At 41.5% G+C, this 144,179-nt stretch overlaps 1 protein-coding gene and 1 long non-coding RNA gene across 4 annotated transcripts; one reads left to right on the top strand and one right to left on the bottom strand.

The window, feature by feature from the left end:
* Positions 1 to 465: 465 nt before the first annotated feature.
* LOC120442376 lies at positions 466 to 1,740 on the bottom strand. Its single transcript, XR_005614695.1, has 3 exons — positions 1,666 to 1,740; positions 1,156 to 1,243; positions 466 to 687 (listed from the first exon to the last, which is right to left on the bottom strand). It is a non-coding gene; the product is annotated as an uncharacterized LOC120442376 (long non-coding RNA).
* A 22,921-nt stretch (positions 1,741 to 24,661) lies between these two features.
* Positions 24,662 to 136,795, top strand: large2 (LARGE xylosyl- and glucuronyltransferase 2). Of its 3 annotated transcripts, XM_039618660.1 has the most exons (16): positions 24,662 to 25,103; positions 79,417 to 79,517; positions 112,015 to 112,237; positions 118,255 to 118,544; positions 119,044 to 119,126; positions 122,608 to 122,731; positions 125,568 to 125,739; positions 127,086 to 127,190; positions 127,373 to 127,485; positions 127,925 to 128,050; positions 128,132 to 128,287; positions 129,374 to 129,537; positions 129,624 to 129,902; positions 130,744 to 130,890; positions 130,988 to 131,183; positions 132,819 to 133,016. In XM_039618660.1, exons 3-16 carry the CDS (start codon positions 112,138 to 112,140, stop codon positions 133,014 to 133,016), a joined length of 2,253 nt encoding a protein of 750 aa, XP_039474594.1. In that variant the 5' UTR covers positions 24,662 to 25,103; positions 79,417 to 79,517; positions 112,015 to 112,137. The 3 variants fall into 3 exon arrangements, with proteins under 3 accessions (XP_039474594.1, XP_039474629.1, XP_039474665.1); XM_039618695.1 differs by lacking the exons at positions 24,662 to 25,103; positions 79,417 to 79,517 and adding an exon at positions 100,237 to 100,435 and having other exon boundaries at positions 132,819 to 136,795; XM_039618731.1 differs by lacking the exons at positions 24,662 to 25,103; positions 79,417 to 79,517 and adding an exon at positions 111,155 to 111,255.
* Positions 136,796 to 144,179: the final 7,384 nt, after the last annotated feature.

Raw genomic sequence — 144,179 nt, 5'->3', positions numbered from 1 at the left:
ACCTGCAGGGTAAACGTTAGCTAACCAGAAGGCAATAACAATGTAAACAAAAAACACCTGCTTAAAAGATGAATACAAATGAGGAATGGTGGGAAAGGTGGGAGTACTGTAATTACCTAACGTTACATTATTATTTTCCATAACAATTTAGCCCCCTCCACAATATTAACTGACGTTAAAACAGTTAACTAGCTATTTATTGATTAGCAATTAGCGAATCATGTAACATTAGCTTAATGCTAAAAATTTAGGTTACTATCACATTCAGACAAATAATTTCATGTAGGCTAACATTACCTACCTCTGTCTTTTTCTCGTTTCTCCTCCTCTTCTTTTCTCTTTTTTCTTCCCTGGGCACCTGACAGTTTTGGCTGTTTTGACATCTTGTGTTGATTTTTTGATGTGGTGACGTCCAAAAGGAACCATGACACGGAAGGGAGGGGCACACCGTAGGGGAGGGGGGCGTAATGTTGTAACAAATAATATTTCTATTAAATAAGCTTTACTTTGCATTTTAATTAACGTGGGATTATTTTTTGTATTTAGAAATAATAGTACCAACTTTTTTTTTTTTTTTTTTCAACATTTGTGGCACTGGCGTGGCGCCCCCTGATGGACGGCGCCCTTAGCATTTGCCTATATGGCCTATGCCACGGGCCGGCCCTGGCTTCACTTTGCTTGTTTGTGCTATAAGTTGAGAGAAAAACCAGTGAAGACGTCAGATAGCCCAATCACAATTGGCCAGATTTTCCAGCACAGCTGTTAACCAATGAAATTACATCAAAGATCCTGAGAACAGCACATGTTTGCCCAAGGAGTTGACCACTGTGTAGGTAACGTTTTATTTATGAACAGGGTTACTAACAGGCAGCATGCTGGCAAATGCTATTAAGCAGAAGTGTTCATATAAAGCTGCTGAAGCTAATCCAACCTTGGCTAACTTGCCTTGTGATTAAAGTTAGTACTGACTGACAACGACAACCCCCCACAGCTGCACCCCACAGCTGACATGTACACACACACACAATAGCAACACATCTCATAGGGTGGGGTGTGGAGTACAAATGAAATGTCTCTTGCACGTCCCTTTGTCTCCATCTACTCTGCCACTCAGTCATTTAATGTCAATGATAAACCTGTTAAATATATTCTCACGTCAGCCGAGTGTTTGTCTGTGTTCTTCTCTTTCATTGCAGCTGTCTTCTCTTCATCAGGGCCCCGAGGCCCTTCAGGCTCATTCAACCTCAGTCACAAGGAAGATTTCACAAGACAATGATTACAAAGCCAACATGCAAGGTGTGATATTTATGGGTTTGATTTTTGCATTTAAAAAATCTTTATGAATTCAAATTATAACAAAATTGTTATTTTGTGTATTTGTTAACATATTATTCATTGTCTCTGACTTACATGATAATTCATTATAATTTTATAAGGCAAATCTTTTCAACTACATAATTATGCTAAGCCTGATGTATTTATAGCATTATCATTCACCCTGATAAATAAAACCGTATTTTAAAAACTGTGTTTGGTATTTCCTTGGGTTATCTTTGTGTTATATTCAAATTTGCTCAATCATCTTAATCATGTAAGAGTGATAAGTATGCAATAAAAAGGAAATAAATCAGGAAAGGAATACGTTTTCACAATGACACCACTCACTGGTTAGGGCAATCCCGTTGTGAAGCCTTAGCATAAGCATCTTGATTTGTCCATGTTGATTTCTTTGAAATTAGATGCCACAAAGATGAGTTTTCACCCAACTGAGAAGCACAACACACACTCATACGCTACCAACTTGACAATCACGTATACCTACATACAGACTGGGGATTTGAGCAGCATGATAACAAGATGAAAATGGGCTGGGCTAACTAGGATTATCAGATGAGTTAAATCTATGGAAAATCTATAATTTTAAAACTGTTTAATGTCACTGTGCTTTCCACCATTTTTAAAGTCAGGCCAACCCAAAGACCTGTAGAGTCACAATGTTAAAACAGTTTAGCTCAAGTTTAATGTGGTTTTCTAACATGTGAAATTATGCAGCTGTTTTTTACATAAGGTTGTTCAGCTATCCGGTCTTTAAGGCTACGTCCACACGTACCCGGGTATTTTTGAAAACGCAGATTTTTCTATGCGTTTGCACCTTTTGTCCACAGGTAAACAGCGTTTTTGGTCACTGAAAACGGAGATTTCTAAAAACGCCTGCCAGGGTGGAGATTTTCGAAAACTCCATTTTTGCATTTACATGTGGACGAGGAAAACGGAGAAAACGCAGCGTCAAAGGTGTGCGCCTTTTTTGACGTCACACTATGCACCACGTTATTGTTTCGGTGAAATGAATTTCTACAATACTGTTACTGTTAATTGTACTCTCTGCAGTGTTTAAATGCTTACATATACACACACAGTTACTGTCCCTCCACACATATGACTCGGTTCTGCTTCTATGCCCCATCTTTGTTTACTATTTCAGACCGAGGCTTCTAGACTTCTGATTGGCCAACATTTCTACATGGTTAGGAATATATCGCCACCTGTTGCTTTGACATGTTCCTAGCAGCGTTTTCCTTCATGTCTGCGTTTACGTGTGGACGGGATTATTTTTTAAAACGAAAACGGAAAATCTCCGTTTTCAAAAATACCCGTGTACGTGTGGACGTAGCCTAAGTCTGACGCCATTAGCCGTTTCCGGGTCCAAACTGCTTCAGGTCCCAAAGTCAAACGAACACTGCGACATCACTGAGAGTTACAAACTGTCTAAATTCTTTCATCTTTAATAAAATGATCAGCTTTGCTGCTTTACCAGGTGTAACAATTAAGTTAAGCATCCAGGCATCCATGAAAACAGAATTTATTAAATTTAACAGAGTTAGAAGTTAGCAGGAAGTTAGCTCGCTAGCTTCCACCTAAACATGATATAGCATGTTCTGACTGAGAGATTTCTGAAACATTCAAACGTACAGCTCTGCTATCACTTCCAACATAAATGAAGACAGAAAACTAAACAGCAGTGACGTTTGTAGGGTTACAGAAGTTGAGCTAGCTGGTATATAATGATGTGCTACACGGTGGTGCTACTGTGTACAGTTTGCTGCAATGTGGCAATCAAAGACCGTTGAAGGTGAATAACATTCTGCAACTTTAAGTGACTGTGGGCAAAATAACCACTAGTGACAGGAAGTGAGCCGAGTCCAAGATCAGTTTTTCTCAACTTTCAGGCGTGAGACTGAAGCGACAAACAGTGAGAGCAAAGATTTTCCCATGACCTGGCAGTAAATACATTAGAGCGTCACCTAGGCAACCAGAGCCTGGAGCTTTATGGTTAGATGTTAAAGATCCTGGCTTAGCTAAGCTAGCTTAGTTTAGCTCATAGCCAACTAGCTAGCAGCGGCCGCCTCAGCTGTCCCTCCTGCATTTTCCTTCTCATTGTGCCAGATGTTTAGTTACTCCTCAACCTCTGTTAGTATTAACAATACTTGTAATAAATGTACCTTGTTTACTGCTCTGGATGCCAGGATCGCTGAATTGGAGACCTGGCTTCCCTTGAAAAACCCGTAGTTAGCCAGGTCCCTGTAGCCGGTGCAGCCAAAGGTACCGTAGCCACCGTTAGCTTTCCCCCACTTTTTCACACAGTGCTGTGTAGGTTTGGATTTTTCCCCTTAAGAGTAAAAACCTTGATTGAGACGAGAGAACCTGAAGTTGTAATTGTTATCTCCTGACATCGCTCTGGTGGAAAGGAGGATGATGCTTAAAAAGACTTTGGAGATAACAAAAAACAAAAGAAAACACTGAATGCAGACATTTACACTCAGTCTAAATGGCTCATTTTGACATTTTCTTTATTGTGTTAAAAATATATGAAAAAATTCAGAGCACTAAAACATTTACATATTGCAGTGTCAGTTCCATTACCTAAAGCGCCCACTGAGTGCATTCATAATGTTGTTTTCTAATTCTCAGGGGAAAACTAGATGCACCGAATATACTGTTATAAATACAGCAGAAGGCATTCTTTGGACATTCGAGTTAACGAGTGCTTTTCATTAAAGAAAATCAGCCTTACGCTTTATTTCAGATGTGAGTTTTTCTCTTGAAGTTTGAGCGCTGCTCACACACCTGCATTCTTACCACATCATGATTCATAGCAAATTAAATATTTAGGTATCGGTGTATTAGTACACCAGTGTGTGAATGTGTGTGTGAATGGGTGAATGACTGGATATGTAAAGCGCTTTGGGGTCCTTAGGGACCATAAAGGCGCTATATAAATACAGGCCATTTATTAGTACCACATATTGGATTCTGTTAATGAAACCCTGTTGAATATGAAAATGTATTGGCTGGGACTAAAACAGTAAAACCACCATCAATTTTATTTTAAACTTGCTGAATTTCTGATTTGGGGACAGGATAAGATTTTTGTAATCATACATGCATTAAAAAGCAAAGAAAAGCAGCTTTAGGATTTTAATATTTATGTAATGAATATGCCGTAGAACTAATGACATTACTGTGAACATGTGATATAAATTCCGGTAAATCTTCCATACCCTAAACACAGGTCTTATATTTAGAATTAATTATTAATCAATAAAATTTGACAAATAAAGATTAATTTTTCTAGTCCTCTGACAGCCATACCTTTAAAACTGTAGACCCACCCATTGATAGGCTTTTTGTAAAATAATTGGTATACATGTCCTCACAAATGAGCAGACTGATCATAACTGCTCTCCCATTTTTATTAAGGATTTTGTGGATTTATGAAAAGAGAAGCTTGGGAGTCAAATTCCCGGCCTGAATCATCATTTCAGTCCAGCTATGCATATCTTTCCATATTATTATACAACTGGTCTTGCAGCCATTGTCTCAGAAAGCATCTATGTCTGTCTCTGACAAAGATGATTAAAGAAGAAGTCATTTTAGTTTTGCTGGTTGAGTTTAAATCCATTGTTGTTGCTAAAATGATCTCGCGTTAGACAGACACCTGGATTTACTCTAATCATTTCTAATTTGTCATCCTGATTGCGCCAATTGTAATTAGGCTGTGATGATCTGTTTTGTACGCTGCCTCTGTCAATTTAGAAGAGCGACCTGGTTTTCTTTCATTTCTGACGAGTTTTTCCTCATATACGAGTTTTAGAGCAGAAGGTGTCGTGTGCTATGCTAAGCCCTCTGAGGAAACTGTATCATTTCCTGGCCTTTAATAATAATCTCTACTTTGACTAGTTGTTAATTAATGACATAGCTCTAGTCCAAGCAACGTCAGTAAAAACTTGCAAATAAAAGTTACATTTAAATTAAGATTGAAAAAAAACATTCCTCCTTGGGCTAAAACTGCCCAAAGAGCAAAAAGACAACAAGCTCTCCAAATAAACTAATGACTTAATTCATAAATAACTAAAAAGATTATCTCGACTTTTGTTCCAGTTCCAGCCAGGCAGTATGAATGAATATGAATCAGCTGCTTTAATGTTATAGCATTAGTTACAGCTTCTGTTTCAGCATAAGCCCCCGTTTTTGGCACCGACTCGATGTGTGTGTGTGTGCGCGTGGATGTATGTGTGTGTGTGTGTGTGTGTGTGTGTGTTTTGATGAATTATTGATGTGTGCGTCTGGCTCTCGACGTGTGTCTGCCATTGGAGTTGGCTTCTTTGATCGCAGGAACCCCACAACACACCAGTGACGAACACACACACACGAGTACGTTTGACTACCTTTATTAAAGATGGTTATTAGGAGCTCTACTGTGCCATCTGGCAGCTAATCAAATATTAAAAGTCTGTCTGTCTGCACCAGACACACCAACACACTCCACATACAGATGCACTGTGTGAACATGTGATGTGTATTCATACTGCATGTAACAATTCATCCTTATGAAAAACTTGATTTTGACCTTGGAAAGATTTCTGTTAGGGGCAAAGGAAACAAAGGTGGGTAACAACAGTTAAGACACACACCGTAGATGCTCTGGGGTGATTAGTTTTAACTTAGAAACCCTTGCATGGAAATCTGCAACCACAGTGAGGTCGTTGGATTTAATTCATTCAGGTACTCGTGAGCTATCTGGAATGAAGCATTCAATAATCATTAGAACACTTCGCAGCACTGTGAAGTTTTGTGTGTGTCATTTTCTGAAAAATGGAAAAGTTCCCAACTTTATAGTCTCTTGCTTATTTCAGTCTTTACGAATATAGACTGCTGCTGTGGCTCTCGGCCAGGCACCCCAAAACAGGAAGTTCTGGAACTGGCTCGCTGCTTAAAATGTCTCTGATCCTATGAGTGTTACCCAGCAGGCAATGTAGGGCTTGGATAGAGCTGGAGAAGAGAGTCGCCCAGCTCTGACGGCTTCTTAGTCCTCCGGACGTCGATCCCTGGCCATGCTTGCCAGGGTTGCCCTCTGGTAAAGCCGTCGCCTCGGTCACACCCATTATCGGCAGCTTTCTTCTAAATCCGTGTACTTTGTAACTAACTGGCTCAAATTTAGTGGTCTGGAAAACTAGGCCTCAGGGATCTTATTATTTTTTAAGGCAACAGTAACCTGTAAGAACCCTTTGAGTGGTGCTATAATAATACACAGCTTTTTACCTTTACTGTTTCACAAGGTGTTAAAAAGGGAATGTCCACAATTTAGCAGGAGCAATGCAAAAGCCAAATCAAATAATAATAGTCACATGATCAAATCACTGTAATTATACTTTTCTACTTAACCTACTCCGAGCTAATGCTGAGTTCAATTAAAATTCAAACATTAGTATCACTTTATTGCATTTTCTTCTTTTGTATGTTATATTTTAACATGCTCTGTCATTACCTTCATCACATATGGATATACTTTCCTTCATGTTTCATTCAGTTTGTACTTTTTTACTTCAACAGGATTTATCATTAGCTCAGTCTCATGAATATCCAACATGATTTTAATCAATAAGCATGATTTTTCTCCCTTTTCTTTTTATAACTCTGTGATTGTCAGTCACAATATATTCAGTGTAACTTCTTTTTCAAATTATATGATAAAGTCGGAGATTCTTTGAGACTAGTGTCTCACTCTGTCCTCCCCTCCCTCCCTCACTCACAGCCTCCAAGGTCATCTTTAGCATAAACAAGCTCCTCCGTACCGAACCTCAGTGAGAGGCTTGTTATTGGGATCACTTCACAGATTACACTTTCTTCTTTGTTATATTGGTCAAACTTACACTTGATTATATTCTCATCAGTATTAAGCATATATAAAATTATGTATATAAATTATGATTATGTGTTTATCAGTTATCAGAGACAGCTGTCCTTTCACATTCCTGCAGCCAGTCTCAGCACACAGACACTAATCTGCCAAGGTCGAAGCTGAGTCACGCCAACGCACAAAATCCAGACATTAGAAACATTTTAATTACTCAACCTGCATTTCTCATTTTTCATATAAATAAGACTTTGATTATATTTTTGATCAAGAATCAAACATGATTTACTATGAGCAAACTCACAGATGGCTATGGCACTCTGTATTACATTAAAACATAAAAGTTTTTTCACCGTCTCTCAGATGTAAAAGTAAAATCCCACCTCTCTTGACACTGTACAATATTTAATTCCCTGTTTGAATTTATTTGGATTTTGGCATTCTGTGCGCCTAATGAAATATTTCAGCCAACTTCATGTTTTTTAAAATTAGTGGTTTCAGAGAGTTTTCTCACCTGTAGAGCCTTTACTTTGGGTGAAATCATTTGATGGCTTTGTAAACTTGTAGCTTTTTAATGTGATATGGTTCCTTTTTACACCAAGGACTCTCCTGATGAACTCCAAGCAAATGCATCACTACAAATCCCGTGGGAATGTTCAGCACACTTACAGACTTGATATTTCTGGAGCAGGAGTATCAAAAATATAAATACAGGATGAAGGTGCTGTGTTTGTATATTATCAGGTCTATGGTACATTCATGAGTGCACAGTATACATCGACTGCAAGACGGTGTTTAGCTCAAACTTGCAATAAACACCTTGTGATCGGGCAAGATCAAAGTTGGACATGAACGGGGTGGGGTTTTATTTTTGTCTTTCCTTCCACTATTTGTTAATTGCCCTTGACTAGATACTAGGAACTAAAAAATAAGGAACTAACAAACTAGACAGCTGAGAGCTAGAAGCTAGGAGGGACACGAGGACCGCAGGAGAACACACAGCAACATGAGTCAACGCAACAACAAGTAGTGTCACGGTCTGGCTGGCAGACCGTGGGGGGTGTGAGGAAGGAGGACCCAGGCGCGGTGCTCTGTGTGCGAACAGTGCGTTTATTTACAGTGATGGAAACAACAACAATAAATCCCCGTGCTTTCCCCAGACTCCCGTGTCGTGTCTTCTCCCAGTGTTTGTGCTCTCCGCTCCCGTGTCTCAGCACTCCCCGTGCTGGCTGCTGTCTGGCTCTCCACACCTCTCCTGGGGATACAATAGAAGCAGCCGTCAGGACACATATAACCGCGGGCATACACACACTAACTTGGCTCAACAGGAAGACTAACGTGGAGTCTCATGGAATGATCCCGCGCCGGTGGGAGCTTCAAGACTCTCCTATGTAGCTCCCCCGACGAGCCTTGATCAGCTGCAGGTGTGTCAAGGTCTTCAGGTGTGGCCAATCACCTGCCAGGGCCACACACACACACCTACATACACATAAGTCTACAAGCAGGGAGAACAGGGACAGCAATACAAAATACATACAATATAATATTAGACCATAACTGCTCAGGGTCCCTGGGTCGCTCAGACCCAGGACCCTGACAAGTAGAGGAAGACAAAGGTCTTAAATACACAGAGTGTCAGGGTCCTGGGTCCCCTGACCCAGCATGTTTAATTCTTTATGATTTTTGTAGTATTGTTCTTGTGAATTGTATCGTTTCGATCCCTTGCCCTTCGTGTTTCTCTGTGTCCCCTCTGTTCTGTGTAGTCTGTCTGCATGTTGAGTTTCCCTCTGTGTCTTTCGGTTCTTAGAGTCCTCTGTCTTATGGTTTATGTCTCTGTGTTTCTTAGTTGCTGTCTCCACTGTGCCAAGTTCGTGTCTGTGTCATACTTCCTGTTTTACTTTGAAGGTCCGTGTCTTATGTAAATGTGTCCTGCTTTGCTCCCTCGTCTCGTCAGTCCTGATTTCTCCCAGCTGTGCTCTCCTTCTGTGTCTCATTCCCCTCGTCACTTCCCAATGTATTTAAACCCTGTGTTTCTCTGAGTCAGTGTCGCATCGTCCCTCAAGCTGTGTGTTTCCTTGTGTGCCTCTCCGTCAAGTGTAAGTTTATATTTCCCAGTTTAGTTTGTATGCCTTTTTCCCTGCCAGCCAATAAAGCTGTGACTTTGAGTTTACACCTTGAGTCTGAGCGCCTGCATTTTGGGTCCTACTCCTGCCTGCCACACAGCGTTTCATGACACAGAGGGGTAACAAGGGAAGTAGAAACACATGGGGAACACAGCTGGGAGAAATCAAACATAACGAGACGGGAGGACGGAAATCTAAGCACGCTAACACAGGACGCGAGACTGTCAAAGTAAAAGAGGAAACATGAGACACACTAAAGATGCCAGCTTGGCACTGGGACTGAAGAAGAGCCGACATGAGAACATAACTGACTATGGAGACAGAAGGAGAACACAGTCTGAACACAGGAGACACATGAACATAGAGACAAGGGTGACTAGATGTGATATATGGAACACGGGAGAGGCACAGAAACAAAACCTAAATCCTAGAAAATAGCTAAGAAACTAGAAAACACCACGAATAATACTAAATCAAAGAATTTTCAAAACCAGAAAACACATAAACCCTAGATTCCCAGGACCGTGACACCTTCACCTGAGAGTCCTCATCAGATTCATTTGGATCAGAGCCCCACGGTCCTGCACAATACATATCCTCTCTGGCCTCACCATCTCAGGAGGAAACCTCTCGTACCAGCCAGTCATCTGCCTGCCGGCTTTCCACCAGAAGATCCCAGGAACCCAATCGTCTGACACACTGCTTCTTCCCCCATCCTGCACTAACAGTAATAAATGGTGCAGCCATTGAACTGGTGGACAGTTACAAGTATTTGGGGGTTGTTCTTGATACGGCTCTGTCCTTTGAGTCACATCTTGCTGCTACAGTGAAAAAGGTTCAACAACAACTGTACTTTTTAAGGAGATTGAGAGATTTTAAAGTGTCATCTGAAATGATGACCCTTTTTTATAAAAGTTTTATTGAATCTGTTTTAATGTTCTGTATCATTGCTTGGTATGGTAATGTGTCTTTGAACAATAAGGCCAGACTTTGTAATCTGGTTAAAGTGGCTGGTCAGATTTCAGGGAGGTCTCCGGTCCAACTTGTGGACTTTTATAACAGGCAGGTGCTGAGGAATACGACCTCTGCCAGGATATGTTCAACCATCCTCTCTTTAATGATTTTCAGCTGCTTCCCTCAGGTCGTCGGTATAAAGTGCCTGCAGTGAAGACCAAGAGACATAGAGTGTCTTTTGTACTTGCTGCTATTATCATGGTTAATAACACTAAACCATGAGGGTTATTGCCATGCACATTTTACTTTGTTGATGATAAAATTTGGGCTGTTCTCTCTGGGATTTTTTTTTTTTTAAATTAATTAATGAATTTTTTGGGGGGTGTTGTGTTTGTTTGTTTTTGTTTCTCTGTGTATGGACAGACTGCAAATCAATTTCCCACTGGGGACAATAAAGTTGCCATTGACCCCATTCAGCCCCCAACCTTCCAAAAGGAAGACTTCACCACTCTCTTTCCGCTCATGCCGAACTCATTTTCTGGAATGGACCATAACATATCCTGTCCTCTCTGTTCCCTGAGGACTCACAAAACCCCAAGGGTCTCACTCAATCGCACCCTAAACCCCTCTATAAATGAATAAGGTTCAGCAAACTTCTTGCTACTGAGTACCGCTGTCCGAGTCTGCTCTTTGGGTCCTGCCAGATCTGCATCATGACAGGATCATCTTCTCAACTTAAATGAACTGTTTTGGAGTTTGCTTGGAACTGGACCAAGAACACCTACTTCAAACGTTCTCGGGGCAGTTGTCTTGTTCCCCACCCGTGTGTGGTTACCATCTTCACATCTGCATGAATGAACCCCTCCGTGGGGGAAAATGAACCAGAGTTTGTTTTAAACTTACTAAATTTTGCAAGTGTGAAAACAGCTTAAGTGAAGGTAACACAGATGTATTGCCTTGCACTTTGTGAGGAACACCCTAGAATTCATCAGAATCAGAGTACTTTATAATTCCCTAAATTTAGCAGGTCTATGAAATGGAATCAAGGAAACCTGCAGACTATAGGAACCACCTTCACTTTAACATGAGATGCAGAAGGTCGAGACTCATTCCCAAATGTTTGGGTCCTTGGTTCCTTGGAAAGCATAGAGCCAGTTCCTGATTGAAATGATAAGATCTTTCACTCTGACTGAGAACCTACACAGACACCCAAATGAATATTTAATTAAACTGGACTGAAAGTAACAGCTGTATATGTCTAGTCCAGCTGCAACAGTAAAATACAAACCAAGCAGCGAAATGCAAACTGATGTCCAAACACAAAAGAGGTGGAAATCATGCTTTGAACTGTAAATAAATAAACACACTCTCAAAATTCCAAACATAAAAGAGGAAGAGAAGACAAATACTGCAAGCAACACAAGGTGGGTTGTGGAAGGTTAATTATATTGTAAACCTATGTGTGTGTTCATCTGTGTGTACAGTAAAAAGGAGTTCTCAAGACCAACGTCCTCTTGTCCTTTAGGCATCCTATCTGACCTTTGACCCAAACACACACACACAGGCATACCCCCGTGTGTGTGCGTATCTGGGAGACAGTGACAGGCAGCACATATGGGCTATTTGCATATGATAGTTCTTCTGGATCTTCAGGCTCACCTTGAATATTTGTGTGTGTGTGTGTGTGTGTGTGTGTGTGTGTGTGTGTGTGTGTGTGTGTGTGTGTGTTTCTTTGGAAAAATGAAGAGGGTGGCGAGCTGAGTGTGTCTATGATAGAAGTGTTTGTCTCAGAGTTGAGCTGCAGCTCAGTTAAAGTTGTCCTAGTCTGATTTTTTCATGCTCTTATAAAAACAACTTGTCTCTGAATAATTTATGATCTGCGGGTTTTTGCTTCTCATGCTGTTTCACATTCTATTCCTCCCTGAATCTAGTTTGTAAACTCTCTTGCTGTCTGTGTACAGCTCTTTCTGTTATCAATGTTTACAGTTTTTTTTTTAACCTTTGTTTTCAGCAGTTGTTTTTCTGAACCTTTGGGTCTCTCGCTGGGATAGAAGAGATGCTCAGTCTTTTTCCTCCATCACCTTTTTCTGAAACTCCACAGTGAAATGTTACTGGGTCATCTGTTGTCTGCAGTTGACTGCTTTCTTGGATACTTGCTACTTGATCTAGTATTTTTTGAGATTTCCCATTAGTCTTTGCTGTTCTCTGATACTGTATAATGAAGAATCATTTTTAAATTACTGATGATTAGCTACTGTGCCTCACAAGACAGGCCCAAACCATCATACCACTACCATCATGTCTGACTGATGAGTTATGGGTCTGATGCTATCGTGATGATGCAATCTTTTCTGTCTCCTATTAGTGCACTTTTCATTTAACCTCCTAAGACCCGAACTCTTTCATGGCATGCATTTTTAATTTCTCTTTGCTATTTGGCTGATTGGGATCTGATGAATGTAAAAACAAAGAATTATCTTTTTACCTGATTTTGCTCTACAAGGGCCTGAGATCCCAATATGAGGACATTTGTTTTAAATTTTGATAGAACAGTGGCAGTATAATGTTCTCGTAAGTGGATATCAGGCCCTTGGTGGCGCTGTCACTTGGTGTTCGCTCGCTCTGTGGTATAGTATCACTTCCTGTTCCTGCTCAAACACAGTGGTGTTTCTGACTAGCTTTTCTGCTTAGCAATTTAATTTAAATCTTTTGATACATCCCTTTTTCATAGTATAATCTTAACGTGCTTCATCTGAAGCACACTTTCTGTGTACTCACTACCTAATTTATAGCCAAAGTATTCACTCACTCTCTCTGTACTGTTTCGATAGCTTAGCTTAGCTCGTAGCCGACTCGTTAGCACCATGGCTTCTTCACCTGTCCCTCCTGCACTTTCCTGCTCATTGTGTCAGATGTTTAGCTACTCCTCGGCCTCCTTTAGCAGTAATGATACCTGTAACAAATGTAGCATATTTGCAGCTCTGGAGGCCAGGATTACTGAATTGGAGACTCGGCTTCGCACCCTTCATTCACCCGTAGCTAGCCAGGCCCCTGTAGCTGGTGCAGCCGAAGATAGCGTAGGCCCCGCTAGCTGTTCCCCGGCAGACCCCAAGCAGCTGGGGAAAGAGGGCGGCTGGGTGACGATGAGGAGGAAGCATAGTCCTAAACAGAAGCCCCAGGTACACCACCAACCTGTTCATGTGTCTAACTGCTTTTCCCCACTCGGCGACACACCCCGCCGGGTCAATCAAACTCTGGTAATTGGTGATTCTGTTCTCAGACATGTGAAGCTAGAGACACCGGCAGCCATAGTCAATTGTCTTCCAGGGGCCAGAGCAGGCGACATTGAAGGAAATTTCAAACTGCTGGCTAAGGGTAAACGTAAATACAGTAAGATCATAATTCACGCCGGCAGTAATGACACCCGGTTACGCCAATCGGAGGTCACTAAAATCAATATTGAATCGGTGTGTAACTTTGCCAAAACAATGTGGGACTCTGTAGTTTTCTCTGGTCCCTCCCCAATCAGACCAGGAGTGACATGTTTAGCCGCATGTTCTCCTTAAATTGCTGGCTGTCTGAGTGGTGTCCCAGAAACGATGTGGGCTTCATAGATAATTGGCAAACCTTCTGGAGGAAACCTGGTCTTGTTAGGAGAGACGGCATCCATCCCACTTTGGATGGAGCAGCTCTCATTTCTAGAAATATGGACCAATTTATTAACCCCCAAAATATGACTATCCAGAGTTGGGACCAGGAAGCAGAGTTGCAGTCTTACACGCCTCTCTGCAGCTTCTCTCCTCCTGCTACCCCCAAAACCCATCTCCATTGAGACTGTGTCAGCTCCCAAACAGACAAAAACAAACTAAAAACCAGCAATAAACAACTTAAACATAAAAATCACAAAGAAAGAACAACACAGTATCCACATCTGAACCAAAGAGTAAAACAGTGAAATGTGGATTATTAAATATTAGGTCTCTCTCCTCCAAGTCTCTGTTAGTACATGACTTAATAATTGATCAACAAATCGATTTACTCTGCCTTACAGAAACCTGGTTGCAGCAGGATGAGTATGTTAGTTTAAATGAATCAACACCCCAGTCATTCTAACTACCAGAAACCTCAAGCACAGGCCGAGGGGGTGGTGTGGCAGCAATTTTTCACACCAGTCTATTAATTAACGAAAGACCCAGACGGACTTTTAATTCATTTGAAAGCCTGATGCTTAGCCTTGTCCAACCCAGCTGTAAAACTCAGAAACCAGTCTTACTTGTTATCATCTATCGTCCACCTGGGCCTTACACAGAGTTTCTCTCTGATTTCTCAGACTTTTTATCTGATTTAGTGCTCAGCTCAGATAAAATAATTATTGTGGGTGATTTTAACATCCATGTAGATGCTAAAATGACAGCCTCAACATGGCATTTAATCTGTTATTAGACTCAATTGGCTTCTCTCAAAATGTAAAAGAACCCACCCACCACTTTAATCACACTCTAGATCTTGTTTTAACATATGGCATAGAAACTGAACATTTAACAGTGTTTCCTGAAAACCCTCTGCTGTCTGATCATTTCCTGATAACATTTACATTTACAATAATTGATTACACAGCAGTGGGGAGTAGACTTTATCACAGTAGATGTCTTTCTGAAAGTGCTGTAACTAAGTTTAAGAATATAATCCACCCACTGTTATCATCTTCAATGCCCTGTACCAACATAGAGCAGAGCAGCTATCTGAACGCTACTCCAACAGAGGTCGATTATCTCCTCTATTATTATTAGCTCCTGTGAAAACTAAGGTCTCAAATCAGAAGTACCTGACTCCGTGGTATAATTCTCAAACACGTAGCCTAAAGCAGATAACTCGTAAGCTGGAGAGGAAATGGCGTGTCACAAATTTAGAGGATCATCATTTAGCCTGGAGAAATAGTTTGCTGCTTTATAAGAAAGCCCTCCGCAAAGCCAGAACATCTTACTATTCATCACTGATTGAAGAAAATAAGAACAACCCCAGGTTTCTCTTCAGCACTGTAGCCAGGCTGACAAACAGTCAGAGCTCTACTGAGCCAACAATCCCTTTAACATTAACTAGTAATGACTTCATGAACTTCTTCACAAATAAAATTTTTATCATTAGAGAAAAAATTACCAATAATCATCCCACAGATGTAATATTATCTACAGCTACTTTTAGTACCATTGATGTTAAGTTAGACTCTTTTTCTCCAATTGATCTTTCTGAGTTAACTTCAATAATTAATTCCTCCAAACCATCAACGTGTCTTTTAGACCCCATTCCTACTAAACTGCTCAAAGAAGTCCTGCCATTAATTAATGCTTCACTCTTAAATATGATCAACCTATCTCTAATAATCGGCTATGTACCACAGGCCTTCAAGGTGGCTGTAGTTAAACCTTTACTTAAAAAGCATCTCTAGACCCAGCTGTCTTAGCTAATTATAGGCCAATCTCCAACCTTCTTTTCATATCAAACATCCTTGAAAGAGTAGTTGTCAAACAGCTAACAGATCATCTGCAGAGGAATGGCTTATTTGAAGAGTTTCAGTCAGGTTTCAGAGCTCATCACAGCACAGAAACAGCTTTAGTGAAGGTTACAAATGATCTTCTTATGGCCTCTGACAGTGGACTCATCTCTGTGCTTGTCCTGCTAGACCTCAGTGCTGCGTTCGATACTGTTGACCATAATATCCTATTAGAGCGATTAGAACATGCTGTAGGTATTACAGGTACTGCACTGCAGTGGTTTGTATCATATCTATCTAATAGACTCCAATTTGTTCAAGTAAATGGAGAGTCCTCTTCACACACTAATGTCAATTATGGAGTTCCACAGGGTTCAGTGCTAGGACCAATTCTATTTACATTATATATGCTTCCCTTAGGCAGCATCATTAGAAGACATAGCATACATTTTCACTGCTATGCAGATGACACGCAGCTCTATCTATCCATGAAGCCAGGTAACACACACCAATTAGTTAAACTGCAGGAATGTCTTAAAGACCAAAAGACCTGGATGGCCGCTAACTTTCTGCTTCTTAATTCAGATCAAACTGAGGTTATTGTACTCGGCCCTGAAAATCTTAGAAATATGGTATCTAAGCAGATTCTTACTCTGGATGGCATTACCTTGGCCTCCAGTAACACTGTGAGGAACCTTGAGTCATTTTTGACCAGGACATGTCCTTCAATGCACATATTAAACAAATATGTAAGACTGCTTTCTTCCATTTGTGCAACATCTCTAAAATTAGAAATATCCTGTCTCAGAGTGATGCTGAAAAACTAGTTCATGCATTTATTACTTCCAGGCTGGACTACTGTAATTCATTATTATCAGGATGTCCTAAAAACTCCCTGAAAAGCCTTCAGTTAATCCAAAATGCTGCAGCAAGAGTCCTGACAGGGACTAGAAAGAGAGAGCAGATTTCTCCTGTTTTGGCTTCCTTCATTGGCTTCCTGTTAAATCCAGAATTGAATTCAAAATCCTGCTCCTCACATACAAGGTCTTAAATAATCAGGCCCCATCTTATCTTAATGACCTTGTAGTACCATATCACCCTATTAGAGCACTTTGCTCTCGCTCTGCAGGCCTACTTGTTGTTCCTGGAGTATTTAAAAGTAGAATGGGAGGCAGAGCCTTCAGTTTTCAGGCCCCTCTTCTGTGGAACCAGCTTCCAGTTTGGATTCAGGAGACAGACACTATCTCTACTTTCAAGATTAGGCTTCAAACTTTCCTTTTGCTAAAGCATATAGTTAGGGCTGGACCAGGTGACCCTGAATCCTCCCTTAGTTATGCTGCAATAGACGTGAGGCTGCCGGGATTCCATGATGCATTGAGTTTTTCCTTTCCAGTCACCTTTCTCACTCACTATGTGTTAATAGACCTCTCTGCATCGAATCATATCTGTTATTAATCTCTGTGTCTCTTCCACAGCATGTCTTTATCCTGTTTTCCTTCTTTCACCCCAACCAATCACAGCAGATGGCCCCGCCTCCCTGAGCCTGGTTCTGCCGGAGGTTTCTTCCTGTTAAAGGGAGTTTTTCCTCCCACTGTCGCCAAAGTGCTTGCTCATAGGGGTCATATGATTGTTGGGTTTTTCTCTGTATTTATTATTGTGCAATCTACTGTACAGTATAAAGCGCCTTGAGGCGACTTTTGTTGTGATTTGGCGCTATATAAATAAAATTGAATTGAATTGAAAATTTAGTATGTGATGTCCACACACATGATCTCATCTATCCACATAACATGGTTTCAAAAGCCTTCTACCTTACTCACATCCCTGCCAGGCCCACCGGTCTTGTTCAGTTTTCTCACATAGTGGTCCCGTGAACATAAATAGCAGACAATGACAGAGATTTATTGCTTACAAGTTACTCGGGGTCCCTACTATATATGACATTCAAGACTGTTACTGTATTTTCCACACTATAAGGTAGAGTTGGATGTCTCAAGACCGGTCTTGAGACCACTTTTACGTGGTCTTGGTCTTGTCCTGGTCTCGGATCCCTCGGTCTTGTCTTGGTCTCGCTGTCTCGGTCTCTCGTGTCTCAGATCAACATAGTGGTCGGGAGATTTGGAGTCAACAGTATCCATGACACACAACGTAACGTTCGATAATGTGTCATGCGCAAAAACAGCAACTCTAAGAGCCGTGCTTAGAGAGTGGTCTTGGTCTTGTCTCGACTTTGTCTTGGTCTTGGTCTTTGTCTTGTCTTGGTATCAATACCCTCTGGTCTTGGTATTGTCTTGGTCTTGGTTTAGGCGGTCTTGACTACAAGTGTACTATAAGGCGCACTTAAAATCCTTTAATTTTCTCTAAATTCTTTCATCTTTAATAAAATGATCAGCGTTGCTGCTTTACCAGGTGTAACTATTAAGTTAAGCATCCAGGCATCCATGAAAACAGTATTTATTAAACGTAACGGAGTTAGAAGTTAGCAGGAAGTTAGCTCGCTAGCTTCCACCTAAACATGATATAGCATGTTCTGACTGAGAGATTTCTGAAACATTCAAACGTACAGCTCTGCTATCACTTCCAACATAAATGAAGACAGAAAACGAAACAGCAGTCCTAAAGAGAAAAAGACTTGGGTGGTTTCAAATGCCAATATTACATTTCTAGAGATTTAACAGTAGACCTAATGCTATATGATATTTGGAAGGGTCACACTAGTTTTTGCAACGTTGTTTTTATAATGTCTTTCAACTCAAAAATAATCTTTCAACTTGAGCCTTGCGGGTAAGCGTGGAGGTCTTTGACAGCCCTGACTTCAGTGGGGAGCTCAGTCAGAACCATTATATCCACAATGATATGTAAAACTGGCTGACACTTGTACTTTATATTTTTCGGATCTGATTTGTCTCCTCTCTGCTCTGATGCAAAATGGGATGATTCAAAGCTAAAGGAATTTCCCTGAGTCATCTTAAACTAAATGTGAAAGCCCCTTAGTCCAAAGTGCTTCATAATTCATAAAGACAGGGCTTATTTAGACCTGGCTGTCTGTAGTGTTCAGACTATAACTGACTGCAGATTTCTGGGACAATTGTAGGCTCATTTTTGGTTTGTTGTGGGCTTCAGACTGGACAGTAATTAAAACTGAAAAAAATCTATAATTGAATAGAATTTTTAATATATAGAGAACAGAATATTCCAGTTATTTTTAATTAAATGACATCTGAACAAAACTGAAAAAATATACTGTGAATTAAATGCATAAAATAACATGAGAAATAGCCTATAACTCAGTAAATGTGAAGGGTTCTTTATTTTCAAGAAACTGAATTAATACGTTTACATTCAAATATTATATAAAAACTTAGTTTCAAATTTCACAAATAAGTCACATTAATTTAATAAATAAAACTGCTAAGCTCTCGTTTAACTCTAAATTTAATGCAATGAGTGAAAATTCAATGTAAGATACATATAGTTTCTTTTTTATATATTTGTTTGTTAATAATATGTTGTGCAATTAGGCATGGGTTGTTGTTTTTTGTGATATAAATGTATATAAGTGTATAAACTCTAGAAGTATTAGTAAGCTTTTAAAATATAGTTTTTATCATTGGAAACAACTATATTTCATAGTTGGTGCATGTGATAGTACAGTTATTTATCTAATAATTGACTAATTAATCTAACATGCATGCTTCTGGCTCAAGATACTGAACTTCAAATTACCACTAACACACTGATAGGTGTGTCTGCAGATTCTTGGCTTGTTCTGAAAAACAAAGCCTTGGCCCACATCCTGTTTCACTTTCACTCTTTTGGACCGCAAACAAGCAATAAGTGTCACACACATAGATCAGTGACCAGGTTCGTTTGTAGGAATTAAAATATTACAAAGCCAGCTTTGTGTATTTGTTTGCAAACGCAAGAAATGAAACTTTTAATTTGAAGTTTGATAATAAAAATAAAATTAAACGGATAAAAAACCAGCGATAAATATTCAGTAAGAGCAGACTGTTAACAGACTGTTATCTCTTAAAAAATGTGCATATGTGTTCATGTTATTACCAAAGTTTTACCGATCCGATATTACGTATAGGTGTCTGTCCGTTACTGACCTAAATTACTGGATCGGATATCGGCGAGAAATAAAAAATGTAATCCGATCCATTAAATATCAAAAAAACACCTCACAAAACTTGCGACACGGCGTAACTCGGCTCATAACCGTAGCACGTCAGAGCAGTGTGCATCACGTGATAGAGCGGCTGTGTGTATTTGTAGCCTCGCTAGCAAACCAGCATTTCATCTCCGAGGAAGTTATCCCAGAGAGAAGTAAAGCAAGTGTGTAAGTTCATCTCTGAATGTTTGTAAAGCGTTCCCACGTTAAGCTTAACAACCGATATATGGACCGACTGCCTCTCTCTCTCTCTCTCCTGCTGCTACTTCAATCGTGAAACTGATCAATGATCAGCTGATCGGCTTTTCTGTCGCGAGTCCGTCTCTCTTCTTTGTTTTTGGCCCACTTTGCACCAGAAAGAGGAAACCAGCAACAGCAGCACGTTTAAGCTTGATAAGCTGTTGTTAGAATGTATTTAATATTACTTTTTACACCAGGATCCTTTTCTACGTAGCTGACGGCTGGTAACTGTGCAGGGGCGGATCTAGCAAAGTGTAGCCAGGGGGGCCGATAGGGCATGAACAGGGAAAAGGGGGCACAAAGACATACTTTTCTTTCTTATTCTCATTTAAAATGTCTCGCTTTTAATAAATAATTATCTGAATCTTACACCCAAAGTTTTAATCTGATGTAAAATGTATAGAAGTCCATTACTGTATATAGTAACTGTTAAGTCTAATATACCCTAGTAAGCTATAGTACTTTTTCCTTTGGGAAGGTACCATCTGTGCAGTCTGCAATTCTGTTGAAGAAAGATGTTGAATCTATTTAATTATTCTTGAAAAATAATTTATTTCTGTGCATTTTTTTTCACACTGCATCAAATTAAAGTTGATTACGTTGATTAAGCATCATGAGGTGGAGGGTGGGGGCTGGTTCCCTATTTTTTTTGCTGGGAGTTTGCAACTCTATTAGTTAGGTTGCTTAATATTTCTGCTAAGTACTCTTTAAAATACCAGAATAGGGAGGATGGAGCAGGTTTAAGTTTATTAGATTGATCAGTGTTGCTGAACTATGAAATATTTTAAGGCGCAGTGTATTTTTACATACAGATATAACAGAATAGCTTTAGTGTTGTTGTTTATTTAAACTTGAGTATGAACTTATACAAAATGCAGCAAGATATTAAAAAACAGTTTTATTGATTAAAAAACACACTATATCGGATTCATATCGGTATCGGCAGATATCCAAATTTATGATATCGGTATCGGACATAAAAAAGTGGTATCGTGCCATCTCTAGTTATTACAGGATTCGGTTATTTCTTTTAGTTTTGGAAAATCATTCATTCCTTTTGTTCTGCAGCTGTATTGTGATGCAACCTTCCTTTAAAACGAAAATGCTTCACATCTTCATAATGGCCTTGAAAAGATGGTTTCTCAGTAATGTAAAATCTGGTTTGTTCAATAAAGTAACTGTTTGCTTTCTATGTAACTGTGGTCATGCTGTGTGATTATGTGTGTCAGTTGTTTCGTATACACATAATCAAAATCAATGCAAAATGAATCTAGAAAATATTTTTTATCAACTTCATGGGGAACGTCTTTTTTACCCTTGGCTATGTTTTATTTAAGTGAAAACATATTGAATGAAATCCAGCACACTGCTGTGGCTGTGAGCACAAAGGTCCTACTTCTGTTTATGAAGGGCAGCCAATCAGAACATATTTGACTTGAAGCTTAAACTGCTTGTTTCAGACAGTGGAGTTTGAGCTAAATAAGGATTATTTTGAACTGTGAATCATGCAAAGCTGTTCAAGACGGAGGAGACTGAACTGTTCGGTCTCAACAAAGCTATTTGGGTCAAACTAAATTTGCCTCTCGTACATATGTCCCTCATGAAAAATGGATGCATCCATTGGTTTTGTTGTTGATGTATTTTATTTTTTGTTGCAATAACTGGACTACAATAAATTTCTGATTGTCATTGTTTTGAATATAAATGTTAACCAAGCAGCTACCCACATAGCAAAATTGGTATGGCCCGGATCTGGCCCACACAATGTGCTTACACATGGTCCACATACCGCAAAGAATTACGGCCCTTTGGTGGCCGAGATCTGGCCCACACATGGGCCAGCACAAGGCCAGTTGCAGACACACTGGTGGTCCTGTGCTGGCCCAGAACAGTTTCAGCTCTGGCCTCAGATGTCAGCCTAATGTGTACCTTAATCAAGCCATGTAATAACAACATGTTCAGACAGTGAATGGACTGATTCTTATATGGCACTTTTCTATTCTCACAGATTACTCAAAGTGCTCTATACAACACGCCACATTCACCCAAACCTTCACAAAACTGAGTGCTTCCTCACTACATTCATACACATTCACACCGACTGGAGGAGGTGGGGATCAAACCACTAACCTTCTGATCAGTAGGTGACCTGCTCTACCTCCTGAGCTACAGCCACCCAGGGGTAAACATGAGTAAACCCTCACTAGGTTTTGGATAAAGTGTACACTCACAAACCTGTCAAACCTGCATTTGAAATGTTGGCTACCATAGCAGTATAGTATTGCAACATGGCATTTGGGTCTCCTAACTGAAATAGGAAAATAGGAACATAAACAGCGCCATCATTGCCAGACCTGGCCCACATCTGGTTGACATACACCCTGCCATGACACCAGTCAGTCAGAAGTGCCAGCTTGATGCCGGATCCGGGTAAGACCTGTTTTTTTCTATGAGCCTGGGCCACATAAACCAAACCACAATCAGGCCAGATGTGGCATGCCATCACATAAACAGTGCCATCTACGCCAGGCCTGGCCCACATCTGGATGACATACCACTTACTATGCCAGAAGTCAGCCAGCAGTGCCGGCTTGACACCAGATCCGGCCCAGACCTGTCTGCTATGTGGGTACTGACAGATAATAGACCCAGGACAGTGTTATATGACATTTATAATTTTAGAGTTTCGACAGTTTACAGTGTAATTAATCAAATCTGCCACTGAGATATTCAAAGGTACACATCATGTCTTTAGCATGTTTCTTGAATATTAACTATGCAGTGTGTTATTGATGGAGACCAAGAAAATACTGCTGAACTGCAGAAATGTACTTAAGCTTTTAAATTTTGCAGTATTCGGTGCATTGATTTTTTTCTACATTTTGTGTGACATCTAAAATCTAAATATTGGAGTGCTGATAAGCTTCAACTTCAGAAACTTCAGAAACTTAAGCCAATCGGTTGCTTTAAGTTTTTTTAAGTCAGATAATTCCTTTTAAAATTCTCCGAAGGCACCAATAACACAAACACAGATGAGAAGTCCAGTTCAGCCACTTCAATTAGTAGAGCTGAATTCATGCCAGCAAACAGAGCAGCCGGGCCTCTAACTCTAAGCCTCAGGAAAATACAAATGAATAAGTGTTAATGAAATTCCTCAGGAAGTTGTTATGAAGGAGGGAAATGCTGCTGAGACCAAAAGTGCTTAGTGAATATTTTAACAATGCAATCTATATGGATTCACTGTTGAAGCGAGCCTCAAGTGACAGTGGAGGGAGTGCAGTTTATTTGCTTGGCTTTAGTTTTAGTTCAGTAAAATGAATATGCATGCACCACTCATATATTCTTTCTTACTATGAGGTGATTATCCACTTTAACTTGTCAAATAAAATCATTAAAATCCTGAAAGATGGCCATATAGTATCAAACTGAGCCCATAACCAAGTCAAACTGAGTTACACTAAAACCTTCAGTTCACTTTTTTTTAATCTTTATTTACAGAACCATCATCTTACACTTAGGTTGCCATGACGATACTTCTGGGTTACTTCACCTAGTTAGGAACCTTCACCAGTAAAAGTGACCATGAAAGTGCAGCTCTGTAGGCCGCTGCTTGGTTTGGGCACTCTCAAATACTGAGGACTTTTGTGATGGGAAGTTGTTGAAGCCAATGAGCAAGCAGAAGATAACATGGCTAATCCTACTTTTTGAAACTTGACCAACTATAACAAATTAGACTGCATTTTTTATTCGGTATGACCTAAAGTGACAAAGAAGACAAGACAAGGAAGTCAGCTGCAACGTTGCAAAGCGATTACAGAGGTCAAGAAGAAGCCCTTTCCCCGTAGACCTCTGTAGAACTTTTGTACCAAAGCTATTACCATCTGGTGGCCTACAGATAAATACAAGTTTAAGGCCCTTGGCTTCATTTTTCTGAACAGAAAGCTAGTTTATGTAGAAATACCAACAACATTGAGCTAATAACGCCAAGCATTTCAAGATAAAATCTTAGAAAATCCAGAGAGAGCAGAGCATTACATCTCATATTGCACTTGTGTATCTTCTTGCTCTTCAGATGTTCCCTGACAGAACTTGTTGAATCTGGTTCCAGGGTTTATTTTTGTCAAATGCTTGTGCACTGAATTGAGCTACAGGTTGCAAGTGAGTTTTAAAACGCTGTGAAATCCCTTTATTGTGCTTTGGTCAGATGACATAAGTGGTTGCGCGGCTCAATGAGCATGGCTGAGTACGTGTCTGCTCCTTTTAGAGGATGAATACGTGCAGGCGGCTCCTGGAGAGGAGCCGGAGCCTTTGTGTCGCCGAATCGGCCAAAGAAAGAGAGAGAGGGTGTGTGGCCGAGAGACAGCGAGAGGGTTGCTATTGGCTGAGCTTGTGTGGGGAGGGCGGAGTTTGTCCTCACGTCGGGGGACGGGAGGGGGTGGGGGCTGCTGAAGACTGCCCATCTCCCCTTATTTTTCAGGAGGAGCAGAGAGAAGGAGGAACCGTCGGTACTCCTTTGCTCACGAGCGTGTTGCGAGACCGGATCTGACAGCCGCAGCGCCCCCGCGCTTCCTACCCAGACAGGGTGCAGCGTTCTGAGGCTGGACTCGGCCGATAAAGCTCGGCAACCTCGGTGCGGGATTCGTGCTCGACCACCTGGCTCTGCTCCGCGCTCCGTCGTGTGAGGACAGATTTACTGAGCCGTTAACGTGGAGCGTCTCTCCCCAAACGCACAAACACTACACACAGGCACGCTTTCTGGACCGGAGACGATGCCACCTGCTCCTTCGTCCTCTGCTGAGCTCTCCGCTCAACTCCGGACGGATTTCTGAATGGTTTACAAATCCGCTGGATTAGGATATAGAGCGACTGCGGCCAAGAACAGCAGAACAGTGGAAGTAACAGCGAGCAGAAGTTGAGACGCAGGTAAGGGAGGTTTACACTGTGTGGGAGATACAGCAGCAGCGGGCTGTGATGTGACTCAGGAGGGATCACAGCCAACATTTCAAATCTGTGATGTTACTGACGTGTAATGCTGCCTGTCGTGGATTATGTCTGTGATCGAGCGCGCGCGCGTGCCTAAGGCATCTCCATGTGACTTGATTGGTGGATAAGGTCTAATTGAGCGACATTCTTTTTCTCTGAGCCATGTTTACCCCCTCAAAAAAAAAAAAAAAAAAAAAAAAACCACGCACACAAACACACACGCACCACCATTACTCCTGTGCGCGCACACACATCACCTTTCACTTCTTCATGCTATTACTTTGAATTGGCAGTGTGCCTCTCGAAGGAGCCGTCACACATTGTATCACACTGGATAACATTCAAATCCTAAGGTCACGAACATCGTCCCAGTTTCTGCGTGGATGCATAATCCTTAAATAAAAAAGAACGCACAGCTGCTGTAGACGTAACCGGCTCCATCAGACCACCGCAGCGCGCTCCTAATACAGAGTAAATGACATACTGTAATAAACGGCAGCAGGGAGCAAAGTTAGACAGAAAACAGGCCACCCGAAGAAAAAACCTCAGGATTACCTGAACTATTCTCTCCCGCACTAACGCACCTTCATCCAGTCTAACAACACATCACAGCCCTGCGGACATGACGACACACAGCTACTCTCATCATTTAAAAAGAGAGGGAGAGATTTAGCTTTAACCTCGAGAGGCGAAATAAAACTAAAAACTTTATTTCATATTTGAAGCTCATGAACTTTGAGTACATTTGGAGTGCTACTCCACTAAAAACAACCACAAAACGATTCTTTAGTCAAATATATGACATGTTTTTTTTCCGCTCTTTTAAAATATGACGCTTTGTTATAAAGTAAGGCACTGAGTTACAGACAGCCTGTCCTTGGATATAAAGTTAATTTGCAGCTATCTGAATTGCTTAAGCATTTTCTTCCTGTAAATTGCATTGCTCTTTATTTTTTTCTAGTTTTGAATAAATGAAATTTTTTTCTTTTTTCTTATTTTAGTTTTTTCTGTTTTAGTAATTTTACAGTTTGTATCAGACAGTTAATGTGTATATAATCTGCAGGCGATAATGAAGACATATATACATCGGTATGATAAGGCTGACCGTGCATATTGTATTATTGATAGCGTCTTATTTGTCTTATTTATTTTATCTATGTGAGAGTCTGAATATTAAAACGTAGTGCTGCCTGAGCCTGATAAAATGTCTCTTTTTATGACCATGTGCCCACTGACCTCCGGTTTGGCTGCACTGTGAATGGATAAATGTTCTGAAGCTGCTGCCCTTGTCCTCAGTGGTTCATGGTTCATCTGAAACAGACTTGGGGAGGATCTGGAGAAGTAAAATGCAACTTGGTTCACTACCAGTAACCAGAGGTGTGGCCAGATTAACCTGGACTGGGATAAATGAAATATCACACAGATGGAATATAGATTATAAAAGGGAGAAACATTTTATTGCAGGTATAAAGTTCGACCACAGCTGCTTTGTGTTAATATTTACAAATTTTTAAACTAAATTTAAACGTATTATTTTCTTCCTTCTTCTTCTTTTGGCCACTTGGGGGCAGTGCAACAAAAAATTGTTCCGTATTTGGGCCAACATGGTGTGTCCACTTCAAGCTCTGGACTGAGGAATCGCTTATGCCTCTTTTCCACTCTCAGCTTGACTCGACTCTGCTCGGTCTCTGTTGTTTTCCATTAAATTGAATGACCACCTGAGTGCGCCTGGGTCATTACAGCTGAAAGTCCTGTGATGTCTTTGCTTGCGAAACAAACGCAACAGAACAATGGAGGACGTCTGGGTGTTTGTGAAACGCAGCCGTTTCTATCGTTGCCGAATTTCAAAATTTTGATTTTTGGGAACAAGCCACTCTCATGGCTCATGGAGTGACATCATTGATGGGTCAGTTGTTGGCTTGCAGTCTGTTGATATCACATTTTCAGATCGACTCGGTTCACTTGTGATTTCAGCTGAGCAAGTACTAAAAAAGTACCTGGTACCAGGGACTGCCACCTGATCGGAAACCCTAGCAAGTAACACAAATGGACCTGAGGCGATTAGGTGCTAGTGGTCCCAACACAACACCAGTCAAGATTTGATTTTTTTTTCTTTTTTTAAATAAAAAAACAAACAAACAAAATACCTGGGAGGTGTATGTTGAGCTGAGGGGGAACAGCACGATCAGGTGTTTTTTGCAGTATACTCAGGTTTGTATTTTTTTTTTTTTTTTTTTTTTTGTGACTTACCTGGAGCCTGGATGGGCATCCAGGCAGGACTACAAGCTCTTCAACATAGTCTAGATGCCCATCTCCTCCTGTGGCGCTCTGAGGCCACATGAAATCCTGTGTTTCTCCTCAGGATTCTTTAGTCCCGTTCTTCCAGTTATTTCCCCAGAGCTCATGATTGTAAGTCAGGGAAAACCTACATTTGTCTAAATCTCCTCCTTTTTAGCTCTGACACAGCAACAGCATTACTGCCCATCCTCTAGTCTGCCTTGTGCACCTTGTAACCTCACTCTGGAACTACACCCAGAGGCACCAGAAACACGATTTGTTTTGCTTCTTAGCAATGGTAGAGCCATTCATGCATCACTAGCAGTACTTGTTCATTTGTCCACAGCTGTAGCACATTCAGCGCCTGGTCAGTGCTCTTCATATGGGTTACCGAGTCTCAAACACACGATAGCTTCCAGCTGGTAACTTGTAAATTCCAACTCCTGACCCAATCTGGAACGCATCAATTAACTTAGAGCAGCAACTCATTCCTATCCTGGAATTAAGCTGAGGCTCAAGAACAGAGCAGGTAAAAGTCCAGCCGATTCACAGCTCGGTAGTGGTTGTCCTGTGTTCTGTATCCTGCATCCTAAAGCTGGGCAGCTCTCTACGCAAGTGGACTGCTGTATGTAAAATCAAATTCAAATTCAAATTTTATTTGTCACATACACAGTCATACACAGTACGATATGCAGTGAAATGCTTAGACAACTGCTCGTGACCTAAAGAAAAAAAGACTATGAATAGGATAGGAAATAAATATGAAAATTAAAATGAAGGATAAATTTAACTAGGAAGGAATAAAATATAAAAATTAAAGTTAAAAATAAAATAACTGTACAACACAATACACAAATACCCAGTATAGAAATGTATAAGAATATATGAAGAAATATAGAACAATAACAGCAGCTGTACAAGTACTAAATGGTAATGAAGAAATGTAATGTCCAGGGTTGTGCAATCCACTTGTGTAGCAAAGGACAGCTTTGACAACCTGATTCTGCAGACATTGTCCAGAGGTTGGGTGGGAAAAAAGCTTACTCCCAACCTAGGATGTTCACACTTAAATTCAAACTGTTGAACAGCTTTAAAAGAGCTCACAAAAATGCCTGTATTTGTCATAGTATGATATTGAAAACTATGGCGTCTACCTGTGAGATCCCGTTGTGACAGCTGTTACTTCTTTAAACGCTTGGCCACTTCTGCTTCCTTCCAATCTTCCTACCTCCTTCCAGAGACACTGTCCAGTTTGCCATTTGTCCGATGAACCATGTCGTCAGTTTCTCTTTTGTTTGCGCTGTCCTCTGTGTTTGTTACAAAGGAGAGCTCCCAGACAAACTGGAGTAAGCGTTTAAAAAGTCCGACCTTTTGGCTGCTCGTGTCTCTGTCTGCCCACCGTCTCTTTTACCCTGCTTCTCATCTCTGTCTTTTTAATAAAACAGGTGAACTCTTCTCCTGTGTGTTTTAAAGAGCAGCATTTAATTATTCATCACTTGTTAGAAGGTCTGCCAAGGTGCTCTGTGCATGCATGCATGTGTGTGTGTGTGTGTGTGTGTGAGAGGAGCTAGCAGCAGTAGGACTTTGCTCCTGCTGCCTTCACTGACTCGACACTCCCATTCCCATCCAGGAAGTGGAGGAAAAATGTTGTTAACATATTTTCCAAAATCCTTCAAGAATGTGTCTGGAATTCCTGATGACTGCGTTTGGCTACGGCCGCCTCAGAACCATTTCACACTTCACATCAAGCACTTTAACTTAATATCTTGGTTAGTGAGGCTAGTTGAGGGAACAGCGAGGCATATCGAAGAGCACATCCTAACCAATATTAGCGTTGTCCATTTTGAAGATCTCCTGTAGGGAGATTAGTTTGATCAGGACGATTGTGCTCAAACTGCAGTAAGTATTTTTGATAGGATGCCTCCGTTCTGGGAACTCTCTCAGTGGGAAAAACACCTCCACACCCTTTCATGGGCAAACATGGACAAAATGGTAAATGGCCTGTATTTATATAGCGCTTTACTAGTCCCTAAGGACCCCAAAGCGCTTTACATATCCAGTCATCCACCCATTCACACACACATTCACACACATTGGGAAATTGATGATTGTCATTGATAGTGATTATTTGTCCATCGAGGCAATTTCTTTTCTCTCTTCTTCACTGCCATGCTATAGATTAATGTTACATTCCTAGAATATAACAGACCCCTACAACACAGACATGAATGGGTATTCATGTGCATGTGTGCACAATTCCCCAGCACAAGCATAACTGCCTGGAACGATGTTGGCTGCATTGGTGGGTTACGTTGTAGCGAGGGCAGGGCAACATGGCCCAAAATATTTATCACGATATATATTTGAAAATTTGTGATAACGATATAACTGATGATATAACTGATGCGAGACAAAAACTCCACAACTTTATTAGTTGTTGTACTCCAACAAGCGCTTCTGCTTCAAATGATGAAATAGGTTTGTCGTATTTTCTCTCTTTGCCACGATGACCCGCTTGCATGTTCTACAAAAACTTGTGCTTTGGTGGGTATCTGACGGACGAAAGCCAAACCAGTTCCACACCACTGAGGTTGCACCAGTTTTACAAACCAATTCTGGTTCATCGGTTGCTTTCGCCCTTCTCATTCTCCATCGCCAGCGTGCTTTTTCTGCCATGTGCGTATGAAAACAAAGGCACTGCACATGCACATTTACTTCATCTACTTATCATTGCCTAACATTGTACCGTATTACCATGAAAGATATGATATGGCCCAGCCCTAGTTGTAGCCTCTACAAAGATCCTCGCAGAAGTCTAAATCAGGTATAAGAGAGGCAGCTGGTGGTGTTGGTGCTGAACATATAGCTGTTGAAAGGTTTGGTTGTTGTTTGCATGCTCAGACACTATATATGTTTATCTGAGTTGACCTTAGGTGGGTGCTGCATGGGTCATCCTCCAGTGATGTGTGATTCTAATGAAAAGGCTCATTAGTCCAGTGAGTAACAGCAGTGTATTGATGTTCTCGAAAATGCTGCGACTCACTCAGCAGCTCAACAGGGTGAATAATTGCTGTTGTTCCATGCACACATATGATTGTGACCAGTGCATGATGTCATGTGACTCTGGTGACAGATGGCTGAATCTCTATTTAGTCATAAAGAAAGCCGAGGAGGACGACGAGGTAGCGGAGGATTTGTGTGGTAAAGAAATGAATAATGTTTACAAAGAAATGACAGCTGTGCCGCATTTATTCTGCAGGAATATCTGGAGAGTTTCAGGTGTGTACATTAGTGAAGAGCAAATGTTTTAGCATATTTTCAGCAAAGAAAACTGTTATCCAATAAGTTTCTGTCGAGCCCCGAAATAAACTGAAAATTAGAATTAATGAGAATTTAAAATAAAATAAAAAATCAACATTTGAAGATTGTCAAACCCAGTTATGGATGTTAGTTGAACATTTAAAAAAATCAGTTCATTGATAAATATAATGTAGCATAGATTTATTGATTTTTAAAAAAAAAAATTGCTATTAGCTAATGATTATTTTCTTATTCTAATATTTGTAGCGTATTGTGTATGTAGAAGGGCTGCTGAAGGTTACTCATGATTACTGATGTACTAATTGAAGTCCAGTGTGGCCTGGAAGTGTATGAGACAGCTTTGTGTTACCTTGTTTTGACTGTGAAATGTGGAAAGCAGCAGCCTAACGGCTCAGTCACACGAGAGTAAACATAGGTTTGCAGCCTCATTGTTAGGAAAAATGGATGGTTTCCTGATGACTGCATTAAATTTCTTCAAATCTGATGTGACTTCTATCAGTCACATGGAAAGGTCATCAAAGGTCAACTGGTGGGAGGCAATGAAAATAACACGAATTAAAAGAAATACAAATAGAAATACAACAAATTCTAAAACAATGATCTAGTGAATTTAATAACAACTGAGGTGGGATTTTTTTATTCCTCATCTATTTGCATGAGGCTTAAATAAAAACAAATGTACATTTCAGCTTCTTAGTTTCCCATGGATGTTTCAGATGGATTGGAAGAAATGCAGGAGATCATCGTTGCTTCATAATTTCCACCCACTTGCACAGAAGTGAAGCCAAAATATGTTAGAAATGATTGCTGGAAGCAGTCATCTCTGTAGTCCAGTCGATTGAGGGAGAAGTATAATATGCATCCAGTAATAATGATGCAATGTAATGCTTGTGTCTGCCTCAGTAAGTTCCACATCGTTGCTATGCTGTAGTATCTCAGGTTCAGTAGGTGCGTCTGATATGATCAGAGAAGAGCTTCCTTTAGACTGTTGCATTGGTTCAATATTTCATTGATTAAAGAAGCGAATAGTGATCAGTCTGAACGAGGTTTATAATCCAAGGCTTTTAACTTTTGGAATATACTGACATAACCAATACCATTTAGTATAAAAGGAGAAGGTTTCCTCATCTTACAAAGGATGTGCTTACCAGAGCTATTGTAGTTTTTGTGTTTTCTAATTAAAATTGAAATTGAAGTTTTTATTGTATATTATATATATTATATATAGAGCCTCAAGAGTCTCTCCATCTAAAGCAATGCATTATCAGGGACTGTAACATCTAGTCCTTTTTACTGAATCACCAAATTATCACAACTTGTTAGTTTCAATGTTAGTTCTAGTCTTTTTATGTGTCATTGGCAAGATCTGATTCACAGTCTTGCAGACGTCCAGAGTCTCAATCAACATGTCCATCAATGCCTCATCAGGCAAATTGTAATATATGCTTTTTCTTTTTTTAAATCTGCACAGCCTCTGCCTTTGTCTTTACAGTATGTATGTTCATAGACAGCACAGGCCAATGGCACGCAATGCAATGCATTATTCAGAGCGTGTGCGAAAACCGAAAACTCTGTGAGAAGACGACATTTACACATTGGTTTGTCCGGAAAGCCGAGATGGTTTATACATTAAATGCCGTTAAGGGGAAACTTTTTCAACTTGTTTTAAAAATGTTATTTATGAATGCAAAGCTTATTTTACTTGAAACGGGGGGAAAAGATTTTAAAGTTATTAGAGCACTCTCCTGTTCATTGTTAAAATTAATATTTGCATAATATTAACATCATTTAAATATTGTTGAAAAGTGTTTTCTTTGCTTTATTTGACAGCTGTTGTTGACTACAAACATCGATATAATGACATAAGGGTAATTCAAAATAGATTGCGTTGAATCATATTACATGTAGAACTTACGATGTTCCAGACATTTGTTTGAGGAAACTGGATCTTATTAAAATTTAATTGAATACTTGGGTTATAGACTTTAAGTTGGTACCGCTATTTTAACCGTGATCCATGATGATTTTTAAAGAGTGAAAAAAAAACACAGGAAAAACAAGCAAAGCGAAAAAGTTTGCCTTAAAAATTTCACATTTATAAAATTAAGGGATCAAAAGTGCTGGAAAAGGTACAGCAAGTTTGAAAGGTGCCAGAATTTATAAATTGACACTCTGTAACTAAATGTTTTTTATTTTTTGAAGGTAAAGTTTTGCAAGACTTCATTGTCATTGGTTATTGTGTCAAATTGATAAAACAAAACCCAAAACTAAACTCCAGAATCACCAAACACGTTTTACATCGATCAGGCGTAACATAATGATCACCTGCTTAATATTGTGCTGTGGTGATCCATCGACATATGGGCTCCACTAGACCCCTGAAGGTGTGCTGTGGTATCTGACACCAAGATGTTAGCAACAGGTCCTTTAGGCCCTGTAAGTTGTGAGGTAGGGCCACCACGGATCAGACTTGTCTGTACAGCACATCCCACAGATGTTCGATTGGATTGAGATGTGGGAATTTGGGTCAACACTTAAAACTTTTTGTCGTGCTCTTCAAACTATTCCTGAACAGCTTGTGCTTTGTGGCAGGATGCATTATCCTGCTGAAAGAGGCCAGAACCATCATGGTCTACATTATGTTGTACATGGTTTCCAACACTGCTTAGGTCGATGTCAAAGTAACATCTACGTGGCTGGCAGAACCCAAGGCTTCCCAGCAGAACATCCCATAATGCACCCTGGTACCAGGTGTTCCCCAAGTAAGCGATGCACACCCGGCCGTCCACGTGACCTAAAAGAAAGCATGATTCAGTAGACCAGGACATCCTCTTCCATTGAGCTGTGGTCTAGTTCTGACTTGGTCATTGTGTTGGCTTTTTCAGTGGTAGACAGTGGTCAGGATGGGCACCCTGACTGGTCTGCGCCAAACTGTGACGCATCTATCCATCCATCCATCCATCCATCCATCCATCCGAGAGATATAACCTCTCCATCATGTCCTGGGTCTGTCTTTCTTGTCATTCAGAATTTGAGCTGCAGTAGCTCATTGTTGGATCAGACCACATGGACCAGCTTGCTCCCTGCATGCATCAATTGGCCGCCCATGACTCTGTCTCTGGTTCACCACCGGTCCTTCCTTGGACCTCTTTTGATAGTTACTGACCAATCAGCAGGAGCTGTAGTTTTGGAGATCCTCTGAGCCAGTTATCTAGCCGGCACAATTCAGCCCTCATCAAATCCTCACACTTATCCATTTCCTCCGTATTCATATTTCTCTACAATTTCATTTGTATTAAAGACAGAAAATATTTGTAAGATACAGTTTACTAAAGCTTTTAATCACAAGACAGTTTTCAGGTCAGTTTCTGACTATAATTAGATTTTTTTTTTCAGCAGCTGAAAATAGTTTTTTTTGTGCTTTTTCTGGAAGCAGTACAGTCTATCCATAAGCTTCCATAAGCAAGAGAATTGCTCACATTTACGGCCGCAGCACAGCAGCTGTAAGTTCATTAGTTACTCGTAATAAGAACGAACGCAGAGCTAACAGTGACAGCTCACCTTTGTGACGTGAACAACACAAGAGTCACAGTTTATTGCACAGCTGATGGACATCTTAATCAACTTAATGACGTCTTACTTACAGTGTTACATGTTCTTCTTAAGTGCTTATAGTATTTGGCCTCTGTAATTATCACGTTCAGACAGTGTGATAGCTTCTTTACTAAAATGGTAAATAATGTCTCGTGTTGATGTCATGGGAATATCTGAATGAAGACAAGAAGAGCATTAAGAACATTAAGTGATTCATGTCTGAATGGCAGAATGCAGTCATAATGAAGCCAAATTGTATTTCTGATTAATGGCTGTGCTAATTACTCGTGGATGGAGCCATTCACAGTATTGATATCGCACTCAAACTTGATTTATGATCAAAATAAAGATGGAAACGTTATTTTCTGCAGTATGAAACCTCTAATGAGCTCTTTCTGATCTATTGTGTGCTAAACTGAAAAGTGGACTATTAGAATATGATCAATATTTCAAAAGTATAATCCAGAACAATAACGTCATTAGGAGCTCTGCAGAGAGCGTGGTCTAATGTACTCTGCTGCTAATGCAGTTGATGGAGTTAAAATAGATTTTGTCTGCATTTGTGAACCATAAACTTTTGTAATGTAGAGGAAATTTCAACATTTGAAGTTCTTCTTTCTCCTTTAATTACATATGTGAAAGATTTGAGCTACTGGAAAAGAATAAAATTGAAAATATATGTAGTCCTCTTAAAGAATGTCTAGTTATGGTCCATCTAATGGATGCATTCATTATGGACCAGAGTCTTGAGATTTGCATCTTTAATAGAGAGCAGTGAGTTTGGAGCTGGGAAGGAAAAGTACTGAGAAAAATCCAGACTAGCCTTATCCTGCTCAACGTTTTGGAAAAAGAAGATCAGATTCCTTTTTAAATGAGTTTAATCCTGTTTTAATTGCTAACCTGGTTCAAGCAGTAAGCAGCGGGGTAATGGGCACATTCAAAAGGAGCTGAATTAATGACTAATATCGGCTAATTATGCTCCTGGTAGAATTCTCCTCTACTTTTCTTTTCACTGTCTTTGCAGCGTTGTTCCCCTCTATGCCTGCGTTCATCCACTTTTGTGCTAATGGTTTCTCCATTAACCCCACCTGATGGCAGTGTGGGTAATTACAGATATATTTACGGCCTGTGGCCACACACAATGAGGAATAAATAACGTGTTTGACCAAGCAGAAGGAGATATTAGCCACCCCCACCCCAAACACACACACACACACACACACACACTTCTTTCTTTTTTTAATGAACACCATCACCAGAAGGCGTAGCGCTAAAGTTCTGTTCAGTAATTTCTTCAGCTGGTGAATCTCTCCTTTAACTCGAACTCGTGGGTTCGTCCCGCCCTCCGCCTCTGCTGTTCTGTTATGCAACAGGATGTTTAAAAATAAAATCAATATGGATGCTGATGTAGGAGGGGTGGACCACACTCTGATGTAGGAGGGGTGGACCACACTCTGATGTAGCGGGGGTGGACCACACTCTGATGTAGGAGGGGTGGACCACACTCTGATGTGGGGGTGGACCACACTCTGATGTAGCGGGGGTGGACCACACTCTGATGTAGCGGGGTGGACCACACTCTGATGTAGGAGGGGTGGACCACACTCTGATGTGGGGGTGGACCACACTCTGATGTAGGAGGGGGTGGACCACACTCTGATGTGGGGGTGGACCACACTCTGATGTAGCGGGGTGGACCACACTCTGATGTAGGAGGGGGTGGACCACACTCTGATGTAGCGGGGTGGACCACACTCTGATGTGGGGGTGGACCACACTCTGATGTAGGAGGGGTGGACCACACTCTGATGTGGGGGTGGACCACACTCTGATGTAGGGAGGGGTGGACCACACTCTGATGTGGGGGTGGACCACACTCTGATGTAGGGGGTGGACCACACTCTGATGTAGGAGGGTGGACCACACTCTAATGTGGGGGTGGACCACACTCTGATGTAGGAGGGGTGGACCACACTCTGATGTGGGGGTGGACCACACTCTGATGTAGGAGGGGTGGACCACACTCTGATGTGGGGGTGGACCACACTCTGATGTAGGGGGTGGACCACACTCTGATGTAGGAGGGTGGACCACACTCTAATGTGGGGGTGGACCACACTCTGATGTAGGAGGGTGGACCACACTCTAATGTGGGGGTGGACCACACTCTGATGTAGGAGGGGTGGACCACACTCTGATGTAGCGGTGGTGGACCACACTCTAATGTGGGGGTGGACCACACTCTGATGTAGCGGGTGGACCACACTCTGATGTGGGGGTGGACCACACTCTGATGTAGCGGGGTGGACCACACTCTAATGTGGGGGTGGACCACACTCTGATGTAGCGGGGTGGACCACACTCTGATGTAGGGGTGTGGACCACACTCTGATGTAGCGGGGGTGGACCACACTCTAATGTGGGGGTGGACCACACTCTGATGTAGGGGGTGGACCACACTCTGATGTAGCGGGGGTGGACCACACTCTGATGTAGGAGGGGTGGACCACACTCTGATGTAGCGGGGTGGACCACACTCTGATGTAGGAGGGGTGGACCACACTCTAATGTGGGGGTGGACCACACTCTGATGTAGGAGGGTGGACCACACTCTAATGTGGGGGTGGACCACACTCTGATGTAGCGGGGTGGACCACACTCTAATGTGGGGGTGGACCACACTCTGATGTGGGGGGTGGACCACACTCTGATGTAGCGGGGTGGACCACACTCTGATGTAGGAGGGTGGACCACACTCTAATGTGGGGTGGACCACACTCTGATGTAGGAGGGGTGGACCACACTCTAATGTGGGGGTGGACCACACTCTGATGTAGCGGGGTGGACCACACTCTGATGTAGGGGGTGGACCACACTCTGATGTAGGAGGGGTGGACCACACTCTAATGTGGGGGTGGACCACACTCTGATGTAGGAGGGTGGACCACACTCTGATGTAGGAGGGGTGGACCACACTCTAATGGGGGGTGGACCACACTCTGATGGGGGGGACCACACTCTGATGTAGGAGGGGTGGACCACACTCTAATGGGGGTGGACCACACTCTGATGTAGGGGGTGGACCACACTCTGATGTAGGAGGGGTGGACCACACTCTAATGGGGGTGGACCACACTCTGATGGGGGGGACCACACTCTGCACCTTTCACTGCAGAAAATGTTCATCAAGTCAGCCAGAATCAGAATCAGAGAGACTTTATTTATCCCCAAGGGGCAATTAAGAGTCAGCGGGCTTGTTTTTTAACTTTTACCTCCATCTACTGCATTTTCACACTTTTGTATCATTTTTAAGACCGTATAAACAGTGTAGTAGAACAAGTGCATATGGGTGAATCATTAGTTTTCTTAGTATATTGCTGTATAAGTAATCTGTGCAAAATCCCATTAAGATTTGCCAGTCGATGATAATCAAAAGGCAATAAATGCGTTCCACTGTTTATCTGAAACAAGAACGTATACATTAAAAACTCATAATGGTCATTTATTTTCTCCAAATGCTTTAACATTCCAGCTCCAGTTTGTTGTTTTTTAATTTTAACAGAAAAGCTTTGCGTGATTCACAGTTCAGAATATATAGACTTTCCTGCAGCCCTTTGTTTATTTTCTCTTTGTAAACAAGTTTCAATCTTGCCTCTGCTTTTATGCCTTCTGATTGGCTGACTTTCATAAGTAAAATATTTTAATGGTAGTTGGAGAGCAGCACTGACTTCATTCTTAGCCAAAAGCAGAAAAAATATGTCTGAAACTAAGGATTTAAAACAATTTGAAGCCTATTTTGACATAATTCTTTAACATTTTAATCATATTTTATAATAACTATTTTTACTATATATATTATATTTATTTCAGGAAATAAATATAATATATAGGAAAAAAAGGTCTGTGTGTCATCTAAAATCATCATGGTTTAAAACTCAACTTTTTGCTTTAATTTATAAAGATGGAGAAAAACAAAATGAATTCATGGATCATTGGATACAAGGAATGTTGCCATATCAGATTTTTAGCTTTTATGGTCCGAAGAGTCCAATACAGCGGTCCCTCATTTATCGCAGGAGGTACGTTCTAAAAATAACCCGCGATAGGTGAAATCCGCGAAGTAGCCAACTTTATTTTTTACAGTTATTATAGATGTTTTAAGGCTGTAAAACTCCTCACTACACACTTTATACACTTTTCTCAGACAGGCACGAACATTTTCACACTTTTCTCTCTTGTTTAAACTCTCAAAGTTCAAATGTTTGTAGGAAAATAAGTCCAGTATTATAGAATGAAACCAAAGATCAAACCCTGTTTTCAGGTCCAGAACATGGGAATAGAGCAGCTGCCAGAGAATTCAATTAATGAATCAATGGTACGGAAGCAGAGGAAGCAAGAAGAATCAGTTGAGTAAAGTTTGACGCTTATTGCGCCTTATAATCCAGGAAATACAATAACTTCTACCGTCCTTTAGCATGTCCAGAAGTCCGACTTTTTGTGCGATGGTTAGCATCTTCCTCTGCCTGTTGGGAGCTACTGCAGGAGCCTCTGACGGTGCAAAACGTTTCAGCGACATTGTTGTGTTTGTTGGGGAGAAAACTTACAAACATACAGTGCAGCACTTCAGAGTCACACTGCTAGCATCGAAGATTTATGTAAATTTGACAAACTGAAGGCATTCTGTACTGGACAGGAGACATGGCACGAGATTGATTGACAATGGTCTACAGCCAATCAGGACGCAGAACACAATGTGCTGTTAAAAAAACAACAAAAAAAAGGCATGCAAAATTGCACAAAAAAAATCTGCAAAATAGCGAGCCCACGAAAGCTGAAGCGCGTTATAGCGAGGGACCGCTGTTATATTGGGATAACTGTAAAAGGGAAATAAAGAAGATAATCAGTCATAACAGTTTTTTAAATAATAGGTTTTAGTTCATTACATGTAATTCTAACACAGCTGTGTCGTTCTTTACAGTGTTGGACTTGCTTCATTACCTATCTCTAATATTTAGTTATTCATGTTATCGGTATAATGGTATCAGTGGGTACTCTTCTAACTGTCCTTGTTTTATTTCACTGCTTCTATATTGAGCCATCGTTTAAGCTAATAATAGTGTGTGCTAATACAGTCCCTTCCTGTCAGGCTGGTTTTACACATTCCCTCAACATTTCATGACTTGCATCAGAGCTGCAGAGGCGATTGCACAGTTGTTGCCCATGCTGGGGTGCATGTGAGCGATGCTGCTGCAGTCATGATTGATTTCATGTCATTATCTGTTTGCTGTGATAATGTTTTAGCGCCTCCATGGCTGATTGCTGTTTGTCGAGTTTATAATTGCCAATACTGAGGGTCGAACAACAAACAAGTGTGTCAAAAGAAAAAAAGAGGCTGAAAGAGCTGATTAGGGGCTGTTGTAAATGACTGTTGCACTTTGTGCTTGCCTCGAGTTCCTGCAGTGGAAGAGCTCTGTGCAGTGTGTAGTTGTTATTTGGAGGCCACTTCAGAATATACAGACAACATGAAGTTTTATGTATAATTGAAAGTATAGCTGAGAGTGCGCTCAGCTCATTAGAGTTCTGAAGATGGAGAGCTAGCATGTTAGCATCCTTCTTAGCCTGATTATATGGAATAAAACCACCAAGAGATTCTTTTTTTATAGTTTGAAACTTGCTGTATGGAATCTTGTTTAAACGACTTTCCTTTAAATTAAATTAAAATGAGTAGGAGTGTCCTCTGGGCTCGCCTTTGTGTTTGCACTAGTTTTTATTTCAAGAAATGAGATTTTGTTCCTGTGCGTGGGTCAAAATGCCAAACAGGAGCTAAGTTATGCACAGTGTTGATGAGAATACAAGTTGAACTTTTGACTGAAATTAAAGTTTCTCAAAAGTCCTACTTGGTGTTTTTATTTATTTTTTTTAAGGACTGGTAGAAAAATCATAGTCAAAACAAAAACAGCTGTTTTTCAGTTAGCAGCTTGACTGTAGCATGATAGCAAATATAACTGTGTAGAGCTGAAAATACTGGAAGTGCACAGTTCATCCAATCACATCTAAAATAATAACAATATGGGCTAAATGACCAGAACTAAATGATAATAAACTCAAAGAAATGAACTGGTCTCTGTTAGCAGGCTATATTAGCTTAGTTAATGACTGACTTAACTGAACGTAGGCATTGTGGTGTGTTTGTGTCACTTTGTGTTTTGTCTTCAGGTTAAAACACTGATGGAAACTGTGAAAATGAAATCGTTCAAACAACTGATCAGTTTTGTCGTCAAACATCTTATTTTGACGTTAGAACTGTGAAAGCAACCTTTTACATTTTATATTTGTGTTTTTGTTACATTTCTTGGACTAGGCCTGTATTAACTATGGCAGCATTTACCTGAGAACAATAGAGAATTGACATAATTGGTCAAACATCAAATGCACATTACTGATTGAATCCCGGTGGCAGCAGCAGGATAGAGTCTAACCTGCCTCCTCCTCCTCCTCACTTTCCTTCATAATGTGAAGCAGAGCGGAACAATCCTGCTGCAGCTCCGATCGCCTTCAGCTCTGAACTGCACGTGGGAGTCCGACTCTGATTTCATGCCTTTTATAGAGGACACTGCTGTTTTTCTGCCTGCGCTCCTATTCCTGTGGAGTGTGTCTGTGTGTGTGTCTGTGTGTGTGTGTGTGTGTGTGTCTGTGTGTGTGTGTGTGCCTGTGTGTGTCTGTGTATGTGCCTGTGTGTGTCTGTGTGTGTGTGTGTGTGTGCCTGTGTGTGTGTGCCTGTGTGTGTGTGTGTGTGTGTGTGCCTGCGTGTGTGCCTGTGTGTGTGTGTGTGTGTGCCTGTGTGTGTGTGTGTGTGTGTGTGTGTGTGTGTGTGTGTGTGTGTGTGTGTGTGCCTGTGTGTGTGCCTGTGTGTGCCTGTGTGTGTGTGTGTGTGTGTATGTGTCTGTGTGTGTGTGTGTGTGTGTGTGTGTGTGTGTGTGTGCCTGTGTGTGTGTGTGTGTGTGTGTGTGCCTGTGTCTGTGTGTGTGTGTGCCTGTGTGTGTGTGCCTGTGTGTGTGTCTGTGTGTGTGCCTGTGTGTGTCTGTGTGCCTGCGTGTGTGTGTGCCTGTGTGTGTGTGTGTGTGTGCCTGTGTGTGTGCCTGTGTGTGTGTGTCCACCTCAACAACTGTGTTTACAAAGGAAAAAAACCCAAACTGTCATATTTCTCCTCTCCTGCTTAATTTGAAATTCACACGGCACCGTGTGACTCGCACAGTGTTGTTAAAAGCCCTTCTTAGTAATGGGCTACGTGACGTTTTGTCTGCTAAAGTAACTACTTCTTGCTTTTCAGACGTACTGCGTGACTGTATCCCCTCATACGCTCATTTGGACATGATAACACATTCAGTTAAAAATCTGGTGGAAATGGAAATGGTGACGTGAGAGGGCATACGTATTAAAAAAGAAATCATGACTAGTGAATAAAAGTGCGTTGTCAGGCATAATGATATATTAATAAAATATTTTTAAAAGGACATGTTATGCTCATCAGTAAACCTTTCAGCAAGGTTACTGAGTTATTCTTCATTTCATGCTAGTTTGCTGCTCGTCTCAGTCTGCAATAAATCACAGGAAGTTGGTATGAATGAATGAAGCTCTGTCTATGAAATGCATAAAAGGCTGTTTTATTACACAAATAATAGAGGTGGGAATCACCATACATCCCACGATACGATATTATTGCAATTTTTAAAAATATTTTGCGATATTCAGATTCTGTACATAAAGGTAAACTTTATCAATATTCATTTTATCTAATAACAAAGTCTCACACTCAGTCTTTCTCTCATTTCAGTCAGTTTTATTGTTGACAAACTGAACGGTTTGTATTACAGTCTAGTCCAACTTAGCTGAATGCAACCATCTGGTACAATTATGGCTATTCTGAACTATGCAATTTGTGAAAACTATGCAGCCCCTTCAGCAACTGAAGAATTTGAAAGTAAATTAAAACAAAATATAATTTTACATTAAATAAAAAAGTTTTAAACTTAATTAAAATAAAACACGTCTTAAATTAAAATAAGTAAACTGTCATGTTTCTTGCTGCCATAAAAAAAGTTAAACACATTTGGACAGTGAAGGAATGTCAGGATTCTTGCTCAGAAAAAGGAGCTGATCAACATGCTCTGAAGTCAGAACATGTTCCAGTCCACAAAAACTTTTTTTGTAACAAAATATCGATTTCTGCTGTCCCTGTATCGATACATTATTAGCAAACAAAATATCACGATACTACACAGTATCGATTTTTTCCCCCACCCCTAACAAATAAGCAGAGAAATAGATAAATAGTAAAGTTTAAAGGTTCTTATCTAAGCTTTCTAATACATGCGTAGTTATAGGGCTGCAGCTGTCAAGTATTCCATCGATTATTCGAGTAAGTGGATAAGAAATACTTTTGTCATATTAATGAGCAATAATAAATATTCAAGTAGAAAAAACAGGTTTTTCAGAATGAATGCTCATTGGTTTACATTTTGGAAATGGCAATGTTTTAAAGTTTACCAGCAGACAACATCTGTAAAAAAACCAAAAAAACAACTAATACGTGCCCTGTTAAAGTGTCATTGTTTCTTAAATGCAAAACAATATAAATCATGTCAAATCAAACCCTGGAAGGCTTGCTCTTATGTTATTAATAATAATTCATTTTTTTAAAATATTAATGCATTTAATACATTTTTTAATATTATTTCACTTTCCATCTGAAAAATGTTATGAAAGCCTTGAAATGAATATGATCTATAGCAGCGGTCCCCAACCTTTTTTGCGCCACGGACCGGTTTATGTCCGACAATATTTTGACAGACCGGCCTTTAAAGTGTCGCAGATAAATACAACAAAATAAAACCAGTACCGAAGATTTATTGATAACACACGGGAAAAGACCCAGGGAAACCGAGTCAACGATAAACACCCTGAAAACCATAAATTTCACACCCGAGCCTCAACTCTCGCGACCCCATACCGGTCCGTGGCCCGGGGGTTGGGGACCGCTGATCTAGTACACTCCATGCCCCCCTTTAGACACGGCTCTGTCCTTCCATGTAAACTATGGCGGCTGCGGTCAGCCTTCAGCACGCTGCATGACATAAACATGGTATTCGCTCTTCGTGGTGCGTGAGCAGACTCAAACTGTGCCAGCGTCATCATCACTGCTGCTGTTACGTTAAAAGTGGAGGCTAACGTTGGCACGCTTGTTATTCACACGTTGCTCCGAAATGCGTTTCTATTGCAGGTCTGGTTTTTAGTCGCAAATGTGGGCGAACCGCTGACGCACTACCGAGCCGCATGTTACGCCAAATATCAAAGCAAACAGTTTGTGTCGAGAATGTTTATAATTACATTATTCGAATTGCTCGATGAATCGTTGCAGCCCTAGATATTTTTACTAATTGTTATTAATAATTTTTTGTGAAAAAGAAATTTTTGCCGAAAAGCTGCAGCCGCATGTGTAAGTCAACAGCCGCAATAAAGTAGTGTACCGAACATGCGATCGGGTCTGTCGTGCATCGTTTACGATCATCTATCGTTTTTTTTATACCAACATGACGTATTTTAAATGTAATTTAATGCAGTATTGAAATCCACATAAGATAGAAGTGCTGTTCTTCTTACCTTTCATTTTCCGTTAGGTGTAAAGTTTTGGCTGATGCTTTATTACATAATTACATATAAGTTCTATTAAATGGAAGAAAAGAGTTAAATTACATTAAAATGAAATTATTCTCACCAGCTAGCACATACAATAAGTAGCTAGAGTTAGCTAGAGTGTAGGTTTACCCCGACCCACCACCCTTAAACTTAAACTATATTTGTAGTGTTTTTGTTTTTATTATGGTCAGAAGTGATGCTGAAGTTTTAAATAAGTTTTGCCCAAATCTGTGAGCTGGCTGTAGGAAAAAAACCCTCTGAATTAAGAGATGAAGAGACACAGCCAGTACTTCTAATCTGTGGCGTATTTGTACACAGCAGTGGAATACTGAAGAAATCAGTTTAGTATAGTCATTTCATTCTCCTAATTAATTCAAGTCTGTCTCTCTGAAATCTGAAATCATAAATTTTATGTAAAGCTAAGTTTTTAATCCAAACAGACACCGAGTCAGAAACACAAAGGGCTTCGTATGTGGATGAACTGTGAATGTGTCTGTTCTGGGTTTGACCTGCTTGAACTGTAGCAGGTAGATAAATCACTTTTTTGTTGGTGAGAAAACCAAAACTTGTGTATGAAAGGCTGAAGGATTTAGGCTGGTTGTTGCTTTTTGTGTTGTTTTTCTGGTACAGATGAAATGGTCCAAACCCTTTTCTCCCCCCGTCCTGATCTGGGCTCAGCGTCATGCACGCGTTGTGTTGCCTTTAAACATCACGTTTTTCTACAGTTTTGTAAACTATGGGATTTAATTCAAGTTCAAAAACAAATCCATTCAGTTTAATACAGTTCATTTTGTTTTTAATTATGACTTTTGGTGAGTCAGTCTGTCAGTTTGTGCTGATAAGAATGGAGAGAGTGGTTTTGTTGTGAAGGCCGACCCTGGTTGTGTTTGTGGATGTGAGGTGATGGTCCTGTTTTCAAGTTTGGATTTAAAAAAGTATTTATAGATTTATTGGGAGCATTTGTCCAAAAACAATTCATGATGAGCTTCACTTTGCTCAGTTTGTGACTCCAAACTGTTGCTGAGCAATAGTCAGACGGGAAATGGTTTGCTCCTAATGGCTAATGTCCACCAGCGACGTCCCAGCATGCCCCTGGCTTCAGGACGGCCTAAGTCGGGGGTGCTGGACTCAGGCAGGGCCGTGTGAATGCAGGATCAGGCAGGGGGGGTTGTTTAGGGTGTGGGGGTGAGGTGCTTTAGCCACGGGAGGTGCCAGCAGGGTCTTTTGTCGGCGTGCTCGGCCTCTTCGTATTCAGATCAGCTGTTGTTGGGTACCAGTGTGAGAAGAAGCATTAACTCTGGTCCCTCAGATGGATTAGTGTTTCTCTGCAGGATGAGCTGCTCCACACTGGACAGGACGCTGTTTCTCTCCTGACTCCTCTAAGGTAAGGCCCTAAACCTGAGCGCACGCCTGAGCTGCATAGATTTTTCTTTTGTTTTGATTTCTTAGAAATTGATTTTGCTTTCAGCTTATATGTGATGTGACTACTTCCAATTTCAGGCAAGCAGAAGCAGGAGGGGATTGCACTGAACTATATTTTTATTTTGAATTTTTAAGAGCTCCACTTGAGCACAAAAGACTTTCATAGTAGGAAAAAAGTTCTTTCTCTGACCTGATCTTGTAGAGAGCTCAGATTTGCTTTGTAACCATAATGTTTTCTGACTGCTTCTCTTCGAAGACCTCGATCAGGCAATAAAGAGGAAAATCTAAAGGAAATGCTGTGACGTGCGGATGGTTTGTTTCAGAAAGTGACAGAAAAGGTCTGCACAGGGCTAACCCCCAACCCCCATCAGCTTAATGTTAATAAGGTGAACGGGGGGGAGGGGGGCTGTTTGATTGTACAGTAATGCAGTGGTGGAGTTACTGTGTCTGTTTGTGTGCTACACATGTGACACATGTCCTGATCTTATATCAAAGCCAGGTGTACTGGCCTCTTAAATATCATGCGAATGGTTTACTATTGGCTGAGCTGGACTCCAGTGTAGGGGAAGACACTGCCGTTAACACTGTGCTCTTTGATCACTGATCAGCCCAACAGTTCATTTTTTTAATGTGGTCAAATTCGTTATTTTGTTTCAGATTTGCTGTCAAATTTGAAAACAAAATGTCTGAGACTTGTCCTTAGTTGGAAGTTGCAAAGGTGCCCTGGATGTATTTTTAGTTTTTGCAGATGTTTGCAAAACCAAATCTGTTGTAGAAATCCTCAAATATCATCAGGGAGGCTGTGGTATGTGGAAGCAGTCTCCTTTAAAGAACAACAAATTGGATCAGAACAGAAAACAGTTACATACGTTTAAAAACTTAAATGAATTATCATGATTATAGCTGCTTAAATCCATTCTGCATGCGCTCTGTACTTTTCTTTTTGAAGGGTAATCATGGTTTGTGTCCATGGGCAGGACTTACTGAGAGTCTGTATGGAAAAAGTGGTGTTTTCTGCTTATGTGCAATGGGAAGGAAACGAAGAAAAGCATAACCTGGAGCAGATGTTTGGTAGTCAAATGATTGACTTGTGTGTGCACGAGCTGTTTTGGAGTTTTCTTTGCAGATTAATATTTCATTGTGTTGACACAGGTGCTAACTGAGCCTCTGTACACTGCAGGAAGAGAGAAAGCAAACTTTCCTTACAGGTTTAGCAGAATAATATTTGCTGAGGGTTTTGGAACTGCACAATAAGAACCTTATCCAGAGATTAGAAACCCTTTCAGCAACAGAGATATTCTACCTGCATGTAAGCTGTGATGAATCGGGCTGCTTAACTGTGCAGCACCTCGCATTATGAACATTACACGTTATATTCCAGACAGCGAAGAAGAAAAACACTTAACCAGATGTTAAATGTATAAAATCATGTTACAAAAAAGATGTTCACATATTATTAAAATATATCAAATTAATATCCAAGAACTAAGAATCTGCCACTGAAAAGAGCGGCGCAGACAACCGCTTCAATAAAAGGGAAAATGTAAAATAACAAATCGGTAAATCATCCATCGATTTTCTTCCACTTCTCTGAGTCGGCTCATGGGGGCAGCAGACTAAGCAGGGAAGCCCAGACCTCCCTCTCACCAGCCACTTCCTCCAGCTTCTAAGGGAAAATATTGATAGATGCAATCTCTCCAGCGTGTCCTGGGGCCCCTTCCCAGTAGGACTTGCCTGGCTGGAACACCTTACCCAGGAGGCACACACCTCAGCTGGCTCCTTTATGTGGAGGAGCAGCGATGCTACTCTGACCTCCTCCCAAATGACTGAACTCAGAGGATTTCTGCCTCTTGTGTCTTTAAAAGAACTAACAATAAAACGATCAGGATTAACAGATTCATGGCGTTTTTCAGCGATGATCCTCCCTCTGGTGGCAGATGGTTGCATAACATTTAGTATACAATGATTGACGGGCATTGGGCATCAATTAAAATGTAAAACAAAGACATTTTACAGTGTATCAGGTACCGACGAGTGACAATGACGACGATCAGTTGTGTAGTCAAGCGCATCCCTCATTGCTCGGCTTTATGAATGTGCAGTGAATTTTAAGTCCAACTATATCTGATGCGACAAACATACACAGTGTCATCAGAACAGCTGATCTCATCCTGTGTGGAGGCCTGCACGTGAGGGAGCTGTCAGATGTTTGAACATTGAACCGTGGAAAGGTGTAGAAGGAGGTTTTGTTGCTTACAAGTCTTTCCCAGACTGCTCCGGCGTGTCATTGACATTTTAAAATACAACTGTTTAAGTACAGTTCATTTTGACTTCGTTAGATTAGAAGGCTGAGACGTCGCTGTGGCTGCTCGAGATACTCATCTGAATCCCAGGAGAGGACCTGTCATTTTCCCTGTCTGTATCTATCTCATCCTTTCCTGACAGTCCGACTGCAGCTGAACTTTGCTCCCGCCCTGTCGTCGTTGTGCCAGTTACTGAGAGCTCTGCTACTGACCTGGCTCGGCAGTGACAGTCGAAGATGGATAAGCTGGAGATGCTGTGGTTTTGTTTGAGATGGGTCCTCCTGAGCCTGACTTTGGTTGCTTTGTTTTCCTTTGTCTGTGTGATGTTTAATGCTGCACTTGTTGCCTGTTTAGGACTTCATGGAACGCAATGTTCACTGTTAGCTCTCCGATGTTGAAGAAACCTGAAATCTGCGATGGATTTTAAGACTTAGTCAATTTCAAACGATGCCTGTACACTGTGTATTCATGATAATAATATAATAATCAGATTGTATTAATAGAAAGTTTGAACTTAAAGGTAAATTACTGTTTCAAAAAAGCTTAAAACCTTCCAAAATTTACAAACGCTATCAGCAGAATGTGGACAACTGCCTCATTATTCTTATACGAAACATCTACGTGGTACACTAAAGAGATCAGCTGAAGCAAACTAGGAATTCAATTGGCAACTTATTACCAACATATTTTTTATGATGGCAACTAGGGCTGTTCGATATAACGATATATATCGGATGACGATATGAAAACGTCTATAACGTTTCATATTACGCTATCGTTTGTTTCGTGGTGTCGCAAAATAAACTGTTTACAGCAATATTCTTTCATGGCTTTGATGGTCACTGTAAGTAAGTAAAGTAAGTAAAATAGCACCTTTCAAGATAAAAATCACAAAGTGCTTCACAGAAGCTAAAACCTACAAATAAAAATCAACCAAAAGCAAGTTTAAAAGATGAGTTTTTAGCTGTTTTTTAAAAGCGACCACTGAGCCCACAGATCTCAGGCTCAAAGGGAGAAAGTTCCACAGTCTGGGGGCCACAGTTACAAACGCTCTGTCGCATTTTGTTTTCAGCCTCGTGTGTTGGACAACCAGCAAGCCCTGATCACATGACCTCAGGGACCTGCTGGGAATGTATGGATGTAAAAGTTCACTGATATATGTTGGTGCTTGTCCATGCAGAGCCCTGAAAGTCAAGGTCAAAACCTGTAAGTGGATTCTGAATTTAACAGGGAGCCAGTGCAGCTGGATCAGCCACTGTAGCGGCTATATTAATTTCTCAAATTTTTCTCTCTCTTTCTCTTATATTTAAAATAACCACACTACGGACAGACAAGCGACTGTTTTTACGCATTGTCTTAGCAACAATGACGGTAAACGCAGCGTGTGGCTCCGCCGTCCATTTGTTTATTTTCCACATGAACCTTTCACAGTAAAGCTGAAGATCCTGTTGAGATTTTTCAAAATAAACTGAATCATGTGAAATAATATGCAGAGTGTTTACGGACGAGAAGCTAAAAAGAGCCGTCAGGTGCTAAAAATGTTAGAACAGGCTTTTCCCTGCAGCACGCCGCGCAATAAATACTCACAAAGAAAATGGCGACCGTTACAACTTATGTCTAAATACGTATAGTTTCATGCATCGGTCAGAACACTCGACTCCAGGCACACGGCGCCCAGCTGAAAACACTTCATGCAAGTCGAGTTGGCCAATATTCACAGAATTTACAGAAAATGTAACATTTTTGTGATTTATATTGTTGTTGGGACGATAACGGTCTTATATTGGAATATGTGATTTTGGTCATATCGCACAGCCCCAATGGCAACTTGGCAAAAGGCAAAGCACTTTGAGGAAAGGACTAGACAAAGAGGAGCACACATCCAAAAAACATGTCGACACACCCCCTGGGAAAATACCGCCCCCTAATGGTGAAACCTTTAGTTAATGTGCTGCAGAGGGAAAATTACAAAAACGCTTCAACACCGACTTTTATTCCGAGTATTCTTTGTACAGTCGATTGAAGTCCTGTCAGCCTCTTAGCTGCCCTTTCTCTTCTTCTTCTGTCCTTGTGTTTTTGTGGGCCCGAGGCGCCATTCTTACACACAGCCAAACTTTGAGGGTCATTCCAAAACTCCATGCGACTTGATCCTTTAAACGTCTGCCAAAGGGATGCAAGTAACTTCACTTGCAGGTCTGTATGTGTGACCAGCTCTCAGAAGCCATTCGATCACAGCAGTGTTCACCAAAGCCCAGAGTCCTTGGGGGCGGTTTAGGGCTTTCAAGTCTTACAACCATTTCAAGACTGCACTGCAGCCTGATGTAAAAATAAAGTAGTTCATATTTCCTACAAATGTGTTATCCATTCCAATAAACACAAACGGCCACATTCACCTTATCAATATGAGAATTTAGGAGTATTTACTAATCAAATCGGACTCTGCAAAACCGTGCCATCAAGCAGAGATCACCTCAAGGCCCATCTGCAGCATCACATTATGAGACTTTAGCAAATTAGATCAAATTTGTGAGAGATGATCTTTCTGCAGCTAATTTTATATTTCAGAAAGTTGTGTCCCCGTAAACTGAACCTATCTCCTTTAACGGGCAGGAGAAAATCACAGAAACGACTTTAGAAAATGGCCAAAAGCCACAGGAAGTTTAGCTACAGGGCTGTTTTTGTGCTTCAGGAAATCAGCAAAGTCCCACCCAGTGATGACGACTCACAACAACTTGTGTCTGATTTTGTAACTGCTACAAAATCACAATAGGCTTGACTTAAAAACTGTAGCTGTGCTGTGACTCTGTGATCACTCAGAGAAAGCTGGAAGCAGCACAAAGTCTATTACTCGCAGTACTGTGCACTCCTCTCACTCAACCATTATACTAAACAGAGAGACGGAGAGAGAGACCACTGTTACTGAACCAGGTGAGCAAGGTGTGGTTACTAAAGAGTAGAAAACAGTATTTTTCTTTTTTCTAGGCCTTTAATAAGAATAGAATCTGCTAAATGGAGCTGAAAAGCAGGTAAATTGCTCAACAGAGCTGCTGAATTAGCAACAATCAGGTGAGCTGAAGTGTGACGATCACTGCTGTGAGTTAGAGGGGGAATCAGGGTGGCGTATTTCCCACAGTTGCTGTTTTCCACACAATATGTTTGAGACATGTTCTCACTGGAAATAGTCTGAGGTCTACCTGAGAGCAGTGAGGCAGCACACATGACACCCAGTTATTAGCAGGTAATGTACTATTAAGGTCCTAGCGTGCTTTTATGTGGCAACCCACATATACATGTTGTAGCTGTTTATTCAGCGGCCACTTTCTGTATGTGCTTCTGTCAGCCCATCTTTTCTCTGACAGGCTGCCTGAAAAACGACCACATCACTACCTTTCTGAAATATATTCTTCCAACTGCTCCCCAGGCCGTGTGCTGCTGGCTGTGCAACCTCAGCTCTTTGTTGTTGCCTCCAGTCTGGAAAGCACAAAGCCCTTCTTCATTCTGCTCGTATGTGTGGTTGTCCCATTTTCCAACATGGCTTCCCGTCATCCCATCATGAGTTTCCAATGTCTGCAGTTTAAATTTCAAATCCAAAAGCACCATTTCTTTCCATTTATTTCATTATCAAGTCACACTTGCATGAACAGTTGTTCTGTTGGTGTGGGACTCTGAGCTCTGTAGTCAAAAAGTAGCCCATTTTAACCTCGGTGCACGTGTAACTATGGGTCAGATTTACTTGCCTCAACTTCAACAAGCGGCCCAGCAGGTGCCTCATGTTGGTCTTAGACATCATCTGGACTGTGACACTCACTAAAGTTCCCCTAAAGGCCATGGGAGTAGTGCTGCCCTTCTAAAGTCTCCCTTTATCCTCCGCTCTTACCTTTGGGAGTCATTATTCTCAACTTTGGCTCCAATAAAGTAAAGAACTAGTTTTTATGTAGTAAACATCATCCATCACTCCACAAAAGCTGTGTGTGGAGAGTCAGACTCAACCGTGAGTCACAGAAAAATGTCTCACAGCCTGAAGCAATGATCATGTTTTCTGTAACACTGCAACTCCTGTCGTGTTGGTTCATAACCTTTTGCCAGTGATTTGAATAAGAAGTTACTCCATTATTTTAAATTTGAAGCACGTAATGAAAGTAAACTAACAGCTTTGGATTTTGTGGTTCATAAAACTTTAAATACTGAAAGTCCATAAGTGATGTTGCCGCTGCATGTGTAATGTGACAACCTTGAGTTTGAATCATTTGAACCTCGTCTTTACATGAACACACTTTAATATACTTTGTTAATCAAAGAGGAGCTGTTTTCTAAACTAAACCACATCTAAAGTAATTCAAATGAGCACAACCTTGAAAATGTGCTGTAGTAAAAAAAAAGCAGCTTTCATAGTAAAGCAGTTACATTATTCCATAAATGTCACATAAGATAGTAAAAACACTAACAGGGAACTGTAACTTCAGCTATTACAAGGAAAAATTCCTTGAGGTTGATATTTGTTCATAGTGTTATTGTTGCTACTTTTACCAAAGAAAGGGCGGGAGTGTTTGTGATGAACGGCAGCACAAAGACGCGACACAGCAGTGAAATTTTCCTGAGAGGATGCTGAGTCAGGCTGAAGACATGACATAAAAGCTGACAGGATATGGAGAGTGTGTTAAATGCAGGAAGGTCAGCAGAAGCAGCCGCTCTGTGTGGGTGTCCCTACATTGTACCCTTGGAGGTGGTGGGCACACAGAGTCCACCAGCATCTTCAGATGACTTTAAGAAACCTGGATGAGATAATTTAGAAAAATCAGATCATGCAGGAAATCAGACATCACCATTTACTACACGTACTGCATAATCCCATTTTCCAAGACACAAGCTGCTACTTCTGGCTGTTACAGTTTTCATATGTACTTCAGTGTAACCAACAACAGTGACAGAGTGTTGTAACAGCAGGGATATAGATGATGGACCAGTTAATTAACATACAAATCTAACATTCATGAAACAGTTACATTCACTGAACGATATACAGACATACACAGGGAACGCTAACACATATTTAAGAATCAGTCTTATCCTTTGAGAACCAATCATCTCGATTCCCTCATGTTAAAATTAGAAATCCCCAAAAATGTTACAATTAGTGCAATCTGTTCGTAAAAAAATGTTTTGAGACAGAGCTAATGTGCTTCGGCTCCTCCCTAAACATCAGCTGTCATTGAAGATTAATGCAAATATTTTCTATATATGAATCAGTCCCAGACAAACGACACACACAAGGACATAAGAATTATAAACAATTAGACAACATTTTATTTTCTTCTTTGTTAATTGATACTATTTATCTATTTTTACACCACATAAGTAAATTACACATTTAGTTGGATATTCTGTGTTAAAAATGATCAAAATTCATCATCAAAAATGACTTTTAAGACCTAAAATACACCCGAGGGCTTCTAATAAGCTCTTTTTTTTAGTTTCAAATATCAATGATATTAAAAATACACTATTGCTGTCAGTATTCATGCTGCATGAATTCATCCTTACATGTGCGTTTGAGCTTTACTGCAGTAACAGTAGTATGGCAGCCTGTGTCGAGCGTCCCTTTGAAGTTGCTGTCTAAAAGTGAGATCTTGCCTCAAGTTTCATGTAAGCAGGAAAACATTAGGGAAGTTTACAAAGCCGTACAAATACAGCGTTATTTAAATAAGCAGCGCAGGGTGTTGGTTGCTGCGGTGGATTCAGTGCAGCCCTCCGGCTCAAGTGCAGATGGGATTTGCCAGAAATGCAGCCTCCAGTCAAACACTGTCCCTGCTGTTATTCCAATGAATCCGTAACTCTGACTGTAACCATCTGCATGGTTAGCATGGCTTATAGCACTTACATGTATAAAACCTGATATCAAAAGAATATGATTTTGTTTGTTAGTCACAATTGATAATCATTTGTAAGGAGGAGGCTGAGTTAAGTCGAGGTGTGTCTGATGGGTGTCAGAGTGCTAGCAGAGTGGATATGATGCATTTTAATGACATGGCCAACCTTATCCACCTCAGCCGCAGCCTTATTTACCGAGGCTGCAGTCGCCAGCGGCAAGTCAATAGCCATCTTTATTATCAGTTGATGATGACATGTCCATTATTACAAAGTGGGGAGTATCTTATTGAGATTGCTTCGAGATAACTGCATCAACATGACCAATTAGTTTTCTGTCAGTTGGCTAATCGATTAGACGTGTAGCCAAAGACCCCTGTGAGATTCCTGGGTAGTTCTAGCGGAGGTCAGGTGGGCATATTTTTATTCCCAGGGAATAGATAAAGTCTTTGTTCCAGTTCCACCTCGTACGTGGCAAAAAACATCTTTCTGAGAGAATTCTGGCAAAAGCAGGTTTGTGTAATCTCCAACAGGAAGTAGCTCTCTTCTACGCGTGACATAATTTTAGAAAGCCAGGAGTTACTAAACCTAATGGCTGCTGTTTTGAGCACGTATAGTGTGTGTAGATCCTCTGCATATAACTGTGAACTAAAGTTTCTCTTTGTAAAGCTTTTTCCAAGTACCAGGAAGCATCCTCCTCTTTATATTTTTACAGCTCTTGTGTGGGATGTGACTTCAGTGTGCGAGCAAACCTCTCTACCTTAGCTCCCACACACACTGCTGCTGTGTCACAATGTGAGTTTGTGTAGCCAGGGCAAGTTGTGCGAGTCTGTTGTGCGCTGTAATTTGTGACTGTTATCTTTCCTCTGCCTGTTTGTCTCGTTGCGCAGCCACCGAGGCTTCCTCGTTATTTTCGCTGTGCCAGTGGAAGGCAGCGCCGTTTGGATGGGAAGGCGACGTGCGACTAATGAACCCGGTGAGAGGAGATGCGGCGTGGCGCCAGGATGAAGCTGCTCTGAGAAAGGCAGCATAGAACAGCAGGATGGAGGAGAGATAAAAAGCACGATAATGCTTTAGACTTTGGTGTAAAGGCAGAAACATGAGCTGTTAATCTTCTTCATAAATAATCCAGCGTCCATTTAGCCGGCACTTCTGACCCGACTGAACTGGGTGTGGGCTGCTGGAGAAGCAGTTACAGATGTTATCTCTTTGTGTAAAATCAGACTGAATGTGGGCTATGTCACCCTGAGAGATCGCTGTGTATCATTCTCAAAAAACATGGACCTTACAGCTTTATACAGTAATTCCAAAGCATGTGATATCCAAGAAATCCTCAATGCTGAGGAGTATTGGTGATAATTAATTAATGCTTGTAATTTAGAATGCGTTTCTTAGGGTAAGAGCTACTTAGACCTCAGACAGTTAAATAGCAGTGATCCCATAAGGCTAGACTGTACTGGAAGTTATGTATAATGTATTAGAGGATTCATTTGCCGTGTGATCTCATCCTTCAGCTGATGGGAGAACATCCTTAAGACTGTTTTCATCAGTAGTTGCTCTGTTGGTGTTCTATGATGTCCGCCACCTTAACATTGGCATTAAATACTTTTGGTCCTCTGGTTTGTGGGATGGGACACATTTAAGTGGATTTTTGATCAAATTAGGATCTGGACAATTTAGGGAACACACTGGTTCTTTGCTGTTTTTCTCATTTGCTGTTCATCCAATGTTTGGATGTTTTGGTGTAATAGCCACATGATTGTGGATATTGTGTGGGTGTCCAAATTCAGGGGCTGCATCCTTGACGTTTATTCAGCTGTAATCTCAGCCAAACCGATTTACTCAGGAACAAATAAAACTGAAAAAAGTCAAACAATAAGTTTTTAAGTTATCTAAGTGACTTGTATACCATGTAGCGAAAGACCGCGGGGGTTTAAAAACGATGTGCCAGGAGTTCGCTGTTCTTGGTGGCTCTAGTGACCCTCGACCTCTCGGTCAGCTGTCGAGCTGGTGGGTAACAGACGTCTCCGAAAACATCGGAGCACTTTTGCAAAAATGTGATGTCTTGATAAACCGAGCAGAAGTTCACACAGCTACTTTCTCGCCTGAAAATATCTTAAAAGTTTATTTTGTGACCCAGAAAGAGTAATAAGAGTCATATTAAAACTAAGTAGCTGCCGCCATTGTTGGAAACTGGAAGTGGCTGAGCCGCGCTATGAATTCTGGGATAGATTGGGCCACGAAGGATACGCCCATCCTTCAAATCTGGGGAAAAGGAGGACGCACGAATTTGGACAGCCTTTGTCGCGTCGCTGTGATGTAATCGACCTACAAATGTGGCCTCCGAAGGATGCAGCCCCTGAATTTGGACACCCCCAAAGAATTTTAATTACCTTATTCACCCTTTCCTATCTAGTTGTTTACTGAGGCTGCAGCCATGGCTGTGGCTCAGGTGGTAGAGCGGATCAGCTACTGATTGGAAGGTTGGTGGTTCGATCCTTGGCTTCCCCAGTCTGCATGTCAAATATCCTACGGCAAGATACTAACCCCAGGCTGCCCTCCAATGCGTTCATTGGAGTGTAAATGTGTGTGAATGTTTATTAGTTTGTACTTGAGTTTAGAAGTGCTTGTATGAGTGAGTGTGAATGGGTGAATGAGGCATGTTGTATACAGCGCTTTGAGTACTCCCGGAGAGTAGAAAAGCGCTATATAAGAATCAGTCCATTTACCATCAGCTGCAAGTCAAGAGTTTGAGTTAGTCCTTGGGGTGATACACTGACTGGAGAGATGCCTGATTATGTTAATCAATCATTTATTTGACAGAAAGTACTTGGTTATTAAAGTATTCACAGAGAGTAGCTCCTTTTACTCATGTGCACACAAGTGCCAATGAAATCTAAATATTTGGGGAAGAATTCAGAGTTTTAAGAACTGATCAAAGTGCAAACATGAGCAACTGCCCGATTCCACCAAGCAGTGCTCTGACGGACACTTAAAGCCTCCTCTGTAGCTCAGAGATGAAAGAAATAAAGACGGAGGTCAGATAAAGGTCGTGTCCAAATTCATGGGCTGCATCCTCCTGAGGACGCATTTGTAGACCGATTACGTCACAGCGACGCGCCGAAGGCTGTCCCAATTCGAAGGCTGCTCCGAATGCAGCCGACAAATGCGTCCTCCTTTTCCCCGAATTTGAAGGATGGGTCGGGTGTGTCCTTCGTGGCCCACCATATCCCAGAATTCAGAGCGCGGCCCAGCCAAACTCCAGTTTCCGGCAATGGCGGCCGCTACTAAGTTTTAAAATTGCTCTTATTAATCTTTCTGGGTCACAAAATAAACTTTTAACATATTTTCAGGCGAGAATGTAGCTGTGTAAACTTCAAATATCTGCTCGGTTTATCAAGGTATCGCATATTTGCAAAAGTGCTTCGACGTTTTCGGAGACGTCTGTTACCCACCAGCTCGATAGCTAGCCGAGAGCTCGAGGGTCACTGAAGCCGCCGAGAACGGCACAACTCCCGGCACATCATTCAGGTTAAACGTAATATATAAGTCACTTAGACAACCTAAAAATGCTATTGTTTGGCTTTTTTCAGTGTTTTATTTGTTCGTGAGTAAATCGGTTTGGCTGAGATTAAAGATATTAGATTAGATAAAATAAAACTTTATTAATCCCCCGGGTGGTTTTCACACAGCTGAATAAACGTCAAACAGAAAACTGATTAAACAGAAGTGTGAGATGGTCGAGAGTTTACGCCAGTGTCCTGTTATATTTTAGATAGCAAGGAGCAGACGGCCGAGTTTATTAAACTCCACCGAGGCAGCGGTGACGCTAATCAGATGGCTAGACCGTCCAATTTCACAGCCGTTTACTTCCGGCCTACCCGACCTTCTGAGGACCCGGCCCACGTAGACCGCGAAGGCCGGGTCCTCAGGAGGATGCAGCCCATGAATTTGGACACGACCAAAATCAAGTGTGTTTTAAGAAGAGATTTAAGAGATGATTCTGTCTCAGACGGACTTATTTCTGCTGGCAGATTGGTCTCTGCAGCCTTTGCGCTCCGACTCTATCCACTTTCATTAAAAAAAAGAGGGTCTCATACAACATACTGACCAATATTATTTGGTTTTTATAAGTCGCTCCTTTCTGACTACAAGTCTAGCTAACTGTTTTCAGTTTTCAGTTGGTCAGACATTAGAAACCCACCTAGCATTGTGCCACCAGGAAAACTCATGAATGCTCTTTTCAAATGGCAAATGAGATTCCTTATTTTGCAAAAAGAAAAGTTCAATGTTTTTATTAAAGGGAACAGTGCAACTACAAACATCATGAATTTAAAGCTTCTAAAGCGGGAAGGTTTTAGCATGACTGCTAAGATTTTGAACTGACATAATGTGATATATACACACTGAACTATGCTTGATGCCATCAGAATTGTATTTACAGCGTTAGCTTCAGGCTCAAGGTGAACTATTACGTTTTGTGTGTGCACATTGATTAGTGCACATTAACATAATAAATGGCTTTAAATATTAAAATGAAGCAGCAGAACAGAAATGGTTTGATAGTCAAGTCCAGGCTTTATTAAACCTTTGATGGAGGAAATGTAACAGTTTGGACTATAAAGTTTTCAAATCTTTGCCAGAAATATCTGCAGGTCAGTCGTAAATGGTTTGGTTTACTGGGCTTTATCTAAAGTTGAGCCCAAGTTTAATTAGATTGAGCATTAGATTTATATTTCTGTCCATGTTGTTGTGAATTTAGCGACACCTTTGTTGCAGACTTGTCATCGACTGTGTTGAAAGGAAACAAGATCACAGCAGTTAGGTAAAAAAAACATTCTTTGGTTAAACTTGTTTTAAATTTATTTTGATCCCCTTTAACTTCTTGGTCGACGTGGGGATGTGTAGGTTGAGGAACTTTCCACTTTCTCTATTAGCATGACTGTAGGAGAAGCAAATAGAAATGGAGGACAAAGGCACTAGCATGCTGTCCTCAGGCGTAAAGTTACCCTCAGAGACGCCTGTGTGTTTGGTCTAAAGGCAGAGTGAAAGTAAAGATGGTGAACTGGAAGTTAACCTGAGGACTGAATTTAAACCTCTTTCTGCGTATATGCACTTGCTTTATATCTATATTTAAAAAAATAAAAAAATGTGAAGGATTAATTAATGGATTTTCCTTTCTGCATAATTGTTTTAAAAGGGGATGCTGCATATGTAATTAAGAGTTACTGTGTCATGCAAAGCAGTGTGCTGAAGACTCTTTGAGGCTTCTGGTTTATCCTCATTTGAACCTGGATGGATTAGTTCCTCGATTAACCACACAGTAGGAGTCTCTGTTGCTGTACCCAAATGGTGAGTACATTTCCTGACTGATTGGCTCCTGCCCACTTCACCTGTGATTGCATGTATGAGGTTCAGCAAATGAGGATAATCTAGATTTCTTTTTTCTGACTGACAAACCTTTAAAAGGCCAAATGTGCAAAATAGCCAAAGCTGCAATTCTTTAAGCTTGACGAGCTCAAATTGATTAATGACGCACACAATAGATTTTTGTTGTTGACCAACTCTTTAACTGACTGACCACCTCAGCAGTATCATGAACACTACACATTCACATGTTTGTTCTTCTCCTTGTGTACATACAGCTGTCAGGCTGGACAGCTGTGACCTCCTGTCCTTTGGGTCTTCAGGTTTTATCAGAGTGAAAAAGCAAAGCGTTGATGTGCCGAGGTTAATCTGTGAGTAAATGTCAGAGCGGGCTGTTAACGTGCTGTTTGTGTGCTCAGCCTTCAGACTGTGTGTCAGATTTCACCTCTACACTGATGTGTGAATGTGACGCCTCTGTGTGGCAGACTGCTTGGGTTTGTCTGGGATCTCCAGCACGTTTCACTCTTGGAGACTGATGTATGCTCACATATGAGCAACGAAATCTGAAGCTACTCAAACATTTACTTTTAGAACCAGGGGTTTGGTGATATCGTCCCCAAATTATATCATGATATAATTTAGGAATTCTTTTTGAATATGTTTGTTGAAGTGTGTAGGCGCATGTTTGTCTGTGTGTGTGTGTGGGAGGTCTCTTGTTTTATTGTGTTTATTTGTTACATGTGCAGCACTTTGTTGTTTTTAAATGTGCTTTATAAATGGATTGGATTTATATAGCGCTTTTTCGAGACACCCAAAGCGCTTTACAATACCATTATTCATTCACGCTCACATTCATACACTAAGGCAAGCTACGGTTGTAGCCACAGCTGCCCTGGGGCAGACTCCAGTAGGCGGAGTGTCTTGCCCAAGGACACAAAGGCCAGGACAGGGGATCGAACCGGCGACCTTCCGGTTACAGGTGCGCTTCCCAACCCCCTGAGCCACGGTCGCCCCATAAATACATTTGGAATTGGAAATAAGCAATAATCATATTTATGAATAACATTCGCATAAGTCAAATGTAAGCACAAAGTAACCTGGACATTTATAGTATAAGTGGAAGATAACAGTTTAGCTCTGGAGCCTGCACAATATTTGTTCTGTCAGATAATGTGCAAATATTGTGCACTCATATGGAGTGAAGCTAGTTATGGTCAGTGGAGTCATTTGCAGTATCTGTGACTTTGTAGCCTGATTGTACTCAGCAGCGTGGCAAAGGATTAGCTGTAGTTTTTAATCAGCTGTCTGTAAGGTCACATTTCAGAGGAGTTAATCTGATGTATTATTTCAGAATCAGAGAGACTTTATTTATCCCCAAGGGGCAATTAAGATACAACAGAGCAGCATGACATTGAAGACAAGGACACGCCATAAACAGGCAATAAGAATGAGATAATAAATACACAGAATATACAGTATATACTCACCCGAGCGACGAGAATGATCTTTTCTTCATTATTACAAGTTAAAGAGGTTAGCGTTCCTGTTTGATTTGGTGATAGCTATAATTGCTAAGTTTAATGGCAAAAGCATTAAGCCAACATGGAAATGCGAAAAGCTGCAATTCCTCTAACTGCCACTTGAGGTCGTCCTGAAACGAGACCCTCGCGTTGAAATGCCCAATGTTTATATCTGCTAAAAATGTATCGGAGAGTTTCCAATGTTATAACATTAAATTGAACTAAACGAGTTGGGTCTTCAGTTAGGTGTAGCTAATTTATGCTCGCCTTCCAGAAAGTTTGTGCTAGAGTTGAGGGAATTCTAGTATTACTATATTATTATAGTATTATTATTAGTCCATGAGGAGGTATCTGTGTCTGTACTGTTTTAGGATGCAGCTTCTCAATCAAGCTAAGTAGCATTGGCTCAAACCTCGGCACTAAATTGGTCTAGTTTTGACTCCAAACACCCAACATGGTCACAGCTGTTACACAAACATAGAAGCCTTAAAATGACAGCGACCACTGGGTGATATCACATTGACTATGTCACAGTTACATCCTTCTTATATTTACAGCCTGTGGTTTAATATTTCTGGTCACAGGATTCGGGCAGCAGCAAACAAACTAACCGTGAATTTCTGAATTTATGCTGCACACATTATGTGTTTGAATAGCACAGAATACTAAAAGGAGTTTGTTACCTGGCTGAAAATTTGTGCAGTCTGTTGCCTGAAGCACTTCGTCTAACAGTTTACTGTGCTGTGCTATTTCTCCTGTTTTCATTACACATTGCTATATTCTAAGCTGTCAAAAGAGCCAGAAAACACATATTTTAGAAATATTATCGTTCGCAAGCTGCTCACTGTGAACACATTGCATAGTTCATAATGTCATTCAGCTCACCTGTTAAATACAGCACGAGGAAATGTTTGCTTTGCATTAAAATTAGAAATGTAATTGTTATTATTATGATTTTTTAAATCCTGTCCTGTCTGGAAGCTTTTGCAATCAGAGTTATGATCTGAGTGCACTCTTGTGCCAAACACATTTTGCTTTTCCAAGATCAGCTCCATAAATTCTCTATAGGGGCCTCTTGTTCAGGCTTCATTTCTATTTGTGTTATTTCAGTTATTACATTAGTTGTGGTATACTGTATGATAATGTCAAAGGCAGGAGAGGGAAAAAGGGGATCCGTGATAAAAGGATAGAGCAAAATGAGACCAGCGCCCCAGGTGCCTCACTCAGACGGACCCAGAAGACACTAGCCTCCTGGCTGGGGGTCAGGACCCGCCACCACAAGCACCCCAGGCCCCACACCCCAAGACCGCGAGACAGCACCCACCCCAGTCCCCAATCACCATCAACTGAGGCAGAGACCCAGATACTCCAAAATGGCAACCAGAGACCGCCTTCATCCACCTGGAAGGCATACAGGGAAACGAGACTACAGCTGACCACACCCACTGAATAATGGAATTGATCAGTGGGGACCAGAGAGAAACACATTCATCCAGTTGGTTTTTTGGGGAGGTAGACTGATGTGATCGAGAAGTAAATTTCTGTATTGATTAATACATAAACAGTTTTTTAATTTCCAGTTCATTAGTATCACTAAGATAGTTTTCTTAGTGATGCATAAGGAAGTAAGAAGTTTGTGTGATGTAATTACTTCCTTATCTGCTTTACTTATGTCAGTTTAGTTTATTAAGTTCACAGCTTGGGTGAGGTTGAGATACAGCAAATAAACCGTGTAGATAGGTCCTCACGTATCCTCTGCCAGAATAGCATGCATATAGTTCTCAGAAGAGTTGTCTTTGCAATAGTTGCACATGTATGAGTGTAAGCCCCATTTGGAACAACATTTATCTTGTATAGTTTGTATTTGCTGTACATTGCAGATATTTTTGAGAGTGTTTAAGCATACTTGTGTCCAGAAGTTTTGATTGGCAGAACCATCTCACCCCCACTTTATGGTTGGGATAGAAATTGATTCATCAATTCTAATTTTTAATAGCTTTTTGATAGTCATTTGAGGGTGCAGAAATTAAAAAACAACTTTTTTTTGTATTCTGTATTCTGCAACCAGTTGGCAAGTGTTTGCTGGTGGTTACTTCAATTGCTAGCATGAAGTTTGTAGCAAAGAATGGTGTTGTACTAAAAACATCCTTCCGTTTGCTTTGGTTGCTAACACGTTGCCCTGGTCATGAAATGTGTCGACTTCCCAAACACATGCAGACTCCTTGCCAAGTAGCACTGAAACTGAAAAGTGTGATGCATATGTAACCCATAGCAGGAAGGCATGACTTTACTTTTAAGGCAAATGTTCTGCGTTTCCGATTAGATTTTCACTTTTTTCCAATTTTCACTACTGTTTGGAAAGAAAATGGCAAATGTTTTTTTGCAAACTACAGACAACAGCGGCAATCTGCTGGTGAGCAAAGCAACCAAAGTTGGTTGGGCAACATACATCCTTCCCTAGCAACCTTAATGGCCTTAGGCCTCAAAGAACCATTAATTGAGGCTCCTCTTAGGGGTTTGTAGAAAAATCTCTTGAAAAAGGTTCTTTGTCTGTGGAACTAACACTCTTGGTATCAATCTGGAGAATTATTTTTGGTTCTAGCATTAAAATGATCCCATTTTTTTTTCTCTCTCCCCCTGAGAAACCCCCAAAACACAAGGACAGGACACAGCAGGAAATCTGAGTTCTTGTGACTTCAGACTTCTCTCATCACACAGTATAAATGGTGGAGGAAGTGTCTAACATAGGAGACTAATAACATGCACACTTAAATCCGAGCAAGGCCTCTCTGGGCCTGGGAGATCTGGGAGCCGATGGGGGTGTAATGAAGCATGGAGCAATGGCGTGATCACCTCATTATTCTTTGCTGCTCGCTCCAGAATCCTGTGCCAAGTCCACAAGCGACTGAAGCAGCAGCAGGGACAGCAAGAGACTGAGCTGATGGGTTGATTGTGCATGCAGAGTGGATGTCACAGGGTGTGTGTGAACCAGATCTCAGCTGCTGGTTGCTAAGAATGGTTCTTTATTTTATTCAAAATAACAGCAACTTCCTAAGGATTATTTTGGATACATAAAGAGATCAGTCAGGTTAATGGATGCCACATCTGTTTTGTTAAATCGGATGAACTCTGGTCATGTACGGCACCTTTAGCCTTTTATGTTTTCATAGCTGTGGATCTAATTAAGAAAGTGAAAAGCATTAGTTTCCTTAAAAAGGGAAGGGATAGCCACATGTCCGATGCCCTCCCTCTCTCTTTTGGTCCTCTATGCCAAGCAGAAGAATAACTAACGTCGAAGCTTTTAACCCCCCTCGACTCCCCTCCTCACTCTCCCATCTCTAACCAAAGCCAGAATCCTTCCCAAAGTCCCCAAACTCATCTGGAAATCTTTCTTATCTCAGCTCATCCCTCTCAGTTTTTCACCCAGCAGCAACGTTCACGGCAGTTTGAGTTGCACTGAGAATTTAAGGATTCCAAACCCAAATTCATCCCAAAATCTAACCTGACTATGAATGTGCGTGCTTTCACCCGGAAAACATGCTGTGAATATTTGAAAAGCCCTGCAGCATTTCATTGCTTTAGTCTGTGTGTCCAGGTGAGAGAGAGCAGTGCCATTTCATCTTGAGTTAACAAGGAAGAGATGAATTAAAGAGACGTTTTTGTCCCACAGAACAAGAGTCTTGATGCATTTGAACGCACCATGTGCTCTTAAAATGCAGAATTTCTCCTGAGAGGCGGAGCAGTATTTGTGATGTGTGTTTGCTGTTGCAAAGCATAAGGATAGTGATCAAAGTTAGACATACTTCAACTTTAAAAGAAACGCGGTACAAAGCGCGTTTCAGACCAAAAATTACAACTTGTAAAGAATCGAGAAAAAGTGATCCATACATTTCCATCAGCTTGTTTATTATGACCAGACACAGTGACTCTGACTCTGTATATCTCGTAACATTCCTTGAAACTGCCTAACATCTCTGAGTCTTGGATCTGAATTTCTAACATGTCGTCTTTGTTTTGACAGAGATCTGCAGCGTTCCACAGCTGACACAGACATACTGTCTGATTAAATGGCAGCTTAAAATTGCATCACATGAAACTGTGGGAGCTGATAACTATGGATAGCTGAAACTCACTGAAACGATGCAAAATAAACATGAAAATGTTTATTACCATAAGTGCTTTGAGTTCTCAGAGTAGAAAAGCGCTATATAGGAACCAGCCCATTTAACATTGTTATACAATGTGGTTGTAAACTAAGACAAAATGTCCAATGCCAAGTTTAGAGTTCAAAAGTGACCAGAATGGGATTCGAACTGACTACTACAGGTGAGGACAAACCTATTAACTTTGTAAAGCTCAAAGCGTGTCAAATCTGAGGAACTGGAACTGGGAATCTCATCAAGGTGGAAGGAACCACGAAGACCTACACCTGAGCTACAGCCGGTCACCTACTAACCAGAAGGTTGGTGGTGCCAAATGTTCTTGGGCAACATACTAACCCCATGTTGCCCTCCAATACATCCATCAGACTATGAATGTCTGTGGGAATGTTAGATAGAAAGCAGCTTAGAAAAAGTGCTTGTGTGATTGGGTGAATGAACATGTTGTGCAAAGCGCTTTGAGTGCTCAGATAGTAGAAAAGCACTATATAAGAACCAGCTCACTTACCATTTACCAAGAACTAATATGCGAAGATTTTGAAAGAAAACCTCAAGCAGTCGGTTGTAAAACTGGGTCTGGGGCGTTTCTTTGTCTTCCAACAATACCAACCCCAAACATGCATCGCTCTCGGTAAGAATCATTTACAAAAGACAAAAGTGAACTCTACTGAATGGCCTGCACAAAGCCCCGACTTGAACATATGTTGGGTGAACCGAAGACCAAGGTCTGTGCCTGAAGATCATCAAATTTGTAGGATCTTAAGAGATTTGCCAAAGAAGAATGGCCTAAAGACACATGAGACTTAAAAACTGCATGACTACAGGCGATTAAAATATAAGGATCAGAAATAAAACTACGATGTTTGGAAAGGCTGCGTTAAAGTTTTCTTTTGTTTTGGCGCCTCAAAATACTTTTAAACAATGACATTTTATAGCGGGCTAATAATTCTGTCCCATCTGTATTAGATGCAAACACACAAAACACATCTTTATGTCCAAAATGTTTCTCCTATCTTTTAACTTGTTAGCCACACCTCCTTTTTCATCTCCAATAGAGAACATAATAGAAAGAAAAGTTGATTGATTTATAAAAACACATTTATTTACTTAATAATGATCCATATAAACATTCAATTGTTCTGAATTATTTCAAGTAAACAGACTACCTTCATAGTCACAGAGATTTTGAAAAACATTCAGATCATCCATTTTGAAATAATGTTTATATTCTAATCAGTCTTGCTCTTAGCATATTCTTGAAAAGCTGTACACAATCAGTATTTTGTCCGTTATTAATCTTGTATTTTCTACTCAAACAGATTGCCAACTTTGCTTGACCCAGGATAAAAATTCAACAATCGTCCTTTTTTCTTCTTTCTCATGTCGTAAGAAAAACCAAAAATAAAGGCTGTCTTGTGTCTCCAAATGCTTCCCAAATGTCACGAAGTACTGAAAACAAATCCATTAATCTGAAACATTGTTCAATACAATGAAAAATGGTCTCTTACTGAACAAAAAGGACATTTATCTGAAACTTCGGGCTTGATGATAGACACAAAAGCATGAACTGCAATAATAACATGTAAAATCCACCACCATAAATCACCAGTATTTTTGGTCAGTGGTGGCCTATAAAGCAGCCCCCATACAGGTCTTACATCAAAACCAACTTTGAAATGATCTCTCCATGTGTGTCTTTTTTATCTTATAACTTTACCTTGTTTAAAGCCTTAGCTCATCTCTATACAACATCTTTCCACTCACCGAATCCAGTGGTGTCCATAAATTGTTCTCCTTGTCTAAGAAAAGGACCAGGACTTTTAAAATCCTTAAGCTGTGGCCTAATTCACAATTTAAAGAAAACGTGTTTTATCAGGTGTTAAAACTCCATTAAACCATCCATTTATTAATCTTTTGTCATCTTCTGATAATACTTGCCTGAATTTTGTCAGCATTAAGCCTACAATCTGGAGAGCGCGAACCTCCAGTCTTCTTGCTAAGGAGACAGCATCAACAAGTTCAAGCAAGTGCCTTGCAGTGGTAATGCCCTTTTTCATCAATAATTCCAACCAGTGCCACATAATCCCAAAATGAATGTAAATGAGACCCCTTGAGGACAGTTTCCAATAATATCCAAGGTAAAGATGTAGATGCAGATTAGATACAAAAAGCTCTTTTAAAAACTGTAACCTGAAAGCTGCTTTTCTACTTTCTAAATGAATCAAACCTGTTCCTGTGTGTTGGCGACCTGTCCAGGGTGTACCCCGCCTCTCGCCCTATGACAGCTGGGATAGGCTCCAGCGCCCCCCGCGACCCTGAAAAGGATAAGTGGAAGCAAATGGATGGATGGAAGGTTTGGTAGGGTTCCAAAACAACAGCGCCACAACAATGATACAAAGAGACTATTAATAATACGTCTGCAATTCTGGGTAAAAGCCAATGGCATTTCTTTAACCTACCCTCAATCAGTTAAAAAAAACAAAACCTTTCCAATTTTTCATTTGACCCCCTAAGTAAACACCCAAATATTTTAAACTATGTTTTACCCATTTTATTTCATCAGGTAATTTGGGTCCCTCTCTTGTCCATTTTCCTACTAACAAAGCCTTACTCTTACTCTTACTCTTACAATTAACCTTGGATGATGAAGTTTTACCAAAACATTCAATACTTTCTGTTAAAATAAGGACATCTGACTCAATAATACCATCTGCATATGCAGAAAGCTGAAAAGGTAAAGAAATTTAACCTTGTAAATTTCCTTGTAATGTAACCTTTTTCTAATTTCACACAATAAAGGTTCAATACTTACAGAATTAAACATACTTGACATTGCGCAACCTTGTCGAATACCTGTCTTTACATTCAAAGGAGCAATTAAACCACCATTGACCATGGTGGTCAACCATTCAAAACCCTTTCAATGGTACAATAGAGGGTTTTAATCAATGAACCCACAGGATAAACCAAAAGCCATCAAATTATTCCAGAGATATTGGTGCTCTACCCAATCAACTGCCTTTTCTTAGTCAAGGGAAATCAGACCAGAGTTTATGTCCAGTAGTTTAGAAATGTCAAAATAATCCCGAATTAGTGGTATGTTGGCTCTTATTGATCTGCCACGGATACATTAAGACTGATCAACATGTATAACTTTGGTCAATCACAACCTTTAAAATCTTATAGTCAGCACTTAAGAGACTGGCTGGTCTCTTCATAAAGATCTCCCTTCTTGGGAAGAAGAGTGAGCACAGCTCTTCAGCAGTTTAGGGGTTGCTTTCCCCTAGCCCACCCTGTCATTGAGAACTTCCAACAGATCTTCAGCCAACACGGACCAGCGTGCTTTTTAAAATTCCACAGGCAATCTATTCCTGGAGCTTTACAATTTTCCATACTTAACAGTGCCTCCTGCAGTTCTTGCAGAGTTGAGGGATGATTCAAGACAATGTTCTCTTGTTCTGAAACCTTTGACAAGTTATTAACAAACTCTTCCATCCTCTATGCATTTCACAGATAATTTGAAAACGTGAACGGACAAGAGCTCCCTGTGCTCTGAGCCCTGGCAGATCAGTCGAAGCAGTTTTGTGCCTCAACTTTGCCGATTTGCACCCAGAGGGGAGCATTGTCATTGCTGACACAATCTGACCATGACGTGACAACTCCTGCAGCAATACATCATTGCCGATAGTTGGCAAATTGGACAGGATGATCTTTCTCAAAACAACTCCCCTCTCAACTAGGCTATTCACCTTGTCATTGAAACCAGAAACATGACAACCGCATTATTTCTCCTAGACCCTGCCTTCACGCTGTCACATTCGACAAGTTCCCCTACAGCCAAACAACACTTCTCAACCGAATAATCCAACAGGTATTTTAATACCATGCTGACGGTAAAGGCTCCAAAAGCCTTCAGAACCACATATCATTCCGGCTGTCGTACCCAGCTGAATGCTTGATGCTGCCGAAAAAAACACTAAAAACACACCAGTGAAAGGAAGTTGTGTGAACAGAGCTAAAATGTGAATCACCACTGTCAAAAGTAAAGTTCAAACCTTTAGAAAACCTCACACTCATTCTCCTCTCAACACATGCAACAGACACTCATGCATGCACACCCGAAAGAAAGACGGACAGACAGACAGAACATGTTCTGTTCAGTATGACTTGAATCTGCTTAAACTCATAAGGAAAGTGTTCACTGACATCACTGATCAAGGGGAGGTTATTCTCCCAAACTCTGCTATACAGCTGGATTCTGCAACCACAGGAGTCACCCCATGCTGGACATTAAAGAGAACTAAGGCACTTCAGTATTGTCTACTCTTTTTAGAGCCAGAAGCTACATCCATCTTTTATTTGGTCTATGATAACTGCAATCCACAGATTCAATGTGGTCATCTCTCTTATGTAAGCAAAGCAGACTGTCTGGTCGAAGGTTTCAATAAAATATGGAAGTATAAAAGAACCCAGCATGTTCACATCACTAAGTGAGCCCCAGCAGCAGATGAGATTGATTGCAGCTTAATCCATCCCATCGTTAGTTGCTTTTAAAACTGGTTTATTGTTATTTACAACACAAAGACAAAGCCATCAAGATTACGAAGCAAGCATGGGAAAGGAAGAAATCCTTTAGCTCCCTATAAATTCCCCTTTTAGTTTCCTTTATTTTATTTTCATCAACACCAAAGCTTCATATGCCCTCATACATGATACATGTGTAGCAGCTAGTCAGTAGCGATATTTAAAATGCATGCTCATCAAATGCGCTCCAAATCGTGACACAGGAGATTAGTTTTTGGCCATAAGGATTATATAATTTAAATGTAGCACAGTATTTGGTCACAGGAAGATCAAATATTCTCGTAAGGTCATCCAGTGAGAGAATCTGCCAAATCGAACATGTGGCGCTACCTGCCTCAAACCCTTGTGAATAAGCGAGCAGCTGAAAGTAACCTCAGCACAATGTAAGACTGAATGCAGTGTGTGTTTATTTCATCGTGTTAGGGTTTGGTACAGCTTTTAAAAAGAAATGATGATCATTTCTACAAATTAGAAAGCGCTGTTCTGTTTTCACAACACTGCAATAAATGTTTTCAATTTTTTTAAACACCAAAATCGATAAATAATCATGACAAAAAATTACGCTGTCAATATTGAACAAAATTATTGTGATTATAAATTTGCCAAGAATTGTGCAGCCCTAGCTTGTTGCACAAAGACGGCAGTGATTTGTGTCACTTGAAAGGTTGCCTTCAGTTGACACCTACGGTTTCCCACAGTTACTGTTTTTCTAACTATTACCTCGGTCACTCTTCTTTGATTGTGTCCTGACAAAGACGTGCCAGGAAGTGGATGTTGTGATGTTGTTTCGGTCAGCAATATTCTTCCAAGTTGATTCTCCTTCTCCCAAGACTTTCCTCCCCCATCAGTTTCTTTTTCCTGGTCTCCCGTTGTACTCTCAGCCTGCTGTGATCCCCCTCTTTTCTTTTCTGCGTTGTTGTCTCCTTAACTGGACTCCCCCAGTCCTGATTCTTTTGCTCAGTGGGGCTGTTGCCTGGCCACTTTCTTTCTGTGGGCACACAAGGACTCCTGGATTTAGAACTGACATTGATTTTCCTTTTCTTTGGCAATTTGAACCATGAAGAAAATGCAGACGCTTAGTAGTAGTATGGGTTTTTTAAATGAGATCATTTAGATAAATGGCAGTAGGTCTGGGAGAGATGAAGACTATTCCTATCTTGAATTCTTTAACTCATTTAACTCGATGCTTTGAGGAAGCACAAGCAAGTCAGTATTGTTTTTTTACTCATACTGCTGCAGTTTTTCCTTCTGTTAAGTTGCATTTCCTTCCTGAACTTTCCAGAAACAGCAAAACAACCAGGGTTTCGTTAGCTGCTGTTTCTGCAAAGAGCAGAGCAAAAAGTGTGGACTACAGCAGATGTTCAGGCAGGACCAGCACTGCGGGGAAGTGGCTGAGGGGGCAGTTAAAAATGGTGATGGGGCAAATCTTATCCTGCTGTGCCTATTTTTATCTTTTCTTTATTCATCACCTAGAAATATAATGGCATGTTTGACTCAATTTACCCCGGTTTATCTTCCATTATTACTCAAATTAGTACCATTTATAAAATGACCTCCATGTTTTATTCAGTATGACTTGAAACTAGAGATTCAAGCCCAGAAAATCATCAGGGATATGTTCATGCAGGTCATAGAATACAGGGAGTGCAGAATTATTAGGCAAGTTGTATTTTTGAGGAATAATTTTATTATTGAACAACAACCATGTTCTCAATGAACCCAAAAACTCATTAATATCAAAGCTGAATGTTTTTGAAGTAGTTTTAGTTTGTTTTAGTTTTAGCTATTTTAGGGGATATCTGTGTGTGCAGGTGACTATTACTGTGCATAATTATTAGGCAACTTAACAAAAACAAATATATACCCATTTCAATTATTTATTTTTACCAGTGAAACCAATATAACATCTCCACATTCACAAATATACATTTCTGACATTCAAAAACAAAACAAAAACAAATCAGCGACCAATATAGCCACCTTTCTTTGCAAGGACACTCAAAAGCCTGCCATCCATGGATTCTGTCAGTGTTTTGATCTGTTCACCATCAACATTGCGTGCAGCAGCAACCACAGCCTCCCAGACACTGTTCAGAGAGGTGTACTGTTTTCCCTCCTTGTAAATCTCACATTTGATGATGGACCACAGGTTCTCAATGGGGTTCAGATCAGGTGAACAAGGAGGCCATGTCATTAGTTTTTCTTCTTTTATACCCTTTCTTGCCAGCCACGCTGTGGAGTACTTGGACGCGTGTGATGGAGCATTGTCCTGCATGAAAATCATGTTTTTCTTGAAGGGTTGCAGACTTCTTCCTGTACCACTGCTTGAAGAAGGTGTCTTCCAGAAACTGGCAGTAGGACTGGGAGTTGAGCTTGACTCCATCCTCAACCCGAAAAGGCCCCACAAGCTCATCTTTGATGATACCAGCCCAAACCAGTACTCCACCTCCACCTTGCTGGCGTCTGAGTCGGACTGGAGCTCTCTGCCCTTTACCAATCCAGCCACGGGCCCATCCATCTGGCCCATCAAGACTCACTCTCATTTCATCAGTCCATAAAACCTTAGAAAATCAGTCTTGAGATATTTCTTGGCCCAGTCTTGACGTTTCAGCTTGTGTGTCTTGTTCAGTGGTGGTCGTCCTTCAGCCTTTCTTACCTTGGCCATGTCTCTGAGTATTGCACACCTTGTGCTTTTGGGCACTCCAGTGATGTTGCAGCTCTGAAATATGGCCAAACTGGTGGCAAGTGGCATCTTGGCAGCTGCACGCTTGACTTTTCTCAGTTCATGGGCAGTTATTTTGCGCCTTGGTTTTTCCACACGCTTCTTGCGACCCTGTTGACTATTTTGAATGAACGCTTGATTGTTCGATGATCACGCTTCAGGAGCTTTGCAATTTTAAGACTGCTGCATCCCTCTGCAAGATATCTCACTATTTTTGACTTTTCTGAGCCTGTCAAGTCCTTCTTTTGACCCATTTTGCCAAAGGAAAGGAAGTTGCCTAATAATTATGCACACCTGATATAGGGTGTTGATGTCATTAGACCACACCCCTTCTCATTACAGAGATGCACATCACCTAATATGCTTAATTGGTAGTAGGCTTTCGAGCCTATACAGCTTGGAGTAAGACAACATGCATGAAGAGGATGATGTGGACAAAATACTCATTTGCCTAATAATTCTGCACTCCCTGTAGAGAGCTGAAGCTCGTTCTATACAGCTGGATTTGGGGGTTTTTTGTGACCCGGGGAATTGCATCCAGCTGGGCATTAAATACAATGCTGTTAATAAATATTATTGTGAATTGAATGAAATTAGCCAATTCATTTATTTCGCAGCAGCTCAAAAAGAATCTGTACAGCCATGAAGAGCAGCCAAACCAGAAACATAGATGTGTTCTGTCTTCTGACACTCCCATCAATCACAGCGTTATGTCCAAATTCCTTGACGACATTGATCCATATCAGGATAGCGTCACACAGTTGCTGCAGACTTGTCAGGTCCATCCGTACGTGAATCATAGAATCATAGATGTGGTGACTATGGTCACCAAATTTTAGTCATTTAATTTTTTTGTAATTGTTTGTTTAGTTTAGCATGAATTCCCATAAAAAGGAATAGTTTTTCTGTTTTCGTTTTTCTTGTTTTTTGAAAAAAAAAAGCTTGTCAAAAAATACTTAAACTTTAAAAATGTATGTTGTCCTTTACATTTTCCAACCTTCCAGTGGGCCAGATTAGAGTCTTTGCTGGGCTGATTATACCATATTTGACACCCCTGCTGTAAACCATAGAGATGGCTGTGTGGGGAAAATCTTAGTAGATCAGCAGTTTCTGAAATACTCCGACACCAACACATCTGGCACCAACAACCATCCCAAATTCAGAGTCACTTGAATTGCTACTATGTTACTGACTGATTAGATATTTGTGTTAACAAGCAGTCGAACAGGTATACCTAACAAAGTGACGGTGACTGTATAAGGGCTTTGACTTGACCACTGTTCAGCCAAATTAGCTTGGCTGACTCCAGTCAGTTCACTGTTGAGATTTTGCAGATCATTGTCATTTTGTAGAATTTGAAACAGCTGCAGCTGTGCTGTGATCACAGTTTCACACATCAAAGTGTTGACTGTGTAGCAAGAAAAAAAAAACAAATTAAAAGGCTGTAAATTGGCTTCAGTCTGGTGTGACTCGTGTCTGTTTGTGGCAGCAATTAAGTCACTTCAGTTTAAATTTTTAATGTTGCCTTCACGCGTTCTGGCTTGAAAATACAGGAATGGGAAAAAGAAGTGGTTTCAGTGGAAGTAGAGAGTCAGATATGTTGGGGAAACGTGCAGTCAGCTGAGACTGAAGAAGTCACTGAAAACGCTACGTCCAGATGAACAGAATCAACCTTTTGGGCCAATAATGTTTATTGTAACTTTCTAGCTACTCTTAAATCTGCTACATTGGATTGGTTGCACTGAACAAGTCCCTGATGTGAAATGTGCCCTAGCCATTATCCTTATTTGACCTTGTTATTTAGCACCAGACCTCGCTAAAAATGGAAAGAAAGCTGTTGATCGCATATCCGAGTCTGAATACTGGGTCTTAATTTCTCACTTAAAGAAAAAAAGGAGGGGTGACACCATATGTAAAGGATGGCTTTAACCTCCGGATACACAATATGAACCCAATGAATGCCTTAAATGGGGAAAATGACCCTATTTGTCGCTTGATTTATGGCCTCTGTAAACATTTCTTCTAATGACTTTATAGCCTGAGTCAGGAGTTTCAAGTTCTCTTTAATACTTCAGTAAGATGATGTTCATTTGGTAAATGATGCTCCCATTATAGTCTAATGGACAATAGAACAGGGAGTGCTTTAGGATGAGGTTATTTTGTGATTGACAAAGTACTGCCTATTATAGTCATGCAATGTTCCTGGAGTTATAAGTCAGGTCCACCCCTCACCCTCCAGTCTTGTGAAATGCCAAACCTAAGGCTTTAAAATAGCCGCCCACTAGCCAGTGTGTCACGCCACAGTGACGGCCATCCATCTCTTAAATAGTCTATGGTTGTTAGTTAAATCATGCGCACACTCATGAAGCAGTTGCTGGGGAGAGACATAACATAGAGGACACTGTCAGCAACTTGGGGTTTTTCCATGTCTGGTATTGCGTCAGTGTTTCCTTGTGTGTTTTTAGTAGTTTGATTGTAAACTTAGGACAGGTGAGTTAAAACGACCGAAAGCTGCTCTGATATTTGGTAGTTTCAGTACAAGTGAATGGAGACTGGCGGGGACTGTTGTGACATGAGTGCAAATGAACTGGGCGAATAATATAAATACATTTCCTTGACTTCCACTGTATTTATTTTAGTTTTGTTGTTACAGCCATTTTATTTGATCTTGAATGCATTTGTTGTTTTTTATTTTAAAAAGTTATGAAACTCTTGTTTAAATGATCAATTGTGCTGCCTCCATAGAAATTCCGTCTGTTTTTATTTAAAGGCCTCACTTAACTTATGCATTTTTTATATTTTTATATAACACACACCTGACTTACTTTTTAATAATTTGTTTTAAGAAACTGCCATTGTTTGTTTCTTTTCCCCTAAAGCCTAAATGAACATTTAAGCTTTTGTCAAGTCAAAAATTACATTGAGTTTACTTGAAAAATGACAAACTGTCCATGTTAAAAAGCTGAAGATGTGTATTTCTGGCATTGCGTGTGTTCTCGCATGCAGGGGTCAGAAATCACCCAACAGCTATTTTTATACAGCAGGTGGGGGGACCCCTGAGGCATGCCTACAGTGGAAATCTACCTGCCCCCCAATGTCTGTGTCTGTGTCTGGGGATTTAAGACTCACATGTAGCAGATAAGAGCAGTGATCCTCCTCCCGTGTCTGTGCGCTCCCACAGAGAGTATGCACCACGGTGCGTTTGCATGTGCTAAACTCTGCTAAGCCAAGGCCGTGGGGAAGAAGAGCACATTTCCTCTTTCCAGAAATCTCTTCATTGCTGTAAGAAGAATCAAATAATCAGATTAGCTAAGGCCATGCAAACTAAGCTGAATCCCTTGATTGTGTTTACTACCAACTACAACAAACAAAAAGACAAGCTCCTTCTCACACTGGGCTGAACTCAGTCTGGGGTAGATGGCCCCCTCCTCCTGCTCCTCCTCGCCCCAGGCCGTATGGAGGAGCTTTAATGGCTGCTGTTGTTTCACACTAAGAGCCAATCTGGCTGTGCTCCTGGGCCATCAGACGGGCTGTTAGCACACAAACAACAGCATCACTCCAGCTATCAGCTGCAGTAAAAACAGTGCGGGACCTCCTGTGGTTCAGGATGATCCTAGCCCCCCCCCCACATCCTCGCTGATGCTGGTGCAGATTAGACTGTCGGCATGCGAGGAGACTGTTTGTCACAGGCTCTGGCTAAGATCGGGCTCCGGGGCAGAATTTCTCGGATTTTTGACAGGCGTCGTGTCGCCTCCCTCTGTTCTATACAACAGAAAAGAGGAGCTGCCATCTGGATGGAGCGCGGGCAATGCCAGGGAGGACAAAAGACAGACAAGATTTTTTTGTGTATGTTAATTCTTTCCCCTCTTCTTTTTTCACTCCTCCCGTCTGCTTCTCTGTCCCCCTGTTTCCCTCCAGAGCTTCACCCCACAGTGTTCCCTTCCCGAAAGTCAACCGTTGTAAGCCCTGCCCACAGACTTGGAGTCACGTTTTACACAACACCCCTCACAGCAATAACGCGTGATGTTTTTATCTCAGTAAATCAGTCTGATTGGAAGGCACCATTGATCCATTCCAGTGCTCCTGAGCTTTTTCATCAGGCATTCTTTATGGAAAAGGCAACGATGGATACAGTTCTTGCAGCTGATCAAAAAGTCTGAAATAAATATTTAAGGGAAATGATATCTTAAAATGCATTTACATTCATTTTTCTTGTAAATTTTCTATCAGATTTAGAATAGGTCTGATTTTGTAATTTACTTTTTTAAGTCGTTGTGGTTTTATTGTTGCTTATTTTTGTTTTGGCCCATTATTAAGTGCTTAATTTATTTGAGATTGTAGTTATTTGGGCCAAGGCCAAGAATAATGCTGGTCATCTTCTACTCTTCCATTAGCAACTTCATAGTAGCTTCGGAGCTAGTCTAGGATAGCCATCCCACTTCCACGATCGTGGCTCAAGAGTTTGGAGTCCGCCTTGTAATCGGAAGGTTGCCGGTTCGAGCCCCGGCTCGGACAGTCTCGGTCGTTGTGTCCTTGGGCAAGACACTTCACCTACCGCCTACTGGTGTTGGCCAGAAGGGCCGATGGCGTGATATGGCAGCCTCGCTTCTGTCAGTCTTCCCCAGGGCAGCTGTGGCTATAACTGTAGCTGCCTCCACCAGTGTGTGAATGTGTGTGTGAATGGGTGGATGACTGGGTATGTAAAGCGCTTTGGGGTCCTTAGGCGGGGCTAGTAAAAGCGCTATACAAATACAGGCCATTTACCATTTACCAAAAGGTCCACTGGCTACTGTGACATCACTCATGTCACCTTTGCGATCGGATCAGACTGAAAACACAAGCTCATTGGCTAATGGAATTCGAAGTCATTAGCCAATGAGCGGTTATTTCCGAATCCTACTTTCTGACACTGAGGAAAAAAAATCTGTTTGCATTTTAATCAGTGTGGTCCAAAACCAGTAATTGAACCCATAAATGTTTATAGAGGTCTGGGCACTTTTGCAGCTACAGCTATTGCTCCCTGGTGGCCATATAAGAGAATGCAGGTCTAATGGCGCAGACGACAGGCAGGACATGTTCCCCGACCCAAAGGTGCAGGGAACAAACCTTGTTGTCCACTGGAAAAACTCCAATGTACAGGCAGCAAGGCGAGGGGATACTAAGATGCCTACCTCAGCCTGCTGCCTCTCGCCAGGGGCAACTCTAGACTAAGGGAGTCCAGCTCCTCTCCAGGAGACTGGTTCTGGAGCCCAAGCTGTGCGTTGAGGTGAGCCCGGCTATATCTAGCTGGTACCTCTCAACCTCACGCAGTGGATCGGGCTCCTTCCCATCAGAGAGGTGACATTCCATTTCCCAATCGCTAGTCTCGGTAGCTGGTGATTGGTCCAACAGGGTCTCTACCCCCGGCCGCCGCATGGGCCCACCCTACAGGAAGTAGCCCCATGTCCCATGGTCTCCAGGCATCCGGTCTCCAGGCGCTCGCCCTCGGGCACCCTCCCTGGCCCTGGTTCCAGGGTGGGGCCTGGTAACCCTATCCTAGGCAGGGTGAATTGTTCCCTAGAACTTATACTCACAGGGGTTTTTGAATCCTCTCTTTGTCTGGTCCATCACCTGGGACCAGTTTGCCATGGGAGGCCGTATGAGGGAGCAAAAGCCCCCTGGTAACGTAGCCCCTGAGATCCCTGGGACACACAAGCCCCTCCACCATGTGAAGGTAGCGGATGGATGGATGGAAGGAACGTTTAGTATTTCCAAACAAAAATGCTGCACTACATGTTAGGGCTGCACAATTAATCGTTAGAAAATCGCGATCTCATTTCCAAATGACAACGATTTTTTTTAAAAAAAGAAGAAAAAAAAGATGACGATTGTACCGCATTTTGATCCGGGACATAATCTGCATGAAAACAAGCGCTCACTCTTCCTGCGCAACAAATGACAAGGGCGGAGCCTTATACCACGTAATACAGAAGCCAGCTGGTTGCTAAAATTGGCAGGGATAAAACAACGAAGAGCACGTGAGAGATGACGAAGCTGTAAAGGCCAAGAAAGTGACAGGAGAAAATTCGTCCCGGTCAACCACCCAAATATCAATAACGGGAACCTTATACAGCGCTTCCCCATACCCGTCGAACTCCCGCAGGCACAAAGAAATTACGGAGGCGATCACTTATCACCTGGCTAAAGATATGGCTCCCATCAACACTGTGAAACGAGGGATTTAGGAAAATGATCAACACCCTAGACAAACGCTACACAGTGCCGTCCCGCAACTATTTTTCAAATGTTGCACTACCTGCTCTGTACACGCAGTGTCGAGCAACGGTGGAGACGGAATTACAAGCAGTACAACATTTTGCGGCAACGACAAAATGTGAGACATTTGTTGTTTTTATGTTCATTTATTGTTTTTATGTTCAGTCTCAACTGTTACAAAGTTGATGTGCAATTAATAAGTGCAATAAATATTTATACTGGAAAAGAAAATCGTGAGAGAATCGTGATCTCAATTCTAAGCAAAAAAATCGTGATTCTCATTTTATGCAAAATCATGCAGCCCTACTACATGTATTACAAATAAAGAAAACGTATCATGACAGTCCCCGTAGATCTCCATCAAATACCATATCCCATCAGTATGACTGCATATAAATTATTACCTATAAAGAATATTCAACTCAAAATAATTTATATCCTGTGGTAAACAGGCAAATGAGATACAATCGCTACGTGTGTTTGAAAAATAAATGAAGCAGAGGGTCCTTTTTGTTCCGGAGAGCTTTCAGTACACCGGAAGAAACACTGCAAAGGAGAGGTAGAAATGACTGAGAAGTCTTAAAAACGATCCAAAAAGATTCAGTTTAATGTCATTTGGGTAAAGAAAGCGGGTATGTAACTAGTGCTAATGGCTTATTTATTGACTTTTTGAAAAGGTTTTGCAATGATGTTTAAAATGGCACATGAGTCCTTGATGAGCCTTGTTGCTTAAAAAGACGAGCTGCTGCACTGCTGAACCCATGCATGCACAGGAAGTGATGTAGTATTTAGCCTCGAATTAAAGAAATAGACAATCTCACACTCCTGTGCGGGTTGATCGACAGAGGAGACGTGGTTTCAGAGCACTGGCAATGGAACAAAACCAGAGCAACAAAAACCCAAAAACCTTGTGAATTTCAACTTGAGTAATGACAGTAATGAGAAGCTGTGTCTGCTGCGTGATTGACAGCTCAGTCTGTAGCTTTTGCTGTTTGATATTCAGACGCTCTTGGTTGAGCCGCTCAGAGAAAATCTTCACTCTTTCTGTTCATTTCTGTTAAAAAAAAGATTATTCTTTAGTATCTTATAAGATTGTCTGAATATTAGTAATTGTTCCAGTCCTGTCATGCAGCTGCTGTCATCTCATAGCTATTTTTATTTCTGCAGACTGGATCCTCCCCGGATGGTTCCTGTTGACTGCGACTGAAGAGCCTCTCCGTCACTTCTCATCACTTTACCCCACACGGGGATTTACATTAGCCAATCTGGTGAGGAATCTTTTAAATTAATTATTTTTTTTGCCTGTAAAACACCCCCTTAGTGAGTGTGTGTGGACCTGCATAGAGTCTCTGAAGAAAACGACTGAATGGTTGGTGTAAAATCAGCTGTGTGGGGACATAATAGGATTCCGTTTACATCTGATGAGATGCAGAGAAATCTTCAGAGACCAGATTCACAAATTCTTGGATGTAATCCAGAGACGAGTTGCTTGGAACTGGTGAATGTATTGTTTTGGCTCTTTGTTGATTCCTGTGCGTGTGCGTTTACGTGACTGGTTTTGTGATTTTTTTTTTTTTCCTGTTGTCTTGTTTGTGTGACATGACAGGAAATCTAAAATGTTCAGCAGCAGCAGCTGTGGTGCTTTACCCAGCAAACATCTCTAGAACATGTTGTCCCACATCACAAAGGTCATTGCATAATTATGTTGTGTAAATTAGCATCCAAGGTATTTATCCCCCGTGGCTGTCACATGGTGTTATTTTTCTTCTTCTTCCTCTTCCTCTTAATAGAGCTGCAGTGGAAATTATTTATGTGTGCTTGAAGCAGTTTGGGTACAAATTTAGCTCAGAGGAGCAGCTCTCTGAGGAAGCTTCCCATACGATCGATGCTGCACTGTTATATGATTTTCTGTAGGATCGGACTTGCTAAATAGAAGCATCACTACGCTTTGTTTTTCTTCGGCTGTTCCTTTTGAATCGATGTCTGCATATTTTTAGTCATTTATGTAAAAATTTAATGTGCCAGACTTACAACAAGTAATTTCTTTGTAGATCAGATGTTTGCAGTTTTACAGGTGGCCGACTTGTGTGTTTAATTAAAAACGACAGCTTTTGAATCAGGGGCCGTTCAGACTGGGTGATGAATCAGATTTTAATTCAAATTAAAATAAATTACAATTTTGGCTTGGAGCAGTTTTGGGTTAGATGCTGTTAGGTCTGTGGATAACACGAACTGTAGACATCTTCAACTTTACATTTAAAACTTGCATTTAAAGCTGCATTTCCTCCAGAAAGTAACAGAGGCAGCATCTGCCTACAAGGGCTCGAGTCTAGCTTTACAAAAGAAACAGTCACCAGCATAGAAAAAACTACAAATGGTAACAACTGCTGTAATAGCTCTGTCCTGTTTGGTAAGAAAAGCAAAGTAAGTTGTACAAGTACTTTGCATTCAAAAACTCCACATCTGAGGTTTTCCTTCAACATCTGCCAGAGCAACACTCTGCATGGCCTCTCAGCACAGGTCAGCTGCCTCCAGTGTCCCACAGGCTAATTAAGCTCAACCAGGAGTCCTTCTAGTGCTTGATGGCTCCCTTCACCTCCAGTGTCCACCAACCCTTTCAGGGATTACCACCATGACAGCTACCTTGAGGTGTCCTCTATGTCCAGAGGCTGATGTCACCAGCTTTCCTCGGAATACTGTTGAAGTTGGGATTAACAATCCTATGGATCCCAGCCTCTGCCAGATTTTTCTACCTTCTCTGTATGTTTTGGGTGTCCCCGCCCAACTCCTCACCAGCTGGTCATCGGGAGCTTAGCTCCTCTCTTAACCTGAATGTCCAGAACGCACAGCCACAGGTCTGATACTATTACAGAATCAATTATCGACCTGCAGCTGAGTGTCCTGAATGCATTTGTGTTCATACATAATGTTCATTAAGGACAAACTGTGATTTGCAGAGAAGTACAATGATACAACATTGCTCGGGTTCAGATCAGGCAAGCTGTTCCTCTAGAACAGGAGTGGGCAACTCCAGGCCTGGAGGGCCGGTGTCCTGCAGGTTTTAGATCTCACCCTGGGTCAACAGACCTGAAATGATTAGGTCATTACCAGGCCTCTGGAGAACTTCAAGACATGTTGAGGAGGTCATTTAGCCATTTAAATCAGTTGTGTTAGATCAAGGACACATCTAAAACCTGCAGGACACCGGCCCTCGAGGCCTGGAGCTCGACACTCCTGCTCTAGATGACTCGCCTCCAGCCCTCGCTGTCGTTTCCCACATGAGCATTGAAATTTCCCAGTAGGACAATGGAGCTGGCAGGTAGGGCACCCTCCAGCACTGCAGCCAGCAACTTCAAGAAGACTGAGTACTTTGTATTATTAAACTCCAATCTGGATGCCTTCCATGAGCCACAGTTGCATTAAAGCAATGCTCTTGTCCACTTGAAAAAAAAAACAATTTTCAGGCACAGGAATACCTAACTCTGCCAGCCACGTCTCGCCAAAGACGACACAGCCCAAGCCATGTGTTGACAAGAGTCCGACTGAGTCCCCGTCATACTCACTCACTAAGGCTCCTTCCCCAGCAAAGACAAAAGAGAGATCATCAGTTACACAAAAGTGTCATACTCCTATTTCCCACCAAACGGTTAATGGTAGCAGCAAACTAATACGAAGTTGGCTATCACAGTGGCCTGAAACTATACAACCATACCTCATGCTCGTAGCTAGGGATGGTACCGGTGTCCGGTTCTGACATAAACGGTAGTAACCAGACCGAAAAGCAGCGCACATTTCGGTGCTTTATTTCAGTGCTTTTTTTTTCCTGAGCCAATTCTAGCCAATCATTTTACGTTTCCGAGGATAGTAGGCGGGGCCAGGTACGTACGTTCTTTCAGAGCAGAGCTACAGGTTAAAAATGCCCAAGGCGAAGCGGTCAAAGTCTGGCTGTACTTCACAGCAAAAGATGCAAACTCAGCAGCCTGCAACAAGTGCTTTAAGCTGATACTGTGATACTGTCAAAGGAGGTAACACCTCAAATCTGATGAAACACCTGGCGACGCATAGCGTTTTTTTTAAAGCCGAGAAATGCGCCGTGTTTGATAGCTTGCTGTGAGACCTCACACCGTGCACATCTACTGCGGGTGTGGTGCCTGTTATCGGATCCGGAGTTAGCAACATCCCCCAAAAACCCGAAGAGTAGAGTCCTGGCCCCTAGCCCTGTCAGCGTAGCAGAAATGATGACGGATGATGATGGCAGCAGCAGCCGTTCTTCTCTGCGTGAGTAGCTTCATGTTGTTCGTGTGTAATTAACGTTGAGTACGCTAACCACATTATTACATTAATGCATGTAAGGTGAACTAGCAAACACCGTCGTAGTTACATGCGGCTGTCTTCTTGTTTGATGGCAGATACTCCCTTCACCCTGGCCAAAAAGGCTAAAATGACCAAAGAAAAAGTGGAAAACAGTTAAACATGAGAGGTTTTTGGACAAAGTTTGTGTTTTTTCCATTGTTTAAGCACTGCTTCCAGCCAAGAGTGAGACCATATATGCCCTATAGCTGCAGAAAAGGCTAACATTGTTATCTTTTTACAAAAAAACAGTTAAACATGAGAGGTTTTTGGACCAATTTTGTGTTCTCCATTCTTTAAGCACCGGTTTGAGCACCGTTTAAGCACCCGCACCATTTCAAAAGTACCGGTTTGGCACCGGTATCGGATAAAACCTAAACGATACCCGTCCCTACTCGTAGCCTGAGAGTCCCGATTGGACAGAAGGGTTAAATGTGGCGTGTTTCAGTGTTTTTTTTTCTTTTCACATTAATTAGATAGCAATAATTAAATATTAAAATGCTATTAAAAGTTCCTAAATGAAACTGCTGGACACCAGTTTAGAAGCTGTAACTTTAAATGTTAAGAAAAAATCATTAACACCACTAATCAGTTACTTGAGTAGTCTTCAGTGCCCTGACTGAATAATGCTAGACTGCAGCACAGGACAACCACCTGCTGTCTGACACCAGATTACCTTTCAGGTGGTAAATATCTCGAATCTTTCTCATCTGTTAATGAAATGGCAGCAGCTGCAGCAGCCTGCTGGCTAACGTGAATGATAATGAACAAAGCTTGGCGTGAGAACCAGCCCACACACACACACACACACACACACACACACACACACACACACACTCTTTGGTACTAATCCTATGTTTGTTGAGCTAACTGTCTGGTTAGACAAATTTACATCACCAATTTAGACCTGAGCACAGACGCACTGTTATCATATCCAAAAGACCTCATAGTACAATAGAGCATTTTAGCTCCTGTTTCAACAACATTAAAGTATTGAACAGTTGTCATGAATGTTAATCTGCAATTACCCATATTAGTCATCTCTCAGGTAGCAGCTATGGCTAATAAAAGAGCTGCAACATTAATGTGGGAGCTAGCTAACAAACAGTATCGGTCCTACTGCCTGACCTCTAACTATAGTTAATACAGTGCTCATTTAACAGAATTATGACGTTTAAGTCTCTGAAAATTAGAATTTAATTAGCAATTAGGGTGTCACGTGTCATATGTAAACCATACAGTTATTTTTCACTTGGTCAGATAACTGACATGTTTCTATTGTTCAGATTTTTCTTTTAAAAAACGACGTACATTTCTATAATATTTTCCCCGTGGTATTGATAATGTAATGAGTATTTTCCTGTATCAGCAGCAAGTTTGAAGCTCCAATACTGTGACAGTGTGGATCGTCCTCACGCAGCAGTCGCCCTCCAGCTGCTGTCAGAGCAGGAGATGTTCACCCCTACGTCTCCAAACTGAGTGAAGCTGCTGCTCCTGCACTGACTGTAACACAGTCAGTTCTTCTTTTACTCGTACTTTTTGTGGATCACAAGGTGTAAAACTACTTAAAAACAGATGCACACTTTGTGTGTGTGTGTGTGTGTGTGTGTGTGTGTGTGTGTGTGTGTGTGTGTGTGTCTGTGTAACTGCCAGAGTGCCTGTTTCGAGTCACTTTTGCTGGTCCCAAGTCCAGACAGAGGAGCAGGGTTGGAATTGTGACGTTAAAAAAAACAATAATTGCTAAAAGAAATTTAATTTGTAGTTCTAAATATATTCTAAGTGCATTTAGCGTGTTTTTTACTCACTTCATGTCTCTCTCATGGTGTTATTTCTTTCTCCTATAACGTAGGTTACAATAACATAAGCATGACCAATTATGGAATTTAGGCGATGGCGTCATTTTGCGACTTCTAGCGACTTTTAGGACAGCCAATAGCGATTTTCCTTACTGAGGAGTTGGCAACGCTGGGACTCTCTCCTGTACGTGTTTTGTCCTGTCTCTTCCCTGATTGTGGTTCTTCTGTTGGAGGTTTTTTCTTCCAACCATTTATTTCCATGTACTTACTCATAAGAGGTAAACTAAAACAGAAATTAATTGAAATGAAAAGGAGGCGTTCACGTCTGTTTGGCCAGCTGATTGAGCTTTTCTCCCGGTATCAGCTCGAGCATCTTCGCGGCCCACATCCCCGTCCACACTTTGATTGGTTTGCAAAATGGCTTTGCTTTCGATTAGCCTTTTTTCCCTTCTTCTGTTTTTTCCCCTCTTAGAAACATAATTACCATCATGTCAACATGAAGCTCTCTGTGTTTTGTGTTCCATGTAAAGGTTTAATTTCTCAGGCTGGTTGCAGTGAGAGGAAACAGAAGGAGAACGACTCACTGAATTCTTATTTATTTATTTTTCCTCTCAGTCTGATTACTGTGCCGTCCTCCTCCCTCTGCTTCACCCCGCGGGTTATTTAGAGTTTGGGAATAAACTGCCTCTGAAGTCTGTGCGAAACGAGAGGATGTGCCAGTGCACCGTCAGCTCCGTCACAACGCATAAAGCGGTTGGATGAATTAGCGAGGGGGTGCTGTCTCTACCTGCGTGTGTGTGTTCAGGATATTTCATTGAGGGGTGTAGGCGGCACATGGAGGCGTTTCATTCCAATTTAAACTGAACGACTCCAACAATAATTTTCCACTTGATAAACCAAATGACATGTGGTACCTTTAGAAACTGCAGCTCTTCACCTGGAGCATGTAAGTGCCACCTCCGTAACATTAATATTAAAAATCCAAAAGATGTAATTTATGGTAAATTTATGGCCTTATCTGCTGATAGATAAAGACACTTTAATGCCATGATTCGAGCACTTCCTCCAGCCCTCACCCGCTCAGTATTAAATGAATCTCACTTTCTCCTTTAGCGCACTCTTTGCCCCAGAACTCGGATATTTTCCTTCTTTTTTATGGTGCAGTTGTTGACAAAGTTTAAAAAGTGCCTTGTTGCACTGGCTTTGAAGATTGCTGCTCAGGGAACGACCTGGGACGTTCCTTGAGGTTGTCCTTTCGACCGTTCTTTGGTCCCTTTTTCAGAAGTCGTTAATGATGCCTGGAAGGATTCGCTGCCTCGAAGGCTAAAGTCAGAGATCAAAAGTGTCTTATCCAAAGAAAAATAAACTTATTATAAGACTAATGAACGTAACCTGCTCCTGCTTTTTAAAGCTATTAAAATAGGCCTATAATCCTGTTGCTTTAAGGTACGAGTTTACTGATTGATTATAAGACTATCATGTTTGCCAGATCGTTCCGTGTGCTATTAGGCGAATCACACATCACACAGGTTTATGTCCAGTGTCCAGACCTTTGTAGTCTCACATGCATCTGTGTCGGTGAAACATGAGACATGGAGTGTTGTCATCAACTGAGCTTTTCAGCTGTTATTCAGCTTACTTGTAGTTTGCAGTTAAGTCAGAAACTGCAGACATTCAAAGAAAAGCTGCTGGTTTGTTCTGCGTGAGAACCTCAAAACTTTGCTGTTAGCTCTGTGCTAGGAAACACAGAGCAATGTAACGCAGTACTGAATCGGCCCCCCGAGTTAGCATCACCCTCATATTTCACCCTAGTGACAGTTGATGGTTTGGTTATTGCTTGTGGAAAGTACCATAACTGTTTATCATCGTTCACTGTTCATTCAGAACATTCACCACTAAAATAACTGTAGAAAAGTTTGGTATTTAACAAATTTCCCACCTGTGGGACTAATAAAGGCCATCTTATCTTATCTTATTTAACCTCTGCAGTATTAATGACCATTAAGCCGTCTTTCCCATTCACTCTAATCCTTATTCAGTACCTGATACTACAGCATATGGACTGGGGGAGCCAGGGACTGCCAACATGCCCCCCCCCACCCCCCGAGTCCAAGCCACTCTCAAGATGGGGAAAAAAGCGATTCTTCATATTTTCCTCAGTTTACTGCAGACCTCTCTGGGCTTCTGTATCATTACAGTCATTTTAGAGGCAAGTCTCCCAATTGGCTACCACGATGGATCAAATGTGGGCGTTTAGACGCACGCACGCATGCACACACACGCATGCACGCACACACGCACACACACACACACACACACACGCACAGAGCTGTCCAAAAACTGGTGATATGGTGTGGTGAAGGTGGACTGACAGAGGTGAAATAATGTGACCACAGGTCAGTCTCCCGACCTCTGACCCCTCCATTGAACCTTGGGTGTGAATGGACAGATAACAGCCATCAGAGCAGACATTAGAAGTGATATGGTGTGCTGATGGGGTCATCTGGGCTATGGTGGGGTCTTTTGTGTTTAATTAGGTTGGGTTCCCAGGACAGATTCCATTGTTCTGCCCCAGGGGTATTGGACAGGGTGCATAGGTCAACTGAGGCTTCAAATTAGGGACTGACCTCGTGTTTATATATATGAGGTTATAGGTTGCTTTGATTTTATGAATAAACTTGGATTTTTATTGCCCAGTGTTAATCAGTGCATTATAAGGTTTATAAATCATCTGTTTCTGGTAGAGGAACACTCCCATTGTTTGCATGTGGATCACAGACTGTGCTTGACATTACTCGGATCGTGGAACCCTGTGGGTTCTGCTTTTTCAATAAAGCCATAGTGTTGGTAGTCTAAATGCCTGGACAGATGCTATTCCTGCAGTGACACAGCTTCTACTACACTTGGATCTGTGCCATCCAGCAGAGTCTACCTGCACAGATCTCTAATCACTATAAATGTTTTTTATGTTCTTTAACTGGATGCTTTTATTGGTACAGTGTGTTATGGAGCATAAAGCTTGCAGATTTGCTAACACAAATTCAAATCATATCTCTTATTTTCCTTAAAGGTCTTTTGGTAGGGTCGGCGTTTCTTCTGGTAAGCGCGTCACCAACACCTAATGCCACTCCATTGTCTAGTTTGCGTTGGCCACTTTTATTTACTTACAGGAGCTAACTCTGCAGCCAAATGATGTGTAGGCCACCAGAGTGAACACCAGGCTCTTCATATAGACCCAGGATATGAGGAGCTGAGGCCCCAGTGGACTGCTTACAGGTTTGAGAGCACTGTCCTGCTAAGAAGTTGCGTTGCTTCCACCTTACCCATGCAGCTTGCTAACATTACCGTTAGCACTGAAGTTATTTTGCTGCTCAAAGACAAAAAAAGACATTGTGAGACTGAGCGCCCATTCAGTGAAGCTTGTGACAGGAAAACTATAGTTAAAGCACGTAAACGTCTGTTTGAGGGCAAAATAAATGTGATCCTGAAATAGGCAAATATTAATGATCAGATGAACTTCTCTTTGGTTACCTAACCAGCTCTACGTTCATTCTTTGAAAAGTAAAAGACACGAGAGTCAGTTTGAAAAGAAAACTGGTCCCTTTGTGAACGCCACTCCTGCCCGCCTCTCCATTGTGCCTTGCTGTCCTCTTCTTCATTGATAGTAAATGATGACGCCCTCCCATGAAGCCATCTACTACATTTGTTGTGACTGCTGGAGAAATGAGGGGAGAAGATTGAAGGAGGGTAAAAGTGACAAACGAAGACTGAGAGCGACAACATTTGATTCTTACAGTGAAAAGTTGTTATTAATGGATGTGAGCCACTCGTTCTCTTCACAGCGCCTACTTTCACTGTCCACACACACACACACACACACACACACACACACACACACACACACACACACTCCCCTTGCTGTCAGAGAGATAAATCTCTGTTGGTGGATGGAAAGAAATGGAGCCTGGGCTCTGCTGGGAAAATGAACTCACAACTATACTTAATCATTTACCTCCACTTCTCCTCTCTAAATAGTCTCTTCCCCTCCCTTTCTCTCTCTTCTTTTCTCATTTGAACTGAGGAATTGCTGCAATCTCAAAATCACATCCTGACGTTTCCTGAAACAAATGCCTCTCAGCACTTTGTGATTCATCGGGAAGCGTCAGGATTCCCGTAGATCAGCGGCCGAGGGGGGTGGGCGGGGTGAAATTACATTTCATGGTTTTTCGGCATTGGACTGCTGTTACATAATTTGTGCTAATGTGAGTGAAAATAAGTGCAAAGGAAGATTGTACTCTTCACTGATGAGGTAACACCTGATGCAGCTTCAAACAGCATAATAATGCGTTAACCTTGAGCGTTTTTATTATATATTATTATATTATTAATATTATATTGGGCCTGGTAGAGAAAAAGATTAGATTAAATCTTCACAGCTCATGTGACTGATGTCCGAGCTTTGTCTTCTATGGTGAAAGTGAACCTATTGTGCTAGTTTTTATTTTCTGCTATGATATATATCCTGTCACAGCGGTGGATGCTTATCTTCAGCAGGGCCAAAGTGTGAGAGCTTGAGATTACCGTATGTACAAAAAAATCTTGGATCTGCATGATATCAGAGCAGAAACCTCAGACCTGGATTATACTCTGTAGGGTGGACATGGACAGCTGGAGATCCACTGCCTGGGAGCGTGTGTGGTTGTAACGTCTGCGCAGTCATAGCCACAAATGTCTGCGCACTCTCTCGCTCACTGTCCAATTGCGAGCTTTCCGTCAGTGGAATAAGGTTGGACGAATATATCGACTATCGACGAGGCTGAGGCTATCGTCGATCATTTTTTCAAAGGCGATTTATTTATTGCCCATGAGCAAGTTTGCTAATGATGTTCGTTGAAGCTAACAGAAATGTCTCTTCCAGCAAACATAAGAAAAAAATCTCAGACATAAAATCTTTTGTGCGATTTGGTGCATATTTATTGCACATCACACGGCTATAAATAAATAAAGGAATAATCCAAACAGTAGATACATTAATACTGAAACAAACAAGAAAAGAAGGTCAAATATTTCCTCCAAACAAAACGTATAAATTCTTTGACAGGAAAACGAGCAGGTTTATCAGGTTTCAGCAGCGTGCACAGCTGGTTAACGATATTAGCAGCGGTGCTGAAGATGCGTTCTGAAGGCGTGCTCGTGGCCGGTATACACAGATGTTTCCGTGCCATGTGTGACATCAATGGGAAACGTTTTTCATGCATTTTCCATCAAACCTGTGGATTGTCTCCGTCTACGACCTCCTCGCTGAGCTAACAGTCCACTTCTATCTGCGCCTTCTCCTCCAGGCTGCAATTTAGGAATTAGTTCATCCATGTTTGGACTTCTTCTGTGTTGTAAACGCGCACGTGCATGGTTACATTGCTCCGCCACTCAAGAAGTCTGCGCATGTGTGAATATATCGCCTATCGTCGGTTATTGGAAAGACAATTTTTACATATCGCCCAACCTTACAGTGGAACCCAAGTGGACTGACTAAATCGTGTGTTTACAAGGCTCAGCCAATCAGAAGAAAGTTGGCACGATTTAATGTTTCTGGGTGCTGATGCTTACAGTGTGCCATTTTCAGGTACCCGATATAACTGAATGTAAATGCATGTAAGACTCTTGGTTTGAAAAATCAGTTTTCCAGAATTAAACTTTATTATGTATGTAAGATGCATCCTAACCCTAAAGCTGTGTCCACACTGGAATCGCTTTGAGGCTCACGGCTGGTCGCTTGCAGATATTCCAGGCTCTTGTTGCCTGGGTAACCCTCTTGTATATATTTACCACAAGGTCATGTGTCAACCATGTGTCGGTATCCTGTATTTCTCTGATAGCTGCTTGATTAGCTCACCTGGAAACTGGGCCTGGTGTCACCAGCAGTTATTTTGTCTGTAGTTGCATGAAATTGCTGAATATTCACGTTCTATGATCTCTGGTCACGCCCATCGAGGATGTAGCCTAACGCTACCACAGAGTGGTTCACTGATGATGTGGAAGATGAAAGGGGCCAAAATGTGGGTCAAAGATTTGATTTAAAAGGGAACATCTTCACATTTCTGGACCTGTTTGTTTAGCATGTGACCAAGCTCTAACTTAACCGTAACTCTAAGGTTGGCCTATAAGAGCTAAAACAGCTTATTTCAGGCAGGAGATGAACTGAGGGACTGCACAAAGGCCTACTATACGATAATAGGCAATATTTTAAACTGTGGAGTTTGCAAAGCTAGTAAAGTCAAAGAATACAACTGATCTAGAAATAAGCAAACTAGTTTAGGTTAGCCAGATAAAAATATGTGTGCAAAGTTCGCTGTAAGTCACATCCAGTATAAGTCAAGTCAGCAGTCACATTAATTCAAGGTTAATGCTTACAGGAAGATCACATTAACATTTCAGAACTGCTACTTTGTCTTTGGAAAGATCAGAGCGGCACAAACAGAAGCAGTAATCAGTAACTGCAGTTTATCATCAGATTTACAAGGAAGCAGCTTTCTGTGTTTGCATGTAAACAACAGTTTCTGAAAAGAAAAGCATACGCTGTGTAGGACCCACAGGTCCTGACAACTCTGGCTCAGTTTTTTTCTGTAATATGTTAATAAATAAAAGTAGAATATTTGTGTTTTTTGCACTTTTTATTCACAGAAAATAAACCTTCAGTTTGAAGATGTGAGTTTGGACTCTTGAAAATTGTGTTTGGAAAATTATAAATTCGATTCCTACAGTGCAAAGAGTTATTTGCATAATCACACTAATAATTGATACAAAATCTTCATACAAGACTTAAAAGAATTCAGCCTTCTGTACAAACAAAGAGCTCTATAATCCAGTTTATAATTATCCCAGGAAAAAAAAAAAGAGTACAGTTCACTGGAAATGCAAGACCACGATTGGAGAATAATTACAGAAAATTAATTGCTAAATGTTCAAGAAGAGTATTGACCAGGATGTTCAGAGTTACAGGACAGTTAATCACAGAATAACCACTGGAAGCAGACTTCTGACGAAACATTGATTTTGTCGATTGAGTTTGTCCTGAGCAGACCTCAAACTGATCAATGATTGAAGGCTGAAAACAGGAGGGAGCTTCTGTCACTGCAGCATTAACGTGTCCTGGACACAAACGGCATCATGTGACTCACCATATTATCTGAAGCCAGCAGAGGTCTCATGGCATCACAGTGCAATGAGCACACATTCAGAAAAGCCTGATGTGCAGTAAATAATAACACACCAGGAAAGGTCTGGTCTGTAGGTTAATGTTTTATCTTTGCTCTCATTAGTCTTCTAGCAAACAGTGGATTCAATTTGGTGCCTCAACGATGCAATTTCCCAGTGGGATGAGCCTTTTGGACAAAATATCATACAACATTATTTCGGGTTAGAATTATGAATGATCAGTTATGACTGAAAAGCTAGTACAAAGAATGGCTTTTCCTCTACTGGCTGGCTCCAACAGTGTTTAGTGTGTTTAGCTCAATAGCACTGCTAAAATACTGTGGCCTCTATAACTACTAACTGTGCAGTGGGTGTTTGTTTTAATGGGCTTTAATGGGCTTTTGGCCGTGTCATGGGTGTTGATGTGTAGTGTTCCCACCAGAGGGCACTCTGTAGCTTCCCTGTTAGCATCACGTGTTGGGAACGCCACAAACAGAACAACCATCTGTACCAAGTAGAGCTGGTAGATAATCCTTTACTTGAGTACTCAAATCACTTTGCACAACATTGACCCATATATATGTTGAAGTGCTTTCTGTTTATAATTCACACTCCAGCGAATGCGTCTGAAAGCAACGTGGGGCTCAGCATCTTGCCCGAGGATATTTTGGCGTGCAGACTGGAGCAGACAGGGATCGAACCACCAGCCTTCCAGTTACCCTTTGCTGTTTCTGTGTTGGCTAATCTTCCTGTGTAAACTAACCAGGCATGGATTTTGAGCTGTCTTGAAATGGGTATGATTGGCTTAGGCAGCCACGGTGTGACATACTAAATCCATCATGCTGAATCCCATCAAAGGGGAAAAAACCAAAACAAAAAGGACTCACACCGAGAGGACAGCAGAGGCTGTCTGTCAGTTTGCATGTTTTTGTCGCGGCTTGGAAGGGCGCTCCGTGCTCCTATTAGTCAGCACCATGAACATCTTGTTGAAATTGTCATGAGTGAGAGAATTATCTGGACTGGCTGTTAGAGGCTGTTGTCAATCATAAAAGAAAATGAATAATAAAATGAGTTTTGACAGTGCAAAGTCTGACTTTCTAAGATACTGAGTGTGTAATGAACACTGACTGTATAACCCAACTGACCTTTTGCCCTTCACGCTGTATTAGAGAACAGCCTCTGAAGGTCTAGATCCGACGCACTCCTGAAGTTCATGGAGATTCAAAAGCTCTCTGATGTTGAAGGTGAGCTGCAAAGTGTGAGCCTTGAAATTTAACCGTTAGGACCTTAATCCATCCTGATTTCAGAGGGACGCCTAGAATGCGACTCCGGATTCAATTCAGATTCCTTCAATTCCTCTGGCAGAACGAGGCTCAGCACGGGGCAGCTGCAGTGACGGTTAAGAGAAGAGACGGGACAAGCTTCCAGAATCTGGTATTCCCAGGAAGTCTCCCAACCAAGAACTAACCACACCTGACCTGCTGAGCTTCCAAGTTTGGATGAGGGCGGTTTGGCTGAACATGAGTTTGGTGAAATTCTGACTTGTGTTCGTGCAGTACATTAGTTTTGAACAATGATGTGTCCATCATCTGTGTAGCTTAGCCATCACGTGGCTCATTCAAAGGCTGTAATGCTGCTGTCCTGTCATATCATCACTGAGTAATGACGGCCATAACAGCTCAGACCCTGTTAAGGTGAAGGACAGGACTGCACAGAGGGTTAACACTGGCAGCAGGTGTGTTTGTGTTCTGCACCCTGGAAAGGTGTGATTTGTGAAAATAAACCTTTTAAGTGTAACTGCATTCCCATTTATTTAACTCATTGGCAAGATTGAACTTTAAATGAAGCTAAACTGACAAATCATTTCCAGCACACAAACACAACACGCTGCTACATTTAAAATGAATTCCTTTGGGATCCAAAGCATCTGGGAGCTCTGGGACTATTTTATTTGAAGTCAAAGCTCAGTTTAGCAGACCACAAAGGCAGGAAAAAGCAGCCAAAATGCAAAATAAAGCTGCTGCAAATAGACAATAAACAACCAATGGGAGTCCCACACTGACCATGAGGAGGTCGTGTTTTCTCTCTTGCTGGTGAAAGACTCTAACTGATCACAGGATGCTATAAAGCGAAAACATCGGGATGTAAATTGACCACAAAGACAAAACGGCCAAAAAGAGAGATGAAGCAGTTGCAAAGGGACAATAAATGACCAGAAGGGGACACAGTGGTTACAAAGAGGTGCAGCTATAAATGGAACAGGACCACATAGGGCTAAAACAACATCACGGAGCCAAACGCAGCCCAAAGGAGATGCACCAAGAGATCAACAATGAATCTGATCATCAGGTTGTTTAAATACTGGACTTGGAATCGGGTCTCATGTTATTGTGGCGTGCTGCTTTTCCTTACTCAGTGTATTGGCACTGCACCATCAGCGTTGAGGTTTATTCGGTCCGCACATGAAACTTCTGCCTGCACTGTTCCAGATATATTCAGTATGTGACATGAAACGTGGAATACATCAAACTGTCTGCGGTGCACGAAAACCCTGTGGTGTTCCTCCAGTTTGGAGCTTATATTAAAGTGAGCGGCTTCTTCAGAAGTGCCACTTAACAGAAAAAACAACCTTTTCCACATGCAGCGAAAAGATTAAAAGTGGAAAATCCTCGATTTTCGATTCAGAGCTAGATGGTATGATGTGTGGAAGCTTTTCTGTCAACAATAAAATATCTTTAAAGGAGGAAGTGTGGACTACCAAAGCGATGGAGCTACATTAACAGTTCCAGCTGTATCTGTTTTTGGTCCCCTGTGAAAAACCCAGAGTAGTCTCTACTGTGCCTACTGAGTTTGAATGTTAGTGGAAAAGTTTGCAGACTATGATGTTGAAGCCCAAAGAACTGTGCACGGGCTGGATCTGAGTTCTAACTGATTAATCGCAGACTGGCCGTTCTGTGTGCATACTGTGTGTTATCGTCCATTTTATTCTAAATGGGGCAATAAATTAAAAATAAATATAAAGAATCTAGTGACTGAGACCATAAACTCATTAGGAAAATGTTTGCTGTGGTCATAAATCATTTTCTTAGAGATCTCTCCACAATCTGCCTTTCTCTTTGCAGCTGTAGAAGTCTCCCCCTGCTGGCCATTAGAAAGAATGCAGTTTTAGCGCACTTCCACCCTCCATCCTTTGTTTATATTTAGTCTGTAGCTGCAGCATTTGGGATAGAAGTTTGTTGTCTTTCCAGAGGGTGTAGAAGTATTTTGAAGACAAGTGGTATGAAAGGAATTAAATTTTGATAGATGTATAGGTAGGCCTGCTCCAGAGGACGCCGGAAAGTTGCTCAGAAATAGCAGGCGAGTGTACAACAGTGGAGGGGCTCTAAAAGAGTCTTAATAAAACCTCTGACCTGCTGTACTGTCCAGAAGCGGACTTTGTGGATATGACTGTGCAGTGTGGAGGCGGCTGGAGCACGGAGAAACAAACACGAGCGCTCTTGTGTGTGAATGTGTACATGATTCTGTACTCTGCGAGTCAATTGTCGTATTATTTATGCAGTCCATGTGGGTGGGCAGTGCAGAGCCAGAGGGCACAGCATGTTTACACTGAAAGAGATGGAGAGAGATCCTCTGCTGTGCTATCAAACACGCATCATCTGCTTTCTGCATTTCAAGTAGCCGAGCAGCTGTTGTCCTTTAACTTTTTCTCTTATTGTTACTCTTTATTTTTAACATTGGTTTCCCTCCAAACAGAGTACAGAATTTAACTGAATTGTGAGCGAATCCAGTGCCGAGTATTGGAAACTTTTCTGACCCCAGTGATACCAGTGAATAAATCATTCCCACTGATAGCAGACTGATAGAGTGACTCAGTCTTTTTGCATTTTTTTTGCCGTCTGATGCAGCAGACGGATGCATGCTTTGAAGACAGCAGCAGACCTCCAGTAGACCCTGAATTTGAAGCAACCACTTCAAAGGTGACAACATTTCCAGTGGACAGCACACTTTTGTGCCGCGTTCTCCACCCACACTCACGACCCACGATGGGTGCATGGAAAATTTTGATGTCGACGGTAAACATTTACAGTTTCTGTGCTTTCTGGAGCTATACCAGCTATCTGTTAAAAAGTACATAAAAAATCTGCAGCGTTCATCCTCTTCTGGAAGTGAGAAGGAGGAGGGGGGAGGTGCAAGTGGGAGACGCAACTCCTCAGCCACTCCACAGACACCCACAATCCACCAGATTCTTTCTCTGCTTCTCTGAGGAAGCACAGACCTATTTCTCCTCACTTTTCTGTCCCTCCTGTTGTTTATCTGCCAGCAGCCTTCAATAAGACCCCCCCTCCCTGGGCCAGTAAACCTGACCTGTGACCCCATAACAAGGAGAGAAGTGTTGGTGTTAAGTTGTCAAATCATCCGGAGGACAGTTACCCACGATCCACAGCCAGAGGGCAGGAGGCATTCAAAAACGTGTTTTCCTTGGAGTAAACTGAACAAAGATGTTGCTGACCTGCCGACCTCGCTTTGTAAAAACCTGATTTGATCTCAGAGGAGCAATAATGTTCCACACTGCACTGCTTCATTTTCTCTCTTTTTCTTTCTCTAATATAAAAAGAAAGACACAGAGTGCAGTGCTTTAAGGGTTAGACTGATAGCTGTGCTGCTGTTGGCTGGACAGTACTGTGCAAAAGTCTTGAGTCACCCCTCATTTCTTTATATTTTGGTAGAAAAATGGAAAAGAAGTACAGTAAGTTATTGAATGGAAATGCAGCGTAATGAGCCTGACGGTCAGTGTTTCGTATGTCTGCCTTTATTCTTCAGCATAGCCTGATTCTCTCAGCCAAGCTTTCTTATCCTTTCTTTAAGTCGTCTTCAGGAATAGTCCAAGTCCAAAGCTCTTCGTTAAATGTTGGCCGGCTTTAATCTCGTCCTCAGTCGAGATGATCCCGACTGCTGAGGTCCCGGCTCTATAGGGTCGCTGATCCATGATTAATAGTTTTCCATTGTGTGTCTTTTCTACCCAAGTGTGCTTTTACTGCATTGGCAGAGTGTTTGGGATCACTGGGACAAATGAAGCTGTTTCCAGTTAAATGTTATCCTGATGTTTATTCTCTGCATTCGTTATTCCATCAGTTTCAATAAGTTCCAAACACCACTGGCTGAAGTGCAACCACGACCCACGGCAGAGGCTCCACCATGTTTTAGGCTCTCACTGTTATGGCGCTCTTATGAAAACATGAGAGCAAAATGTAGTATTTTGGTCCAGGCAACCCAAAATGTGATGTCCATATATGTGGACGGCAGGTCCTTGGAGGTTAAGAATGGCTTCTTGACAACCAAGACCGTTTCTCACAAGCCATCAGTGAACGGTATGTGGATCAACTGCAAGGCGATACGCATTCTTCAGGTCCTGCATGAGAACTTGGCTGGATTTTTTTTCCGCTGTCTGCCAAATCAGATATGTACAGCTACCGGCTGTGGCAATCCTTTGTGACAAGGGAGCAACCGAGAGTAGCTTATTCTTCTTGAGGCCATTACTGTTCATCTGCTCTAGAATTTTTTTTTAAGGCCTGCCTCTTCTTCCTTCTTCCTTTGTCCTTCACTTGCCTGGTTCCTAAAACGCTGAAGGGCACACTGTACGCCATACTGAGATGTGGTGTGCTAATAGCGCTCTGCTAATCACCATGTTGGTGCAAAAATACTATTTTCTGTTTGCCGAGCTGTGTTGTGTTGGACAGTTTTTTGCAGATTCAACAAAAGAAATGGGAAGAAATGATGTGTTTGTTGCCAGGCTGGCTGCTAGTAACAAAGATCTCATCTTTGAAAGACCAAACTCTGTTGAACAGTTGTTTAAGACCACTTAAAAAAATTACATGGAAATCTGGCTTCCTGTAAGCAAAATATAAAGAAGGGGTGTCTCGAGACTTTGCCCAGAACTGTAATACGCATACTTGTAATCATGTTTAGTAGTGGACAATATATGCATGTTCCTTTATTTAGAATGTTTTTAAATGGTCTTGTTTTTAGAGGTAACAGTTTTTAAATATGTTTTTCGTATAGAAGCTAGAAGAGTCACTATGCTAAAGAATTAACACATGAACTGAAATAAAAATCTGAATGCATACCATGCACTATCAAAAGTAAAACAAAAGTGCCAAATATACAGGAAGTGTATTTAGAGTCAGTGCCTGCAGCCATAAAAATGGCTTTAATTCCAAAACAGATGATACAAATTTTTGATTCCTTGATTTAAACTTTAGCGTGGTGGTGCATCATGTGGATAGAAGAAGAATAAAAACACAATAAATCTCCTTAAATTGCCCACTCCAACAATAGAACTCATTTTGTTCTTTTTTATTAGTTTTTGGACAACATCGGAGCTCCACTGCACAGAGGAGGAAGCTACTGTATATCAGGCTTTAATGCATTACAGCTACGTATTAGTAGACTGTGATTTATTTTTAAATGAGATTAACTGATAATTAAAGATTGTATCTGTGTGTAATAGCAGTGAAAAAAATGTCCCCTCGTAAGCTCCTGAAATGCTAAAAGAAGCAGGTAGATTGCCCAGAGCTGTGTTCACAGTTTACATAGCAGGCAGTTGTTCCAGATGTTCCAGACACTCATGTGCAAAGTTGAGTTTCCCCGGGGCCGTGACTTCAGATGGCGTGTGTGAGCTGCTTCCGGAGACGAGATAAGAGTCGTAGTCGGTTCCCAGCCTCCCCGCCGATCCACTCTGCTGATCGACGTCCTTAATGAAGCATCTATCAGCAGAGCTTGGTTAGCTCAGGTATGCAGCGTGCTCAGACTGGTTCTTGGCACGCTCCTGCCCAACACTGTAGGTCTGTGTACACTGTAATTATAGAGCACTCCCTCCCTCATGGTGCTTTTGTTATCATGGCGCTTACCTTCATGCCTGCAGGCACAGAAAAACAAAAGATGATCCAGGATGAATTCACTCGAATAACATTTGGCAAACTATAAAACTAAAAGCAAATCGCTGTCTGTTGATTGCAGGTATATTTCTTTAAGGGAATGCGTGCCTGGATTATGCAAGTCACGGCCGGAGTAAATGAAAAGAAAAAGCAAGTTTCCTGTTTGGTTATACATTAAACTAGTTGAAGGTCTGAACCTAATCTTCAGTGTCGAGCGGTATCACAGAGTTGTGTGTGAATAAAATACTAAATCATTTTCCTCGGTGAACAACAGCACAGTGTTGGCGTAACCTTCACTGTCATTTACTGCAGTAATGCTGCAGGGCAAAAGTGGTGCTACTGACTGACCCAAATGTTACCCACAGCAAAGTTTTGTGGGAGCATGTTGCCTCACAGCCTCGACTCATAGCTGAGTTAGTTCTGCCTCTTATGGGCCAGATGTGACGTGTGTTAAGACATTTGGGCCACTGTCCAGATGTGGCCCAGGCAATAATTCCTGCAACACAAGTCAAGCACTTCACTTCATTGGCAGGTTATTGGAAATAAACCTGTAGGTACAGTGTAATCTGCATACATGACCTTTAGCTATAAGGACATATTGAAGGTTAGTTGCTTTATGTAGACTTGTTGCAGGCTTTCAGTCAGGTTACTGAGTGATATTTGTAAAGCTTTACACTTTGATTCTGTACCTTTATAGTTATCCCTTGAGGTCAGTGTGATGGTTATCAGCACATCCTTTACATCCTGGAAATAGTGAGTTGGACCTGTAGTGGATTAAACTGGTTTGTCCTTTATTTGGCCCAATCATCTGTACATAGCTAATAGGCACTTGCTCGTGTCATTTAACATGTTATTTCTCTTATAAGGACACATAGACTAAAAATCTAAGTCTCTTACCCCAATCCAAAGCCATCAGATACTCTATGGCAGGGGTGTCCAACTCCAGTCCTCGAGAGCTACCGTCCTGCAGCTTTTAGATGCATCCCTACTGCAACACAGCTGAATCAAATGGTTGGATGCCATTACATTTGGCAAAGCTGTTGTGTGCCGGAACAAGGATGCATCTAAAAGCTGCAGGACGGTAGCTCTCGAGGACTGGAGTTAGGGTATGTGACTTTTGGCTTTTGCACATTCTTCTCCCAGGTCTTGGCAACTGGCTGAAAAAAAAAGGTCTACCAAAAGCAAAAAACACTTAACTTATCTAACAACTGTTAGTTCAGCTTCTGGTACAGTTATCTAGTACATGTATGAAACATCATGTGTTTCCTGGACTGGATAAGAGATGCAGTCTTATTCTGTTCTAGCTGTGTTTTTAGTCTGATTATGGTCCAACAGCAGACACGTATTGCTGACCAGTGGCAGGTGTATTCGGGCTATGCAAAAAGCCCACCCTGTGAAAAACTGATCCTCACGTCTTTTTGAATTCCACAGTTTTTTCTTTTTTTTAAAGCTTCTTCTCCCACAAAGCTTCTGTCTTGTGTTCTTGACAGCAAGTAAGGCGAAACCGCTTCTTTCCCTCTGTCATTTCTCCTCTTTCTACCTTTCTCTCTCTCTGAAGGAGCTCAACTCTTTTCTTGCAAAAGCCAGAGGAGGACAGCAGGGAGAGGTGGGGGCTGAAATCAGAGCCATTGCCTTGGAGGTGGAGGCGATTTATAGCATGTTTGTGCAGGAAGAGGAGGAGGAGCGGTGGGAGGAGAGCAGGCAGAGTGAAGGAAAGGAGGGCACGAAGCAGTGACAGAGGGTGAAGAACTGGGACAAAAGTCTGTCGAGAGAGAAAAGAACTCTGGAGTTTATTGTTGGAGCTTTGAAAGAGGAGGATTAGAAGGAGCGAATGAGGAGGGCTTGATTCACTCCATGGAGCTGAATTTGGATTTGCAGCCACATGCTGAGTGCAGGAGAGGAAAAACGCAGGTACGACGACAGGGTAAAGGTCGCGTCTGCTCTTTCTGCGTGTGTGTTTTAAAGGTTTTATACTGGCTTGTTTCTGCATCGTCCGTCTGCTCTGTTTATGTATTCAATTCAAGAAATTATAAGACGTAAAGGAAACTGTGAAAAGTTACAGGAGTGAAATAACCAACATGCAGCGCTGTTAGCAAAGCTTTAAACCCATCTGTGTTCGGTCCCATTGTCATTCAGCTTCTTCTCCTCAGGTTTCTGCCTTTGTGTCCAGAGCTGTGTTTTCACAGACAAAATGCATTTACTCGTTTGTCTTTGGGACGTTATTATAAGGCACCTTATAATACACCTGCTCAGAGTACTGTAGGTGGTGGAGGATTTCATTACATTCAGACATGCTGTGTGATCTTGCCTCTGTTGGTTTCGTCCTCGTGGATGTTTTTGATTTACTTTGTCCTGGGTTTTCACATTTGTCACTTACGCTTCTGCCCTGCCGTAAAATGAAGCTGAACGTAATATAGTTGGAGAGTGTGCAACGCTGAAAAGTGACATTCAGAAACTCTGCAGTGACATTTATTTCTTAAAAGGGTAGCCCTGTTTCTAAGCATAGGTTTCATTTCTCTGTAGCAAATACTGTAAACACATTTGCTTTAAACTCTTAACTCTGAGCAACACCAACTTTCTGTGGCCTTTGTCTCAAATACTGTTATAGAAACTATTCCTGCACCCATTCTTTGTCTCTATATATGGTTAGCCATGTAACCTCGCGAGGATTTGTGTGTGAATAGTTATTAGTTTTTCATCGTCTTTACCATCATGACAATGATTAGCTGAGCTGAGGGTTAGGGGTAGCTTTACCTTAGTCTGTGGAATTTTCCAGGATACATCGATCCCAAACGTAAACTCAAGAACAATAAGGCCACAGATGCATATCAGAGACTTGGTTTGAGTTATGTTATAGTTTCTGTTTGTTTTAGACTGCTTGTTTAGCATGTGCTGCATTTGTTATACATGTCTCCCAATAAGTATATTTATTCAAGCACTATGCAAGTTGGTTGTATTTACTGGTGTATTTAAATGGGAAATGTATTTCCATCGTGAAATAAGCGTGGATTGCACAGTTTAATGGATGGAGGATAATGGCACCATTGATCTACAGCTTTGAAGCTTCAGATGTCACTGTGTGTGAAATCTCACAGGAGAATAAAGGCTTCATAATGCAAAGAAAACAGGAAGAAGATGGGTTGAAGAGTGGGGCGGGACTTGTTGCTCAAGTTTTTGAAAAATTTAAAATTAACATTTTTAAAAAGGAAATCTAATGTTACTTAGCATGTAACATGCTCTGCAGGACTACATGACAAATTTAAGAACCAAACAGTATATAAAATATGTTCAGTTAACTGTACTGCAGATTGCCACAATTCTAGAATTCTGCATCAGTGAGAGGAGCTAAGTAATAATCAACAGTATGAAAAATGTAAATGAAAGTTAATTTATGTTTTAAACTTCCAAGTCAGGAAGAAAATTTAGGGATATATTAGAAAAATAAAAAGCTGAATAATTCTTCCACCACAGCAATAAATCACACTAGAGTTCTTTTTTTGTATGAAGGATTGGAGTAAAACTCTTCAGTACTTTGAGTCATTTCTGACATGAACCTCCCAGCGTTAATGTCGAGGCTCCAAAACTACTCGCACTGATTGGCAAAGGTTCACAGTTTGATTGAGGATTGGGGTCATTACACATGACGCTGAGAACTCTTTATATTAGCAATGATTAAGACACATAGTTGTATTTGAAAAAATAATGTCTATAGCTTACCAAACGTTTTTTAAAGTGTAAAATGAAAACTGTGGCTCAGCTCATCTGTGAAAGAGCGAGACAAAGACACAGAGAGAGAGACAATGGATCGTTGTCAGTCTGTGGGAGTACAGGGAAATGAAATGAAAGAGGTCGTTCCTGGTCACAAACCCACTAATCCCACCTCAGCTTACTCTGATACATCACAAAGAAACACCCTTAACCTGACAGAGCAGCCAGCGCAGTGACAGTACAGCAGATTAAATCCTGACCTAATGGAATCAAAGGAAAATGGATGGGGAATGAGCAGTACCTGACTCAGGAATGATTACGGCATCTCTGTAAATAATTAACAATAATAATGATGAAGTGAGGAGCAGAAATGTTCAGAAAGGACAAAGTGTCTGCTCTGAACTGACATTAAATTTGCTATGCTAATTTGTTAAATGGCATGAAGCTGTAAATAGAACTGAGGCTGATGGGAATGCTGGAATGCAGGAGGAAAAAGCTCGGGGGCGAGAGTTTCTTCACTTCATCTTCTGGCTCCATGACAGCACCAACTTTTCATAGCATCAGCTTGTCGAGATTTTTCTCTAGAACCAACAACGACAGCCTTATTGCCAAAAGAAGAAAGGGCATGTGTTCCCTAAACTTTATTTTGACCGTCAATAAATACTAAATAATAAAAGTATTACAAGTGCTGACATTGGCATCGATATTGAAACTCCATGAATGTAACGCTGTCTATCCTTTGCAGCAGCTGGCCGAGTGGACAAACAGTGGCTAATGGCCTCCTCCTCCCTGGTTTTTGTTGAGCTAGAGCAAAAAGAAAAGATATTGTGTGTGATCATGTGTATCAGCACAAAATTATAAAATGAAAGTTTTCAGAAAGTGTGGCCACGGGGACTGGCATTGTGGTTGATGTTAATCATGGTAGAAACAAAATATCAGCATAGAAGTCTCCCTGTCGATGTCCAGCGAGCTATCCCTGGTAGTTTCACGATGCTAGTTGGTAGTTTCACCGTTCAAGCTGTGCTCTCTAACTCTTCAACGTGTTATTTCAATCTGTTTGACTAAACGCTGCAAAGGCGCCTTAAATATGATCTTTTTCATTTGGGTCCTTGACCTTGGCTGCTTCACATAACTGCCGCAAACGCACTTCTGCACCAAGTTGTTTAAAACTTTAAAAATATTGCCCACTGCCTACCTGAGAGGCAACAGTTACTGTATAACTGCTTTGATATTTATGAGTTTAAAGATATCGAGAGGCTGTGTCCATCTTAACATTTTACGAGAATTTTTTAGCAGCTATTGAATCCATCCAATAAGGGTTGTTCATATTTTAGTGGCAGTTCAGGTGAATCAACCAAAGGAGCGACAGGAATGTTAATGTTAACTTAATGCTACAGGATTTAAGCACAGAATGAATGATATCAAAGTAATTATAAATCATTTTAAATAAAAACTGCTCAAAATAATTTTTTTGAATCTTTGTTGGACATATTTTTCCATTTGTATTCGTCTTTTTAAATGTTTATAACTTGAGTTTTATTTGCTCATAGCATGTCTCCTCTCTTGCACTGAGTTGAATAATAGAGCCGGTCTGTTTTACAGAGGAAAAATCTGTGCTAAAGAAAAAGGTTTGTCTCTCAAGAGAAGCTGCAGGGAAAAGAGTGCACGTGTCTTTGAGTGCAACTCATGGAGCAGAGGGTGGAAACTGGGTGGAAAGACTCTGAAACACGATGAACATTGATGCCAGAGGGAAAAGGATGGAGAAAGTTTTCCTTTTCTTCACTCTGACTTTTGACTCCGCCTCTATACAGAAATTCTGAAAAATGATGCTGGTGAACAAACCTGAGCAGCAGATTGGTGATACTGGACAAAGCTCTTAGACGGAGCTGGTTTTAGATTTCACTCAGTCTGTTGTTGCTGTCTGATTTAGTGAGTGAATGTTGACCATAGCCAAGAAAGACAGCATGTCCCAGAACGCCGGTCCAATTCTGATCCAACTTCAAATAGGACATATTATTTCACTTCCCCATCAGGGAAAGCCTTTATATAGCTTTTTATGCATTTAAACGTCCACAGACAACAGAAGCTGTGTTCTCAAACAGAAAACCCTGCTGTTGAACTACCTCAGTGCCTTGTTGGTTGCCATGGCTTTTCCCCCCACTACCAGATAAGTAGTGGGGGGAAAGTTTTGGTATGCCATCACATTAAGTATGGCAACTGCCTCGCTTTGATATACTTATACTCAAAGCCAGTCCTGTTAACTCTCAAATGTCTCAGATATACAAATATCAAATTTTCCAGCTGCTGGCTGCAAAAATGAACACAAGGGCTTAAAGGTCAAAGGTCAGGTTTTCTGAAAATCTCATGAATGCAATAAGTCAAGAAAGAAGACCTTTCTCTGCACTCACTGTTTATTCCCGGCTGTGCATTTAATCATGAATTATTATTAATCTCTGGCTCTTTTGTCCCGTCTTCCTCCCTCACCCTGGCCGCCCCTCCCTGAGCCTGGTTCTGCCGGAGGTGTCTTCCTGTCAAAAGGGAGTTTTTCCTTCCCACTGTTGCCAAAGTACTTGTTCATAGGTGGCCATGTGAGGTTTCCTCTCTTTTCCTTTGAATTATTTTAGGGTCTTTACTTTACAATATAAAGCACTTAAAGGCAACTGTTGTTGTGGTTTGGCACAATATAAATAAAGCTGAATTGAAGTGACATGGGATTTTCAAATTGTCACCATTGGTGCATCTTCTAGAAATCAGTGACCTCGACCTAAACGTTAGAGGTCAAGTTTCTCAAAATCTTGTGAATGCAGTAACTTGAGAAGAAGACAACATAGAAATTGATACCAGAGGTGTGTCTACTAATAACCTGGGGTGTAGCAGTGGTGGTTGCCAGTACTTTTTAATAATGATATCATTTAGTGAGAGGAAAAAGTACCTGCCCCGGGGAGGAAGCAAATATTCTTCACAACACTGTTCGTGCCCTCCATGCTCTTGGATAGTTTGAAGATTTCTTAAATTAGAGATCCAAAGAGCAATTTAGCCCCGAATGTTGAGATGGTTGAGTGTTCATGAAGCATGCTGAAGCTGGCAGAAGAAAAGAAAGGCACTGTTAAATGAAAAGGAAAAACTAATACGGGGCCCTCCTGCCTGCTATGAAATCAACACTTTCAATGATCAGAAGCTGGGAGGGATAATTGGGTTACTGTATATATAATAACACAGTGTGTGGTGATTGCTGCTCTCAGTTTACAGATAGTATTTCCTTGTTTTTCCTCATTACCTATTTATGGGTTAAAGAGAATCAGCTTTTATTGTTAGCATAATGTAAAGCAGTGCCTCTTCTGCCAAGGTTGTTGACAGCCATCGAGTAGTCATGTGAGGGGAGCTTTGAGCGCTCTTGAGGTCTTGTCCCTGCACGTGGGTCAGGGAGCTGAATAGAGGATGAGTGGAGTTGATTATTGGTCTCCACTCTTATCTCTCTCCTCTAATGCAGAAGCGTCTGCTGATTATTCCCTTAATCAGGACTATCCTCTTTGTGATTAGCTTAGGGCTAAAAGAGCTCCTCACTCACAACCAGGACACACCCACTGGACTAAAGCATTGCTCTGGGTTCCTAATTGCATTATCATATGTTGTGTGTGATGACTGACAGGTTTCAATAGAAGGAGAGACTGCCTGTAGGAACAAAGCAAGAGTCAAACAAATGACCTGATCCGCTCATTTGGGCGACCGTGGCTCAGGGGGTTGGGAAGCGCATCTGTAACCGGAAGGTCACCGGTTCGATCCCTGGGCTCTCTGTCCTGGTTGTTGTGTCCTTGGGCAAGACACTTTACCCTCCCGCCTACCGGTGATGGCCAGAGGGGCCGATGGCGCGATATGGCAGCCTCGCTTCTGTCAGTCTGCCCCAGGACAGCTGTGGCTACAACAGTGGCTGCCTCCACCAGTGTGTGAATGTGAGCGTGAATGAATAGTGGCATTGTAAAGCGCTATATGAAATCCAATCCATGATTATTATTTGAACTTTTTATTTCAACCCTTTGCAACGTTTGCCACATCAGACCCATCCACCCATCCATCCACCCACCATCCATCCATCCATCCATCCACTGATCCATCCACCCATCCATTTCATCTATCCACCATCCATTCACCCATCCATCCATCTATCCACTCATCCATTCACCCCTCCACCCACCCATCCATCCTTCATCTATCCACATCAGCAGATACAGGACTCAAACCTTGGTGCTAAATATCTAGCTTCAAAATCAAGTCTGAACCCCTTAAACAAGCGTTTGAGCGTTTAGGACAAATTGTAACAGGTTAAATGTTCTCACATGTGCAGAATGTCTCACGTCTTTTTTCCTAGCTGCTCTTTTGTTTACTGTGACGACTGAGAGGCACTTTTGAAAGTGAGTATTTTTATTAGTGCCAATGTGTGGCACATTAAGCTGACATCTGTACATTGTAGTTGTAACAAATAATCCAGGTCAGCCTCTTTGAACAGGCTCTGCTGACGGTGTCGCCTCTTTGTGGCAGCAGTTTCTACTTTTACATAATGCGACATTAAGGCCTGAAGTGTAAGAATCTCAGAGTCTGTCGTTTTCTATACAGGGACTTCAGGTTTGCATCAGTGGAGCAAGTTCAGGCGGACACGCCTCGCTCTCGTCACTTCATACACCAAACACTCCTTTAAACCTGTCCACCACGCCGACAGTCATCCATATTCTTCTCCTGCTGCTCATCCCTGATCTACAGAGTCGTTCTGCCCCATCAGTAATTCAGTAACACACTAGGTGCTTGACAGGAAAACTTTGTGATGTTTTTCAGAGGATGAATTTTACTGTCTGGTTGATGGGTTTCAGTCCTTTTTGGCGTAAATGGTTCCACCGGTTTTCCTCGGCTTTGATTTAATTTGCAGGTGAACGAAAGTGAATTGCTGCTTTGGGAACGATAGCAGAGGAATGTTTAGGAATTGTTGCTTCTCTGTGGATGCTGTGTTATCCTTTAATTTACAGCCATTAGACTGAGTTATCTGTTGTTGTGCCTCCACCCCGGTGCCACCCACACAGCCTCCGCTGTCCCTTCAGTGCTGTTCTCAGCTGCTTCGATGACAGAGGAGGCTGCAGACTGCCGCAGTCCTCCGGTGCTCCACGCTCACAGCGTTTTTACTGCTACAATTAGAGCAGAGAAAACGTTTTGTGCAGCTCCTGCAGAATCAACAAAAGCTGCCTATTAAATGCCTCTTTAGTGGCACTGCCCCTCACTTTTATTTCCTCTCTGAGTTTATGGCTGTTAGAGGCAGAAAGACCAGTACCCTGCCACGACCTATAGCTCAGCCTCCACCTTATTTACTTCCTCTCCTTTTTTCTTTTTTTGCTTTTCGCTGAATCTGGTAATCTTCTGCGTACTATGGCTTCCTTACCTCTTCCTTTTCATTTCATTCTTTACCTCCAATTACCTCTGCTCCTCTTTTTCTCTTTCCCTTTGATCGTTGTTTCTATACACCTCCTTAATCTTCTTTTCATTTCTTTTTCATTGTTTATCTCGTTCCCTAGTACTTTTCCTGTGCTTCCTTTGCCCTTTTAACTACTCTGCTTCCCTTCTTTTCCTCATTCCTTTCTTCCTATCTTCTTTTTCCTCTCCTTTCTCCTGTCTCGACTTCTCTTTTTATATATTCTTTCTTACCTTTTCCCCGTTTTTCCTCCTCATTTCTTTCTTTTTTCTTTACCTGTCCCTTCTTTCTTTTCTTGTTTGTTCCCACTCCCATTTCCTTATCTTTCAAACTTCTCCCCTCTTTATCTCTTCCCCATCCTTTTGCTTCCCTCTCTCATTCTCTTTCTTTTGCCCCCGCCACACTTCTCCTCTTCCTTCTCCTGTCTTCTTAATCTTTACTCTCCCTGCTCTCCATCTCAGCTCTCCTCTTCCTCCTTTCTTCCTGTCTCAGCACCTTTCATTGCTCTTAACGACATAGAGCGCATACATCAGCCTCACTAATTAACTCATAAATCATCTCTATGTAGTTGGAAAGTTGAAATGTCTGGCAGAGTGTTGGAGAGACTTTAAACGTGCAGTGTGATCCACTTTTACAGCAGATAATTGTTGTGGTTTTAATAATGCATCACTTTAAACCATGTGAGGCTGCACCCACAAATAACAGTTTGGGGTTTTTTGTGGTTGAAGTCGTTGTAAATTCCTCAGGGTTTCTCCTTCTGGGTTTTGTGGGAATAACGTGGGGTAAAACTGAATAAACATTTGATTCCAGCTCAAACACCTGACAGAGCTCAGCTCCAATATTAAACAGTCACTTTCCCGGTAAAGTGATTTGTTACAATGCTGTAAGATTTGAGTCAAACACATGATGGTGATGTGGGTGGAGTGGACAATTAGCAAGGGAGGGGAAATTACGTTAGGCATGATATCCTGCTAACATTCAGAGTAACCCCCAACAGTTATTGCTCTGACAGCCTTGTTGACCCCACAGCAGCACTAAGCGCCACACGTTTGTGTTTGTTTGTTTTTTAATTTAAAAAAGCTGCAGTTGCTAAGTTAGCTCATGCATCGTGTTAGGCTGCTGTTACAGTTACCAGTTCCATATACTGCTAAAAAAAATTAAGGGAACACTTCAACATTTTTAAGTTCTGGGTGGGGCGTAGGGGCAGTGCCCCCCTTTGGCCCCCATCTTGGTGCCACTCCTGTTGTTGGGAATCGATTACCTTCTTAGACACAGGTGTGGCAGGAAGAAGAACAAAAGTTAATTCCTGATGCTAGACACAGTTGATTCAATAAAACAAAAGAACATTAAGTCTCTCTGGTAGCTGCTCTGGAGCTTTCTATCACATCACGTGGTCACATGGGTTTCCCCGCTAAAGACTGAAAAGACTTTTATTAAACATAACGTGTGTGCAGCTGATACGTGGGGATATTTCTTGCAGACAAGTTTTACATATTTGTATGTTTGGATGACAAAAAATACTCAACTTTATCAGAAATGTGTCAGCAGTACTTCACGTAGTACCAGAGGTTTTGCTTTTTGGGTAATTACAACTTTGCAAATGAATGAAAAGAGGACCAAAAGACTTTCTGCAAAAAATATATTATTAAGGTTTTTAGAGAAGGTAACAATCACTTGGCAGGCTACAGTCAGGGTGTGTCGGGGTTTAGATTAAATACATATCGCCCACAAAACAACATAAAGGACGAATACGTGAGAATGCAGTCATGAGGAGTGTTAAATGGGCTGCACTTCCACATTCACCAGCTCACACCACACATCAGTGGCACCAGAGATGTTACAGAATAAGATTTTTTTCATCTTATTTCCTTAAATAAGGGCTCGTTTCAGACAGATTTAAAATTTAAAACTGAATATTTGGAGGTTTGTTTGTTTAGACATACTTTTTAGACTTTTACACATAAAATATTACCCATGAATCTGCTGTGTATGACGTATAACAAGGAAACATCACCAGAAATCATGGCTGCACTGCAGTCTAATGCTGATTTGTTGCCTTTGTACTCCACCACCACACAACCAACATGTGACTGAAGTGCAGACGTTCAGCTTTAATTGAAGGGGTTTAATAAAAGCACTGCATTAGGAATTTTTATATGTAGTCCCCCTTTTTTAGAGGCTGAAAATGGGGACTACAAATGACTGACAGTTTAATGGCCACACAAGCCTGTGTTTAAACAGGCCGAGGAACAGAGTCAGCGGACGTTTAAGCACTTCAGTAATGCTTTTAAAATGTAAATGTAGCTCCTAGTTATTAAACGCAGAAATATTCTTGAAGATTTTTCTTCCACCTGAGCTGCAGACTCCAGCACAAAGTTTCCTTCTTTCTGCTACGAGCTTGCTTCCATACTGTTTCCCGTTGGCGGCCGTCTCTCCTCTCCGGGCTTGTGTCTAATTAAAGAGGGATTAATGAATCACGTTGTTAAACAAAGACAGACCTCCCGCTCTAATCAGGCTCACATAGAGAGGGAGGGAGGCCAGCACAGACAGAGCTGGACCGACAAACATGGAGAGCTAAACTGAAACTTGTATGGGACTTTCCCCCTTTTCTGGTTTTCTGTGTGTATATGGAGCAAAGTGACTCTGACTTTCTCCTTCTTTCAGTTCAGTTCAGCTTCATCGACTGAAACAGTCATGTGAGCTCTGCACGGTGACGCCAAACCTCAAGCTGAATGCTTTTAAAACACCGACTCTAATGCGTCTGCCTGTAATTATATAGTCAGCTAATCCATGAAGGTCTGCAGATGCAGCTCAGGAGTCTCGTGTTCGCATCCAAGCAGTGGTTTGATCTTTGCTTTTTGGTTTGAGTATTCCTGTTGCTGACGTCCTGGATTTTCACCACATCGGGCTCCGGTCTTTACCGAGAACGATGAGAAAAACGTCAGTGTGTGGCAGAAAGAAACGTCCTGGTGATGAGAGGTCAGAGAGCGATCAGACGTGCTGGAGCTGAAAGTCTACAGTAGCTCACTAAGTCTCCACAGCTGTACTGAGCTGGAAAGCAGCTCAGATTAACAGGATGTCCAACCTTGAGGCAGACAGGCTTGAGCATGCCAGCCAAGAGCAGCAACTCGATGATACAATAAACAGAGATGTGCCAAAACAGGGAAGTTAAAGGCTGAAAAAAATGGTAGTGATGAATCACAACACGGCATCAATCTTTTACCATCCACCAGCTCACAAGCGATTCATTGGTGAGCTAAGCAGGCAGATTTTCAGACTCTACGTGTTACGTTTGAGTTGAAGTCAAAGATTTTGGACGAGCATTTCCAATTCTGTGTCTCAGCACAGAAAAAAACCCTTAGGCAGTTATAACCCAGCCTAGCTAGGATAAAATGACCTTGTTTCTTTCGTTATCTGTAAGAAACTCATTTTGTTTTGCATTTTAATCAGACTCCTTATTTTATCTTTGAAGGTCCAGAGTCACTCACTGTTTAGACTAAAGAGCTCCTTCAGTCAGGGACAAAGTGTGGGCCATGAAGGTGCTGCAGTCATGACAGAAATTCAATTACAAGTACGTACAGTTACATCTTATATAAATATATTGATTTAGTAACAAAAGTGAATTAAAACTGGTCACAGGAGGTGGTTGCTTTGTGATATTATACATTACTCCTTGAAGCTTGTGTACCAGCGACAGGAGGGTCACACAAGGCCTCTCATTCAGGCAGCGTCAGTGTTGTATTTGTAAATGTTTGTGTGATGAAGAGCCAAATTTTAAAACTTGTCTCTTGGTTTTGTAAAATTGTGTCTGTCTAGGACAGAGGGCGCAATAATCGAGGTGAAAAGCAAATATCAGTATGAGTGTAACAGGCTGTGAGTGTCGGCCTGGGTTTGGTTTGGTAAATTTGGGCCATCTCTGAGGATCCTTGGACGAGGTCTGGCTGTCCTCTGGTACTTTCGGACCGTGGGATTGTGTCTTCTGTGGTTTTGGGGCTTCACTACTGATCTATTACAGATTGGGTCCAGACTTCTTGGAACCGTAAGCTTTCTAACTCAGATAGTAATGAATGACTCATAAGACATCTGCCGACCGCTTTGGGATGAGACCCAATCAGCTGGGCCGCTGGAATGAAGAGAAATTGTTCTTGGTTTTTAGACATCCGTGAAACAAAACAAGCTTGGAAAACTGGGCATGTGTCAGTTTTTCCACATTAAAATCTTGTGAACTCAGCATTTGTTGGTTAAATGGAGACTTTTCTTCAGTAACGACTTGAACTCGGACGCTCGGTTCTAAGTGTCCTGTTTTGACTCTGTGTTCTTCTCTACTCAGATGAAAGGATGCTGCAGGGACCTGCCGAGGGACTGAGCCCCACCTGATACCCCCCACCCCGCCCCTCCCCTCGTCCTCTTCCCGACCCCTCACCCTCGGAGCCCTCAGTGCCGCTGTCCCATCATGAACCTGCTTTGCCGCGGGCGTCTAAAGCTGCTGGCGGCGTCACTCACAGCCATCGTCCTGCTCACCTGGCTCTACCTTCTGGCTGGAAACCTGGAAAGTGAGTATGAGGAGATTTGGGATGTGTGCGCTTATTTAAACAGGAGAAACAAAATCACTCAACATGAGTTCTGCCAAGCATCGATCATTACTGGGTCCAAACTGAGAATCCGCACAGTGTAATTTTCATAGACGCTGGCTTGCGGTCTGGGTCAGACGGCGTCGCAGGAATCCTACCAGCGACAACAACACATCAATTATCAGATGCATTTTGCAGCTCGGCTCAGTTCCCCTTCAGTCTCACTATGAAGTTACATTTTTAAACGTGTGGAGGCAGTTTTCTGTTCAGTTTGCTTTTTTATTCTGACATCCCAGAGAGATGCCAAGCCTGAGCCAGCCGGTCGTTTCTGCATGGTGTCTCCTCGAAAAGCTTTAATAACACACATACTAACACAGGAAGTCACATGTTAGAGGCACAGTATCTCTGGCAGTGCAGCTTCAGTTAACAGGATATGAATTGCTTTTTCATTTTGGAAATTAATTTGAATTCAACCTTTACATTTGTATGAACTTAAATTTTCTGTGGATCGTTCCAGCAGTCCTCTGGATCAAACTGTAATGAACCGATTTGGGAAACATCGTACCCAGTTTTGTTTTTGTGCCACAGACTTTGTTGATATAGGTAAGCAGCCTTGGCTTTAATCTCATTAAAACTGAGGATGCATATCTAATGATTCTCCTGTCTGATAAACTTTTTTTAGGCGACATCTTTCAGCTGTGGTGACTTTATGCTAATGTTGAGCTATTTTGTATATGTTCTTCCAAAATGGTTGAAAACTGTCTCTTTGCAGTCAAACCGCAGCTTCTCAATGACACCATCACTGCTCTTTATTTATCTGTGTGCTGGGCTGTTTTTACAGGTTAAAAAAATCAAGTCAAATCGTGCTGCATCAGTGTGATTGCATCCATTCACATTCATACCTTGTTGGAAGTGATAAAGCAGCGAGGCCCAGCCTGTGAGGCTCAAAGATTGATTTTACAGAAAAGTGTCCAGTGTGCTCATCTAAGGCCAAGAGTGACACATGACACTGGTGTCAGCGTTGATGGAAAGGAGCTCTTCAGTGTGGATGCAGGTTTCCTCCTCAATGTTTTTCAGTGCTGAACTTAAAGGCTGGATTTCACTCCAGTGTTTTGTTATTGGATATATTATGACTTAAGGCTGCATGTGTTTCTCTTTAATATCGCTCTCTCTCTCTCTCTCTCACACACACACACACACACACACACACACACACACACACAGTTCCTGGTGATGCATTTCTATATTCGGTGTATGTTTTGAGGGTGGCAGTGATTCTCGGAGGGCATGCAGAGCAGGAAAATAGGATTCCTCTTTGGTGAGGCTTCCACAGTTGCTCGAGCACTCCAACATGGCTGACTGATGAGTTGTCTCTGTTCAGTGGATCCACTTTAGCTGTGAGTGTTCAAAGTGATGGAGTGGGCTCCTGGAGCACAGTGCCACAGAAATAACCAGTGTTTCCCTTTTTTCTTTCTGCTGACTGACTGCGAATCGGATTCTGGTTCCTCCATCTGTCCTGTCAGCTCGGGTTTCCTCGGTGTCAGATTACCTACAGTATTCTTTGTAGTGAGTACACGCCCCCTGGCCTTCCTCACCCAGTCACAGGAAATGGCTGATCCTCTCTGAGACCAGTAATCCGAGTAAAAGGAGGTTCTTCCTCTCCCCTGTCACCAAGTCTCTGCTGATTCTCAGTGAGAACCTTTCGGTTCTCTCTGTAACACAGTAGGATCCTTAATATAAAGCCCGTTGAGAGCTTCATACACACGCAGCTACATTATTAAAATGCTGCTTCTTAATCATGGCTTGTGTATAAAGATGAGTGCAGAAAGCCACAGTTTGCACTGGCACTGAAGCAGGATTATAGAATGACCTGAATGACTTGGTTTTGTGGTCGATGCCTTCGTGTTGGATTGAAATGGTGCTTAAATTCCTATTGAAGCCAAAAAACAGTGGAAACCATGAAGAAAATTAAAATTATTTCCTTTTTTATTAGAAAGAGGGACAATACATATGAATGAACATTTTAACAAATGTAAATATGACAGATTATAGCCTCAGGCTAATTTCCATCTGCAGACCCTCTGGCAGGTTGATGTTACACACAAGTTAATAGCAACATATAGAGACACTATTTACAGCCCATGTATATGGAGACATGGGCAAAAAACAGTGATCACATCATATTAGAACAAACAATGAAACAAGAATGGACAACAGAGGATCAGATAAATAATCAGAAAGAGGATTTTGAAAGAGTCCAATTCCTTCTTGTCACTCAGCCATTAGATATGGGTGTAAACATTCCCATCATGCCTCTGTTCAGCTGTGGGCCGGCTGCTGCTCCACGGGGTTACAGATAGGAGGGGAGGGAAAAGGAGCACGATGCAGAAGAAGAGAATACCAAGATGGGAGAAAGAGTTTTTAAAAAATGAAGCGAGAGAACACAGTTGCAAAGGAGGATTGAAGGGTAAATATAGAAGAATACACAAGATAGAAGGAGAAGGAAATGATGAGGCATGAAGAGGACAACGGGAGAAAGATGCAGTTGCTTAAGCTTACATAAAAGGAGGAGGAAGGCATCAGAGAGACTAACAGGAGACAGATGTGAAGAGGAATAGAGATAAGTATAGATGAAGAAAAAGATGGTGGACAAAGTCAAAAGAAAACCGGTGACAGAAGAAGAGAATGGAGGCAGGACGACGAGTTGGCTGGACATTGTCCAACATCGTTTTTATCAAATGTTGCTCACATTGAAGGAAATAGTGCAATAAATGGACTATTTCCAGTAGCAGACATTTGGTGCTCTAGTGAGTATTTGGGTCAGCGTGGCAGTGAATGTAGGACTGAGTGAAAACTCCAACTCCAGCCTCTGTGTGTGTGTGTGTGTGTGTGTGTGTGTGTGTGTGTGAGAGATCTTTTCTTCTTCTACATTTAATATTTCCATCATGATGCTGCTCTATTATTTTGTGCATATATATATAAATATATATATATGCTTTCAGCTTCATTGAAATGATATATATATATATACATATAGATGTGTATATACCTATACATACATATATATATATATATATACATAATCATGTTAAAGGAAACATTACATCACCCATTTGTTAGTAAGGTCATAGTGTGAGGTCGCTGTCCTGCTGGTTTGAGCAGCATGCTCATTGGTTATCGACTTGTGCATCACAAAGTAGTCCCACTTATAATGTGGAAGGATATTTGAAAGGACCTACTTGACATTGGCCCGGGGGCCCATGAGCCTGAGTTTCAAGTACTAATTAACTCTCATAAAGAGATTTAAAACTATCAGGCTCAAGGTGACTGAACATAAAGAGCAGCTAAAGAACTAGAAGGAGAAGCAAAATGAGCAGCAGCTGATACAGTGTGTCAGAGAGAAACGTGTCCATTATTAAAGTTCAGTATAACTGGGGGGGAAATGCAAATGAAACTGCAAACAGACAGAAAACACGTCTGTGTGTTTTTGGTGTTTTGTGTTTCTTACCCTGTGAGACTCATCATGTAGGATGGGCCAGGTCCTTTACAAGTCTGTGCCTGGGGGCATGCTTTCTGACCTAAAGTAGGCCCTGATTTATCCTCCTGTTTGACTAATGAGAACCACAATTTTCAAAGTAAACATAATAAAAATTCAAAAAAGGAAAGTGTTTACTGAGATCATGGATTAACAGAGCCAAAAGCTGTTTTTCCATAAACTTCGATATAACCTGACTTTTTTGTAAAACCAGGGAATTCACCACCTACTGGCCACTAGAAGAATTGCAGGTTTATCTCACTGATTGGTTGTTGTTCTTTTTTAATTCTCCACATGGTGAGAAGTTTGAATTGAAGATTAATTCTCTCCAGCTTCATTGAAATTATATTTAAGCTGCGGGCAAAATGAGAATGAATATATAAAAACCAAAGAGACAACAGTGTATCCACAGCACATGTATCTGTACTCATGCTCATCTTTTAACTGCCACACACACGCTGCACCCTGAAGCACCGCAGGAATGTTCACACCCCAGTCTGTGGGAAGATCGAGGAGGCAGTGAGGTGGTGAAAGAGGAGCCAACAAATGTGTGAGAAGCCAATTTTCAAGTGTGAGGCGCAGGAGAACGTTCTCAGACTCTCAGCGTGCATGTAGCCAAACATGAGTGTGCTGCCTGTGATGTCACCTCCACAGGTCCCAGTTGGGTTTTACACTTCCTGTTGTCGTCTCCAGAAGTTTGGGCAGAGGACGACCGAGCCCGTTAGCAGCTTCGCTATAAGTGTACTCATTAATCTGATGTTTAATGGAGCTGTCTGTGGCTGAACTGCTTTTTTGGGAGGGATTTTGGTTCTTCAGCATACCAAACTAACACAGGAGAATAATGCATTTTTTACTCTGCAACTGCAATTACTTGACAATTGTATTTACTTTACAGTGTTGCATATTATAATACATGTTTGCTAACTACCAGCCGACCCAGTGAAGGAGTTAATGTACAGCGCATGTGGGAACTATGAATGAATAGTAAACCAGCAGCACCGAGCAGCTCAGTGCAATAATATTAGCAGAAGACAGCTACCATGTGGAGATCCAGAAATACAGTGAGAACCACAGTGAGCTGTGTGGATGTAATGAGCTGACCCTGGTACATGGGACCAGTGTAACTGAACCAGATACCTGACTACAGATGAATCTACGGAGCTGAGAACAAAGATTGCAGAGACTCAAAACAGCCACACAACCAAGAGCACAACTCCCTGAGTTCCATCAGAGAAGATGCTGCCCTACGCACCGTCTCCAGTACCTCCGTCACTGAATCCAGTCAGCTGACATACACCACTGCAACAGTCAGACAGTCCTAGAAGCACTTGGGTAAAATATCAAAGTTTTGTGTAGAGGAAGCCCCCCTGTGGAGAGCAACTCTGGAGGCTAAAATCAGATCAGTGTTAGTAAGTTAAGTTAACTGAGGTGTCATAACAGACAAGTCTTGGATGAATAAGAAGTACAATAAAAACTGAGGCTCTGGAAATAAAAGCCAACAGCTCTGGCCTAGGGCTGTTCGATATAACGATATATATCGGATGACGATATAAAAACGTCTATCGTTTCATTTTACGCTATCGTTTGTTTCGTGGTGTTGCAAAATAAACTGTTTACGGCAATATTTTGTCACCGTTTTGATGGTCACTGTAGTGGCTATATTAATTTCTTAAAGTTCTCTCTTTCTCTTATATTTAATATAACCACACTACGGACGGACAAGCGCCTGTTTTTATGCATTGTGGTTAGCAACAACGACGGTAACACCATCGCGTGTCCGCTTGTTTATGTTCCACCTAAACCTTTCACAATAAAGCTCAAGATCCTGTTGAGACTTTTCAAAATAAACTGAATCACGTGAAAGATGCAGAGTATTTACGGATGAAAAGCAAAACAAGAGCCGCCAGGTGCTAAAAAATAAACCTTAGACTCAAACGTTAGAACAGGCTTTTCCCTGCAGCACGCCGTGTAATAAATACAAAGAAAACTGCGGCCGTTACAACTTATGTCTAAAAATGTATAGTTTCATGCATCTGTTAAAATACTAGACTCCAGGTACATGACGCGCAGCTGGAAACACTTTCCGCAAGTCGAGCTGCACGAGATTCACAGAATTTGTGATTTATATCGTTATCAGGACGATAGAATTCTTATATCGGGATATGAGATTTTGGTCATATCGCACAGCCCTACTCTGGCCACTCGGTTGAAGAGAGAAGCAGAGGGTAAGAATAGCCTCAAACGGGCCAAAATTGGTGCTGCTGGAACATGAAACAGTTATCAGAGATTTCAAACCTAAAGACATGCACCAAATGTTTTTGCATTGCTAAGGCTGTAGTAAAAAAAAAAAAAGAAGAGTTATTCACATGTATTTTTTATTAACTGCAGAGCAAAAGCAATGCACAGGTTGCATGTTGTTTGCTTCCTGCAGACAGCCTGACAGCGCCTCGCATTCCTTCCTCAGATGGTCGTTCCCTTCTCCTGACTCCTTGCCTGGCGGACACTCCAGCTGCCCAGGTCCTAGAGCGGGCCGTCCTTGAGTCGCGGGTTCGGGAGGTGGAGGAGGAGAACCGGCAGATCCGCCTGCAGCTCAGCCAATCGCAGGGTATGGCTGGCCAGGCAGCGGATGGTAACTATGGCAACCAGCAGTGGGGCGCGTCTGCAGACACGGGGCCCGAGGATGGCGACAACACGGCAGAGGAGAAGAACAACCACACGGGGTGTCCCCGCTCACCCACCGTCCAGAAGTGTGAGGTCAGGATAATCACAAACAGGAGAGAATTTCCTGAACACAAAGCTCAGCGAATCACAGCGGTCCGTTCAAACTAAATGATGGGTGAGGCAGAGGTGGGTTGGCAGGGTCTGAAATCCAGGGGAACACTTTTGTTCTTTGATTTTCTGCCTTTGAGCTCCAACTTCTCAAAGTCTCTTCTACTGAAAAGCGAGTGTTGTGAAATCATATATGTTTGAGAAGCTCAATATGAAAGTTTACATCAGAGGCGGGGGCGAGTGTCCTGCTGTAATCTCCACAAGAGTGACACGCTCCAACAGAGCAATATAGCTTCAGTACTTTAGGAGAAGACTGATGACACTGTGTGTGAATTAGCACATAGGGCAGATCTATAACTGCAGTCACATCTAGTCTGCTGTGAGCTTGTGATGGAAGCCGTTAGCGCCCATAATAGAAAGTATTAATGCTACAGGCTGCCTTTTGCTAAAACTCAGAGCTTCTTCTTCTTCTTTTTGCCTTTAGCTGATCCATGTAGCGTGCGTTTGTGCCGGTCATAACGCCAGCAGAGATGTGGTCACACTGGTCAAGTCGGTCCTCTTTCACAGGTGAGTCTAAATTTGTGTCAGTCCTCTAGTTTAGGTTTTCTGTAGCCATAAATTTACAGGCCTTGAAAATTCTGAAAAGGTCACACTAAACAGAGTTATTTAAAAAAAAATTGAAAGAAAAGTGGAAAAAAATTAAACAAAATGATAGGATGGATGACCTTTGCACTGTAGAACTTAAATCAAGAGGTTTGATTGGTTGGTAGCTGCTGCATAAGTCTTCACTGCTCTGCTCCTGAGATGGTCCCATTTCCCAGTTGGATTCATTCAGCTTATACAGGAAACACGGACAACATGAAAATGTTATGACTTAGATCACTTAAGAATCACATTTTAACTGACTTATCAAGGTTATTGGTGAAAGGATCCAAGAGCATACTACATTTGTTTAATTAAATGGATGCAATCAGATGAAAAAGGGAAAAAAGGAAAATAAAGAAAGAAAATAATAAAAGGAAAAAGTGATGTACATACTTGAATTATTACAACTGATCAAAATATTATTTCTGTCAACCAAACATTTAGCCTTCATTTGCTTTGGTCACATCAGCTAGACAAGCTAGAAATGGAATTACATGTTCTGTCTCCAATTGCTCAGAGACGGGTTGCATCCCACTAGGTCAGAGGTCAGCAACCTTTGGCTAAAGAGCCGTATCTGGCTCACGGGCTAGTAATAAAAACACTGATTTATTCTCTTATATCTGTCATCTGTCCACCTGCACATCCGTGCGGTGCTCTTTTTCGCCCCATTGTTTGGTAGGAGGGGCTAAAATGGCTCATTTGATGTTGAAGGCTGCTCACACCTGTACTAGCTGATCACTGCAACTACTTGCAGGTCACCAAATACGGAAAAATGCAATGCAATAACCTGCAGCCACCATTTTTCCATAGTTGCAAGGAGGATGGTAACTAACGTCACTTAGCTGTAATGTAATCATAACTTACCCCAGCCTTTCAGAAACACTAAAGTAAATCTGACAAACTAATTTCATTTCAAATCTACCCTCAGTGACAACAATGTTTACAGGAAGTTGGAAAAAGTGTTACTAAGATATAGAAATCTACAAAAGGCTACAAACACATTTTTAGAGAATCGTGTTCAAAAAGACAAAGTGTTTACAAATGGTCGAAATTCATGACTATTTCTGCTCTCTTTAGAAATGGGCAGTCTGTGAAGAGCATACCGAGAGCACAATGTGCAATCATGAAAGAACCAGCAATGTGAATGATTAGTCATTGTGCTCAATACATAATAGGTTTATTTATTAGTCACACTGTGTTTGTCTATAATTGTGACTTGGAAGAAGATTTGAGTAATTCATACAAAAATCTTGGTCATTCCAAAAGGAGGTCACAAAATTCTTCTTTTTGTTATAGATGTATATACAAACCCACTTTTACCTAGATATTTTCAGATTAAGTTAACACAAGATTATACAGGAGAAAGAAGAAGCTAAAGTATTTGTGAAGCCTTCTTCAAAAGGCTTTATTTTCCTACGCTAAAGGCAAATAAAAAGAAAAGGATATTAAATAAAAGTGATAAGGGACAAAAAAATGTTTATGGGGAAATTGGATAATCAAAAGCAAGATAAAGAGCCATGAAGGCACTCTTGCTTCAAGCTTTTGTTCAAAGCAGCAAACTGTAGAGCTTGTAGATGAAGATAGCGGCTTCATGGGCAGAGAGCTGCTAATTTAGAAGGCTAATGATAGTGATGCTTTTAGTGGGCTAACTTTAGCCAAGATGAGTAACTACTAGTAAGATAAGTATTCAGCTTTATCAGCAAAACCCTGTGTGGGGTTGTTACTCAACAGAAGAAATGTATTACAGATTACTTGTTACTTCTTTTTAAATTTATGCAGTATGCTGCTTAAGTACTCATTGTACTCATATAAACCTCAGGCTACAGTCCCGCACAGACACAAACGCTTATCCTAACGAGGACACACATTGTTCATTTTTTAGCGTTACATAATAGCATAAACCCACAACAAAAAGCAAAGTTGAACACCAGTCCAAAGAAATTTCAAAGTGATAGCCAAAGAGGTTCTGCTACAGACACATGTACAGGTATGGTTTGGGGTTGGCATACACTAGCTTTGTGTTAGCGAGCTAGCTTTGTGTTAGCGCGTCAGCTTTGTGTTAGCATGTTAGCTTTGTTTTAGCAGGTTAGCTTCATGTTAGCGTGTTAGCTTTGTGTTAGCACATTAGCTTTGTGTTAGCGCATTAGCTTTGTTTTAGCATTGTCACTACCCGATCTGTACCGGAAACCCGATCGGTACCCCGCATGCGCAAATGTTACGTCACTTCCTCTCTTTGCCAACATTGCGACATTCAATATATTTGAATGATACGGTTAGCGCCCAGTTAGCTCCTAGCATTTCTCAACAGCTCTGCCTCCTTTTCGACTACCGGGACATTTAAACAATGGATAATCCGTATATAAAACAAATTCATGCTTTTCTCCTCAACAGAGAGCGTCCCCGATTGAACAACAGCGCCAGTAAAATAAGAAGAATGGCGCCTAATTACAGAGTTAATAATACAGACTTTGTAATGTGTCACGTGAAGATTCATCAGCCAGATGAAGTGTTTACTGACAATTGACAGTGATAGCGGAGATCATCATCACTATTCCAATCAATCCTCTCCACACAGACAAGCATAAACACACTGACTATCACTAAATCAAATTAAACACACGCTTTGTAATGACGCTAATTCAGTTTACAATAGGGTTCATTCGCTCAGTCAGCAGGTGGCAGTATCCTCGAACACTGGGGAGTAAACTACCATTAAAACGAACAGAAGAAGAAGAAAACCCTGCACATGCGCAGTACGGATCGGGTAGACCCGATTTGTACGGTCCGACTTTCTTGCGCGCGCAGTAAGTATCGGGGAGTCCTAATCCGTAACTATCTTTTTATTTTTTTGTTTTTGTCTACATTATATTAAACGTTTCATTATCGGAAACATTTTAAGAGACACTTATTATTCTTAACATTATAACAGATACTCTGACCCGTAACTATCGTAAAACGCTTCGACCGGAAGTAGACACCTTTCGCGCATGCGGGGTACCGATCGGGTTTCCGGTATGGATCGGGTAGTGACAAGCATGTTAGCTTTGTGTTAGCGTGTTAGCGTTGTGTTAGCGTGTTAGCTTTGTGTTAGCATGTTAGCTTTGTGTTAGCGCGTTAGCTTTGTGTTAGCGTGTTAGCTTTGTGTTAGCACGTTAGCTTTGTGTTAGCAGTAAAAACGCAGTTGTTTCTGTCCCAGATGCAGTTTGCCCTTTACTGTTATACTGATGTGCTTTTGTGCACTACAAATAAAAGAGATGTCGATATCGCCGTAGCACGTTACATCACTGTCATACTGAAAAATGTAATCTGATTACAGTATTGTATTGCTATGGAACGTGTTGACATTTTTTTCCTCCTACTGGAAGGACCTCCTTGAACTTGATGCCTGCTTTTTATTTTTCAGGAGAAATCCTCTCCACTTTCATTTTATCACTGACACAGTAGCAAATCGAATCCTGAGTTCTCTGTTCCAGTCCTGGATGGTTCCATCTGTGCAAGTCAGCTTCTACGATGCAGATGAACTCAAGGTAAGAGCACGCCTTGAAAGTACGCAAACCTCGTCCAAATACATCAACACAGCCCTGTTTCCTGTTGTCTGTTAGACAAGGTGAGTCAAAGTCAGACCCTAAATTTATCACATCAAAGGAAAACCTGCACAGTTCAAAGCAACAGCAAGTTGTCAGAGTACCGTTGAATATATTTCCAAATCTTTAGCAGAATAGTTACAGAGCATCAAAGAGTGGGAGACATCAGAGTAAGAGCTGCACGGTACAGTATGCATCTCTAAGAGTCTGACAGAGGAGGTCACAGCTAGTGTCTCTATGTGCTTGTCACTTTAGCAGAGATCAGAACATCGTTAAAGCTCTCTGATCTTACTTTAGGATGAGATAAAGGGTCAAGCTCCCGTTTAGCTTCGATTGTACTCATGTTGGTGCTGAGGGGGTTTCCAGCCTTCTGGTAAGGCACAATGCAACGCACTGTAAAATTTGACTTTAAAAAGTTATGCAGACTCATGGCCCAAAAACGTTAAGTAACAACGTAAGTTATGCTACGTGGTTTATTTTGAGCATGCAGCTCTTAGGTTTATTCAATTTAAAGTTAAACAAACTTTGTACCTACAAAGTTTTATACATGTTATGATGCACAGATTCAGAAAATGTCTTCTCTGTAGTCAGAGATCTTAGTCTTTGTTGATTTCCTGTGCCACATACACCACACAGCTACAGGAACACTGGTTTTAATAACACCGGAGCATCAAGATGAACATGAATACTGACAGAGTCATTGCTCTCCTTGTATTATTCTTGACCTGTTAATTCACTGGTCACGTTCACACAAATACTGGAAATCACCTCAGACATTCTCATGAATCTAAGGATAAATATGACACATCAGAAATAATAATCACAACACTGGTATAATAATGATTTGGTATTAGAGATCATTTTACTATTTTTCTGTATAATTCTAACATTCTTTCTTTTTATGCATTTCTCGCTTGTTTTATGTTAAGATAGGTGGGGATTATGTCCCCCCGTCTTTATCGTTAATGGTCTAGTCCAGTATTTATTTGGGCTGTGACTTAACCAATGAACCTATTGACCAGTACCAACCTGTTATACGTCAGCTGGCTTACCTATGAAGATGTAATTGGTTAATTTGAATTTTTTTTCTGTTTCCTTTATTTAAGCACAAATTGTGTCATGTGTTTCTATGACCCTGATGAAAGCCACGAGCTGAAACGCGTTGGTCAGTTAAGAAAGTTGTTCCTCTTTACTTTTAAGTGTTGCTGGAGTTCCTGCGTTGTTAGTTTCTCATCCATGCACCTTGGAAGTAGGTGAAGTTGTGGCAGAAACTTTGCTGCTTGAGATTACCAGTCTCACGAGCGCTTGCAGACAGCAGTGTACAAGTGTTCCATATTTAGGCCAGATCAGCTGATGTACGTGAGGAAACCAAGTATAAATAAAGTTAAATGCACTCAGTTGATCTAGGTATGTTTTTTGTTGTATTATCGTTGTATTTAAAGTGGCGGCCTGGTATAACACATTCATATAGTTATAAAATGTTAGCAAACTTTTGCTGTCTCAAAATGGTAACGTGCGATTTTCACGTTTGATCTTTCACGTCTACTTTTTTACGTTGGCATGTGTGCTGTTTCCAGTGGTTGTTGGTGTCCGCCTCCTCCTTCAGGTATAGAGTAGAACAATAGTATATGTAATTGTATTGGTGTATGCTGCCCCCTTCAGTCCTGGGATGAATTGCAGGATTGATACATAAACTGCCTGACCCACTGCCTCACACAGCAATAGTTGCCCAAAGGCATGTTACGTTTTAAGATAACCCCACAATAATACAGAGAAAACCCCAAATATCAGATGACAGTAAAGACGTCCAACAGTGAGGCTCTAAAGTGGAACTCCATCAATCCAAGCAGTGTGGGACCATCTAGACTGAGAACGGGACAAAAAACAGTCAAATTGTCCAAAGAAGTGTTTTCTTCTTGAAGCGACCGTTTAAAGAAATGACAAGAACCTTTTCCTAAGAGAGTTCAGGCAGTGTTGCACATGCTTAAATAAATCAGTGTTTCTCATTTTCCTTGCAAAATATAAAGAAATGTGGGATGGCTCAAGACTCTGACACACTCTTATGTCGATCTGTGCATATCTTACTAAACTGCCTTGAAAAGTGATCCTTGCTGGATCTGACCCATGGGCTTCAGATTAAGTGTCACTGAGTTAAGACTTCTGCTCGGTGATTCTGAGCCGCACATCCAGCTCCTTGAAGTTTAAAGACAACAATCACCACAGGAGCTTTCACTCGACAGAAACAACAGCTTATTAAGTTCAAAAAGTCAAGTGACGCTTGAGCACAGAAACGCCAAACGATTTATTTTAACATCATGACTGTTCTCTCAGAGTGGCGGGGATGGAGGGAACAAGCCTGAATTTGTTTGTGTTTCCAACCTGCATCACCCCCGTCACATCATCACATTCTCCTCTCCCTCACAGTCTTAGTGCTAAACAATGAGTCCTTTGTGCTGTCAGAAGCCTCGACCTGCAGCCTCTCTCTTCAGCTTCCATTAACTCACACTAAAACAGGGAAAACAGCCAAGACTCTAAGCCGATTATATTTGCAGATGATTCACTTATGCAGATACAATTACTCAGAATCAGGAGAATTAATTAAAAGAGTCTCTTAGCAGATACTGGAAAAAAACCCAACAAATTGAGGCTTTGTCAGAATGTCCTTATATGGCTTTGTCTTAACCCACGTACTGGAACTGCGCTCATACGTAATGAACAGCTCAGAGCTGTAACAGCTTTAAGAGTTATTCTTGCATTTTTGTGTTTTTTCTCGTTTCAGTCTGAAGTGTCGTGGATACCCAACAAACACTACTCAGGTATTTACGGCTTGATGAAGCTGACGCTAACCAAAGCTTTGCCCTCCGACCTGTCGAAGGTCATCGTCCTGGACACAGACATCACCTTCGCTACGGACATCGCTGAACTCTGGGGCATTTTTAGGAAGTTTACTGGTGAGATCCTCAAACCTGACATTATTACAGAGGTGCTATGAGTGAAAATCAGATCTGTGAAAACAAACTCAGGAGCAAAAACATTGCGTGCTCAACTCCAAAAGGTCAGCGGGTGCTGACACACACATAAATGTCAAACTATAAATGAGAAATTTGTGAAATTCCAAAACTTAGAATGGTGCGTAAAATATAAATAAAGACAGAACCCAACAATTTGCAAATGTCCTAAAGCCATATTTTATTTACATGGCAAGTTATACCACATTTAGAATGAGGCAGTGTACCATTTGTTTTAGAAAAATGTTAGCCCATTTTGAATTTTATGGCAGCAGGACATGTTTACTGCACCGTAGCATTCGGTCTCTATGTAACAACAGCACCACCCTACAATTGAAGATCCGGGCTTTTGAACTGAGTGCTGATAACAAGCCAGCTGATCGATTTCCTCTTTGGTCCGGAGGATGTGGTGACTATGTGGTGTGGCTGTAGCTCAGGAGGCAGGTTATCTGCAGGTTATCTGTTAATTGCAAGGTTGGTGGTTGGGTCCCCGTCTTAGCCCAAGTTGCTCTTTGATCCATCCATCGAAGTATTAATGTGTCTGAATGTTAGATAGAAAACACTTATAAAGAAAAGAGTGCTTGGGTAAATGAGGCACGTTGTATAAAGAGTTGTGAGTGCTCAGAGTAGAAAAGCACTACAGTATAAGAACCGCTTCACTTCATATGACCAAAGAACTTTTCACTTTGCCACAGTCCTTTTTAAGTAAACTGTGGGCCGCAGAAGACTTCAGTGTTTCCGGATCATGTTCACGTGTGGCAGCGTCTTTGCGTTTCTGGATGGCACATTAGTTACAAAATGTTCCCATCAATTTCAAAATGAGCAATTTTTTTCATGAAATAATAAAATATCTCAATTTAAACTTTTTGTTTTCGGTGTTCTACTGTGAATAAAATGTGGAAATCCATGCTGTTTTTATTTTCATAACTGCTGTGTGCCATCACACGTAGTGACAACCATCAGTAAGTTACAGTTAACTGAAAATCTCCTCAAGCAGACCACAGACGTACGGATGTATCTGTGGGTTTAGGTGCATTAGCGGGCAGACACTGCCAGCAGAGTGACTGGCGTCTTAGTATGTGAAGCCTCGATATCAGCTATCAAATAAGAATTTTTTATTTTTTTAAAATTAGCTGAACCAATGATGAAAAAAAGCAGTTGGTTACTGTGAAAATTGATGCTCATTTATGTTTATTATGTTTGTGAACTGTTGAGGGGAAAAACCTGTTGAAAAAGAAGAATGTTTCCTGAAATGTTTGCTCTTCAGCTGATGGTCGTTTTGTTCACAGATAAGCAGGTGATTGGTCTGGTGGAGAATCAAAGTGACTGGTACTTGGGCAACTTATGGAAAAACCACAAACCGTGGCCTGCGCTGGGAAGAGGCTTCAACACAGGTAAACGGGTTTATGGACGAATCTCTGAAGCTGGCAGGTTTGCTCCAAACAGCACAGAACCTGGTGTCGTCTCATTCCTAATAGCACAAAGAATCAGTGTTTGAGGAGTGAATGTTTAGCCCAAAGTGAACGTTTTAAGTTAATGTCACATTGTTAACCAGTGTCCTGCTTCGTGGTTTCAGGCGTCATTCTTCTGTACTTGGAGAGACTGCGGCGAATCGGTTGGGAGCAGATGTGGAGGCTGACGGCAGAGAGGGAACTTATGAGCATGCTCAGTACATCACTCGCTGATCAGGTTAGGGATACCTCCAAACAGGATTGTCAACTCATTACACACTGTTACCGTCATCCGTCTGTGGCCTTCACTGTAACTGATTCTGGGTGAGGAGTCCTTTGATTGTGACTCCGTCGCCTCGGCGCGCACGTATACAGCTCGTCAGTGCTTGGCATCATCCTGGCACTGACGAGCTGTTGGTGTTTTTACAGTCTTGTGTTTGTTGAGCTTTATTGAATTTTTTAAAGACCCTTTTTTGTTTTTTTGATGCCTTGGAGAGCAGGGCTGCAGAATGAGACCCTGAGGCCACGATGAGTGGTGCTTTCACAAATTTGATCCTGTTTACATCATCACAAACATCAGCAGCTCTGATCTATGCATGTCCACAAGAGTCCACAAAGTAATCATAGTGGTAAAAGGATCGAGGCTCTTGATAAAGCTGTGTGTTGTCTGTGTGCAGGACATATTCAACGCCTTCATAAAGCAGAACCCAGTCCTGGTGCACCAGCTCCCCTGCTTCTGGAACGTTCAGCTGTCTGATCACACGCGCTCTGAGCAGTGCTACACTGAGGTGTCTGACCTCAAGGTACGCCAGCTCGCACCATCAGGTTGTTTACTGCCACAGGCTGCCGGCAGGCTGAGTAACAGAAACTTGTTGTGGTTTCAGGTGATCCACTGGAACTCTCCTAAGAAGCTCCGCGTCAAAAACAAACACGTGGAGTTCTTCAGGAACCTCTACCTGACCTTCTTGGAGTATGATGGAAACCTGCTGAGACGGGAACTGTTCGGCTGCCCGACGCAGGCCAGTCCAGAGAGCATCAAGGTTAGCCACACACACACACACACATACACACACACACACACACACACAGGCAATATTTGTGACAGTAGCAAACATCTGAGAGTAATCATTTAACATTATGGGAAAATAATTAAAACATCACTCAGACTGTGTCAGGCAGGAAACAATAACATCCACGCGTTTTCTTAACTGCTCGTCCAGTTCAGGGTCGTGCCGAGCTGAGGTCAGCTGATCTGTCTCTACTTACCTTTGTGGCCTTTGCTGAGTAATATTGTACGGGGGCAGCGCTGTGGTTTCCACTGTTGCCTAAAGCAGCAGTCCCCAACCTTTTTTGCGCCATGGACCGGTTTATGCCCGACAATATTTTCACGGACCGGCAATAAGGTGTCGCGGATAAATACAACAAAATAAAACTAGTGCCGGTACCGAAAAAAAGAAGATTTATTCATAACACACGTGAAAAGACCCAGGAAAACCGAGTTAACGATAAAAACGATAACAAAATAACGCTGAAAACCGTTAAAAACCCTGAAAACCATACATTTCACACCTGAGCCTCAACTCTCGCGGCCCGGTACCAAACGACTCACGGACCGGTACCGGTCCGAGGCCCGGGGGTTGGGGACCGCTGGCCTAAAGTATCTGACCTGTGACCTAAAATGTCATCAGTTTGGGTTTCTGCCCCACAGCTGTAAAAGGATTTTGACATTTTTTAAATAAAACTTGAAGTTAATTTGTTAAATATATATTATGTTACCTGTCAGCTAAACACGTGTACGTGTCTCTTTTTCCAGTAGATTCTTAAGAGATTAATCTGCAGGACAAATCTTGTTTGCAGTATGTTTTTATCTTCTTTTGTTTTGTTTTTTTTGGAGGGTGTTTGGGAAAGAAACAGAGCTATGATAGACAGAAACAAAAAGGGAAACCGATTTAATGTTAAAACTGATTAAAAATGATTTAAAAAATAACGATAAAAACCACCACCGACCGGTGCCGACTCACAGACCGGCACCGGTCGGTGGCCTGGGGGTTGGGGACCGCTGGGTTAGAAGATAAAGAAATTGAAAATGATTTTTAACTGTTGTAACTGTGTGTACTTTTGCTCAGCTACAAAAGGCTCTGGAGGAGCTGGACGAGGACGATCAGTGTTACGACTTCCGCCGAGAGCGACTGACAGTGCACCGAGTTCACCTGTATTTCCTTCAGTATGACTACACGCCCACTGAGGACAACACTGACATCACTCTGGTGGCCCAGCTTTCCATGGACAGGTACTGAACCCGTGTACTGTAATCGTCTCCTGGCTTGGCTCTGTGTGCTTTAAAATGTGTGAAATGACCGTGTGTGCCTCCGACAGGCTGCAGATGCTGGAGGCCATCTGTAAGCACTGGGAAGGCCCCATCAGCCTAGCTCTCTACATGTCTGACGCTGAGGCTCAGCAGTTCCTGCGTTACGCCCAGGCCTCCGAGGTCCTCAAGAACCGCAAGAACGTGGGTTACCACATTGTCTACAAGGAGGGCCAGTTCTACCCGGTCAACCTGGTGAGGAACGTGGCCCTGAAGAATGCCAACACACCCTACGTGTTCCTGACTGACGTGGACTTCCTGCCGATGTACGGTCTCTATGATTACCTCAGGTAAGTCTGACTGTCCTGCTGTAAGGAAACATTTTCATGGCTTGTTTTTTTTTTTTTTTAGAAGAGTGTTTCATATAAATGTTGTGTTATAACTGTTAATTTGGAAACCATTACCACTTGTCACTGACTAAAATAAAATAGATTAATGAACTCTGGAGCCTACACCTTGACTCTCTGCTGTGCGTAGAGACAAACTGAGAGAAACAGGCACTGTGAAAATGGATTTATTGTCAGGGAACGGTCCCGTTCACCCAGAAACACTTGACTTGAGATGCAAGTTTAATCTTTGTCTAGCACAGCGGCCCCCCAACCTTTTTTGCGCCACGGACCGGTTTATGTCCGACAATATTTTCACGGACCGGCCTTTAAGGTGTCGCGGATAAAAATAAAACCAGTACGGTCGGTGGCCCGGGGGTTGGGGACCACTAGTGTAGCATAGCTCTACCAATGTTTAAACCTGGACAAAGAAGAGATAATGTTTCCCTCCTTTCCACCAGGATATTCCTGCCATGATTCGGTCTAGTTTTTCTGTCTCTTTGCTAATTCATTGCGAGGGTTTTTGACTCGATTATATCCGCCTAATGGGAGACGCACTGATCACAAAGTGCTGTGTAGTCTGAGCCCAGCATTAGACGTGAGTCATGAGTCCTGCATAAAATCCTTTTGGAGTAGTTTTCCTAACCAAGAACCAAAGAAATCATTCGTTATTCATTATCCATGGTATTTCTGGATGTTTTACTTTGAACTTTCAGACTGCAATCCTGTTTTCGAGGTTTTAGTCATGCCTGTTGGTAGATACGTGCTGCTTTAGCTGCCTCTCACTTCCTGTTTGCTGCTGCAGAAAGTCTGTGGTGCAAATGGACATGGCTCACACAAAGAAGGCTCTGGTGGTTCCAGCTTTCGAGACCCTTCGTTACCGTCTGTCCTTCCCCAAATCCAAAGCCGAGCTGCTCTCCATGCTGGACATGGGGACTCTCTACACCTTCAGGTTTCTAATTACGACCCAAAATTAACTTTTCTGATCAGTCGATGATGATTGGAGGATTATTTAACTGGCAATGTCTCCTTCTTCCTGCCTGTCACAGGTATCATGTGTGGCCAAAGGGTCACGCGCCTACCAACTATGCCAAATGGCGAACGGCCACCACGCCCTATAAAGTGGAGTGGGAGCCAGACTTTGAGCCGTACGTTGTGGTGAGAAGAGAATGTCCCGAGTACGACCAGCGCTTTGTGGGCTTTGGCTGGAACAAGGTGTCCCATATCATGGAGCTGGATGCACAGGTAAACGTGCTCATGTACACAATAATCTGGTCAAAGATGGCAGGCAGGGGAAGAACGACAGGGTGGGGTGGGGTGTGGGATAGTAATCAGTTATAAACTGATTTAAGTAAATCCTTTCGTGTTTCTTGCCGATCGCTTGCTAACTCAGATTTCAGCTCCCGCCACGACCCAGCTTGAGTGTTGTGACTGAGGCAAGTAGCATCTCCTCACGGGTTTTATGGTACCTGACTCCATCCTTTGGCTCCTCCACGCCGTGACGGTGTCCCGTCCTTAGCAGAAAAGCATAATGTTTCCATGCTTGACTTTCTCTTTCTCCAAACGTGGCACATCGAGTTGATGCTAAAGAACTTGATTTTGGTTTCATATGACCACACAACTTTCTCCCAAGCCTTTTCTGAATCATTTGGATTTTTACTGGTAAACCTAAGTCATGTGCCTCCTGGAACAGGAGGACCTTGCAAGCGCTGCTAGATATCAGTCCACTGTGGGGTACCAGTTGTGGTGTTCTTGGTGTCTGTGTTCCCAGCAAACTTCAGATCATTAACACGTTCCTCCCATGTAGCTTTGGGCTGAGCCACCATCTTTTTCATGATCATCTTCAGCCCATGAGGCAAGAGCTCACGTGGAGCTCCAGACAGAGGGGCGAGTGATGGTCGTTTTACATTTCTTCCATTTCTGATTAATCGCCTTCTCATCAAGCTTCTTTGGTCTGTGTGCCTCATACGCATAATGTATAATGTAATTAAATTTAATTGCAGTTGTAATCTGTGTGTCACATGAGCCCACAGTCAGTATGTGGGAGTCTGGCTGGGCTGTAGGATCTCAGATACTTGTTTTACTCAGTGTCACACAAATCATTGTATACCTTTACTGTAAAGTAATAATTGAGCAGCTTCACAGCAACATTCATGTGCTTTTTTTAAAATAAGGCAACAGCCCTACCATATTAGAGAGAGTACCCCAGTGAGCCCCTATGAGCAGGCACTTGGTGACAGTGGGAAGGAGGAAGTCTCTTTTAACAGGAAAAAGACTTCCAGCAGAACCAAAACCATGCTCCGGGTAGGAGATAACGTATAGTTTATGCATCCCAGTGTTCCAGCAGCCATCTAACCATGATGCAGTATGGAGCCTAAATCTAAAATGAAGCATTGTCCGTATCCATTCACCATAGCAGCGCCACTATTGTGGAGCAATGTGTGTTTAGATGAGATTTAATATGAATTTCCATGTAATGGGAAAGATTTGCATTTTTTTTACCAATTGATCACAGTTAATTGCCATATTATCACAAAGTGATTGCATGTAATTGCCAGCCTGACCCCATTAAATTTCAAGCTGATAACAGATGAACTCCAGGTTATTGCCATTTTATCACCTTCTTGTTGCAGACCTGGTTCAGTTCAGTGTACACACTCACGATAATTTTGGTCATCATTTTTGGCTTTTCCCTCGCGTGGCTGTAGCGTAAAATTAATATCCTTTAACCCGACCCATCCTGTTTTGATAAACCTACCCAAACTGTGACTGGAGGCTGAAAGCCATTTAAAAGGACAGAAGCCTGCCCAGCTTCTCCTACATGTTTTCATACTGTCCAGAGATAATCTTCTCCATGTATCATCTCTTTCTTCTTTTCAGGAGTATGACTTGATGGTCCTGCCGAATGCTTTCATGATCCACATGCCCCACGCTCCCAGCTTCGACATCTCTAAATTTCGCTCCAGCTCCAGCTACCGCAACTGTCTGAACACCCTGAAGGATGAGTTCCACCAGGATCTGTCCAGGAAGTATGGCTCTGCAGCTCTCAAGTACCTCACTGCCCAGAGAAACATCTAGAAAGTAGACTTGTCAAGAGCAGCTCTGTCAGCCCCGTGAGCTCCGACGCGTACTGACGCTGGAGGGGAGTGCATCGTTACAGAGTGTGGATATAAGCTTTACAGCCCTTTTGAGCATCCCCGGGCTCCTGTGCATTAATTCTCCAGTCGACTGCAACTCAGAGTGACTGAGGACCGGACGCAGAGACGAAAACCAAAACAGGACAGCACAGCTGCGGATTTTTAACGCGGGACTCTGACACGGCCGAAGGGGACAATAGACGAGAGTGGAAACTGATGGGACTAGCTTTAAGGCGAGGAAACAACAACCATATTCTTACAATTTGTTCTGACAATCAGGGCTTTTTTCAAGAAGACACACAGTGAGCCAGTCGATCTCCACGGATATTTGGATATTTTGCACCTGGGGAAAAACTTCCGACATTAGGAACTATATTTGGGAGGCACGTCGAACTGGAGATTTAAGCCTTATCACTTTCCTGATATTTACTGAGATATTTAATTTTTTTTTTTTTTTTCTTCAGTGCAAATCTGAACCAATGATAGTGAACATTTGCATTTACAATGTTTTGATTATGGCTTTACACAAAAATCAGTTTTTTTTTTGTTTCTATATTTTCTGACCTCTTATAAAGAAATCCATAGTGTCCTGGTCAAACGATTTAAGTTTCTTCTGTGGGCTTCAGGGATGTGCTGTGTGTGTGTGTGTGTGCGTGTGTGTGTGTGAGAGAGACGGAGAGAGCGATCCAGCTGCATCACTGGGCACGTCTTCAACACGCTTACAGCTCGTCTTCAGTGTCACGCTTGCTTCTGTCTTGCATGTAAAGAGTTGCACAACACATTCTTGTCATGTTGGAAAAATCTGCATTTTTCTCCCATTATTCCTCTCTTGGAAACAGAAAATTATTGATGAGATGTGTCATTACCAATTGGGACCAATGCTGACACATAATCGTGAGTGATGAAATGAAGGTGTTGGCTTTGAAATAAAAGTGCGGCGACGGGCACGAGCTTATTTTTTGTGCCATTACATTTATAACGTGTCTGAATCACTGGATTGTACGTGCCATCTACTGTACTGTTTTACCCACTGTGCTGCTGTTTTTGTAAAGTCCAGCTGAAATGTTTCTGCAGCCAAAGTTCAGTTTATTGTTATTCCAACTTGCAGACTAGAATCTGAAGGATTTCTACAGCTTGTTGTCAGATTATTTCGATGCGGATCGAGTCTTCTAATCAGGAGGTGACGTTGAATTATCACAGGAAAAAGAAGCTTCTGTGTCCTCTTCTCTTTGCCAAATTGAATATTTTGCCAAGCTAATTCTACATGGGATTTGAAGCTATTTAAAATGAAACAGCTGACCGGCTAACTCACAGGATGTGCTTGAATGTTTACTGACAGAGAAAAGAAAAGAGTAAAAAAGTAGCGTAGTGTTCCCAACTTTGTGTCATAGCCTGTTACATGATATCAGTAAACCTGGCAACCTCCACTCTCACAGGAATAACGTTGGTGAGGGGTGGTGCAGTTGGAGAACTGCATCCTGCACTGACAACTTTGTGATTGCTTTAGTTAACGCGGTCACCCGTAGTTTTTTTTTTGTGAAATGGCAAGTTGCAAACGCTCCCCAACAAACCACTGAGTGATAGTAAAACTATCAGGAGTGTGACACAAACCCGAGATACCAAGAGAAACTTCAAAGTAAAAGTTTTTTCAATGAAATGCACAACTTTTACTCTGACGGCTGACGTTCTCCGTTTCAGGTCAACCGGAAACCTGATAGTTTCACTGCAAAACGATTAGTTAGTGAGTGTTTGCAGACTAGTCTTCTATATAAACTACAGGTGACCATGGCAATCTTCTAGCAGCCAAAGAAATGACAGGGTAGTTTTCAGTGCAGCACTCTTTGTGATTAACTTCACCGAGGGACAGCAGTCACCCACCAACAAGCACTCGCCAACCAGTTGGGGAATACTCATTCCTCCTTAACCGACGAGCCTGCAGGCCTGTGTCACTGGAGACTAATTAATGACGTAGTGAAATCAGAGCATGAGGTCACTGGATGTCAAGCGCAGTCACAGTAAACTTCCTGTCCAGCAATATTTGTTGTCACATTTGTTTGTAAGGCTGTTTACATCAACCAAACCAAGTTACAGGTCAAAGTCTGACACAGAAGGCTTTTTTTTGTAAGTGAAAGTTTTTAACTCCTTGTCTTTGTTTTTTCTGTTACTGGCACAAAAGAGCTTCCGTACGTTGAGGCTTCATAAAGTCCAGATGGTTATTTTTTTTTCCACCGATGCACATTTATTCAGTTTGCTTAGTTGCATTTAGAAAAGTATTTTTTTACAAAGTGCATTACAAAAACATATCATACACGCCTTCTAAAAACTCTTCTACACCCAGTGATTTATTAAAACAGATGGTGTGTAAATGATAACAGAACCATGCAAGATTTAAGTGCAGCATCAAGAATTAAATACAGTGTGACTGAATATTTAAAAAAAAGCTTTAATAAGGAAGATAATAAGAAATCCGATTTTCTCAAGCGACGATGTCCGTTCAGTCTTAAAGTGTGGGTTTGGGAAAAGTTGTCAGGTTGAGGATGTCATCACGTGGAAATCAGTGCGGACATCTTGTGCCGGTGGTTTGTTAGTCTTTGCAGTGGGCACGCTAACCCTGCACCCAGTTCAGATCTTGATACCAAGCTAAGAGCACAACCAATCTAGTCAAAATATCTGACGTGTGTCAAACTGAATAACTTGGTTACAAATCAGTTTTCTTTAAAATCACAAGAGTACAGCGAGCGTCCAAATATCTGTTGCCAGCTACATGAAGTTCAAAGGTTGTGCCCTCATATATAACTCATGCAGGAGAACCGGCTCCCCTGTCACTGTTATGCAGCCGCTTTGGCTTTTTACTTTTGTATAATAGGAAGGAGGAGCATCCGCCATCTTTATATACAGTCTATGTAAACAACCAACAGCCGTCAATCCAGAAAGCTTCTCTTGGAGTTTCCAGAACTGATCCATGTGCTGCAGAAAGATATTTATTTCAGTTGGACTTTATTCATTTTCTGTTTGTTTTTAATGATGCTCTGTCCAACATTTCCAATCAGTAAAATATGATGAAATAAATTTGTCATGTTGTTATGACATGTAGCATTGGACATGATGGATACGTCCGACTGCTTTGGTTTAGTTTTTGGTTATTTGAACGCTTTGGTCGGTTATGCTCAGAAGCATCCGTGTTTAACGTTATGTTGGAGCTGCCCGCAGGTTGATCACGATGTTTGCATCCTTCCCTGTAGCACAGGAGAACAAAAACAAGCACCAGGATGCAGCGTTATCGCTTGTAGCAGCATCGCGCTGTAGTTTTGTTTTTGAGCATTCTCTCTACAAATTTTCATCTCTACCTGCATTTAGAGGGAGGGGAAGCAAGCAGAGAAGACTAAAAGCAGATCTCGTGTAATTTCCACTGCAAATACGGCAAACATGGGAGGTGGGTCACGAGCGACGGTGTGTGTGACAGCCGTTTGACGAGGACTGAGCGCAGACGGTGCCGTGAAGAGCCCTGCTCCCTGCCCACTCCCACCCACACCACCTCTATTGCCGTGTTGTTGATTGTGGTAAATGCTAGTGCCTTTGCTGTATTGTGAAACTGGATATTGATTGTACTGTTGTACCGACAGGGCCTGGGGATAGTCAGGCGCTCTATTTATTATTGTTGACTCAAATCGATCATATTTTTCTATGTAAGTGCTTTAAATAAATTTGCCCTTTTTATCACTTGGTCTGTATTTAGTTTTTCAGCATTCTTGACAAACACAACTCCGCTCTGCGTGGGGTGAGAATGCAAGTACTCCTCAAGCTCTCTAAAGTAGCATTAAATGAACAAACGCAGCAGCATTCGGATCCAAGGATGTCTTGGGATCTCCAGGAATTCAGAATATTTGCCAAGGTCAGTGGTTTTAAGCCGGCTGAATCTTCCATGTGTGTAATTGGCCTAGTGAAAATTCCAAAATACAAACCAAATTGTTTTGGATGAATAGGTCCCCTGATGGCTCTCATCCCTTTTAATGCAAATTACAATACAGTAATTGGATACAGAACTTTGCCTGCAGTTTGTTCAGAAGTGAATCATTTCTTAACAAATTGGGTTGAGAGAGTAGAAAAGCAAATGAATAAACATTTAGAAAAGCATTTATGTTTTCATTCATATATATATATGTATATGTGTGTGTGTGTGTAAAGCCAGAAATGCCGACAATACAGAATATTCTGAGTATGAGGCAAAGAGTGGGCTGCACTGTGCCCCGGGGCATTTAAGTTTTTACAAGTACATCCAAAATATAGTAAAATGTAGCATAACATGGAAATACGTATAGTTACATACGTGTAGTATACCCTTCTGCTTCCAAGGTTATTATCGTTAACGAAAACTAACGAAATAACGAAAACTAGAAGTGAAAAAACATTTTCGTTAACGGAAATAAAAATAAAAACAAAAGAAGGAAAACTAACTAAAACTGTAATGAGTGTTCACAAAACTAACTAAAATTAACTGAATTTATAGCAAAAATGTGTTTAGTTTTCGTTGATGTGTGCGTGTCATACAATAGTCAAGGGTGAAAATTAAGTTTAGTTTCCAGGGTTTTTTCTTGCTGTGTCTCATTATGCCAGCAGGTGGCAGTACGTTAGTCGAGTCGTCTGTGCTGCTGCTCCGTCCACGCGCAGAATCATGTCAGGAAAAGTCTGGAGAAAGCGCCAGAGTCCAATTTGGGATTACTTTGAATATGACTGTGTTTTGGATAAAGCAAGTGTCTTGTAGTGGAACGAGAGAAATTATGAGGGACATTTCTAAAAGGAAAAAAAATCCCACAAACCTTAAAGTGCACTTGAAAAGCTCACACAAGAAGGCTAACCTAGCTTACCTGGAGAAGGTAAGGGAGCACGCCCAACCCTCATCCCCAGAAACAGAAGCTAACCCCAGGCAAGGCAGCGTGATGCATCCCGAGACAACAGGACTGGGATATCTACATAACTGTGTGAGTCAATTGCCTTAACACCCGGTGCTGCAAGAGTTAATAGTCTCATTGCGGCCAAGATATACATTTTATAGTTGCCTGGTATCAACGGTTGTTCATCTGCCTTTATTTATTTATTTAAAGAACCCATAGGTGGGAATGTGAGTTGTCTGTCTCTGCGTGTTAGCCCTGCGACAGACAGGCGACCTGTCCAGGGTGCAGGGTATGGTAGCTGGAATAGCAACATACCCAAGGATAAGCAGAAGAGAATGACTGATATGATGAAACTGGGATTTTGTTACACTTTATTGCAAACACAACTAAAACTATAACTGAAACTAATCAAAACTAAACTGAAACTAAGGATTTTCAAAAAAATAAAAACTAAACTAAACTAGCAAACAATTGGTAAAAACTAATTAAAATGATATAAAATTGAAAATCTGAAGTCAAAACGAAATAAAAATAAAAACTAATGAAAATTGCAAAACTATTAAAACCCTGTCTGCTTCTCTGCGTTCCATCGTCAAATGCCGAGCAGGTCTTCATCTCATGATTAGCACATGTCACATTAAGGCTACGTCCACACTAGCCAGGATAGATTTGAAAACTGCGTTTTCATCTGAAAACTCTCTGCGTCCACACTAGCGTTTTCAGTCATTTTCACAGAGTTGTGCGTCCACATTGAAATGGATGAAAACGCTTACGTTCCAGTACTGCGCACGCGCAAAAGCGAGTGAGAATTAAAGAATTTGAAGAAAAGCTGTCTGGAGCATGTACAAACTGATAAAATTCTTTTTTAGGGCTGTCAAAATTGAGAGCAATCAAAACAACTGCTGTATAATGCCCTCCGCCATCTTTGTTTAATTAGTCACATGACTGCATCACATGACTAAAATGCGCCATCGTTTTAGAAAGGCTGTGTTTTCGTGTGTCCACACTGCGATGGGACAGCTCCGTTTGCAAATGTATGTGTTTTCAAGAGCGTTTTCAAAACGCTGCGTTTTTCCTTGAGGAAAGCGCCGTCTCAGTGTGGACGGGAGGCCAAAACGGAGAGAAAACGTTGTGTTTTAGTGTGGACGTAGCCTTAGACGTAGTATGACCCATGCTCAAGCTCCCATTTCACAGCAGGAGAACATCCACTTCATGCCTCCAGTGTTCTTAGTAACAGCTTATCAGTTCTTAGTCAGCCTCCCTGCATGTAGGCCAACCAAGCCCATATGTGAGTGTAAGACATGCTGTACAAAAACTTATTGGAGACCTCAAAGTACCTTTCATGCTTGTTTCTTTTTTGCTGCAGTTATTTTAAAGCTTTTCAGTAAAATCACTGCATTAAAGTTATCTGTGACATTCCTTGAAGACTTGGGCAGAGCTTCTTTGATGGCATCCCGTATGCTTCAGAGGGATTATATAGGGTGGAGACGTGTGCAAACACTTCTGTACTGAAATCTATTTTACACAACAGCAAAGAAGCACAAATTCCACAGGACAGATCTTTTATTGCTGCTGTGCTTTTAGAATGTCAACAGGAAATCAGGGTTTGTATCCCATTTGTAATAAGTAGAGATCACTTGGAAGAACTGAATATGATTCACTTTGATCATTCTGACTACTTACCCTGTGTACTGCAATTTCACCACGATCCTCAAACAGAAAGGAAACATCAACTTCTGTTTAAAAAAAAAATCACAGCTGAAAAGAGTTGATCTCCAACCACCACTAAGCACTGTTCAATTAGAGAGCTACAATTTCCAAGCCTGAAACAAACATGTCAGAGGATGAATGACAGGATGCTATTTTTGTTTTTAGGTTTTTATGGCATGTTTGTTTATTTCTTCGCACATCATTTGTTCGCTTTATGCTACGTGAAATCCCTGTGTATAAGCGCAGCTATTTTTATTGAAGAGGAAGAGATCCTCTACATACTAGAGATGTGCAAATACACTGGGACCTAATCAGATGTCGGTGGAATAAAGAGATGAGAATATTAGTTGCCCATTTTCCCCACTTTTTAAAATTCATTTGTAAATTTTGGCCCAAACTGTGATCTTGAGTGAAAGAACTTCAATCAAACTAAGCAAAAAACATCAAGTCACACTGAGTAACATTTTTAGTCTTGCAGCCAAACCTTACTCGCTACCTGATGTGGACCGTGGATTGTTTTTGTTGGTTATGCAGTCAGGTTAAGTTTCATATGAAAAGAAATACGTTTTCCTTACATATTAATGGGGAATGCAGTTTAGGCGTATCTCTTTTTTCTTTCTTCAGAGAGAAGGTTTTTATCAATAAAAATTTTAGGACTAAGCTTCTGACCTTCTGTCTCAAAGTGGGAGCTGAGTCCCATAGCATGAATAATACAGCTACACGCCTACACCTTCTCTTCAGTACAAAACCACATTAAGCAATTTTCTGTGAGCGTTTTCCTGCTCTGACATTTATTGCAAAAGCCTGGAAATTGAATTGTCCTTTGCAGATGTGTTGCTTGAATAATGGGCTCCCTCACCACTTTTCTTTCACTAAAAAAAGAGGGGGAAAAGAACTGTGAAGTCAAGCATTTCCTTATTTCCAATATCTGGAGAAACAATTGAAGTACTGCGATAATAATCTCTTTCAAGACAAATGCCTCCCACTTCCAAAGCAATGCTCACCAAAGCAGAAAGCAGCTGATGTACTGCTGTCATGGAAAAAACAGCAAAGGTAGAAAAGAACCGTTACACTGCTTTCAAACGGTTGTTTAGAAACAGATACTGGCAGCACTGACGCATGGTCTAAACTGTCTGGCAGGTTTTTCTCTTTTTTTCTGTGTTCTTGTTTTGTATGCACTTCATTAATGAAAAGTACAGTTTCTTCTCCCTCTATTGAACATACATGCTCCACAAAAATCCCCAGTTAATCTCAGGGCTTGCCCTGCAGCACAAGTACAATATGCAAATGAATGAATTCATCAAACGCTCTTTTAAGTATCAAACACGATTGTTGAAAAGTTTGTATTTTGCCTTGTAAATTAGATTCCAAGTGATGATACAGAAGCAAATGTAGAAAGGACTGACTAGAGTTTTTTTTCTTGAACAAAGAGCCACATTTGTGAACAGCAGTCAGCAGGAGGTGCTTGGGGTGGATGGAGGGGAGTATCAAACGCAATACTCTGACCCCAAAGACCGACCATTAGGTTAAGGTTGGAGAAAGGTGAGGTTTTTAACCCGTCAACACAAAGTTATCCTATATAAAACCAGACGACCACCTTTATTTGCCTCAGACCTTTCATACTGTATGCCACTATGGTTATTAAACCTTTGGACCTTCAACATAAGTGATCTATTTGCACAAAAGTGATATTTTTATTGAATTCTTTCACATATGATTTACTTCAATATCTCATATCAAAGCCTAGCATATTGAACTGTGAGCTCTTTATTCACATCATAAAACATTATCATTATGACCATCATTATTATCATCGCATTCATTTTTTAATATGTGGCTAATAGTTATCACTATTAAAGACCTAACTCAGATCATAAAAATGTACATGTTAATTTTTTTTTACTATTTTAATATTCTTTGTAAATATTTTTATATCCCAAGTACTTTCATTAAAATTCCTTAATTTGCTAAGTTGTTATTCATTACTTGCAACAGATCCACTGAAAAGTGCAGGGAAAAGGAAACGAATGACAGGTGTGAAAAAAGATTTACCTCCACGTTGCACATCGCTCCACCCGGACCTCAGCCCACATCTCCAGTGGTGGAATAAACAACCTCCCGCTCATAAAAGCAGCTGTTTCTTTTCTTCTGTCATAAAACTCGTGTCATAAAGACACGCAGCACACCTCTGCTCCACGTTGAATCACACCTTCATTTCTTCTTCTGCTGTTCCTTCTCAGTTGTTTTATGGATAGTACATTATAATACTGGTGTGAATAATGTCAGGTCTGTGCTCTATGATATATGGTTCTATAATGGTATATAGATCATAGTCTGCCTCCGGGTATCTGAGCTACCCATCTATTAGTCCTTCCCCTTCACCTAAAACCGAAGGTGAATGGTTGAAAGTTTTTCTAAAACTGTCTACGCACCCCAGCCTTGTTGTTTGATCTATACAAACACTACATGTGTTTAGCTAACGTCAGGTATGTCAGAATGAACCACACTCACCTGCTTCATCCTCCCAGCAACTCCTCTTAGCTGCTCTCCAGTTAAAACTTTAAACTTTTCAATTTTATTCAATTCAATTTTATTTATACAGCGCCAAATCACAACAACAGTTGCCTCAAGGTGCTTTATACTGTAAGGTAGACCGTACAATAATACATACAGAGAAAAAAAACAAGAATCATATGACCCCCTATGAGCAAGCACTTTGGCAACAGTGGGAAGGAAAAACTCCCTTTTAACAGGAAGAACCAGGCTCAGGGAGGGGCGGGGCCATCTGCTGCGACTGGTTGGGGTCCACCAAACCTGATCTCCTCCTTGTAGCAGCAGAAGTTGTACCAATTACAAACATATACAACTGTCACTGTCTACAATACATGAGAATAACATCAGGTTCGCATGTAATCAAATAAACTGATAGATTTTCAAACAGTTTTAGCGCAATTTTCAAAGCTGAGACTGAGAAAAAAGTAACATTTTCTGAATATTTGTAAACTGACTTAATAGTAACCAGCTCTGACAGCTTCATGTCCCTGCGTAGATTATTCCAGAAAAAATGGCACATTTTCTCTCTAATTCTGACTCTGTGGACAGATATTTGGCAACTATTGAGAGAGCAAAGACAGCCAGGATTATATTTTTACATGTACTATATGTGCAAAGATAAAAGAGAAGCAGACCCAGGGGAGATTTATATTTAATAAAGAACCTACGGGCATATCCGCAGACACACAGATGGTTAGCAGCTGCATACAGACAAGAAAGGTATGTTTGATTTCCTCTGCCAGGAATGCACATGTGAAGCTCCGTGGGTAGACAGTGCTGGCCAGGTGTATTTACATTTATTGTATTTAAATTTTTTATATCTTTATATTACACTAAATGATCATTTATTTTCCATTTTTTCATAATGACATTAATGTATTGTTGCTGTTTTGTATTGAGCTTTGATTAATTGTTTAACCCTTTTAGAGCCATTACCAACGAGTGTATCACAATCTTAAATGTAGAGTGTATCCAAGTAAAACCAAGAAGAATCCTTTCCTAGAGAATCCTCAAGCTTACATTTCCCAGATCGACTCCAGATTGTGTCAACAGAAGCTTTGGCCTGTGCTCAGTGTTTGGCTAGAAGGAGATGATGAAGCCATCAGAGGACGGAGGTGGGTACAGGCCAGTTTTTACTCTTACAGTCTACACAGTATAAATGTGGATCCAGCAGAAAACGATTCGCACCACTGGTCCAGAAGAGTCGTCACCTCCCTCCGATCAATGGCAATAACCTCTCCCCTCTCTTTCTGCCTGGTCTCTATGAGCACTGTAAAGGGGAGGCTGACACTTTCTCCCTGACTACAATGAAGAGATAGAAGAAGACAAATGCATCCAACATATTTATACACATATAGGATCATATCTGTGCTTTATTGACGGCTGGGTTGCTCTAGCCAGGGTGTCCTATAACAGATTTTGAATAAAAAGGTTTAATTTTAAACACTAAAAAGAATAAACTCTATGTCTATAACAAAAATAACAAGTCCCACTAGTTATCATAATGTATTTGCATAAATGTTCCATCCAGTTGGATGCCATAGGTAACAGTGAGATTTGTTACATGGAAGGCATCCCACGCTAACCAAGTAGGTTGAGCACCTCTGCATTTCACACCCAGGTATGAAAATGGTCGGACATTACCCAAACCCAAATTCCAGCCCTACCACGAACTAAAGCTGGGTCACTGTTGACCAAATGGTTTGTAAGAGGTTCAACTGTTAGATTTTTTCTTTGTATGCTTTTGCTTCTCTATTATATTTATTGTAATATTATATAGTGAAGACATCCATTCCATTGTGACTCAAAAACAAAGTTGGACAGTAATTTGGGTGGACATCTATATCTGTTAAAGTCTGTTGAACTAAAGATGAAAAGTATTTCCTTGCAATTAAAAAGGTCAAAATGCCCCCATATTGCTCTTAGACCAAAAAACCCAAACATCATAA

The sequence above is a fragment of the Oreochromis aureus genome, linkage group 1 (assembly GCF_013358895.1).
Source record: "Oreochromis aureus strain Israel breed Guangdong linkage group 1, ZZ_aureus, whole genome shotgun sequence".
NCBI classification, from domain to species: domain Eukaryota; kingdom Metazoa; phylum Chordata; class Actinopteri; order Cichliformes; family Cichlidae; genus Oreochromis; species Oreochromis aureus.
This window is presented reverse-complemented; position numbering and strand designations above follow the sequence as displayed.

Bases quoted from the DNA above. Each gene is read 5' to 3' on its own strand.
- large2 (XM_039618695.1), top strand. From the start codon at position 112,138: ATGAACCTGCTTTGCCGCGGGCGTCTAAAGCTGCTGGCGGCGTCACTC. The intron at 127,486-127,924 runs GTTAGGGATACC...GTCTGTGTGCAG, and splicing joins GTACATCACTCGCTGATCAG to GACATATTCAACGCCTTCAT. The intron at 128,288-129,373 runs GTTAGCCACACA...ACTTTTGCTCAG, and splicing joins CCAGTCCAGAGAGCATCAAG to CTACAAAAGGCTCTGGAGGA.